Source organism: Botryllus schlosseri, chromosome 16, assembly GCF_051294905.1.
Source record: "Botryllus schlosseri isolate E-star chromosome 16, Bs_hap1, whole genome shotgun sequence".
NCBI classification, from domain to species: domain Eukaryota; kingdom Metazoa; phylum Chordata; class Ascidiacea; order Stolidobranchia; family Styelidae; genus Botryllus; species Botryllus schlosseri.
Window position 1 is genome coordinate 19564374 of NC_137251.1, and position 121799 is coordinate 19686172.

At 40.8% G+C, this 121799-nt stretch overlaps 1 protein-coding gene and 1 non-coding gene across 3 annotated transcripts; both read left to right on the forward strand.

The window, feature by feature from the left end:
• The first annotated feature begins 11291 nt into the window (after positions 1-11291).
• LOC145459153 (uncharacterized) lies at positions 11292-109007 on the forward strand. 2 transcript variants are annotated; one of them, XM_080337780.1, is made up of 61 exons: positions 11292-12212; positions 23810-23901; positions 27186-27295; positions 29607-29777; positions 30696-30971; positions 31828-32726; positions 37520-37682; positions 39053-39106; positions 39163-39216; positions 41374-41430; positions 44443-44496; positions 44700-44744; positions 44951-45004; positions 45317-45361; positions 45967-46020; positions 46104-46202; positions 47745-47789; positions 47906-47959; positions 48046-48090; positions 49598-49651; positions 49710-49763; positions 49831-49884; positions 50597-50650; positions 51164-51217; positions 51270-51314; positions 51379-51432; positions 51496-51540; positions 53403-53456; positions 59556-59609; positions 59681-59734; positions 59890-59943; positions 61721-61774; positions 63105-63194; positions 64156-64209; positions 65093-65146; positions 65210-65263; positions 66117-66278; positions 66337-66444; positions 68554-68661; positions 68719-68772; positions 73915-73968; positions 74025-74078; positions 82311-82364; positions 85780-85833; positions 85959-86012; positions 96132-96185; positions 98164-98217; positions 98276-98329; positions 99009-99116; positions 100466-100573; positions 100641-100694; positions 100763-100825; positions 101643-101714; positions 101827-101862; positions 103806-103841; positions 103907-104086; positions 104673-104835; positions 104903-105025; positions 105703-105899; positions 106599-106742; positions 107602-109007. In XM_080337780.1, exons 1-61 carry the CDS (start codon positions 12073-12075, stop codon positions 107743-107745), a joined length of 5739 nt encoding a protein of 1912 aa, XP_080193906.1. In that variant the 5' UTR covers positions 11292-12072; the 3' UTR covers positions 107746-109007. The 2 variants fall into 2 exon arrangements, with proteins under 2 accessions (XP_080193906.1, XP_080193907.1); XM_080337781.1 differs by lacking the exon at positions 11292-12212 and adding an exon at positions 12252-18192.
• Positions 54465-54579, forward strand: LOC145459525 (U5 spliceosomal RNA). Its single transcript, XR_013921445.1, has one exon. It is a non-coding gene; the product is annotated as a U5 spliceosomal RNA (small nuclear RNA).
• Positions 109008-121799: the final 12792 nt, after the last annotated feature.

Here is a 121799-nt window from a genome sequence, read left to right on the forward strand (position 1 = left end):
TAGATATCTAAGCAGGTAGGTATGGCAACCGCCATTGGCATTATGTTGCCCCTTTGATGTATAGTTGGTTACATCCCGTGTCATCTTGGGTATCTTTATATATGTTATTATCGCCAATTTAATATGGCGAGTATTAACTAGTCGTAGCCTACGCTTCACAGCTGTAACACCAATGGATTCTTCGGCGATTGCACAATGCACATTTCTATTGTTATGGCACAATATCAATTATGCTCAACTTGTTATTGATCTGTTCCAACAATCGAAGGTAAAATCAAACGCTGATTCTTTTTGACTTCGGTAATGAAATGGTCAATATAGCCAAGTTATCAGTAGTAGGCCTATGCTCGAAACCCAGAAATAAGGCCTACTTTGAAGTACATTGAATTCCCCTATTATTGGTGCTGCGGCCCGCGGCGCCATCAAAAAGTAGGAAATTGGCCCGCGAGCACATTTGAGCTTTAGACTTCTGGTTTAGTGCGTTGCCCTATTTCTACTAAACGCACGAAGCGCGAAAAATTTATATAATTCATGTTTGAATCGGTCAATATGATGGGGAATTGCATATATTTTGATATCAATATTTTTTCTCTCTCTGCTCACGTAATCAGATTTACCGGTAGAGCTGAGTGAGGAGTGCTGGAAAAGGTAGGACCCCTAAATAAGATTTAAACATCTTCGGGCGGACCCGTTGGTATATTGACTTCCTTACATTATGCTATTTCGTAACCTCCTATATCTGCTACGTCAAAAGATATGGAAATTGCCAAAAGTAAAAGGCATACACGATTTCGAATTGGTATTGCTTTACTTGCAAATAATTTTTCCCTGCGGGATGGCATTTGTTCTGTGGGGTTATGAACGCCAGGACAGGAACATTCGGCGCCAGCCATTTAGCCGCCTTTTAAACATATATGTATATTGTATATATATCGAAGTTTTCGATCACCACCAGGGCATTCCTTCTCGGCCAAGGTCTTCTAGCTGCTGATCGTTCTGGCATACTTCTCGGAATGGCATGTTACATGACCTATAACTTTATATGCCTTGGTGCGTCGTGGCGCAGTAATGACCGACGCCGAAGTCTCCATTTCTATAAATTCTACGTATTTTTGTGGGGGAAGGGTACCCAATAATCAAGATATTCGGCAATGTTAAATCGCGCCAGCGCAAAATATTTTTGAAAAAGTGGCATAACTTTCCAAACAAATATTCTATAATTTATGTTAATTCACGAAATAATTTTGGGCCCCTTCGAGCTCGCCCCCCCCCCAATTGACGGGTTTGGGTTGCGGCAGTTACGGTCCTGTTCCCCACTACCTAACACTTTTCTCATCACAGAGCAGCTATTTGCTGGTTTGACTACACATGACGCACAACCACACCAGTACGTAAGACAATCGCCTTTAACTGCAACATAAGACGTATTGTGAACCGATACCAGTAACGCTGAAAATTTCACGAAAGCGTTTTTTCACGTCAAACTAGTCGTGCTGGATGCGTTTGTGACGCCATCATTGGCCATCCAGAGTTAAAAATGAGGTTTTGCGAACAATACGAATTATAATTATGGATACGTATATTCCAGAGCAGTTAACTGGTAACGGTAATTACGCATGTGTATCCGTGAATATGTAGACTGTCCTGTATATAATTTTGAAAAAATGCGTCTACTCCCCACCAGAAACCACTGAATTCCCCACCAGTGGGGAATTCCCCACCGTTTGGGAACCACTGGCCTAGATTAATGTACAGTTGTAGACGATACCTAGCGACGACTCGTGCCACATAATGCCACAATGCCGAAGGACATATTGACGTTTTGAACGTCGCCAAATGTATCCACTGGAGCAATCAAATGATATAATAATCCCCTAAAATAACTATCTTCCGTCGCTTTGCCAACAATTTCGACGAGAACTTGCAAAGGAATATAAGTTTACACCTTAACGGTCTAGGCCAGACCGGACAATGTTTTCGGCGTCCAACTATCGCTACCTTGATATTGAGCATAGTATAAAAACCAGTTTCTATACTCGCTACCGATATTATCCCATTTTAACAAGTTATACAGCGGTAGCCAACACCCCAATCGCACGGATTTGGTTTATATGGTACAATAAACATAAACATATTAAATCAAGAATGACCCTGTACGCCTGCTGCATTTTTTACATCAGATCACGATATCAACTTCATTGAGTGGTTGAATAAGCATCATACGCAGACTACCTTAATGTTGTGTGATTGCGGGTCAAGCTCACAGCAGAGAGTCACTAAATATTCGAGCAAACTTTTGTAACAAAGCAAGTCAAATTTTTGAGATTGTCAAGGTGCATGATCGTTTAGTGCTGATTTCTTTGCTGCAAGCGCCAGGCATATGGTGGCCTGCAGTTGAAATACAATAAATTTCAACCAAAGATGTTATGATAAAGTGAAAATTGTAATATATAAAAAAAAGGTTCACAGTGCGGAACCTACCAAGGTTCGTTCGTGAACGTGAACCTCTAAAATTCAGAGGTTCACACACAGAACGGGAACGTGAACCTCACGTTCACACCATCCCTAATGCATACTGGCTTGGGGGCAGGTTGCGCCGTGCCTCCCATGGCAAAATTTACATATAAGCGTATTTTCGGAATTGGATGCCGTTACTAATTGCCGGAGCCATACGACACCATCAAAAGAGCCACATATATGCCATATATACGTGACATCGATTCCCGACCCCTGCTCTAGAACTATACGCTGCGATATCCATGGAATATGAATATGAGAATGAACATTGGCAATGGACATGGACGATATAAGTAGTACATGCCTCATTTATACATCCTGTTCGATTACCTTTTCCGCTACTTTGTGTGCGATTAATTGAAGCATCTCCTGCGGATGCTCTGCCAAATTCGATGTAGTTGTACTTGGCGTACTGCACAGATGCTGTGTGTATTACGACAAAACATAAATAGGCTATACCAGCGCTTTTCAGCCTGTGGGGTGTTACGCAACTACGCACTTGTCCGGATAAAAGGAATTCCAGTACGCGTGACAAGCATGCGGTGCGAATGAGTGTGGATAACAATCGTAAACATTGCTTTTTTTCTTCTGGATAACACCGTCGGGGACGATTGGGACGCTTTAGTATAGAGGTGTGCAACGGACAGGTGCGGGTGCGGGTCTAGATGCAGTGGCATTTCGAGTCCAACCCCTTCCGCGTCGGGACACATAAAGATATGAAGTTTTGGCCGACATGCGGTTGAGCAAAGTGTGGTCCCAAAACATCGGCGGCCATTAAACCGTGGCCAAAATTGACAGTCGCTGGTTGGCGAAAACCTCCGAGATGGATGTGTCTGGCTGAGAGCATGGTCGGCAGCAAATAGTCCGGTCTTGGCAATGTAAACAGACAGTGGTATAAATGCGACCACAGAGGATAATGATGAACCCCAATTTGAAATCGCATGCGTCAGACGTTTCATGGAGTTTCGTTGCGTGCAACTGTTGCCCGCGTTCTCTATGTCATGCATGCCCGTAATAACGTAGAATACTATATAATATTACAAATGCAATTATTTTTGGCGTGTGAGGCTTTGGTCACGAGGGGCCATTAAAACCAAAATTTGGGTCGCGTTCTAAAATGTTTAAGAACCACTGCTTTAAGGTTATGGAACGTCTATGAACTTTCAAATTACCAATTGGTTGGTTTGTGCGGATGAACTTTGTTTTGCGCAAGAAGAGCGGGTGGTGCTCAAAAAAGTTTAAAGCACTGGGCTATATGAATATAGCATCTTATAAGGCGGTCGCAAAATTTCATTGATCACAAAAATACCAAGTACAGTCGACTCCGCTTAATTCGGACACTTTGGTCAGGGTTGTAATAACTCGAGTCATGCTGAATTCGACTCCAGTCGCAATTTTTCATCGACTCAACTGGATACGAGTCATTTTTTAAATATGGAAATTACTCGACTCTACTTGCGACAATTTGTACATGACACGACCCAGTAATAGATAGACATTCCATAGGATTTAATTCAAGTCTAATCCATTACTATCGATACTTGAACAATATTCCTGGAAACTGTCTTTTATCTGTTTGAATAAGCCTGATCAGATTAAAACAATGATTATGTCGTTTTTCAACAAAGTAAGTTGAACCTAACTTAAACGCGACAACGAACAGTGAATACAAAGACTTGGATTCTGGCTCGAGTCTCGACACTATATGACTCGGAGTCGACCATTTGCTTCCTGAATTCTACTTGGTCTTGACTAGTTGGAGAATAGAAAATGACTCGACTTGACTCGCGTCAAACCTAAAAAGGTAAGATTGACTTGTAACTTGGAACCTTGTGCTTGGTTACAACCCTGACTTTGGTCCTCTCACTTCGACCAAATTCAAATAAATTGTTCGTTTCGTGGGCATGCTCAAAAGCAGGAAACGCATCAAATAGTTGACGAACGCAAAAGAAGGCGTCTACAAGATGGACGCAATTGTATCTAAGTAAAAGCGACTTCATAAACAGATGTGGTAATGTTATAGCTTTCCACCCGCCTTGGTCTGGTGCAGTGGTTTTATAACTTTTTCGACACGCCCCCCTTGATGATAGCGTCGTATCAAAAATTATTGAAAAGTGCAATCAGAATTTTTGCAATCCCACCGCATTGTGGCATGGAAGGTGTTATGGCTGTTGAGATACTTCTAAAGTATTGAATTCGGAATATGCATAGAGCATATAATTACGAACTGAAGGCAAATCGCGCAGAGCACGAAAAAAAATCCAGTTGTATATTTTGGTAAATATCACCATGTGCAATGGTAGCACGTAATACATTGATAATTTAGCGATTTTAATGCCTAATCCCTTCTATTACCCCTCTTGAGCTTAGCTCAAACGTATACCTGACCATAAGGTATATCAAAACCCATTGGCACAGCTACACGCCTTCACCAGTTACACTTCATTTAGGGGCATCTTCGGTTCGGTATCGCTGAAAATCTACCATCAATGTATGGATGGTACGACGCAATTATCACATTTAATATCGAAATGTAATTATGATCATTGCTATTGTTAAAACTTGGATGTTTCAGCACACATTAAGATCGTTCGCCCCCAGTTTGGAAACCACTGGCATAGTTTGTTTTGTTTTATTCATACACACAGAGTCTCGCTTATCGTCTATACCAGCGGCGGGCAACATACGGCCCGCGAAGGGATTTTGTCCGGCCCGCAGACTGTTTGCCGTCTTACATGATAATGTGGCCCGCGGCCCCATAGTCTGCCGAGATTTCCCACTACTTGCTTATACTATGTTCAATTTTGGTGACTGTATGTTATTATATACGTGTATGCGCATTGCGCAGCGTGCGAGAGTGGAGCTTATACGCGTAAGTTCGTCGAAGCGAGAATATACATTTATCGGCATTTACGATGTACTCAACCCTAATGTCGTTTGTGGTAATCATGGTGTTTGTCGACTACAATGGTCATTTACACCAGGCTGATATTTCTTATTTTTGATTCCGTAACTGCCGACATGTAGCACGGCACACTTCTCGGCTTTTGTGAGACACCGCTTATGCCAGTGGTAGCCAACTCTAAACGGGTCGCTGGCCACTATCCAAATTTCGTAGGGGACGCGGGCCGCTTGAATTCAATATCGAGATTAATTAGGCCACACAGTTGAACAACGACGCTATCTCGTCACCTACTCAACCCTAATGAATTGATATCTTTGTAAATTTGGGGTACTGGACTTATCGAACGCCTTGAAATCTTAATTAAGGATTGCACCGTGTGTTGATTGATCAGAGAGAACCAGACATGGTGGCGCCTGCATGACAACACTATTCTCAAATCCACATTGTCTTCGTCATTATCGGCGTGAAATGGCTGTAAAGTGACATTGCTGTCGTTAAAATTTATTCATTAAATACGATTTATTCCTTGTGTATGAGGATAAATGGGCGAATAATGTATCGATTCAGCAATCCGGCCCGCCAAGTACTTCATTTTCCCATATCCGGCCCGCCGACTGGAGAAGTTGCCCGCCCCTGGCCTATACGGTCATTTGCGCCACGACATTAATTTCAGTAATTTCAGTTCATCAGCCCTTTGTAATGTTTCGAACGAGTTCCATGCTCGCTCTCTTTCATCATCTGTTACTCTCGTCATTCCTGCGACCATAAATTGCACTTTATACTGCCGACTTTTGGCCCGGCTCACCTTCACTCTGGGCGTTGGAAGCACTGCTATGGCAGTGAGGTCAGCGATGAGGCGCCCAGCTAAACTTCCGACACATACAAACTTGATAGAGCTGAGACTCGAACCAACAACCATTGGTGTCGTGACGATGTCGCTTATCACACTGCGCCATTCGCTTCCCCAACTGGTATAGTATTTTCAGTTCGGGTACCCGATTCACAGCAACCAGCCCTCATTGGATTTGTCCTAGTAATTAGGTCTCTTCGATACCGTAAGTTGCTGTACGTTTTGGAATAGTAAATTTTCCTCTGATAAGATTTTAACTTCTACCATATCATTATTTCCACATTATCAATCTAAGTTATAAGCTGTAGAATGTTACATAGAAATTAAAATTATTAAAGCAACTATTCACATGCGTTATACTTTACAGTTTTATTCAGCGCTATGTAATACCATTCTTTGAAATGCTGAAGCCACATAAAGTTGATCCGGTGCTGGAGTGTCGCAAACTATTTTTGCCTTTGATAGGTTGCCGCAAGGCCAGAAAGGTTGAGAACCACTGCTACGACTTTAGTCGCTTGAAGAAATCAATGCGGTAATGTACTATTACAAATTATTTTGCTTTATGATATGTCATACAAAATTGATACGAATGTCTTATTTGATATAAATTGCTCGCCTAATATATTTTCAATAAATACTTCCATATAAATTACAATATTTTAAGAACACATACGCCTAATCCATAATGCAGATAAATAGAGCTGTGGAAAATCGTGTACTCGGGTGATTCGATCCGATTCTAGTATTGAGCTTCGAGTCTAGCTTTCGATTGTCACCTCTTATGACGTCACTACAGTAACTTTTATCGAGAAAGACATCTATGCGTCATTACCAAGTCTAATGTATAACACACTAATCAGTAACGGCTCATCCTTTTCCATTTTGAGGGAGACAAGAGTTTTAAACTATAAATGAGTACGTTGAAATTTGACACAATATTAGAAAACCACCTTCCCGATTTCTACGGAGTCCGGGGTATTTTTGAGTCAGAAGTTATACAACAGTTCGACCACATGTATTTGCATTATATTATTTGTGTTGCTATTATAATGTCTAAGTTACCATACGCCCTTTAGGAGGATTTGTCCTCCTTTGTCAGGTTTTTGAAAATGTCCTCCGAGGACGCCTAAATGCCCTCCTTTTTGGCAATTCGTCCTCCTTTACAGCTTGTAAAGATTCGAGTCTGGCCATAAATGACGCTTAATAGGAAATTCGTGGTTCGGTTGAAAGAGACAACCTTTTTTTTAGTCAACCCACCAAATATTACACCAAAAATGACTAAATCGGCTGTTTTCAGTCTTGATCAACTAACTTTTCTGATTTGGCAAAAGCGTCCTCCTTTCCCGATTCCAAAATATGGTAAACCTTGTATATAACTATATCTTTTGGTCCCCGCGCTTTCCTGGAAACCCTGAACAGAATGTGCGCTTTCTTGCCTTCTCGGAATTTGGTGTCGCTGTCACCGACTTATTACTACCTATGACTATAGTTGAAACGCAGTATTGCCCGCGAATGGTAATAAGGTGGTATTTTAATATGTTGGACATCTGGTATGTCACGGGTTTATCGTGAAATTATTATTATCAAAAAGGTTCAACTTTTGTTAGAAATATGCTGGGAATGATATGCATTCTTTTATTTACTCATAATTGTATTATGGACGGTTCAAATCGCCTGCCTGGCTGCCTGGTCGGATGCGGCCCGCGGGCCATACACTCTCACCGAATAGAGTGTGCGCCCAAATGGCCGACACGGGTATGGTACACCAAAAAGGGACCTTATACTCAGAATTATATAGCGGTCATAAGACCTATATGCTTACGTGCATACCTTTCTACGTTCCTGCATGCATGCACAATTTGGATTAAAATGTTGTACTCGAATTATACCGCGATGTAAGTCTGAGGTAGGTTCTATGGTTTCGCGTGCCATGGGTGTATATTATTCACACGCGTATATCAGGGGTGGTGCACGGGGGTGGAAATGCACCGTCCTTTCACATATAGTGTATGTTTGACACCCCTGCTTCATTCCATCGTTGTGTGAGAAGTAGGGATAGTGTGAACGTGAGGTTCACGTTCGCGTTCTGTATGTGAACCTCAGAAATTTAGAAGTTCACGTTCACAAACTAAACTTGTTAGGTTCTGCACTCTGAACCTTTTTCATATAATAAAATTTTTCACGTCATTATAACATCTTTGAAATTTCAACTTCGGGCCACTCTATGCATGGTGCTCACAGCATAAAAAATAGACACAAAACGAGCATGCACCTTGCTGAACTCAAATATTTTACTTGCCTTGTTACAACGGTTTGTTTCCGTTATGGTGAATATTTAGCAGAGGTGGTCAAAGTAGTCAAGAAAGCTACTCAAGTAGAAGTAGAAGTAGCGATGACAAAATCTACTCAAGTACGAGTATAAGTACTTTTTCCATAAGCAACCTAAAACTACTTGAAGTAGAAGTAGAATTGACTGACTTTAAATCTACTCAAGTAAGTAAGTAAGTAAGTAGTTGTGAAAACGATCGTAATTCGTTCGCAGGTATTGTCAAAAGGTGCAAATGGAGCTATACGAAAGGTGCAGAGCTTGATTCATATTGATGCATGCCAGGAGGTATCCAATTTTCGACAGCATAAGCATTCGTCTGCATCATGAGATGAAAATGATAGTATTGATATGGAAATGCGATACTAATCCTCTGTTTAATCGAACAGCACGTTTAGAAAATATCATGGTATGGCGCCCCCCCCCCCCCCGCATAATATGAGGCCCATAGTTTAGTCGAAGAGCAATACGGAGAAGTTGTATAGAATACGGTGTAAAAACTTTGCGCGATTAGTAAACGTGAATAAAAGATTTGGTGGATCGTAAATATGCCATATTTTGTAGCTTTATATCCGGAAATCAAAGGCATTACTACACTTGCTTTTATACTTCAACATGTATGTTATCCAGACAAAAGAACTAATATTATTTAGAACTCAAAGTATATGATATTGGGAATTGAAAGTGAAACATATATACTACTTCTTAAAGCGAAAATGTATTTCATGTCTTTAGTCCAGAAAGTTTCAAATGGGGTATGCTAAAACAGCTCTTAAATTAAAAAAAAAGTCAGAATCCACTTTTCCATATTAGTACACGCCATGGACTGCTAGATTACGATATGATAAGTAAACGCTAGATTGCGAAAAATCAGTTTCAAACGTTATGATGAGCCATATAAAATGTGATGAAATATTTCATATGGGCCAAGGGCGACAATGCGGTGTGAACAGAACCACGCCAACCCGCTACCTAAATTATATTTACCGATACTTTCGTGGAATCACTATCCACTGAGCGCGACGAAAATTCCGGGCTTTACTCAACTTTTATGAAAATTAAATGTTGAGACTCCTCGAAAACAGACCCGAGAGTCTGATTGGAGGATTAAACTACTTTTACTTGACAAACTGAAAATAGCGAAAAGTAAGTAAGTAGTTCACAAAATATTACAAAGTATAAGTAGAAGTAACGAAAATAAGATCTACTTGAGTAAGTACCAGAAGTAGTGGAAAACTACTTGATATTTAGCGACCATCTGCTCTGAGCTTGACCCACAATCACACAACATCTAGAACCAAATACGCTACATCATTGAAGTCAGTGAATCATGCTTATTCAACCAAATAAAAATATTGATATAGAGAATGCATAGTTGTCTAATGTAAAAATCTATCAGGCGTACGGGATCAATTTTTATTTGGAGTGTTTATTGTATCATAAAAACCAAATCCGTGGAATTGGGGTGTTGACTTTACTGTATAACATGTTTATGGGGTGATATCGATAGCATGTATAGAAAGCTGTTTTACACTCTGCTCAATATCATTGTAGCAATAGTCAGACGCCGAATACAATGTCGATCTGCTCTAGACCGTTAGGCGTAAGTTTATATTCCCTTGCAAGTCCTCGTCGAAATTGTTGGTAAAGCGACGGAAGGTATTGATTTTATGCGGTTATGGTAGCATTTCTTCTAGTTGACACATTTGGTGATGTTTAAAAAGTCAGCATGTCCTTTAGCATTGTGGCATAATATTAATATTGTCTTTGTCGTCGCTAGGTATCGTGTACATGAATATATCACTTGACTCAAATGAAGGGTTGTAATTAGTAATATGACGTGACGTCATAGGCTCACGTTCGCACTCACACAGAACTTTTCAAAGAGGTTCGCGTTCATACTGACCCGAACCTTGCAGGGTTCGCGCCATCCCTAGTGTGAACGTACTCCGTGCGTAGTAGAGAAGAAGCGTAATGCTGCTAGAAATATGCTAAAAGCTCACATTGTTTTCATATCCTCCCGCGAAAGGTCGCTTCCTAAGCTAATACTTTAGGACATGCAATGTAAATATCACTAGTGTGATGTCACACCGGCCTGTAACGAAAGGGCGTGTGAGAGAGTCCATAAACTCATTATAGACGCACCATTACCGTACAATTTAGCATGTAATGCCTTATATTAATTTTGAAACTCCTAAAACAGTAAAGCTTGTCGCCGATTTATTATCGCCGTGATAACCTTATTCGCACTCGTCCCATTAAGACAAATAGCCAGCTGGGGTTAGTCGAGCTTTATTCTGAATAGACAAAAATACGCTTTACGGCCAGGTAATAAACGTACACAGATATAAATCTTCATTTCCGCGATGCCAGGCACGGGCTATTGTCGTAAACGATTCCCGATGAGAAAGTGCAGCCTAGAACGAAGATCCCACGTTTATGAGTAATTCCATGGTTCACATCGCAATCTAGTGGACTGAAACCGTCGCCGGCTCGAAGCATTTGACGTTGCGAGAATACTGCAACGCCGGTATATTTTCGTCGAGATTTGGAAAGGGAAGTGTTGCTTTACGTTCATAACCCGCAAGCGTCTGCGGCACCGGTCTGATGAAACCGCAAAACGCCGAGAGAGGCGAGCAGGATAATTGCACGCCGTACGCCTTTCAACGTCTGCCGGTACTGATGCGAGATTATATCATAGCTGTGCTTCAAGTTTATTGTACAGTTCCGAAGGTTTTCAATGGTTACCGTTTGCATTGCGTGTATTTATCGATGATAGGTCGCCGCTTAAGTGTAAATGGGGTCGTGGCGCCCTCCATTTCCTCGAAAAGACAGCGTCAAACCGCCGCAAGAAACTTTGACTTGGCAGATTATTAATTGGGTTGATTCCGAGCGGCCTTTTTCCAAATACTCTCGAGCAAATATGCCTGTCACTAGCTATACATTCAGTCAGACACGATGGTTCTATCTGTTATTCGTGAAGTTTGAGTGGCTATCAGTAGCGGTATCAAATGTGATGAATGGGAATAGTGGGAGGTCGATCAAGTTCTTCGTGAGACACACACCGGATGAGGTTATGGTTACAGAGTAATGTAATCTGAGATTTTGTGAACTTCATTGGATCTTAGAAGCAGATTTCAGCTTTATCTTGAATGATATGTGTATTTCTTGATTTGTTTTGAAGGTTACATGGAATTAGTAGTTGTCGAATCGGGATGATGTGACTCCAATAAATGTCTTGGTAGACGTTGAGGGAATCAAAACAGCGGTGTGACCACACGCTCTCTTTGGCGCGCGGGAATGAACTACGGCGAGACAAGTTACACTTTTTGTCGGCGGAGCAGTCTGTTATTGCTCGTAGTAGTGCGAAGCGGTGATTGCCTTTTTACGAGTTCGGAAACGGATTACTCTGATCGATTCCGGATTAATATATGCAATTAAGAAGCAAACCAAAGACGATACTTCTCTCTACCAATGCTCTGTCGCGAATTAGCTCACTTTGTTCAAAATAGTATCTCAGGAACGCGTTCATCTGCCGATTCGGATCAATTATCGCCACATTTGCACAGCAGGATATCCGACAAAGTTTTCTCGAGACATCGTGGTCAGTTCCGGTAAGTGAGCAAATTAATTTACTCATAAGGAGCCAGCCGTTGAATGTATTCCCAATCAAACGAATCGTGTTTTTATATTTACTCTGTGAGATTAGTATTAGATATTTCGCTCGCTAAAATCACACAGAGCTATCGCGAATATCATCTTCGAAATCAATCGAGGGCGATGGTAGTCGTCGGAAATCACCAGTGACTAAACTGCCCCTGGCCATGTCGGCGAAATTCATTGTTGTCTGGTAACATGACGAATCCTTATACAAATATGATGTCACGGCGTGTAGGTACAACAACCAGGCTTTGCTTGGATATGCCACGATTACCGTGCGGAAGAAGTTCACCGTGTGGATACAGGGGAGTGCGAGAGAGTTTATTTCACTGTATAAATGACGCTGTTGCTCTGTGGTCTGAAATTGTTTGACCCTGCTTTTTCATGTTTCAGCGAAATTTCACGCGCTGATATAATCTTACGCAGCCGTTAATAAATCGCCGTTGTAAACTTGGAAACTATTTTTTTTGCTTTTTAATTTGTTGCTATTTTCCTAGCTCGCGAAATTCTACCGGAGCAACGTCGTTTTATTTTGTAAATTTACATTTTCCATTACCGGTCTTCTCGAGAGTTCAAGTTCGGCAGATTACAAACCACTCGAAGCATTTCAATGCGCGTCTGTGCTTTCATCTGCGCCAAGCGCGCTATTACGTCTAAAAGCACTAAAGAGTTAATTGTGCGGTCATTTTCAAATGGGTGTTAAAATCGTTATGCTGCGGATGCCGACGCGAGGGCGGTCGGTCGCAATTATAAGGCCGGAAAGTATATTTCTACAAAAATTGTGTTTCTCTGAGATATGATTACTTAAGAAAATGTTTCCCACGCGAGGATGCAACGTTGGCAATTGTTGTGCGTCACTAAAAGAAATGATTTACTTTTAAATTGGCTTTCAGATTCTAATTTTGAAATTTGATTGAGAAGATAAATATTGACTTCGCAATCGTTTTTTGATCACTTGATCATCTTATCGACCCTGGCCCCTTTCCTAGTTCCAGGCAGTCGTCCAATCTACGCTTAATTTGTTTTCAAATCCATTCAATTTGTTTAGATAGGCCCAATGCACTTTTAGATATTTGTCTCATGCGATTCCGATGAACTCGGGAAATGGCGTGTTTTTCATACTTGGAATTCGGTCATGGACACTGGACAGTGTATCGTTCTTCCGGATTACTATGACCTAATTTTGGTTGACTGCAATTTGATGTGAGAATGGTAACTTGCCGAACGCTTCTAGCTGGCTCGGGATTCTGGCAATTTACCAGTTTACCGTTCTGAGTCTCTTAAAAGCCATACAAGACTGGCAAGATAGGAAATGGCTAGGTTTGCAATTCTAATCGGCCATTGCTCACTTAACAATACTAATTAGTTGTGTGTCCTCATATGGATATGAGAACGTTTTCATTGACAGTTATGAGAGGCATTCATGATATATATCGGTATATAAATTACAAGGAACATAGTGAAATAGCGCGAATACTTTATTGAAAGACGAGGATCGTGTCACCACGAACGTATAATTAGCAACTACGGATTCCCTGTCGGGATCAGTATGCGCAGTTGCGCAGTTGCGTATGCACACTTGCACTGTGCACATCCGATGGTATATTTCCTGATAGATCATCGTATACGTGTAATTGTATCTTAACATTTTGGAAGAGTGAGCTTTTGTTGCGTCAATACCGTCTGTTCCATGCAGACAGCGGGAGATCTCTTTGATCCACGGGATCAATCTGGTAGAGTTAACAGTATTTCGGTATTTATTCGCAAGTAGCCGGAGCATAACCCGTTTTAAATGACTCGGTGGTAAAACGTTGTCGGCGGGGTTTCAAGCAACCAACTTACCGTGCATGCATCCAACCGAAATAATCTCCCTTGTTAAAAGACCGGCTTGAACGACCATCTAAAATCTATTGCAAGCGGCGCGATAATTCGAAAATAACCGGCGTACAAATAATTCGGTTGGTATGGGGAAAAGTAGGGATAATAAGAACTAAACTATTGAGCTCATATCGTCTGGGAGACATAAAGTACAGATCAGCGACCTATGGGTATTATGATCCATAAAAAATTTCAAGTCTCCCATCAGCATAGGCTGCTCAGTGCTCAATGTATGCAAGAAATCACTGTCAATTAAATACCACTGTCGGCATTATTGTGAGCTGGTATATAGTATATATAAGACTGTATGTTGATGGCAACAAATTCATCTACGCGATGTTTTCATGTCCAGTATATGATGTTTGAGTTTTGGTCGTTTTACATGTGTGATGTCAACTTGTGTAATGTTGGTGTCGGGAGTGTTGTTTCGTACTAGCGTTGAGATTATCTTGATACAATAAGTTGCATAAGTACTAATTACGGACAGAAATATAATCATTTGACAGAATAGTAGTCTGCGGTGGTCGCCCATATCGCGAAGACAGCCTTTACAGATTGCTGCTTTTTCAATGTTTAGATATCACTCACTTTAAATCCAATCTATGCGCATGCGCATATAGATTGCTCAAGCCTTTGCAGCTTGCGAACCTGTAAAATTTCAAAACAAATTTTGTGGACCGGCGAGCTTTCAAAAATCAAAATCAACCCATAATGTAATTGGGATGCGACAAATGTATTCAACTCAAAACAAAGAATGTAATGAATGAAAATTTGATGAAACGTTAATTCAAAAAATGAGTAATTCGCCGCTGTCCTGTTGATAGTACGCCGGTTATGCATGATCCTATTCTATTCGTCGATCTCGCTTTGACCACCTGTTGGTCTTTTGCACCACAGTCAATAATGGCGTAAGAAATGAAAACCAGTCAATAATAGAAGACATAATATTGGAAGAAAAGTGATTTCGCTATTTGCTGGATTGCCATATTGTCAAATATACCCGAATTGTACTAACCGGACAATACGACATCAATACACTGCAATGAAACGACATATCTGCATTTAATTATTTTGCAAATTCGACAACCCGATACAATATTCACAAAAGAGAGTTGATGCTGATCCCAGTTTGTAGAGTAATCTAAATCGCCCAGTATTATCCTATTTATGCCTGGAATGGTATACAAATCTATTATCTCGCAGCATGCACATTTCACATTCTGAGTACCAATCTTTGTTGGAGCACGCCAGCAAATTGGGCACCCACAGATCATTGATGACTAAGGACGGTGTCAACTTCTGAAAGGTTCAGGTTCGTGTAAACGCGAACCTTATTAAAAGGTTCTGTGTGAACGCGAACGTGAACCTTATGACGTCACGTGACGTCATATTGCTAACTCCAACCCTACATTTCAGTGAAGTGATAGCCTATATTAATGTACACGATTCCTAGCGACGACGCGGGCCACGTAATGCCACTATGCTGAAGTGCATATTGACGTTTTAAACGTCGCCAACTTTATCATCGGGGACAATCAAATGATGTAATAATCCCATACAATCAATATCTTCCGACAATGTATTCGGCGTCTGAGTATTTAGCAGAATGTAAAACGGGTTTCGATACTTGCTACCGCGATAATACCCCATTGACAAGTTATATAGAAGTAGCCAACACCTCAATCGCACGGATTTAGTTGTTCTGATACAATAAACATATGAAATGAAGATTGACCCCGTACACCTGCTAGATTTTTTAAATCAGACAACGATATCAATTTGATTGGTTGATTGAATAGACATCATTCGCTGACTTCATGTAGTGTATTTCGCTCTTGATGTTGAGGATTGCGGGTCCATCTCACAGCAGAGAGTCAGTAAATATTCACAAACGGAAAGCCGGATATTTCGAGAAAACTTTTGTAACAAAGCAAGTAAAAGTATTTTAGATTGTCAAGGTGCATACCCGTTTGGTGTTGATTTTTTTATGCTGTCAGCGCCATGCATAGAGTGGCCCGAAGTTGAAATGCAATTAATTTCTTACAAAGATTTGATAATGAAGTGAAAATTGTAATATATGAAAAAGATTCACAGTGCCGAACCTACCAAGGTTCGTTTGTGAACGTGAACCTCTAAAAACTTCGGAGGTTCACACGCAGAACGCGAACGTGAAGCTCACGTTCACACCATCCCTACTAATTACGGAAGAGACCGCTCTAATCACGATAGATTTTATTCTGATGTAATGATAGTTTCGGTATTGTAGGGCAGCCGCATCCGGCCTGCCATACTATTTCATCCGGTAGGTCGGTGACATTGACACCCAATCTCGAGAAGGCAAAAAATGCACACTGAGTTCAGATTTGCATGGAAAAGTGACGAAAATATTGGCTACCGACTACGGTACACAAAATATAATTCAAATATCTGTGGTTGCATTGCTTTGTGACTTCCGACTCGAAAGGTCCTAGGACTCCTGAAAAACTCGAACTAATAATAAACCGGATCCCAATGTCCGCAGTTACAGTTAAATCCCTTGTATTTGTAACAAAGCATACGCAGGGCTAACGCTAGATTACGGCTAAAAAATAAGAAGCATAGAAATATGCCAATTTATATGGTGGTTAGCACCACTGTTTAGAGATTCATAACTTTATTCAACGGGTAAATAATCGTATTTTGCAATTCCATTGTTCGCGAATCAAAGTGTTGCTAGTTGTCAGAATAAAAAGCTTATATGTTCCGTCAAACAATATAATACTTTTATGATAATTATTATTATATGCTTGATAATCAAGTATTCAAGTGAAAAGCAACGGCATGAAATATCATTATGGAATCATTGAGCGATTTGAAGGTTTGAATCCGTCCGGCGACGCAATTTGATTTTGACACCCCTGTTGCAGGGCGTCTATCTCGGCTTCACTGCATTATTGCGTTATTGTCTTGTATCAGCAACAACAGACATCTACGAACTGTCATTTATGACTACCTTACGGGCTTACTAGCCCATCACCAAAAATTGATCTGAAAAATTTACTATTATTAATTGAAGTATAATGTAAATTATGATCCAGAACTCCAGATTTACCTCTACATTCAAGTTAAGATAGGATCCCATATTTGTCGAGACTCCTATAAAGAATTAAGTGTTACTGATAGCCGGCTAAGCATCGGAAATGATATACTTCCTCGTGCTTATCTCGATTTGGAAGATGCGTTTCAAGTGCTTGTACAGATAAGCAATTATTGTTCACGGTATCAGATGTACTTTTCCTGTGGTTGTTAGAAGCACTTCAACGGTTTCCTCAATGGGAGTTAAATAAGAAAAATTACGTCATTTGTAGTAACGGTAGGCCTACCTACAGTCCCGCAGTCAAACCTACTGAAATTGCAAAGCAGAAGGTCGCCACCGGATTATCACGAAAGGCGCGTGCTTTGTGTGCGGGCAACAACGTGAAATAATCTATTTCCTTAATCATGTCGTGCGGCCGGCCTTTCAAGTGTAGCGGTTACGCTCGATATTGTTACGACTCTTTTGTATACAGCATGGCCGTCGGTTTTGAAAGGCCACGACTGCATGGGCCGTCGATTTGAAACCGTAGCTGCATTCATAGTCGCGACAAGCATGACTCCTGAAAGCTCCTGTTTTATTGAAGATTTCTCTATCTGTAGTATTGATCACTATTCCACATCTACGTGAATAAAGTATGCTTCTTTGTCGAAGTCAAGTGCTGAAGAGATCACATTTCGCACCAGGGTAGCTCATCTCTGGTCAAGAGGATATGGTGACCGCATCTAATCATTTTCGAACCGCCAATGCAATTGATTTTGTATCTCGTCTTCTGCATGTTTGGCGACTGAATATTTCTAGCGTACTCGGAAAGAGGACTTTCCGTGTTGATTTTAGCAACGTCACATGTACAAATCAACGGTCTTGGGTATTATACTATTTAGATTGTTAGTTAAGACGTTTTACGACTTCAATCAGCGTCAAGTTGGGTAGTTAAAAGCTTGGAATGTACTGCTGTCGTCTGGACTACTTTAGATGATTCGGTAGGTTGATACTTTTGCGCGCAACAAAAGTTGTAATTCAACTGGTGGATTTACTTGTGATTTTTGCATTTTTCGGAGTGTTAATAGATATTTGCTGTGTATCTTCGCTTTTTCCGAAACGTTTGTAATCTGTGTTGCGTTGTATGTAATTTAGAGCATTAGCTGGAAGCTTTGCACACATTACTGGTATCAAAACCTGATAGAAAACGTGTTCCCTAAGACGTAGTATTTTCGCAGCGTCTTGGGCGGTCGCGAACAGGCTTGATGTACAATTGTTATGCGGCGTTAGTTTATGACATCACACCCGTACCTAGTCAAGCGTGAATTTCTTTTAAGTCATTAGTCTTTGCAAATATTAGTGAACACTAGAGAGTGAATTTACCATGAAATTGGTCTCAGTACAACAGATTCATTTGTCGAATTTTAGTCCTATATCTCAGATGATAAATCGTTTTCAATGAGTTGTAAAATGCTTGCATTCGGAATGAGCCACAATAAATCAGTACCGTAATCAATGGATTCCCAACTCTTACAACTTCGCTAAACGTTATCTTGTCTTTGAAGTATTTTAAGTATAAATCAAATAGAATTCTGTATATTGATATCCCTCTGTGTGTTTACATTTCGATTCAGTCCGTATCAGTAAACACGATTTCGACTCTCCAAAGGTGTTCGACCATCTATGTTTGTTTTGTTAATACGCAGATAGCCTAAGGGATATATTTCGATAATGCTTTGACCGCTTACGCAGTTGACTGACCGAAAAAATATCCGTTTGCTGCTGTCAGCTGGACTGATTTATTTCAGCTGTTCTGTTCTAGAATGTAGCAAATCTTCATGTTTCGGAAGCTCATCTGATCTTAGTCGTAATTCCGAACATGGCAGTGACTTACTACTATTTGCTTGTGCTATGTTGACCGATTGATCGTAAAATTCAATTAGGCCTACATTTTGATCCAATACGACGGCTGCAGTGTGCCGAATACTCACTTGGGGTACCGAATTGAAGCTGTATTCATAAACGTTCTAGCAGTATAGCACTTCGTTGCTATTCTTTGAATCATAGCCCAATCTAATACCGGTACCACGACATCAGAACTAATCGATCAACTCTGAAATATGGTGTGGAATAGATAAGGAAGGCTGGTAGCATTGTGATAGTTTCGTTCGACATGATTAGGCTTACACTTCAATTGTTGAAGTAGTTAAATAGTTGAGCTTTGCGGGATATTGTGATTGTTTGCATGGCAAAACTGGATTAGAACACATCGAGACCTATGTCCGCACTGTTTGATTGGTCCGTAATACAGAGTACTCTCGCAATGGGTGCCTTTATTTTGTGCTAGGAAACTTATGACACTTATGGAAGCTTATGAAACTTATGAAACTTATGGAAATTTATGAAACTCATGAAACTTATGGAAACTTATGAAATTTATGGAAACTTATGGCATGCTATTGAATATATCAAAGGCGGCCAAACCTCAGAGTAATATAATTGATACTGCTCATGTAGACGTTAAATAATTTAGTGATTTGAGAAGTACCCGAGTAGCTTTGAGTCACGAATCTTCAATTGTGACGTCATGGTGGATTGGCATAAACAATATAGTGTAAATATGTCTCCTTCGACGAAAAGGGCTTCTGACCACTGTCATAAATAGATCAAAAATATCTTTAACCAGGACTACATCGTTATGCAGCATTTTTACGGTAGGCGGTCAACGGTCATCATCATCAGAACCCGCATTCCGTAGCAATGATCGATTTCTACTTGCTATAACTGTTGAACCGACGACGATTTCAAGGTTTCCAGCCACTCCCATCGTATATACTTCCAATATATCGGGTGCAATTCATCCGTAGGCTAATACTGCATGTTTTGTCGAAAGTAGGCCTATTTACACAACTGTGGGATAAATATACAACGTTGAAGAAAAAACACAATTTTTTAAGACGTTTGTTTAGAACACTGTTTAAAACATGTTTTACACAAACTGCTTTAAAACACGTTTTTTTAATTATATGCAACCCTCAGTAGTTCCGAGAATACGTCTCAATATCGTTCAGAACTGATGCATATGCTATGCTGTGCCATGCTATTGATACAAGCTATTTTATCCAACCGTGGCGTTCCTAGAGGCCCAGAACGTTTAACTTCTTCGAGTAAATTCAGAAGTAACGTGATTTACGATACGGCTATTTATTAACTGGAGGATGAAGAACGACCAGTTCGAAAATACAAAATTCCTATAGTTGATATCTCAGTTCATCGCGAATTAATCGACTATACGCCACGACATCGGCAGATGATTAGCAAACTATGACGGTTATCTTATCCTCAAGTATCCTGTTGGCGTTTAGTTTACGTTATCGTAAATTTTGCATATTACCAGTCTGGTTGCGAATTAGCGAATTGTCTTCTGGATTAATGTAGGAGAAGGGCAGAAGACACACTGTCAGTTTGCTTATTCACGAAATCTCAGAAAGGAGATGATGTCACGTCACGAAAAAAACTAAACTAAAACCATCATTCTGTAAAATTGAGATGTACATCAATTGAAACACGGTCTGGTTTCATGTTGTCTCCCCCTTCACGCATACCTTGATGCTGCGAGATATTGTATGAGACTGACTAAATATGTATTTAAATATGTATTCGCTCTCACGTGTATGATTATGACCCCATACTGATGTTGTCGAATACCCTACGTAGGTACCTCTCCAAATGATTTAATATGCATCGGGCATGACGGAGCAACTTCCAGAATGCCTACACCTGAATTCTCGTACATACAAAACTGACACGAGACATCATTTCGGATTGGCAGAAATGCCTTTCCATGCCACGTGCATAACTGCAGATTGCTGACGTAGGTTGTCATGCAGCATGTCAAAAAGTTCTGTCAAAGTCACATGGTCACAATGTAAACGATGCATCTCGCGATGACTCTTAAAGCGCTGGTTCTTAACCGTCGGTCTGCTGACAAGTGCCGGCCCCTGTCAACGTTCCCGCCGGTCCGCCATATATATTACAGTACGCTCAATTGCAAAATGCTAGGAGTTGGACGCTTGTCAGTAATTATGGATATGTAACAATTTTAAATTGATTTAGAAATTTAGAACGCAGTTTTCAGGATCATTTCGTAATTCATGGTATAGCTTGGACTAAGCGTACGTCAGAGTCCTACACCACACTGGTTGAAATTAAACGGCGACTCGTGTAAGACCAGTCATTTGTGAAAACTTCGTTGAATTTCGACAGTTTAATTTAACGACATTTGTCAGCATAATAGATGCTAGCAAACAGCAGAGTTTCAGCTCGTTTAGAAGAAAACGAACAGTCACATTCCAGTTGGTCGTTTTCAACAGTATCGATAGAAACTTCATTAGAATCACGTATAACACGTGCAATCTAAAAAAGGCAGCAGCTAAATTCTAATTAGGTTGAAAGTTTCAATATTTCCATTTGAGTTGTGTACATCTGTCGCAATTGTATTTTGGGTATATTTTGATTTTTCGAGGATCACCGGACCACAAAATCTGCTGTGAAATTTTATCGGTCCCCAACTTTCAACGGTTGGAATCACTGTCAGGGCCCGGAAGAAAATAGACGTTACAAAATGTCTTGGCCAGAAATCGTTTCTGTACTTTGGGTATGGCACGGACGTTACGGAATGCCGAACTGATAGTGTGCATGGGGTTCGTGTCCAGAATTTGCCCCAATTGCTTTAACAGTTCCTCGTATACCGAAGTGACTCAAGAAATCATTAGAAGCTGATCCCATATTGTTTCGTTCGATTGGTGTTTCCATGTATACTTGGACAACTAGAGATTTCTAGCGGTCTAACTAGACAAATTTTAGCGAAAGGTCGGTTGATAATCTAATATGTGAAATATTTCTAGGTTTCTACGCTCTAATTTTAATTCTAATCTAATGTAGAAAGGCTGAAAATCTTCTACTATCCATATCTGTAACAATGTACATAATTGTCATGTACCTCACCTATACCAACGCACAAAAAAGATTTTCCTAGTCTCAATGAGGGTACCTTGTCGGATGCGTCCGTAGACGCGTTCAACAATGAGCTATGTCAATTATTTTCGGCTAAATACGCTACAACTGTACGATATCTGGTCCGTTGACAGCATCCAATACGCTCATGTGGCCTTAGGTAACTATGGTTTGGACCTAGGGACTCGTATGGTTTATTACACGACGAATCTTCCCTGAACCGACTAATTGCCGAGATCCGAGAAGAACGTTGTTAAGATTTTGCCAACAAACGGTTCAATTTGAAACGATTTTCCCACGATGGTCATGATACAGTGAACGATATACCTCATCTTGTTAAATGTGGTCATTAGGCTAACAGAACATGTGCTAATGTTTTCATGAAGATCTGGTAGTATTTCTGTTCGAAAAGATTCGAAATATTGAAATATTTTGTATTGTGGCTCAAATCCATTCTTACAATTAGTAGGGTAAATGCGTTGAAGCGATAAGCTATGTTATCACTAGGGCAAGTTTTTGCAATTTTTGAAACTTCTTTTTACAGCTTCCGGCAGCTTCCTAAATACTCAGAAGCTACGTAGTATCGTGGTTTGGCTGTTTGGAGGATTCTTATATATCAACTTTTTTGCAACTTTTATCCATTTTTTATGCAACTTTTAGTAACTTTTTCGATTTTTTGTGAAACTTTACGCAACTTTTTTCGATTTTTCATGCTACTATCTCTTTACTGGACATATTTGGCACTATATGTAAATAGATCGCTTGATTATTTCAATGTCGTTTAAATTTGAGGTACTTTCTGAATAGACGCACATTCAGGCTAGACCGCCGAAAATCATATTTTCACTGGGTCAATTTTTTCAGGCTATTGATTTTGTTAAGTCGCCAACACTCAGTTTTACTACAGGGCCTTAGATGTGGACCTATTCTCCAGTATCTCATACCCTAATAATTGTAAGGATCTTGTCCATAAATGCAACATTTCCGTGCAACTTTTGTGAAAAATTAACGCAACTTTTTCCAGCAACTTTTGTGAAAAATTACCGCAACTTTTTCCAGCAACTTTTGTGAAAAATAAATGCAGCTTTCCACGGATTTGCGTGCAACAAAACTTGCCCTAGTTATCACAAAACCAGTGTTACACCAGCAGAGCGATGCAATGCTTGTCAACATCTAATGTGCTAATGCACGGTGGTATTTCGGATTTGGTACTCTCTTTCGCGAACGATACTATAGCATCGGATCTGTTCCGTAACGACCTTTCTCGCCTTTGAAATATGCTTCGTAATTATTGCAGCATTGTTATAGCAACGTTATGTATAGTTGTGCTTGATTGTCTGATGCGCATTGTGGCGGAGAACTTCTATAAACCCCTTCAGCGAAACATTGCATCACTTTTATGTAGCAGATTGTGCGCAATGCCAATTTTGTTTGATCTAAGTGGGTAATCCAATTACTTTTGCCCGTCACCGCACGGAAATGTAACGAATGCGAAATTGTCGAATTGGTTTGTTTAGAAACGGATGGATTCGTAGTAGATAGAGTCTCGCAGAACCCCTATGATTATTTTTTCTGATTTATTTCTTATTTCAATTTTTTCAGCTTTGCATTGTGGAATCTCTTCAGCGTTGCAATATTTTTGATGACCCTTATTTCTGCTGAAGGAAACAACTCAAGTGAAAGGTCTCGTGGAGGTTAGATTTCATTGCATAAGGAAGCCATATATAATGTCATCATTTTTATAGCATCAGTGATGTGTTTTACAAATTCCTCAACTCGGGAGAACGGTTACCCTGTTACGATGGGTCATACAGGCATGTTTATCTGGCATTTGGGGACCCGGACGACAAAAATAAGGCTTTTTGAACACATAGATTATTATGGCTTTGATAAAAATGACAACAAAAATTGAAGGCATTTGTATGACGCGATAAAACAAGTGTGGCACGCAAAATTCTCTTTGGGTGGCCGCGGACTATGTTCCAAGAGGACCATGAAAAATGAATGGAAATCATAGGGTCCAGACCAAAAAGTCGAGTAATAAACTCTGTTTTACGGCGAATCTGTGGATTGATCAACCCGACGATTAGATAATGGAAGACATCCATAGCGTATAGGAAGTTGATGATTATAGCCCGTAACAGCAGGGTTTTCGTTAGTCATCACCTTATTTTGGAATCTGTGACTGACGTTAATTCTGTATTTAGCTCAATTACTAGGCATTCTTCCTGTTTTACCACTCCTGCATTTTGCTACATCATGTAACCACCACGCGCGATTTATGCTGCGTTTGGCTCAGTGTGTATATATAATTCACTTTTAACTTGCTATTGAAAAATGTCTGCATGACTCAATAACTGATGGATAGACTGTGTCATGTTGAACAAAGGAGGCGTGGTTTCATCAATGAACATACGCAGTGCAAAAAATCCCAGTCGCCAGGAAGGAACACCCATCAATGCGTAGTTGCGTGCCATACATACATATATTCAGTCCTTTTCTCGATGTCCGGGGATTTATTTATGTTAATTGAATATTAAAGCCACTCATGATTTCTAACCATTGGTTAGGTAGTGAAGGCTGTGTTACGAACATGTCAGCAACCATTATGAATTGTTATCATAAATGATATTTTGATATTTTTAAAGGCATGTAATTTTGCGCATATATACTATAGAAGCAGTCGATTTCGTATTGGGTGAATTCACTCTCCAAAACCGTTGTCAATTCGATTTTTGTTCTCGTTGTTTGATGGCACAGAGAGGATACCGCACACTTTGTGACTTTCGTTTGATATGGAAGGCCAAACTAAAGCGTTTAGCAAGGTTAATTCTAGTATACAAATTATAAGGATTCATGGCGATACCAAAACTGCCAACATTAAAATCTGAAACATGTTAAATGTACGGTATTTTTGAAATTTTAGGCATATTTTAATTATAATCATGCATGCCGGCATACCTTCATCTAGCTACTTGGTTGACAAATTTGGCGCAGGAATGAGCATATAGCTTGGCTGTGAACTTTCTACTGCTGGCGCATGAGATATATGAGTGGTATATGAGATCGGATAAGTATAATATGGCGTTGGCGCATTTATGATGCCTTCTGATTCAATTCGACTGATCGCACGCTGCCATGTACCACTTCATCAATTTTTGTCGATATGCGATACCGGATACCCCCCCCCCAGTCGAAATCCAAAATTCTGAGTCTATACCTGGTAATAAATAGTTATTGCATTCTCACTTGTGTGTTAAAAAGGTTGCGCTGTCTGTTATTTTTCTAGAGTGAACATCACGATGAATTTGAACGAAAGCTGATAGGCTATTACTTGAAATGTTTGGCCGTCGTAGTTCGAGTCATACCGGGGAAGCGCTATGCAGTTGTGTGCATTTCTGTATTTCTACATTTCTATAACTGACTGTGTACCGTGTGTAGTGTAGTGCAGAACTGTGCATCACTGTTCTTCATGCTACGCAGCGTTAGTGATTGCTTTGACCACCTTAAATTGTTTGATAATAATCATCTGACAGGCCAAGTGTCAAAAATCAGATGAGAGGATGTACCTAACCTCTTGCGAATTGGTGCTCTATCGAGTCAGTCGAAGTTTCTGTCAACATGGTGAGGTGAAGGGGCGTTTTGAGCATAAACAACACCCATTCGAAACAATTAACGCGTAAACTACGGATCGCGCAGAGATATTTCAATCTCTTCTTCTATTGCTAGCACCCGAAAAGGCTTCGTATTAAATCAAAAATCGTATCACATGGTAGTACTGGTAGATCGACTGTCCTGACTGAACAGTAGAAGCCGACGAATAATCCGAATTGTAAATAAGTCAAGCGACGAAACTTGAAACAGCCTTCACACTGGCGCACCTCACACCGTCGTGATGATTGAACCCCTTTATATCTTGACTCTAAAAACCACCGTGTGATAACAGCAAGCAAGCTGCCATCGGCTACCGATAAACATGAAAATAACGACCGAGGACCGATGCTTTATTTAGGTATGTGAGTGCTGTCAAGTTTGGACCGAGCACAACTATTTTGTTACTCGTGCATCCATTTTTCTTAACAACCCTAATGTACAGTGTGTATAAAACAGACCTTTTCCGTATTTCAGTACTTTCAAAACAGAGATATGATAACACATCGGCCGTCGAAAACCACATTGCGTCTGACACCCAGACATAGTGCAACGTAACTAAAAAATCTTGGCAGCATTCCACAACTGACTTGACATCCACCCATAGATTAATCGTATTTCTCACATGATCTCTCCTTTATCAGGTGCTAAAGCAAGAGCATGTAAATCTGTTAGATCCCACAATATAAGGCTTCGCAAACAGATTTTGATCGGTCGCATGTCACATTGCGAACGAATCGTTCGTCTGGATTAAGGGTTAGTAAGTAGAATGATGAAGCCCCGTTATTCGCCTGCAATTTCACTTTATCTGACATGCCACGGTAACTTTTAATCTGCTGAATACGTGCGGGCGGTGGTTAGAGGAGCTTTGATCATGTCGAGGATGTTTTCGGTATTCTTTTGGAAATTTGTAGGTGTTCAAGTGTTTAAGTTCAAAATTAGATTTTGGCATAAGACATTGTCGTTCCTTGGAGTGGTTGCGAATCAACCGTTAACGTGCGTCGTGAGGGTAGTTTTACACAAGCACACACGGAATTTTTTCGATTGTCAAATCAAGTCTGAATGGACGCTTAGAATATGTCTGTTCGTAATAAAGTTTCATTTTGTCTATGTCTATAGTCTATGAGGTAGCCTTTACTCAAAAAAGGACTGTCTTGACGAAGTAGACAGAAACACGATCGAATGCCTGAAAAAGTTCTTCTTCCCTTGGGCAGTTACGTTTCAGGACACTATGGCTGGGAATTTATTGACGCTTTGATTTACAGTTAATGGTTCCTCATATTTCAGTAACATTGTTTCTATGTTGGGTGATTTCAATATTTTTCAGAGCTTGACTTATTAACTGGGCTGCTCCCTCGCTCGTACGTCCGATTGTTATCACACGACCAAAAGAAAGACTTGAGCATCGTTATCGACGAGCATTCACATTACTGCAAAGTAAGTATCGATGCATTCACACTATAGGCCAGTGGTTCGCAACCTTTCCAATATAATATATCGATAGTGCTGTGATGTTTTGTCGACTAAAATGGTCATTTACACCGGGCCGATATTCCTTAGTTTTGATTCCGTAACTGCGTAGTGCACACTTATAGCACGGCCCTCTTCTAGGCTTTTGTAAGACACCGCATACGCGGATGAGATGGCGAGGAGGATCCTAGATAAACCTCTAACACTTGTGTAGGAATTCTGGAGTCGACCTCGGTCGGACTCGAACCCACAATTGATGTTGTAGCTGTGGATTATACCACTACGCTATCTCACTAATATAGTATATGAAGAGCTTCTTGGAGGTACAGAACTTCAATATACAATTAAATAGTATATTCATATTGAAATGAACCCGAATATTTTCGGCTGACACTCGTCAGGGGTAATCGTCAGCAACTAGTAGAGAATTGGAAAGAACATTGATACGATTGTTGATATACAATGTTCTTTCCAATTCTCTACTAGTTGCTGACGATTACCCCTGACGAGTGTCAGCCGAAAATATTCGGGTTCATTTCAATATGAATATACTATTGAATAATATAGTATAATTCAATATAAGAATGTAATATATATAGTGACAAACCCCTCGCTGAGAAGTTTCAAGCTCACGGCCCCTGAAATTGCAAAATTGACACTGGCCAGTCATTTTGCTAAATTGCGCAAAGAACCCCACAGTTCACCCAATGACCAGCGAATTAGTGAACGTTATGTGGAGTTGGTTTAATCTGACCAGGTATGATGCCGACTTTCTCTTGTCTGACCTGATTGAACATTGTTATATACCTCTTGTAATAATAATAATATTAATCAACTCATGGGCCCTTTTTGGGAACCACTGCATCCACCACACAGGGCGGTCGAAAAATCACACCCAATAGTTCATTACAGTTAACGGTTGATATCCCAATTCATGAAAGACGTATTTAGTCATAACTAGAGCAAGTTTTAGTTGCAGTCAAATCCGTGGAAAGTTGCACTTATTTTTCACAAAAGTTGCATTTATTTTCCACAACGGAGTCAACGTAATTTATCTTTGTTTATACTTACTCCGGTGAGCGACCCACACCAGTATATTGGATCATGATGCGTGCGAGAAATCCCAGACGGCAACTGTGAGATAAATCCGAAGTCTTACTGGCTCACACTGGTATCGATGTCGAATTCTGGCTCGCTTAAAAAGTATTATGCTATCGAATAACTCTCGAGCGCAACCACAAATTCGCGTTCTATTACAAGCTCCCAGCAGTCGTGATCGGGTGCTTTGCATGATGCGGTATACTTTTGCGACAGTCGGTGAGTAACTGCTAACACAACATTGTCTGCGTCGGTTATGATAGCTTTATTTGTTCTGTCAAATGCATATGGGGGAAAACCGATGTTTTGATATTTGCGATGACCCGCCGTGTGTCTTGTAAGAATAAAGTCGTATGCTGGGGGATGTTGCGACAATTGCCTTGGTAATGCACTGACTCGCGAGATTGTGACCCTGTTTGACATGATATATGTAACCCGATACAGGCGTGTGTGTATCAAGTTATGTCGATACGATGTATTAGATGTGTATACCGTACACAATCCCCATCACCCCGTCATTTCGACACATAATTTTTGTTCTTGAATTTTGCAATTTGATTTGTGAATAGTAAGTTTTTTTGTCATTAATGGCATATGATATAAACCACCGAGTAACGAAAGCTGTTCTCGTGAACACCAATTTCCAATATTTTCACATTGTGGTGCCACTGATTTCATGTCGCTATGTATAAAGAATCATAGCGATATTTGATTGGATAGGATACTGTTAGACGTATACAACTTCGGTATTTCGTGATAAGATTGTTGATGTGCAATGTTCTATTTAATTCTCTATCATTTTCTGACGATTATCCCTGACGATTGTCAGCCGAATATATTCGGGTTTATTTCAAAATCAATATATTATTCGAAGGTTAGGATAGTGTGAGGCATATTTCTTTAGATTTTGACTGCTACACGCATAATTCCTCAAATAAAGTATACCCACGGCTTCGGTGATACACGATACTGCAAAGAAACATAGCTGTGCTAATGCTCTCGTTGTCACTTAACCGACGCCGCACATCGTTATATTAGCGTTTCTATGATGGATGGATGGATGGATCTTTAAAACAAAATTCGGCGAAAGTATTATGTACTGTAAACAGCAGAAGTGGCCGACAGACCAGCACGCATGTTCAAGGTTATCCACTGTCAACTAATTATTGATTTGTTTTAGACCTTTCGCAAATTACGTCTATGGCAATTGCAACCGTCACGGAAGGCTGAAGAAGGGGTGTCAAATCGCACTATTTCACTGGTCGTTTCTCTGCGTGCAACAAAGTTTATAGAACCTTTTTATTTATTTTCTATCTATGAGAGAAAGACGAACATGTATATGGCTGTAAAGGTATATGGATTATACGTTTTTGACTTAAACATACAATAACTAATGAGCTTGTTCAAACTACGAGTGTGTTACCGGAATAAAAAAAAATATAAATGCCAATATTGTCAGAGTAGTGTCGGCTACAGCAGAAACAACGTGACTTCCTGTAAAGTACTACGCATCGGAAGTAACCTTTAACACGAGCTCCAATCCATATAATCCACGTTGCTGATCTATACCACAGAGTACAGCTGTCTGATATGTGACACAACGCCGAGACCCTATCATTACTGGGTTACAGTCATTCACAATTTCATGGCCGATTCAAATTGCATTGCATTTCCGTATGGAATATATACTTCTTGTATTCCCCAAATCATTATTTTCACTTTTGCACTTTCACAATCAATGTAGTAGCATACTGTTAAAAGGTTGTGTCTGATGTATCTTTATGTACGTATAGGATATAGGGTTGTTCAGAATTGACCGACTATCAAGAAGTCGTGTTTTTCGGTCCGTTTCTCGTGCCTTGTACCTTAAAAATCTATTCTAGCTACTTTTTCTGTAACTTATCCCTTGCATCCGTCGACATGTTGAGCGTAGCACTATATTGATGATTTATAGCACAGTATACATTACCAGATGCATGAAACCTGGGTTTTATTACATTTACCGGCGAAGTAAAATCGCGACAATCAAATGATAGGGTACTCTCACCATTTCAGCCGATTTTTTACGGCTAAAATGCAGACAGGTGCAAGGGATGAGCTGCAGAATAAGTAGATAAAACTATAATACGTTTTTAAGGTATGAGGTAAGTGGAAAATAATTGAAAACCACGAGTTTTTGAAAGTGTTGCAATTCATTATTTCAATTTATTCATAGCATCCATTTTTTACAACGGTATTTAAAGTGCATTTGTAAATTCTCAATTTTCAGCTAAATTTCGATTTCATCAGCGTATACCACGGCGGGTCGTGGAAGACGGTGTCTATTGACCTAAACTTTCGTAAATTGAGAAATACATCAGACACATCAACTTCGTTCGCGTTGCTGCTGGGAAACAACGCGATTCGACTATTTGACAAATGCCAAGGAGACGGCGCCGAGCTGCGGCTACCTGGATTCCGCGTGGATAGTTTTATCGGGCGGGCAAATATAGCAAAGCGGAAATTCTATTTGGCGAAGCGACAGAGTCATCAATCATTGTTCAATGTAAGATCAAAAGCCTTGTCAATTGAATTATCGCCTCACGTCGATATGTATCCTAAACATTGTCTTGCGTCGATGGACTTTTTTCGCCGAAAATCGGCAGCGAGGGTGTTGCGACGCTTATATATGATATATCAACTTCAGATAACCGCTTAGATAATCACACCATCGGTTTCACCGAGTGTATTCGCTATTAATCGACATATAAGTCCTTGTGATATTTGCGTATAGGGACATTTGCTAAGTGTGGCCGTAACTATATTGCAAGATAGGATCCATTCTTGCCCTTTGTCGGATATCATATGCGCAATCGCATTTAGCGGTCAAAAATCTTTCGTAATTAACAACAATGGAGTTTAGGAGTATAAGAACGGCATGTTATGATACAATTATGCGCATTTTCATGTCGATATTCCGATGGATCGGGTAAAAACATTAAATCAAAAACCCGTATTTCCGTTGCGTGATTGCTAGCGAATCAAAACGCTTGTTTCGTACTATAGGAAGTAGTTTTTAATTTTTGATAGCGACTCATTTCCATTCATCATAAATTGTATTGAGATGACTATGACTATGCACCATAATCACTTGCAACTTGCAAGTTCAGTTAACTCTCCGGCCCCGACATCCCTCCAAGACTGACACTGACAGTGAACATAGGATGAATTGCTCCTCCAGTGGTATTGACTGGTTTGGTTTGATCTAGGGCATGCAGCTCTTATCCACTAAAATCGTAGCAATAGTGTACGAGGTTATATCAATCTGGCACCGATGTCTCATATACAACAATTAATTGTAATGGACGATGATCTTGTTCAACGATATTTCGATTTTATGTTTACACAACTTATATTTTCAGGGCGCAATATGTCAGCTCACATTGCACAGAGGCGGAAACGCGGCAAGCAATTTCTGCCCATATTTAAAACGAAATTGCGAGGGACAACTCCACGAAATCGCGGTACTTTCCGCAAGTGAAAATTCCAAGCGGTACCGTATCCGCCACACTGTCTCGACTGAACAATATCCAGCGGGCACACAGAAGCGTTTATCACCGAAACGCGCCCGTAAACAAAGACACCATAATGTGAAACACAGAAACCCTGCAAAAAGCCATTTGTTACTGTTTCACACAGGTCGCAATACCAATTATTTATCCGCCAAACGTACGTTTCGTAGGTCAATTATACGTTCTAAGACAAAGCGACGAAGGCGCGCAGATTATTTTTCAGACATACCCGAGCAAAAGAAACACAACGGTACGCACACGCACCAAATGGTAGCCACATCGTTCACCAACGATACCCTAGCCATTTCAATCAACCCGCCATTACCCACGCTACCGGTTCTTAATCCAGTTAGTATAAAAATCCTCCCGGACAATGAAACTGTCAGAAATCTGTCCTCAGATGAATTGGCATCAACCGTCACATCGCTTTCCTTTGTAACTGAGACGACGGCTTTAAATCATCCACTGTCTGCACGTTTTTATGCAACGACAAACACGCCATTCGCGTTGCAAACACCTGTAACTTCCCCGCAAGCAACCACCGCAAAAGACGACTACGAAGCTTCCGGCGACATTATAATCTCTTCGACATCAAGTGACTCTAACCGCAACCAGACCACATTATTTACGACGCCTTCCACCGCAAGACATGCTTCGTTTGTGGAAGAAATTGAGCCGATTTCAATTCACCCGACTGCGGTACGGTACGACGAAGAGTTTGGAACGATAGCGCTGTACGTGAATCCCAGGTATGTGACGTAACAATATCGCACTTCGCTTGTCGTATGCAGTTGTTCCTTCAAAGCTGTATTAAAACTGATAGTGTAAAAAAGGATGTATGTATAATTTCAGGCTCATGAAAATCGTCTCCCACCATTGGACTCGAATAATTACAATTAAATTACACGATTCAGATTCGACTACCTGAAAAGTTCCTTTACTGATTATTTTATAATGGCTGGATCGACCGTGATTAAACTGCAGAGTGCAGGCATTGTCCAAAATCAACGTATTATACAAAATTCCGATGAGCATTTTCGCTAATCGAAAAACCGCTTCAAATCGCCCCATTATTCTCCATTCACTGGTGCAAACGCCTCGTGTATAGTGTAACGCAAAAGCCGCTAGTATCACCAGCTTATATCACTACAAAATGTGTTACTCTTACTTCCATATTAGATACAGACGCGAGCAAAGCATTGGCTGTGTGTTTAGTCTTCATAACCTTGGGATCATATAACCAATGGTCGGATTCAATTTTATGTCAGCTGAATCCATCACAAATGTTATATTTTTCACCCGGCTCGGTTACGCAAAAGTAAGTCGTTGATAGTAAACATAATCAATCAGTAATGCCAATGCTTGCTAATCTCATAAAATTTCGTGAGATGGGTCCCGTTGCGAACCCGCTGAATCAGAACGATGCATACAAGGATGTTTTTTTGTTTGATATTCATGGTGTTTCGATTACATTGGTCATTTTACACCAGGCTGATATTCTTTATTTTGATTCCGTGTTTACCGACTTGTAGCACGGCCCACTTGCACCCTTTTTATAAGACACCGCTTACGCGGATAACGTGGCGAAGAAGAGCCTAGATAAACCTCCAACACGTAGGTAGAAATTCTGGAGTCGACCTCGATCGGACTCGAACCCGTAACCCATTGGTGTTGCAGCAGTGGATTATACCACTACGCTATCTCGGCACAGCATAGAAACTTCTGTACTTCCTTGCTTGCGAGATCTGGGTAAGACTCTTTGATCCGACAATAGAAGAAGCTAAGGTGGTTGTTTAACCTTCGGATCAGCAATCCAGCGAAAACGGCGCATTGGGAATGTCTTACAAACTTCCGTTTATTATGGCGTACGAGCTCAAACACGTTGGCGCTCACGGCCCTGGGGATTATATGTATTGGAGCTAGTAATACGATCATGTCAACTACGAAGGGTAGCGTATCATTTAGTTAGATCCTTCACGCCCCACGATCAAGGGCAAATAATCCGTCCATTGCAACGTTATGAGATCCTAAAATTAACTGCTAAACTATCGTAATTGTTCGTCAAACGGGATTATTTCGATTTCCTTGCTCGCATGATTTGAGTTTACCTCCACGCTCAGTGTCTGGATTTTGTTGCCGTTGTCTTTGTTTGTTTTGCGGTCGGTGCTTGCTACGTGACTATCTGGGAGCCACCCGTAATTGGTACATATCTCGTTTACGAGAATTGGAATATGGCGAATACAGTGGCGCGTTATCGATTTATTCTCATAGACTTGTCATAATATTCTTGAGCCTAACATCGAAACTGTATCGGACGATACAAATATTCTGTATTCCGTAACACAGTTCTTCTGGAAAGGCTTGTGAACAATATCTCACTACATACCGTTGGGTATGAATATTCGCAACTGGCGAAACTGATGTTACTTGCTATTGGGTTTCCGAAATAATATCTATCGTTTACCACGAAAGTGTCGTAATCCATTACAATAACTACGTAATCGTCCCAACACGGTTACAGTATCTCTAGACTACCGGATCGCGCCTTCAGTGGTTCACACCTTGAACCTTCACAGGCGGGAAATATGAAAGCTTGAAAGGGTTCGTAAGTTTAGGTTCGTACTTCGAAACTGCAAAGAAATATAGCCAGATACTCGTCGCATGTGTACGACGAAATGTTTACGCCTGGGGCACGTTGCAACCGCCTTGCATTTCTAGACCAGACGCAGTTCGTAACTGCGCTTGTTGGATTGAAATGCAACTGATATGCTCCATCACCTTGTGATACCGATGGAACAAAACATTTTACCTAGTCTTACTTTTCGATTAATTTAAACGACAAACTGATTTCAAGGTCACTAGTATATTACGGAGCACCGCTCCACATCAAACCCCGGACTGCAGTTTTTGTATAATTCGTCTTTAACTTTATGTAAGCGACTGTCGCTGAAAATGTAGAAAGCACTTTTCGCGTATAATGCCTTCGTTGAAACCACGCGTGTTTCGTGTGACCTTATTTAATAGTGACTTTTGTGTTGTGTTCGAAATCAGCGATGATGAATTTGAAAATCAGAAGAGCTTCTTGGAGGTACAGAACCTCAATATACAACTGAAGGGTATATTCATGTTGAAATGAAACGGAATGTTTTCGGCTGACACTCGTCAGGGGCAATCGTTGATTGTTGACATACAATCAATGTTCTTTCCAAATCTGTACTAGTTACTGACGATTACCCCTGACCATTGTCAGCCGAAAATATTCGAACTCATTTCAATATGAACACTTTTAAAATATTAAAATGTGTAACATACGCCTAATGCTAGACAGCTAATATTTTGAATGCCATATGCAAATATTCCTATAGCATACGCCCGATTAGTAGGAGACGTATACATGGGTTTGGTATGATCGATAGATATATTCAGAAAGACGACAATTGAAGAGCTTCTTGGAGGTACAGAACTTCAATATACAATTAAATAGTATATTCATATCAATATGAATATACTATTTAAAGACGACAATATAGAATCACATTTCACGTTTCAATGAACGGCTGCTTTGTTCACAGTGCCAGCGGGATAACCCACTGTTTGGCAGTCTCGATTGCAGCATGCTGAGTAAACCACAATTGAAAGACGACGCTCTTGCGACCTCGGTGGTATCAGATACGCGAATTGTCGACGCTCATCATATAGGGGCGGTGTCTTCTTAGTCACCTTGCTGTTATATGCTGAAGGCGTTAACCGAGGATTTGCGTCGCCACCGTTTAATGTCATGTCGGTCAGTGTAATTTGCGCGCTATGTTTTGTATTCCACCGTTCCGTGAGAATAGCACAATTCACTGTTGTATCCCTCTTTCCTGATAGTAGCGCTCGGTTTTGTATTCCACCGTTCCGTGAGAATAGCACAATTGCCTGTTGTATCCCTCTTACCTGATAGTATATGGCGGTATCATAGAAGCAGGTGCATGGCACCTGTTTGACATGCACTTTTGTGAGGTGTTTTTACTCGGAAGGCTCCATGGGATTTGTGGAAACTGTCATTGTTGTGACAATTCATGAGCCTGGGAAGATTACGCTGACCGTTTAGAAATATTGTCGTATATACACAATTACACATATATTATATACGCTACATCGTATATGAATGCTATGGATTCAATATCTGATATAGGTAAAAAGTTTAAATGAGTAGAAAGTGAAATATATTTTTGAGTTGTGTTCACGATTTTATGAATTATCGAAACGTGCTTTCACTGTCCATCTTCGGTTGTTCCAAATATAGAATGAGTGAAACGTCGCCACACTACATCTATTGAAAATTGAATAAAAAAAGGTAGACTAACCAATTTTGACAGTACTGCGATCTGAGGTGGTTTGCAAAACCGAACGTATCATTTTTACCCAACAGTATATGCTTTTAGACTGCTCCCACTTCTACTTCTCGGCTTTTGCAGCGAAACTACTTATCTTTTGTTAAGTATAAAGTAGTTTTTGGATAGGTCTGAATCACTGTTAAACACGTCGTGACAACCGAACGAAATATGAACACTGTATTATCTTTACCCAATATTTTTCGTAAAGTAAACCCAGCATTTGCATTGTCAATATTTATTTTGTGTTTGCCGCGACTATGCGTCTTTGAATTGCAAAACACCTCCGATTAACTACTATGTTTATGCAACGCCTTATTCAAATGTAACTATTGAAATTACGTACTCGAGTAATACTGGGACCTCTCAACTTTTAGTTTTACGTTAAGAAGTTTATCATATCTTGAAAATCGCTATTTGTACTTGTAATTGAGAAGGATTTGGCCATAGTATTTGACCATATCATATATCATTATTAGTATCCAACACTCCGTTGTGACCATGCGAATGCCTGTGTGGATTGTGACTTGCACGCTTATCGCTAGTCGCGATTCTTCGGTAGTAGAACAAACGCGCTGCAGAAAATTATACAAAAATACAATAGCTAAATTCGCAAAACTAGAAACTAGGTCAACGTTATTTAGAACAGGGACGGACAACTTCTTCGGCTGCCGAGCGGCGCATGTTTCAACTGTAAATGGACATCGCGATTATATTGTCACGTAAACGACACACATGATGTTGCGATGTACGAGTCGGTCGTAAGATGACTATGCGGCCACACGCAGTTGCATCATACCGTATTTTATTCGTCCCTGGTAAAAAAGAAAGATACTGATCGGGCCTATATCATTGATTGTCGCAGGCCCCGTATAGCCATTATAATTATTATTTGAGTGCTATCGCATATCACCGCCGCGCGAAATGTTACTTGATATGCACCAGCGAATATATTCAGGTACATTCATCAACTAAACCTATGAAAAAATGTCACTCTATTATGTCGTATACAGCATTTGTAATTGTTTAAGGGACTATTGATATGTCTATCACATTTATGATATTGTAGGGTCTTTCCAAGCAATTATTCAATGCGTGCCATATCCTGTATCGTCGTAATCAACCAATACGTCCACCTCTTTCTACTACCTTATTTTCTTATCCAGGCCGCGTGATGAAAGGTCCTCGCTATCGTTGTCTGTGATGATCGGAGAATACGAGTACTTCATACCAGCCTGGTCTCAAAGTTACTTTGTATGCGGCAACCAATCTGATCCACAGCTCCACTTGTGCGCTATAAAAGGCCCGAAAGGGGATCAAGGACACGCGGTAGGTTTTATACGAAGAAAAGAACTTGTTTTCGCCGCGGCTTTACGAGACTGCTATCTAACGTGTTGAGTGAAGCACTCAATATTATAAGTAACATACCAAATACCCGAGCTCCTTTCGATGTTGTACAATCATATGGTTCAAACACACCCCCTACAGACAATCTGGCCGGCCTGTATGATTTTTTTTTCGTAATCCCACAAACCTGGGCGACGGTACCGTTCGTTTTACATCTCTCAGCACTGTCTGTCCGCGTACCAGGAGGTGGGCAATCAAAAAGCTATGGTGTTTCCCATTCAGAAGTATCATGATCACCGTAATATTCTACTCGAATACAATTACTGCTTCGTTTACAAGTCAGTAGTTCGATAAGTACGCCATCACCCGTTCGAAGTAATTTGAGACGATGAAGCCCAAACCACTTTTTTCGTAATGCGTACCTATGGTAATCTATGAAGACTACTACTCCGTACCTAACACGGAATGGGTAATAGCTCCAAAAATATTTATAATTTTATGTGGTTGATGCTATCTGTGTAACGATGTACATCCTGTCATTAGTATATACTGTCTTATTGAAAAAATTCCGAAGAACTAGACTGTTGTTGTAGAAGTTTCGAATGTAGTCTCATTTAATAAATAACCTTAGTTGGCGATGTAAAGAAAGGTGTATAAAATCAAACCGATTCTCAGGCGAAGTTTGGTAGCGGACCAAAATGACTTAGTAATAGTGCCGTTCATATTTACATCGAATATCATATCATTAATGCAAGGGTACAAACATCAGTCCTTCATTCTACATCATTAGTTTCTAAACTTTCTCGATTCATCGCCCACTTATCAAGCTCGACATATATTTATCGTCCCCCATATTTTCGGATCAAAGAAGGGCATATAAACGGAGAATTTGTATAGCTAACTCCGATCGCTGGTAAATTGACTGAAAAAAGAGGATAGTTTGTGGCGAGTCGACCTTATTTCAGTCAACGGCAATGCCGTAATAACCCGTTTCAGGTGTATCTGTGCCGGTATACGGATGCCGGGTGATTGAATATATCTGACAGAACTTTCCAACATTTTCGCCCCTTTGTTCTTTTCACCCCTCTGTTTCTCAAAATCGTCCACGTTGGGAACCACTGTTTTAAATACCCTCATAAGCTGGAGAAGCATTTATCCAAATTGACGTACATGGTCATTGGTCACGCCGATTATATCGATTCCTCCCATCTGTTGCACTGCACCTACCCAACACAGTACACACTATCGACTTGCTAGTGAAACAGCGACTCCTATGATATATATTAGGTAACATACATCATAATGAAATAACCGAGACTATCTTTCAAATGTGATATTACGCCTATTTTCAGGGACAACCCGGCTATATTGGAAAGCCAGGTATCCCAGGACTAAATGGCTTTACGGTAAGAAAACCTCAACTTTATTACTTTGAACACGTGAAGATCATTCTATGTCTTAGGGAATCTATGGACCGTATGGCATGCCGGGCATACCTGGTTCAAGAGGACCGAAGGTAAAGTATCACAGGGTCATACTTCATAGATTTGTAATGCTATCGCAGTGTGGGGGTGGCGAGATAGCGCAGTGGTATAATCCACAGCTGCAACACCAATGGGTGTGGCTGTGGGTTCGAGTCCGACAGAGGTCGACTCCAGAATTCATACCTAAGTGTTGGAGTTTTATCTAGGCTCCTTCTCGCCAAGTGATCCGCGTAGGCGGTGTCTTATAAAAAGCCTAGAAGTGGGCCAAGCTACAAGTCGGTAAATACGGAATCTAAATAAAGAATATCGGCGTGATGTAAAATGACCAATGTAGTCGAAACACCTTGAACATCAAACAAACAAACTATCGCAGTGTCTCTAGTAAGTCATGAAAACGATAATCCTACACTGCATGCAACAATGTTAATCTGCCATCGAAATTTAGCAACTTTTTAAGTAATCACTTTCAAGGCGATACCTTTCATTCAATCAAAACGCCAACAGTATTTTCGTATTATTTGCGAGGGTCGCGTAAATCCATCATAATTCATTGTAACCGATACGTTGAAAGTCCAGTTCAAATCCGACTTGTTCGGCCCCATTCCGAACGTAGGATGTCGTGTGGTTAGAATATGCCCCATGCGTTACTCAAAACAACTGATTGACCCTGTACGACTTTAACAATTGAATCTATCCCTAATATTTTTATATATCGTAATTAGGCGTAATACCGTCCTACGCGATTAATTCGCGCATTTATGTTTCCGACAGTTTGTATGCTATATATTCGACGAACAATGATCCTTGATAGCGAGGCAATGACAGGAATATTTTTTCAAGGTGATCTCGTAGACGGCCGATTGCTGGCTTGCCAGATTGTTTGACACTTACGCATCCATTTCTTAGTTAATCGTGAACCTTAGAGTAAAGTATAATTAGGCCTGTAGAACGCATCAAACAGTGCACAGTGTTCACCGCACACTGTGTATTTACAACAAGTCCGAAATTCAAAGAATAAACACGAACTGTAAATCGACGCGTCGTGAATCAGGCGAAACGTAGTGCGGCCAGACGTTTGACCTTTAGTTCACCCATGTCACGGATATCATCATCGCTCACTCCAGACTAACTACAATGCCCGATAGCAAATTGATTGGATGGCGTAATTATTAATCAATTGGATGTATTACATCGCAATACAGCAATTTACACTAGGAAGGCTCAAATTACATAAAGCGCGTGGTTACTTCCGTGGCAAGGGCTGATAAAGTTTGTTAAATAACAGCAGCGATTGCTGACGATTATTCCTGACGAGTGTCAGCCCAATATATTATAGTTTACTTCAATATGAATATACTATACAATTGTATATTGAAGTTCTGTATCTCCAATAAGCTCTTCAATTGAAATTATCTAAACTTTGAACTAAAAAACGTTTTTACAGTTATGATAAGTTATTTAAAGTCAATATCACTATAAACGTGGATTGGCATCAATTAATTTTGTTATGCGAGGTCAAGTGGGCGTTAGGGTTACCAAGGAGGATACTTTTTAACAAATCATCGAAAGTTACATTACCGTACTACAAAACTTTAGCTGGAAATCATCTTGTGTCAACTAAAAAGAGTTAATTTTTCTGGTGCTACTCCCGGCAGACCTTGTCGAACATCCACATTACAGATTTCGAGTCATTTATGGCGTTTTTAGCTGTACCTGTACAATGGCATGGCTATCAAAGTTATAAAGCTGGACGAATTCCCCAAAAGGAGGACATTTTCGATTTCCTAAAAAGGAGGATGTATCGTAACCCTAGTGTAACTGGGCCTCGCGGACCGCCACTAAGAATAAGCAGCATAAACAATTTATAGTTATTGACTTGGTGTCCAGTGTTCTTTTGCAAACCGACTACATCTCTCACGAGTCATCGTTTGGTTATTGTTATTGTCAAGTCCCTCTTAATCCAATTACTTTTTTCGTTTCATTCGGCTTGTCTAAGTCTATATTGCGGTCTGATAGTTATCAATTCAGTTTACTCATGATTTCGTGATTTTCGTTGCTTCAAAACATCACGAAATTGGCATGAAATCAAGCGATAGTTAGAAGTCGAAACGATTTGTTGTAATCTTTCAATCCCACTTGGTCTAGCTTAGGCTGATTAAAGGAATCACAATATTTAACATTCTTTTCAGGGCCCTCCAGGGAATAGTGGACTTCAATTTGGATTCCCCGGCCTCAAAGGGATTAAGGTATGAATGCAAATCACATTTCCGCGCTGTATGAATCCAATGTACAAAGCCGATGATCAGAATGCTTCTTTTTTGTTTATGTTAGGAGAGATCACTCGTCTCTGTCAATTTCTACTAGCAAGAGGGTCACTTGCGATCAAACCGTTTTTACGCATTTACGGGACACATCCTCTTGGAGATCGCTTAGTCATTCGCGCTCGATGCTGTAATGTAGATTCTAATAACTGGAGCTGGGCAAAATCAACTACTGGATTGATTCAATCACGAATCGACTAATCGGCTTCTCTTCGATTTGAGTAGTCCATAAGAGCATGGGCAATTTGCAAAGTTCAAATATTGCACCATTTATGGACCACAGCGAAAATATGCGTCAGTTCTACACCACATAATAGATGACTTGGTATTTTTCGATCAAACCAATGTTACTGCTCTTTGTGGCAATGTTGCGGGTTGATCATGTCCTCACAAAAAAGTCATTACAACGAACAAGGAACGTTCGTAGCTGCATACTCACATGCTCTGAATGCTGTGATACGACCAATCGAGGTTACACTTACAACTTACAAGGCTTCCAGGATGAGAGTTGCATCGAAACTATAATTATCGGTAATATTACAACTTCAAGGGCGGAGATAATAAAGTTGGATTAGCAATGAAGTCGATTATCGCGCTCGTCAGGATTTATCAACTCAAGATTAAAGAAACCGATTGATCACGGCGCATAAAGTTAGTGGTAATCTGACACAAACTATAACTAGTTATCTATAAAAACTGCGTACACTGTGCATCATTCCTATACGTGCAAATATTTCCGAAAATGGCCGTGCCGATTGTCTGTCTCCTAGGTAATGGCTGCACGAAACAGTCAACGAATTATGCACCTCCATTGCAGAGCGATATCAATATTCTATAATCCGTTTCTTAGCTGTACCGTACGAATAAGACACGATTTTAATTTCGCGAAGATGATAATTCTGGCTCAGGGGTTATCAAAGGGTGGGTCATGGCCCACTGGTGGGCCACAAGAGCATTTGAGGTGGGCCCAGAGCTATTTGGAAAATTTTAGAAATAATGTAAGTTTAGTAATATTTGTTTTGTTAATCGCTAAAAATAAATTCATATTAGTTGATTATACGTAGGCTACATAAAGCTTTTCATCCGACTCTGATGAGATGTAGTGGTACGTATCGAGTCAGCATTTCAAGTCGAAAATGGGAGGCAGAAACGGCGGCTTCTCCGCTGGCTATGGCAACCTACGGCTAACAGCAACTAATTTTGCGTATATAATACCCAGATGGTAATACTCAAATAACCAAGTATTCCGGCTGGGTCATAATGTCGTATGCCGTTGAATGGGATGTGCGATAAACTCGGAATGAAGTGTAATTGATGTAAAGATGTCGTATTATAGTAAGTTAAAAATGGCCATAATTGCAAATTGCAACTTCTGGTGAAGGTATACTGCACCGCCGCAACGAATAGTAATGGATTTAGGATTAAGCGGAGCGCATTAATATTTGGAGTCTGTTCAAAATGTCATGCCTGCAAATCAATGTACATAATGTAAGAGTCACATGAATTGATAGTATCACTGGATTGAATATTCTGACATCGCAACTTCAGTTGGTTCAGTACGTGACATACAATGTAAAGCATGCATAATAAGAAAATCTTTCTCCACTCCCTTTTAGTACCCCATTCACCAATGAATTGTTTGAAGCTGGACCAGAATAATTATAACATTCCTCTCAATAGTGGAACTAAAATCCTAATCACACAGTGTATGCGGGAATTCGATCATTGTGTTTTGCAAAGCGAAGGGGGCAGCGGACGATCATAAAATACTCAGAAGTTTTAGCATATGATCTACCAGAGCCGTAACTGCTGCACCCAAACCCCCAATCGGGGGAGCTAGAAGGGGCCCAAGATTATTTCGTTGGTCGTTTGTTGGAAGCTATGCATTCAACATGAAAATTTTCGTCGCGCTTCGCGCGATTTCATGCCCTGACATATTTATATTTTAATTTCATCAGTAAATAAAGAGAAAAATGCGCATATTTTAGAGAAACAGTAATATCGGCGGCATCGATTACCACGAATTGAACAGGGTTATGACTTGAAGATTAGAGGTGGGCCACAGCACATTTTCAAACCGGAAAATGGGCCACCGCCATGAAAGGGCTGAGAACCCCTGTTCTAGCTATTCCAGTGGCAGTATCGTTATCAGCAGGCTGCTGTTTCCTTCAATAAATTGACAACTAGCAGCCTCTAGCGCGTTTTCGCATTATGATGCAACAGATAACGCCACTTGATTGAAAACTCGGGACACCTCGACTATAACCATCGCACGTAACATTTTGCAGCTTTACGAGTCGCGATTAGCAGTATTTAATCACACGATTAGCATTCTTCTGGATCAGCTAACTTTATTATTTCCGCCTAAAATGCGTCCCGATTAGCAGTTTTTAATCACATGATTGGCATTCTCCCGGATCAGCTAACTTTATTATCGTCGTATAATGTCAGTACTCGAAAACATCGTCTCTGACCACTCCACTCGAATCATCGTGTCCGGCCGCAATAAAATCAAGCAACGGGCGGTCATTTTAGCGGAATAACCTCTTTTTTTATCCTACATTCCCGCTTGCAGCCAGGGTGCCTCAAAAATATTGCAGGTATATGGTCGACCGCAAAATATCCCTATCAAATATGAACCCCCTACGAGTTGAATGTAATCAAGCGAAGTGGTAGTAGAAGTGTTAACCAAATCTTGCTTGCGCAGCCAGAGTGCTTTAAAATCTGCGAAAAATGTTGCAGGTGTAACCCACCGCAAAATTAGGCCTATCAACTATCAACCGGGGCGGGTTAAAATATAATCAAGCGTTAGTGATACCGGAGGTGTTGAACCACACACTATAAGCAAGGTATTGGCATTGACCAAAGTAACCGGCGGCTTTGCTAATACAGCATTGTATTCCCTGAAAGTTACCCATCAAATATAACTCATTTCAGGGTCATAAAGGTATGCCCGGGATCAGCGGAGAGACCGGAATTCCTGGAATGTCGGTAAGATGTAGCGTATGCATACTGATCAGTGGGATTAAAATTTCCTCGTTAGCGTGCAATGCAGCGTTTTGGCGATCATCAACACCCGTCATGCTATACATAACAGAACGCATGTGGCCCAATCCGAACTGACAGGTGTATTGTAACAATTTTATGCCCGATCACAGTAACTTAAAATGATTTGATTTCAATCCTATTCCAAGGGAGAAGATGGCTATGTTGGTCCGCCCGGATTACCCGGCTTTAAAGTGAGTATACTGCTTATTCTCCGTCGGATTTACTAGTGGCACGGGCTCGTGGTCGATTGAAAAGTTGCCAGAGCTAATTTTCAAACCTACCATGGCTCGTGAAGTCTCAAAACTCTATTTTTCTGAATTTACTTAGTGCTTGGAAATCGCCTATTTTACTTGAACGCCTCTCACGGATTTTTATCTATCAATGGGCCTTTTTGCAGGGCATTGCAGGTCAAGCGGGCAAGGAAGGACCAATTGGATATCCTGGAAGGCAGGTGCAGTATATGATATTTTATGTGAGGATTGACGGTCCGTGATAAAAAAAGTTAATTCCGAGTGCAGCGGGTATGAAAGTCGATTTTTCATAACGAATTTGACATGTTTTGAAACAGCGCGTAACGATGTCTTCTTGACACTGGTACACTGCGGATGAAGTTTTAAGGTCATGCCAAACTCATATTTTTTAAAGGCATTTAAACACTGAAATTGCCCGAATAAATTTCGGTACTTTCGACATTCAATTTAATGTTGGTGCGAATTAGACCGGTGAACCTATGTGACTGAATTTGAGGATATTGCAATCTCAGGGACCCCCAGGACCACGTGGAATAGCTGGACCTCCCGGACAAAAGGCAAGTTTGTTTGTATTCATCTGATATCTTGTTGTAAAATGTAGCTATGGGGATCGTTAACACCAATTCTAAACCCAAAACCCACGTACGATTGCGTCTCCATCACAGCAGCAGGGACAATTTTGCTTTCCCTGCGTACTCATAAAATGTTCTCAAGGTAGTCGGCGTTGGTATTCAAGTAGAGGCAGATGTAACGCCGTGAATGTATACTTAAATGTAGTAGAAGTAGCGATTTCTAAGACATGGCAAAACTATTTCAAGTGGATTTATAAAATGAAGGTCTGATTCGTACTCGAGTTCGTAGTTTCAGACAGTAGATAACTTTTAGCAGAACATGGAAGGAGGCTACTTACGAAATTTCAGGGTTCATATTCTGTTACCGTGAATCAGAGGCGGTTTAACGCTGTGCGGTTTTCGCAATTCCACTTGTGAAGGTGATACATCCCAAAATACCTTTTACTTCACAAAATCCAAAGTGTAAAAGTAAGTAGTTTTGCTACTAAACTGGGCGGAGAGTAGTCTGAAAACGTAACCACTTCGATTAGAAGTGCTAGTGATACTTCCAATGTGAACCTCTGGTTGTCATATTCATTCTCTTTCGCCAGGGGTTTCGAGGCTTGAACGGTTTGCAGGGACCACCTGGATTTCCAGGACAACGGGTTAGTTTTCCAGTTTTCAAACAGCGCAATGTACTATACTGTATAGCACACAAATTAAAACTACTCTTGTCGTTTCCTTTCAGGGCGGAAACGGACTGCGTGGCGCGCGCGGGTTAAAGGGTAGAGCTGGTTCTCCCGGCGACGTCGGCGGCTACGGGCTGCCAGGGTCTGATGGTACTCCGGTGAGATTCCCCGTCGACGCGCTGTGATTCAGCACACGACATCAATCGTTTTACCGTCGCATTACTGGACGATGTTAGGATTGATCTGCTCACTGTCTATGTCGTCAGTAATGAACGGCAGTCGTGACCTTAGCGGGAGTGTACTCACAGAGACATTATCCCAGCATTCACAAGGGAAAGGGAAATATTTTTGTTTTAGTAATAAAGCAAACGACTTTACGTAACATATTGATACTGGGATATGAGCAAAACCTTAAGAGCGGCTATAGAACTCAATCATCTAGATCAGCGGTTACCAACCTTATTGTCTTCCTTCCCCACTTCAGATTTATTCCGAGTCCTCATTGCCGACAACCTAAAATCCCGCTGCCAAGCCCTTAAAAATGCTCCCTCCAATAAAATTGGATTTTGTTTAGTATGAACTTTTTAATGATGCAAGTTATGACGCCCCGGGATTGATAGTGACAGTGCTCATGTTTCTGAACAAACGTGTTTCTGAGGTCGAGTTAACTATGGTCATATTGTCATTCAACATTAGGCATTACGTTTTATCAAATTTCAAGTTCACTAGAGTGATATGCCAGATGTCACGGACAATCTATTTGCTTATTTGAGTACTCCCAATATTCCCGGGACGTCTTGCAGTAGACATAAACAATCGCCATTTTCTGCACCATAAAACTGTTTTTGTACCGATAACCCGGGAAATTCTACGAAAGCTTTATTGCACGTCATGCTTCATGTGCTAAACGTGTCTGTGACCACAATATTGCCACAATTCGAAATGAGTTTTTGCGAACAACACGCCATAAAATTATTGACGCATACAGACCAGGGCCTTGAACTACTGGTAGCCATAATTCTGGTGTTATGACTCCGTACACGCGTAAATTTTGTATACTTATCTATTTATTTTGCGTTTGTTCCCCACCAGAAACCCTAGCATTCCCCACAAGTGGGAAAACGACAGTTGGGCATGCGACAATGTACCATGTAACCCATGAGAAACTCGCAATTGAGCATGTTACTTTATAGCCTTCAAATTAACCATTAAAGCTAAATTATCCACTACCGCAACCCTAAACCCAATCGTGACCCTAAATATGACCATAACCCTAATGTGAACCCACATGCTGACGTGTCACATGCCCATATGCGTGGCATGCCCATATGTTCACCGACCTTCATGATGCTTCCACGGCGGGAAGAACGCATCAGAACTAAAATCATTTTTGATAATAATTTAAGTCTTACTGCCAAGGGTCGTATTATTTCAGTATAGGAAAACAGTCTCTTACTATTCGTACTCGAATCACTGTAACTAGCCCTATAGTATTCAAACGTATTGTATTCGACATCACTCCTAGACGATCCTTGAACTCATGAGTAACTATGTCTTGATTAGTAACTATAACTTCACCTAACTCGGAAACGAGTTAAGGACACAGGGTTTGTATTCGTTTAGCATTTACATGCCATGATTTTGTTGGTGATACGAAGGGCATTTAGTCTCATATTTCGAAGTATGATGCATTTTCGCAGGGGCCACCCGGCAGTCCTGGTAGAGATGGCATCATCGGATCTCAGGTATGTTGATCAAGTTAGGCAATTATGCGGTGTTAACCCGATCAATTTCGACCTGCTGTGATGTTTCGAATTGCTTAATATATTAGACTATTCCAATTTCGAATGTCTTTTACAAGGGACAAAGGGGAATACCCGGTGCTCTAGGACGAGTCGGTGCCCGCGGTTATAAGGTGATTGTTCTGGTTATTGTTCTGGTTATGCAGTTGCACTCTTAGAAATCCGTGTTGCATGTGACAAAACCTTATACCGTTTACAGGGATATGTCGGCATGAAGGGATATTCTGGAATTACTGGCGATAAGGTGAGTATTTTTTTTAAAGATTCTCTATGTTACTCTGCGAAGGAACTATCTTTGAAAATGATTCCTTCTCACGAATAATGGAAATCAATTCTTTGACTACTTTAAACTGAGAATTGACAAATTGTAAAAGGGTTAGTACTTCGCTACTGGCCATCTTTACTCGAATCCTGTTCATTGTCCTATACTTGCTCATTGTCCATGTCCAGATGTAGAATATGAACTCAAGTCTATTTTCTGTCAAAATGCAAATCAATGGTCGCTTCGTTGCGTCAGTTTTCTGAACATCCTTGGTACACACCACGTAGAAGGAACACTGTCAAGTTCTACTCAATTGCAATTAGAATTAGCGATTAATAAGACACATCATCAAAACTACTTCAAGTTGAAGTGTAAGTAAAGCTCTGGAAAGTACTCGTGCAATAAGTAGTTTCAAAAAGTCGCATAATATTGACTGTGGAAATTAGGAGGTTGGAACTGTCGAATTTGCATGGTGCATCGTATCAACTCTCGCATATGGACTATTGACTATAAAATAGGTGTAAGTTTGGAAAATATATTGAGTTACCTATATTCAACCATGAAAGTGACTAAAACAAAACACGCAGATTCTAATTTGAACGTATCAAAATCTGAAGCTTGGAAAGGACTAGTTTTGGATGAAAACAGTAAAATAGAAGTGGAACTAGTATAAAACAGTGGTTATCAACCATTTTGAGCTCGCGGACCGGTAAAACCTCGAAACAAACGTTGCGGACCAGTGAACCTTCAGAGATTGACATTAACCAACTAGTCAAATAACCAAATTGGGACACTTCATTTGTATTAGATATTTATAGGCTTTGTGGTTCAATTGACGTTTCTGCAAGTGGAAGTCCCGTTATATTTACCCTAACTATATTTTGATTATTCAGTTTCTTTTGAAAGTAACGAGACTTTGCTTTTGGCTGTTACGCTTATACTACCTACTACCGCTAGAGTGTGCTGTCGAAATTTGACTATTTTCGACACGTTTCGTACAGTACCTGCAGCATCGCGACGGTTATCAAGTCCAAAGTTGACCATGAATTCTATTTAACGACACGATGCAGAAAAATACCTTCCGAATTTCTAAATCAATATGAAATTTATTTTCCATTTCTCTGATTAATGTAAAAGTGCGCAACTTCTCGCATTTCTAAAACTGAGGTATGAAATTCTAAATTTGGCGAGCCGACAGCAAACTTACCACGTACCTGCGGCTGAGAACCACTGATCTAAAACAGCCAGTCGAGTAATTGGTACAAGTAGCAAAAACATACATGAGTACTCATGGAAATTACAAATACTTTGATACTGGCCAGTTCTGATTTCCCCATGCTCCGGTCTACATAGCAAAGATTACCTGAAAATGAGTTTTACGGCAGCATGGAATAGCCTATACCTGTTAACATCAATGACGCGTTTTTCGATGCCGCTACTCCCTAGCATGAAATACGAATCAATTGTCAACCTTTTTGTTGATGATCAGGGCGACTACGGAATACGAGGAATCAAGGGGTTACCAGGAGAAAAGGGAATCCGAGTATGTATACGTGTTTGTAGATTTATATTCACGATGCATTGATATATCTTTGTAACAGGGGAGTATTGGTAGACGAGGTGCTGCTGGCAGGCCGGGCAGGCGAGGACTGAACGTTAGTTGTGTATTCTACGATTGTAGGAATTTCATGCTGTTGATATTGAATATTACGTTTTCGGCAGGGCACTGTTGGTGATCCCGGACTTCGTGGGCCGAGCGGAATGCCTGGTATTAAAGTAAGCTATTATTTTGTAGGGGGTTTCGCTGGCTCTCGTCCAGTGATTTCCAATCGGTACTCCCCGGACAACTGCCATTGGAAAGTCCCAGGATTTTAGTAACAATATTAAACTCATTTTAGTAGATGCAACTCGAAATCGTGTAGGCTTAGCACGATATGCTTCCAGTGTATCCGGAGGCGATATACGAAAACCGAATAAAAGCACGCAACTGTCCAGTGTCCATATGTGACTCGGGGCTGTTCTCAGTTACAACCATGGCATTGGGCCTACAGTATGAACAAAGCTAACAAATATACAGTCTTACTTTAGTGTAGAGAACTGTTTCTTGAACTTATTAGCGTCCGCACCCCTTGAGATTTCGTTAAAATTGTTCGTAACCCTGTCTATTGGCAGGCCCCCACTAAACTCTGGTTTTGTGCCTCCGTATAGGAGTTTCAACACAACTTGTGATACGGGTCATATCATCACTGCCATCTAAGCGCACCAGTCACTCACAACACACTCTTTCCGTATCCCATAACGCCCGGGATTACCCAATACACGGGTGCAAGACTAATACATCTTGTACCTCCTGCTTCGGGGATTTGTAACTCCAAGTGGTTCACGAACCATTGTTAAAACACATGGCTGTGGAGATGTCATGGTCAGACAGGCTACTGTGATTTATGCGATTCCTACTCCCAATAATAATTGAGTCTTTTCCCCTTAGGGCTCCAACGGACACGAAGGTCTTCCAGGCAAACAAGGTCCTGCGGGTATCTCGGTGAGTCAAATCTGTTTACGCTTCATCTTAGTACGCAACTGGATATACCATGGCCAGGTTTGACGGGCAGTTTGAGCTCGATGTCGATAGTCAAGTCCCGTAAGAATTCTGTGTGCAGCGCACAAAGTTATAATTTATCATATTATCTATCAATATCGTGAATATATCATCCAAAATAATATTTCAAGTCGCGTAAATGTCCAGCATGGCGGAATTCTCTGACCCATACATGAGTCGCCGATTCATACCGAAGATGGACAATGGACGTCACAAAGTCTGCGAAATATCGCTTGTAGGCTGTCGGGTGTTTGTGTAGCGTAGTTCCATAATACGCCTGCGATACAAGATCATTTACATCTAGGAGTATATGTCATACAAAGAGGTGGTCAGTAACGAAGCTTGGAAAATGCCACTAATAATTTAGTATAAATATAGGTTTTACTTCTACTTCTACATGAGTAGCACCTCTGCCTACTTTGACCAGCTCTGGTTATATAATCATTTTACCTCTAGGGACTCCCGGGTGAGTTGGGAGATGCAGGATATCCCGGTACCAAAGGTGAAAGGGTAAATGGTCCAATAACCCGAATGTCCGTGATTCTTACAAGTCTAATTTCAGGGCGACGGAGGTGATCCCGGACTGCCCGGATTCCAAGGCCCACGAGTAAGTCCAGGCGCTCGTGCAGTCAGTGCTATGTCAGTGGTTTAAAACATTTTATTACTTGAAGGGCAAAAAAGGAAAGCAAGGGGAAGCGGGCCTTGTTGGTGAAGCCGGTGACCGGGTAGGTTGGAGTGAAAACTTTTCGTCGCTGTTTGAGCGGTGACAGCATATTGTGTCTTGACAGGGCCAGGAAGGTGATAGAGGATTGCCCGGGAAATCTGGAAGAAGGGTATGTGTATTCTATTGGTAATTTACAGTCTTCTACGAGTACAGTATCCGAAATTTAAACTGAGACTTATAACAGATATTCCTGTAGCGTCAGTTGTCTGAGCGAACACCCATCTATCATGGGAATTATTATATTCCTATTCCTATATTATTATTCAGATATGGTATAAGTGGTCAGCAGTGGTCACTCAAGTAGATGTAGAAGTAACGCCTTAAATTTATGCACAATTACAAGTAGAAGTAGCTATTTTCGAAACTTTTCCAAAACTGGTTCATCTGGAAGTGGAGAAGTGGAAGGATAGGTTGAAAACTGCAGTTTCAAAAGGAAGATATGGTCGAGGAGTCACACATATATATATAACATAGCTTCTTGGAGGTACCGAACTTCACTATAAACTTTAATAGTATATTCATATGAATCGAAATATATTCGACTGACACTCGTCATGACTCATGAGTAATACAATGTTCTTTCCAATATTCTCTACTATATGCTGACGAGTATATCAGCCGGAAATATCCGGGTTCACTTCAATATGAATATACCATTCAATCATATATATAGCAGTTAATCGAAGATGGCTTCATTCGAAATTATGATCTCTACTACTAGTCGGGCGTATGCTATGAGAATATTTGCATATGACATTAAAAATATTAGCTGTCTAGCATTAGCTGTCTTGGCATTGGATGTATGTTACATATTTTCATATTTTAAAAGTATTCATATTGAAATGAACCCGAATATTTTCGGCTGGCAGTCGTCAGGGGATCGTCAGCAACTAGAAGAGAATTGGAAAGAACATTGATTGTCTATCAGCAATCCTGCAATCGTGTCACGTTGCACCACCCAGCAATTCTCTACTAGTTGCTGACGATTACTCCTGACGAGTGACAGCCGAAAATATCCGGGCTCATTTCAATATTAATATCCTATTCAATCAGATGTATAGCAGTTGATCGAAGGTGGCTTCATTCGAAATTGTAATCTCTATCGTCGCGACCAACGCCACTATAATTGGGTACGATCCTCGAAAATATGCTCAGACACAGTGATACGGTGGCTATTTTACTGGATTCTCGTGACAATTCCTCCCATGAAGTGATGCAAACTTACCCAAAACTACTGTCTACTTTCCAAAATCTAAATTCTACCAAGTTATCCATCAAAACTGTAAGATAGAAGTGGTGGTATTCTAAATTATAAACACTGATGTAAGTTCTACAAGTAGGCAAACCTATACTTCATAATGAAAGAGTGATGACCCTAAATGTCAATGTGAACAGTTTCTTGGAGGTACCGAACTTCAATATACAATTGCATAGTATATTCATATTGAAATGAACCCGAATATTTTCGGCTGACACTTGTCAGGGGTAATCGTCAGCAAAAATAGTACATTGAACGCTCTCGTATTCGACATTTCGTGCTGGTGACGTCATATTTTGTGTTACGATTGTTGATATACGATGTTCTATTGAATTCTCTACTAGTTGCTGACGATTACCCCTGACGAGTGTCAGCCGAATATATTCGGGTTCATTTCAATATGAATATACTATTCAAATGTCAATTTGATTCAATTATGGAAGGAGTCGTAACGAATCAGAGAGTTTACTCGAGTAAAGTTAGTAATAAACTCATAAAAGCTGAGGGGTTCTACTACATGTACATTGATGGGATGGATTTCATAATTCAGATGTATGTGGATCGTGCGCTTGTGCAAAAAAAACAACCTTTGCAATGGATTCAATTCAACTAAAAGCCGTTCATTGATGGAACATGCAAAATTTAAAATCGCGTGATCAATGGAACTTACAGGGCATCTTAGATAAAACTGAAGAGTATTTTTGACTTTTTAGGGAGAAGTCGGTTTGAAGGGGATGCCGGGTGTCAGCGGACCGGACGGGCAAAAGGTATGTTGAACAATGAACATATATGTTTTGTCGTATACTACTGGACTGCTGGCATCGTGGCACAATTAGGGGAACTCATGAACTCGACTCGAAAACAAATTCGCACACATTGCATAAAAATCGATTGTCTATTAGAATTTAACAAGTTGTTATAACACAAGACAAGTCTTATCGTCACGAGTTACATCCTTCGCATGAAACTAAGCGTACTGGAAACACTGCACTAGTACAATTTATACAGACCAACCGCAGTCAGGTAGACGTATGGCGATTTGTCTAATTTATCATCGTGGCGTCGTATGATCGTGCTCACAGCTAATTGCTTATAAAAGTACATGTCCACACGAACCAGAACGTTCATGGGGTTTTCACCATCGTTATTCCCTAGTAACTAGTGAACTTGGCATCTACAGATGGCTTAAATCTTTTGAATTTTTCATCACTTAGGTCACAACGACACATTCGCCCTAAATAATGCCAATGCGTTATGAAGAATGCAGACGGACAGCTAAGTAGGATTGTTAGATTCTCCACGAATCAGCAGTACCTGCACACGCGACGAATGTGTCAATTAGAATCCCTCATAAATCCACGTTTTGACGTAAAATGCGCGTACAGGAAGGAATTATCAAAGACAACCATCATTAATCATCATCATAATCGACGGTTCTATTATTTTCATCGACTCAAACACACAATGTACAATGTTCTAATACCTAATGGGGTAGTACGGTCTAAATATGATGTGGTCTCAAATGTTGAAAGTGTGAAAAACAATAACGGCAGCCATTTTCCTCACAACGACACCCTATTTGAGCTCAGAAGATTTCAGCAATCGTGAGTTTATTCACATTACTGCCATGAAGACTGCGTCTGAAGTCACAGCTCATTTCGAGCCACGCTACGAATCAATACGGCAACGGCTCATACAAATCTCTCTCCTCTCACAGTCACCGTAAATCTTGGTAATTTCGCCCAGACCACTTCTCTCCATTTTTAATATATCGTTAACTCTGGCTTCTCTTCATCATTCGAACAAAACTTTCGCCTTTTACTAAAGTTTTCCGTGGAGAGGAGCGCTCAATGAGTCTTTAAAATTTTTCTCGCCCAGGCGTGCCTGGGCTCATAAAGTACATGTGCAAAATTGTATATAATCGGAAACGCTTCGTTCTGCCCTTCCAAGGAGTTCTTGGTATCAATGCATATAATATATATATTTATGAGACATTCTTGGAGGTACAGAACTTCAATATATAATTTAGCAGTGTATTCAATGTGTTTAGGAATCAACATCGCGATTTGCTCTCATCGTGTCGTAGATTTGTTATACGACGACATTGTATCATATCTCTAAACGAATTACGCGTTGAAGCTTCCATGCTTACTTCCAGTCCTGTTGCTTTACGCTCGGTACACATATGATAATACTATTATATATATTTAAAGCTACATGGCAAGATAAATATCGGACTCACTGAAACCTTTAGAATCGCTGTAGGACAGACTCGGGGATTTTAAGGCCAACTATGGCGGTGTGCCCGACTCTGATCGGCCCGCGAAAACGTACTTGGAATTTAGTGAATAAAACCTACTTTTGAATCCCAATGCGTGGACGTAACCATGGCAAGAGCCGTATAATGGAAATGTGTTTACTTTGAAGCCATGTTCAGTTCAGTTCGGTGCTAGTAACATGTTCGTATCTTCTAAGCACCACAACATTGTGATAAAATGAACGGATGGGTACAAGTCGAAACGACTTGGAGTACTCTTTTGATCAAATACCCACCTCGGCTTGGGACGTGTCGATAAGTGGCATGCACACTGACTAAAAAGTACGAGAAGACAACATGAAATGCAAACGATGAAAATGAAGTGTCGGTTGGCGATATCGATATGTCTGGTAATCTCGAATGCAGACCAGTATTTATTGAGTAGAATTTGCTTATATTTTGACTTGAATATTGACAGCATATGCTCGACAACAATGTTCCCTCTAAGCTGCGCACGTGCGCAAATGCGCAGTGCTGAAACGGTCTCTGCGCACAGAAAATCTAGGCTGCGCACAAAAAATCCGAAGTGATGACTTTTTTTTAATCGTGCGCACTCTTGTCCAAGGCATCGCGCAGGCGCTCTGACTCGAGAAAAATGAGAGGGAACATTGTCAGGGGTAAATAGTGCTGTCGCTGAAGTCTGAAACCGAGGTAGGCCTAACAAGTGCGGCCCGAAAAGGCAAATATTGCTCTCCGCGAAACAATGAGAATTTGCAATCGTGTGCGACTCACGAAAGAGATTTTTCTTTTACTATGGTATCGTACGCGTGAGCGATACTGATATCATATCAATAGCGCAATCCTTTGTGGGAATGCCGAAATAACATGGTTTAACAAAATTATAAATAACAATGGGCTAGCTCGAAGTTAACTGTGAGAAACTAACGAATAGTCTTCTCCGCGTGTAATGAATATTGTGTAAGATTTACTGTACAATTACATGCCGCGATTTGCCCGCGAATTTTCGAAGTCATCACTTCCATCAGGCGAATCTGATCACGTATGGTGATATAGGATAATATGCAGAATATGCAAGTTGCAAGTACAAGCACCAATATTGTTGAAAAAATCCATCCCTTTGCAAACGTTGATCGGGAAATGCAGCAACTATATGCACTGTAGGGCGTTGCATTAGATCAGCTTCTCAGCAGCACAAATTTGTGATTTTGTTCGATTCGTTTGAACGCGTATCTTCTGTCGATAAGGTCATACGCTGATCTTGTTCTTGCTTCAATCAGACTTGAATATTCGTATCATTATATCTGACTGTATGTCTTGATAGTAATGAGCAGACATGGGGTGATTACTTCATGAATGTAATCGATTGCGATTACGATTTCTTCTGAATCACGCGATTACGATTACGATTACAGCAAAATTGGGAAGTAGTCGATTACGATTACGATTACATTGGAAAAGTAATCACGATTACTCACGATTACATTTATTTTGCATCGTAGTAGTTATATTGGAAGACGATACATGGAGTGCGCTGGAAAGGCCCAATGATATAATTACTGTATTTAAAAAAGATGGGACATTTCTTTGATACGTCATAATGTGCCCATTGCCCATTTTATAGAGGACGGTTTATCGCACCCAATGCATGCATCTCCTCCTCAAGTAATAATATATAATTCATAGTAATAGGCATTTAGGTGCCAGTCATGCAGTACGGCTCCTCGACACATCAAAAGACATATGCAGTTTCGGCCAACATGAGACTCCACGAAGTGTGCTATTAAAGAAAGACATTTTCCAAAACTTAGGATATGTGCCCATTGTTAATAGCCGCGCTGGGTGGACGTGACTAACAGTCCATTCCTTTCAATCTGAGCCCGACCGACAAGATAGCGTAATGGTGAAGCGTCCGGCTTCTTGATCGGTAAGTCGTGGGTTCGATCCCCGGCTGGGTCAAACCAAAGACCTGATTAGTAACACTGGTATCCATGACTTCCCTGCTTAACGCTCATGCATTACTGGGATAGCAAGGAGGGGTGGTGCATGACCTAGAAAGCCGTAAAGGCTATATCTGCACTTCCTTGTCCCGCGGCATATGCACATCAAGCACTCATGGTATGCATATGCACAAATCGTGTGTATGTGTTTCATGAGTCGGTGTATATGCCGCAAAAAACATCAAGGACAAAAATAAACTACGTCCTTTCCTTTCCGCGATGCAAATGCCACCCGGGCACCCACAGAGCATTAGACATGACAATTTGTGTATGCGTCTCAAGCAAGTTTTTCTTTTAGTCTCCTGTTTGGGCCACTACAATCAATATCTTTTGGCTATATAACAGACCGGAGGTCACGAATTTACAACATACAATAAAGTAATTATTGCAAGATACCAGATGTTATAATTATGAATTACGCCCCCCCCCGCTCTTCAGGTAAATCTGACCATCGGGCGATGAGATAGGATTAAAAATGCAATATAATGCAATTACCAATATTATTGACGAAATTAAATCTTCAACTTCCGAATTGACTACCCTATGGGGGCCCAAGACCAAAGTTTGGTCGGGGGACGCTTTTGCTGTTTTGATCCTAATTCTAGCTACAACCCGCGCTAATGGCTATTGCGGCAAGTCCAAATGTTCAGTAAAGAATTGTGAAATAGCGATTGGCGCCCATTTTGAGTAGAATAATATGAGAATAGAAAGTGAACATAAAATTTTGCCTTCAACTTAATGCAGATAATGTAATGCAAGCTGCCATTACGAGAAACGGCAAAACAACGGCTCAGTTATGATATATATCAGGAGCTGTTGATTTTAATGCTTTGTTGTGGAAACCGTAATGTTTTATATGATGAGTACAAAATTTAAACCTTTGTTTGCTGTACGTTCGTACCATATAGGCCTACTGCTCGCCATGCAGCAACGGTGAAACTGCATTTAACTCTAGAATTAGAATTACATTAGATTCTATAGCTTAACTAAGCATAACTAAACATCAATATAAAAGTTGCTATTTAAACTTCGGCAGAGAGGTGAATATGAATAATTATCCTGATGCGAGGTAGTGGCGTCTGAAATGTATTGATAAACCGATATACAGCACGGTGGGTTTTCTTACAATCACACTAAGGTACATCGAATATCTATTTACTATGTGTGGACACTTCCTACGGAAAGACGAGCAAAGCTAATAGGCTATCTCTGACATAATAATGAGCAGTGGCATTTGAAAATCAGACGTTTGTGCTCTCGATAACTGGTATAATATCTTGTCCTTGTTCACGAGTGTTCAGTTTATGTCACAGTCCTTGTACAAATAAAAAGTAATCGTTCTTTCACAAAGAAATCGATTAAATATGGGTAGTAGTCGATTTCGATTACGATTACTTCGGGATTTTTTCGAATGTAATCGATTGCGATTACGATTACTTGAAAATGCTGTAATCGTCGTAATCGATTACGATTACTAATCGCGATTACCCCATGTCTGGTAATGAGTGCATTGCCGGTATTAAGACGTCACATCAGTGTTTTAACGCGATAGGCCTACATCGATCGCATGTATTGATTTCAAGTGCGTTCTCGTGCGTGTATGTCTGTCTTCTAGTAATCCATAGTATGTCACCATATCGTCGCAGTTGAATCAAAGTGACTTATGTCCAGATTTCAATATCTTTTGGCATAGCAGATAGGAGGTCACGAAATAGCATGATGTAAGGAAGTCATTATACCAACGGGTACGCCCGAAGATGTGTAATTATATTTAGGGGTCCTACCTTTTCCAACACATCTCACTCGATCAGCTTTACTTGTAAATGTGATTACGTGAGCAGAGACAGGATTAAAATTGATAGCAATATATGCAATTCCCGATGATATTGACCGATTTGATCATGAATTATAGAAAAATCTCGCGCTTCGCGCGTTTAGGCGAAACGCCCACTAAACTAAGACCAGATATAGCTGATTAGTAGCGGTGAAAAGCGTGTAGCCTGAGGGAGGTCAGGGGGGCTTCGCCCCCCTGAAGTTCGGTTTATCACCCTATGGGGGTCCTGGTTGCGCACTGTTGTACAAGGGCCTGCGCAGTGAGTTGGCGTATTTGCGCAGACTCATGAAGAATTAGAGGGAACATTGCTCGACAACTGTCAGATTTCGGGCGCTGTATTCTCTTATGACAACACGTAATACTACTTCTGTTTGGCTCCTCAATTCACACCATCAGTCGCCAAATCATGTCTAGAGCGCAATGCCCCTATAATGATTCGGTGGCTCAAAAAGATTTGAGTTTAGTACAAAATATAGGATACTTTGTTCGTCTAATAGTCTGCTTGCAACTGCAATGACTGTATTGATTTTCCCCCATATATACCAAGATACGACGTGTTATGCTAGTATTCATCTATCATCTTCAAACCTGATGGGAATCTGATATCTTGAGTTCAAAGGTTTCGTTGTCAGTACTGCTAACGCTAATGACTTGCCATGTGTAAATACAAACCGTGAAATCGCGGATCATAGAGTTCGGATCATAGAGCTATAGTGTAGAAGAGTATGACGTATATTTCTGATCTTCCAAATGTTAGGGGGATCGCGGAGAGACAGGGAACATGGGATCACCAGGCGAACGTGGTTTGAAGGTACGTATGTGAATAACTATGTAAAAAATCCCAAGGTAGTTTGTACAGTACAAATTTATTCTCTGTTTTAGGGTCATCCGGGATTGCCTGGAGGTTATGGGCCAATTGGACCCCCTGGGCTACATGTAAGTAGCCTATAATTTTGATATGCGTACCATGAAAGGGTAAATTTGTTAACGGTTTAATCATGTGTGGCTCTGGTTATGTTTTCACTGTGGTCTTTAACCTACCACTTCGGATTGGTTACAAGACTTCACACGGAAATAACATTCGTTTTCAGGGACCTATCGGACGCCCGGGACCCCGGGGATCGCCTGGAGAGAACGGAATAGTGGTATGCTTACATATTTATAAACGTTTAAAATTTGTTGCTCGAACGTAACACTGGTCCCTACCCGGTGGGTCCAAAGACAATCGACCATGGGACCTATGAGACATACGCTCAAAAACTCTAATTTGTCAACTTGTTTTGTTGTGTACTATAAAATTAATGCCACACAAATATTACCCGCAAATCGACATTAAAATGCCTCGTAATAGCGATAAAATACCACAGGTAACTATGATTTACAGCCTCTATCTACGTACCCATGTTTCTGTTGTTAAGTGATTAGTTGTTCCATCTATTTTTCTTGATTTGGCTATGGTAACATAGGTCCCCCACCCTATAAATATTGTAATTGAATTGAAAATAGTCCACTCGATGATGGTATTGATTCCGAAAATATGTGCTATTATATACCCTGATACAAGTCCTATACTTCACAGTCGGGAAGGTGATATAGAAAAATGTGTACGTTGATCCAAATTTACTTTACACCCCTTAAAACGTAAATCATTTGTCACAACCCCATAACGCACACAGGTCGAAGTTTTTTGCATGTGAGGAAATATTCTGCCAGCATGCCATTGTAGACAAATTCGCGTACTGTAATCATGGGATTATCACTGTATCATCAAGTATTTTCGGTCCCAGTGTCTCATCGGTACCACATCTCCCCTACTTAAATGTCTACTTTTGAATGGGTAACTACAGCGCTCAAAGAATAAATATACATCACTTATAAAAGACAAATAGTCATTTCAGCGCCGGCCATTACCTCTCCACGATACAACAAGACTTCTGAAGTTTCGGCCTAAATGTGACTTCGCGAAATGTGTTGCCAAATAAAACCTTGGCCGAAAATTACATCCGCATGTTGGCTGAAACGAGCAATATATATCGTTTATTGCCTTTTGTCCAGTGTCCAAAGGCGTGGAATAGTCATGCGCCTGCTATCAGAAGTCACCAACTCCCTCAGCTCTACCAGTAAATCTGATCACATATAGATTGGGAGTCGATGAAAAATGGTTAGCAATATATGCAATTAGCGATATTACAGATACAATCCAATCCTGCGTATGAAATTTTTTCGCGCATCGCGCTACTACGAACACACGTAGACATATTTCCGAAAACACTAAAACTTTCTTTTTTGTTACTGGTAAAAAGGCCCGTCGTGAAGTGGGGTCTGGGTGGCGAAGCCCCCTAGAAGTTCGGTTTATGATCATATGGGGCCACAGACCAACGTTTGGGGGGAGGAGGTCTGACAAAGTACTGTTTCGGACCAAGATCCACCCTCCCATTAACAATGGGTTAACGGTGATTGCTAGTCTTATCAATATAGCTCTATGTCGAACTACCCGTAATCCAGGTGAATAGCTGAAAGAGTGCTGGATGAATTTTGACACAAATAGACATGGGCAAAGTCAGCATATGCACAGTTCGTTGATTTTAGTATTTTCGACATTCTCCCAGCTCATTTGATATCAGCCCAAACGCTAAACTAGAAAACTATTTGGCAGACCCCGCCCCATAAAAAATTGGCGGTCCACAACATATAATGCTGATGGTTTTACGTGGCGCTCCTCTGGTCTAGACAAATACACCATTCATGCTCCATACTCATTCGTCATTTACTCTCGATAAAGCATATTCATCTTCCGTAGCCTAAGTCCTGTGTGTAGTACCTGCTTTCATAACAATGTACCTTCTCCTTGATCTCGAAGTGTAATGTTCTAATCCTTTATGCTAGGACGAACTGACGATTAGTTATTGTTGTTGATTTCAGGGTTCCTACGGACGACCGGGCCGACGCGGAAGTGAAGGTGAAAAGGGTAAAAAGGTGGGTTTGCTGCGAAAAATCATTTAACAATTTGCTCCGAAATCTTCCAAGTCGCAACTACAAAATATCTACTACGTTCTCAATTTGCCTTACTGTTGTAAATGAGTATTCAAACCTAGGTTAAATGGTGATGTTAATGGCGGATCTCATAATTACAAATCCTAATTCTGTTTCCGATTACAGTTACTGCAGTCCAAATCCAAATCCAGAAATCATTTCGAGTCATGTCCGAAACGGCAATGGCTCGAATTCATAGAAAAGTTGCCAGAAGATTATTGGAAATATTATATGTACAACTCAGATAAGGCCACAATATCCAAAGCCGTTTTTTCAAAATTCAATGCTTGCTCACTCTGACGTATACGTAAATTTGTACATGATAATGCCACCAGCTTTCATCGATATCGACTGTTTCTTTTAAATGAAAAACAACACTTGACTTGTCGTACTGTGACGTTGTTTCAATTCACGGTGTTTCGACGCAGCACTCTAGTTCCAATGAGTACCGAATTAGCAGGCGTCGGATCCTGTCTGCTGCACTAAATCTGCTCCCGGTAACTCGGCAAACGTTGCGTATCGGTCTTCTATATTCAATTCAATATAATCAATCGATCCAAATTGAAACAATGCGGATTTTCCTGGTTAAAAGAAGACGCTCGAAGCGAGATTCGCAATAGTGGTTGCTCGTCCGATAGTTGAAGAGAGGGTAAGAAAACAGCAACGAAGAAAATATATGTAGACCACAGATGGCGCAACAATCAAATTAACCAATCAATCAAAGCAATTACGAGTTATCGATGAGAAAACCGAAATACATATTCAGGACAGTTGAATTAAACTGATTCACTAAAAACATGACTCGTCAAAACACGCGGCGCTCAGCAAGGTCAAATATATTGGAATCGGAATAACAACTGTTCATCACTTGCAACGAAGCTGGCATCATAATTCCCATTCTTGAGTAACGTTGGTCAACTACGTGACACTTTGCGCCGAAATAATAGACAATCTATACATTTGATGATTGTGCGAACAATAAAGTCAGACTATGCTTGAATACGGAACTATCAATAGAAGTGCATCACCACAACATATCCGTAAATTGCCGTATGATATTATTGAAAAGCGTTGTTTGATTACTTCATATAGAGAAACTTGTACTTGATGCTCGTGTGATCAGAATGGTTGGTATCCAAGGTTACAACGATCATTCCTATCCGATACCGAATACTATGCATGCGTATTATTTCTGAACGAACATTGTTGCTGTCTGCTTGTTCTGTATTTCTGTTGGATGAAAATGAAAACACTCTCTCTCTCTCATTTGCAGGGAAAAGTTGGACTACCGGGCAAAGTCGGATCTGTCGGCGACCAAGGTCAGCGGGGACCGATCGGTTTGCCAGGTCCTGCTGGAATTATGGTATGACATGTGAATAATTTGCTGGAGCATCGACCATGACTAGATACTTTACATTCAGAGGGATTAGTTCATGTAGACGTTTTTCCGCCATAGCGTATGATTTAACTTAGGCCATCGGGACTTTTTGGATAATAAATTATGCTTTCGCTCCTATTACGATGGTTAAAAACTGCCCAAATACTCTAATCCTCGTAGAGATACATATCAGGGGTGTATACTGGATTCTGTGTACCTCATTATTCCGCATTATGGGGGCAGGCACACAAAACCTTGACCCACTCAACCCATGGGATATATATCCATGGGAATTTTCGTATTCGCTTCGTTTTGACTAGTTGGCATGAGTGTGAGAGCAAAATCTCTCTCTAGAAAGTGCCTTTTACCTCAATTGCACTCTATCCATTAAGTTAGAAATCGACGATATACACTATTTTCACTGTCCGTGTATGTCCAGTCCGTTTGCTTAGATGGCGTGATAGCGCAGTGATATATGATTCACAGCTGCAACGCCAATGGTTTGCGAGTTCGAGTCCGACTTCTGAGTCCAAGAGCATGTTATAGGTTTATCTAGCTTCCTCCTCGCCATCTGATCCACAGTGTCTTAAAAAGCCTATAAGTGGGCTGTGCTAGTCGGCAGATACGGAATCAAAATGGAGAAAATCGGCCTAGTGTAATTGGCCATTGTAGTCGACAATCACCATGATGGATACCACAAACAACAACAGCCGGCCCGTTTCCACTTCCGATAGCAATTCATGTGTTTGGATCTGATCGCATGTAATTCACCTCACGCTCCTGAATTTTTACTCCTAAACCCTGAGTCTGAGTAACACCCGATTACTTTGAACGCAAAATAGAACCGATGGTGTCATAATATGATGCATTTACAAATGTCAAAATGGTAGTTCATCGTACGATGTGTTGTTTTGTGTATTCGTTTCCTGATTCGAAAATTTTGCAGGGACTTCCTGGTGACGAAGGACCTGAGGGGCTACGGGGTGCCGTTGGATATCCGGTAAAAACCAGTATAGCCGTTAAGAGTACAATGTCACATTCGCGAGCACAAATACAAATTAAATACAGAATCAGTAATTAGTTTTGTTGGTGCTTAAAAGTGTCTTCGAGATCGCCAAGAATGAAACACTTCCTTGGAAAGAACTTTGAATGTGCTTGCGTCCGCATAAATCTCGCTGAAAAGTAATGATGTGGTGGTTGTAGATAGGTCTGAGTGCTTTGAATCGGAATCAAATGTTCGGCTTCGATTCGATTCGAATATTTGAATATCACTGGTTATGAGGTCATGAGTGTATGGAAGACATGTGAAGTTGGAATATGTACTTTTTGTGCGACCACATACAATGTAATTCCGGCTCTACATCACATTAATGGTTATTTGGTATTCTTTTGACCACGCGTATTTCATTGCATCTTGTGACAACGCTGTGGATCGATCACGTCTTCACAGATATTTCATTTTCATTAACATGCGTATAGCTTTGTATTACATCTTTGCATGCAGCGACACGATACGATCAATCGAGGTTTCAAGGGTCACACTATAATTTTCGTTTTATCGAATCATTATACCAAGCTTCAGTTGTAAATATTCTTGGCACAAGCTTCAGCGGAAGGCGTATAAATGTGCTGGCGATGCGATTGGACGGAACAATCATGCGGACATTTTAGAGTTATGCTGTGAAATCCCGCGTTGGTGCGAGAAATAACACATTGGCCAATAAATTGCTCTGTGAATATGCGATGTCAATCATATCTGTGTTGTACGAATATATTATATTATAAAATATATTGAAAAGTACCTTTGGTATGTTTCTTCAACTTGATATATATATGTATAATGGCGTATACGCCTATGTTGCATAATGCTCTATTTGTTGAAGGGATTAGTCGGTGTTCCAGGAGTGCAAGGGGACCAGGGCGTTTCTGGAAAACAAGTAATTATTTTTATCCGATTACCACGTTGATAATCCTGCCACAGCTTTGATCATTTTTACAAGGGTCTCGATGGATTGAAAGGCACCCAAGGACCGGCGGGTAACAAAGGGCCGAAGGTAGGTACAGGTAGGCTTAAGGATTGCAGACGTAAAAATACACTCAAACCAAGATCAACACTTGAGCGTCAACTCATCCAAGTTCAAATTCCTAATTGATTTTCTATCATGCCCGAATACTAGTGCCTCTGACAGTGATTCAAATTCATCCGTAAATCCCATGAGAAATTCGAAATTATTATAACCCACATCCGAATCATCATTTTCCATTGCTCATTCCCGATAAAATTTACACTGGAACCCCACATAAATCGGCGATGTTACGGATATGGATTTGGAGAAATCGAACAGGGACTAGATTTGGACTACAACTCAACGTATGCATATGAAACAATTTTGACTTTCGATGGGCTCTCGAAGGAATGTAGATTCGAGTCGGATTCGGTCACCATTTAAAGTGAATGTGGATTTGCAGTGATTTGAGACGCAACACCAATAAATACCAAGTGACCGTTCATACCGCCTTCTACAAGTAGGGAGTCGACCTTCAAGTGATTTTCTATTAAAATTTTGATTACCGATATGCCACTACAGGGATAGAACCTAAATGAGAAGGCACGACCCTGCAGCTTTAAACCAGAACCTTGCCCAATCTCGAAGATGATATTGAAGCTCGACTTCGGCCCGATTCTATCCAGAAAAATAATATCCAATGCGAGGGATACGTCAGTGTCATGAACTTGCACCATTCGAGAGAACCGCATTATAATTTCAGTCCAAATGTGCCTCATATGTTTAAACTTCAAACAAATGAACAAGGAAATAAATTATCAGCCTTGACGATTACTCAAACTGTCTATGAATACTACGAATTAGTTCAATCGCTCTACCTTGCAATTAATGGTCGATTCAGGGTGACCGAGGTTCCTTAGGACAAGACGGTGTACTTGGAAGGATCGGTCCGCAAGGAACCAAAGGAGATATGGGTGATTCCGGCGGTATCGGCGAAATTGGAGTTAAGGGCAGCCCTGGAGATAAAGGCCTGTCTGGAACTCCGGGGGACGTTGGTCCAGTGGTATGTTCAAGGCATGTAGTCTCGTAAATTCGGCCAGTATCAGTACTTCTGTTACCAGGGTGCGCCAGGTCCTGTTGGAGAACGCGGGAAACTAGGGATTCGAGGCTTACCTGGAAAGCAAGGAAATTTTGGTGCAGAGGGAATTCAAGGGTTAAAAGGAACTAAGGTTTGACTCCACATCTAATGTTTGCGTTTGAGTGTCCGCAGTAATAAGAAAGCTGTGGTGCCGACGCTGATGCAGCCACATAGACACTCGTCGACTACGACAGCAGTGCTTCTTTTAACAACATAGCTTCTAATCCAGTGGTTCTCAAACTATTTCAGACACGCCCCGTCGATGATAGTAAAAAAATTCGCGCCCCCTTATCGTCATATCAAAAATATTAAAAAGAGCCACCAGAAAGTTTGCAATCCCAACGCATAGTTTGAGGGCACGGATGGTTATGACTGTTGAAGGAACTCTGTACTGGGAAATTAGGACTATACACAGAGCAACTAAGTTACTAAGAGCATGAGGTGAATCCTCGGAGATATTCGGCAAGATAATATTTCAATTGATTACTTTTAGGCTGTCATAAAATGTTTTTCTTAAGAGTGGCATTACATAACATGTGTGCTAGTTTAGTATGCACTCAGAGTGGCTATATATAATTCGACGTTTTAAGCCAGGTCCAGTATCAGTCACAATCTAGCATCGGTGATTGGATGGCACGATGCAACTATATGTATTGAAAGTCGTAATATTATGTGGATTTTAGCCGTTGCTGAAACTTGGATCAAACTCATTCCTAGTTCAAGAAATTTAATATTCCTCTGGTGTCTTCGCGACCCCCAGTTTGCGGCCCACTGTTCTGATCGGAGTACTTTAAACAGAGTAATTTTACTTTTTTCGGATTACTCAAGAAGGGCTCTTCAACTTGCTCTGCTTACTCATGTGGTGACTTCCAGTTCTACTACATTTTTTGGCAAAAAGACTTGCTTTTTACAGTATGATTCTTTTATGCAGAAAGCAGTTTTAGGATATCGCTATATTACTTAACCCGCTGTTTTGTATTTTCAAAAATCGTACTTATTGGTAGTGACTTTAACATGCTGAGGATGCATATTTCTATTTAAACAGTAGCCAGCACTGTCAAAATTATACGAGCCCTCGTCTACGATTTTGATTACTGCCGCTTGTATAGTGGTTTTGAGATACCTCGAGATCGCTTCTTAAACTTGTAATTCGGTAGAAATTTATGGCGTTGACTCTACTTCTAGTTGAGTGGCAATGCTGACTACATTTTCCACCTCTGCTGGCTAAGAATCACCGAACGATTTTACTGTATAACTATGTTCACTTGTCGCTGTTCTCTTGACCAGGATGAAACTTTGGGATGAAAAATATTTTGATAGAAAGAACGGATGTGACGCCATAGTTTCCAAATATCCTTTGTTGGGGGGCTGCCAGTAAAACTGCACTCAGGCCACTGCAAAAACTACAGCATAAAGTACTCCGAATCATAGCTGGGTCCCCAAAGGGGCCTGGTTGCCCATCCAACAAATCGCTGCTGAAGAGATTCGGCGTCCTAAACATGAAAGATATGCGGAAACTAGAAATCGCCAAGTTTATGTATCAGTTCCACTGCGGTCGTTGCCCCGAATATTTCAATGACTTCTTTACCTCGTAATCAAAAGCGCACAAGTACAACACACGCGCGTCCACGTCGTCCAAATATCATATGATCGACCGAAAAGCTCATCGCTGTATAAAATATGCCGGACCTGATGTGTGGAACAGTATCCCGCCGGCCATCCGGCAGTCGACGAGCATGTCCACATTCAAGTCGAAATACAAGCAATTACTATTAAATAAATACAGTCCATCCTCAAGATTACCGGACAACGACTGACCTATCGATCTCGCTTCCCATGACATGCCGCCCTATTCCTGTCGCTTTCTTTTTCTATACTGTCTTCTTTACTTTTATTCAGTGTGCATGCCTCCTCTTTACATCGCCTAGGCCAAGGTGGGTGTCTGATTCCATAGACAAATCCAAGTCGCTTCGACATCTTCCTGTCTATTCATTGTATCGCATTTTTGTGGTGTATTGAACTGATAAAATTGCTAATAAACCAATCATGATGAATATAACATTCAAGGGGAATAATCCCTGTGTCACTCATCTGGTTACCCCACTTGTCTCTTTGAATGAATCCTGGATCAACTCCTCGATAGACACTTGCTGGCAGTCAGCGACATCCCAGCAAACGACAGTTGCATTTTCTACGTCAGGGAGAACAAGGAAAGATTGGCCCGGTCGGAGAGTCAGGTGAACCTGGTAAAATGGGAGCTCGAGGTCAAGTAGGGGTAAAAGGAATCCGAGGGTCTACCGGTCGTCCCGTGAGTAAGAGAACCATTTAGAATAAATGGTATATTCACCGGCTTATTTATTCGCAGGGTGAAATGGGAGAATACGGAAGAGTGGGCGACGTTGGAAGGGACGGTTTCATGGTAAGTCTTCCGTATTTATGCCCATTGTTCTGTTTTATTTGGCGCAATCTTGACATATATAATAGTAGCAGCCTAAATCTTAAACATAGGCTCTAATGCGGGATTGCGGGGTACATCGCAAGCTAATTGACGTAGTCAGATTTTGACAATAAACACCACTGTTTTTCGTCCATAGCGCTCACAGTATTGAGCCACTACTTTCCGTATCGTATTCATAAAACTGTCATTAATAGGTCGTTAGTTATGAAGTACTTATGCTTTCTCAGAGTACTCAAATCATCGCAGCATAGTAGTAAGGATTGTTAGTTGGAGGGTTGGGTCGCTCCGCAAAACTGATCGCAAACATGAAAGGATTTGACGAATTCTGAAAATACTTGATTCATACGCGGGACTGAATCATTGAAGATGTTGTCAACCTTTTGGTCAATATCATGCAACAATAGTATAGGTCCGAAAATTACGCGACGGTATCCTAGCAACTTTTCAATTGGCTCACGTCCCTTAAAAATTCAACACACACAAGCAAACAAAAAACACGAACGTTATGTCGCGGACCCGAGTTTGAGAACCACTGAGCTATACCAACGGTTCCAACAACGGGTAACATCATACGCCACACTGCACCTCAGTCTACATTGCTATGTAATCGTTGAATTTCTGAACTTGGTCTCTATAGATGACCACCATTCCTCTTCGTCATTCGGTTTCTCCAGCATTTCCACAGCGTGTCTGTGCTCCGCATTATCGTTCGGCTGCAATGTTACACGAGAGTTAAGCTTCCAGTCTAGTATTAGGACGTTATAACAGTAATATTGATTAGATAGCTGAAATGCGTATCCGTTTACGGCTACAAATAAAATAACGCCAGGTCGCTATAGTGGCATGTCAATAAAATTAATTTTGGTAGTTCTTAAGCGTCATGACTGTTTCATAGCGCGTTATGATAATGCTGCGAGTCGATTACTACTTCACAGAAATGTCATTTCGAAACTAAAATTACTCTTAGCGTGAAGGGCGTATAAGTTAATTGCGCCAAAAATATCTCCTCTTAATTCTTCTCATTACAGTTGATATTTGTATCGGATTCGAGCACTGGAATCGTTCTGTTCAATCCTAGCATTTCCCGGGCTTGAATCTTGGAAGCGACAATGGAATTATAGGAACTAGGTTTTAGGTCAGTGGTCGCCAACTCAATACGGGTCGCGGGCCACTTCTCAAATTCCGTAGAGGCCACGGGCTGCAAGAATGCAATATTGAGACAAAAATATCCACGGTTTAGCAACCACGCTTTTAAAACTGTACGCTGGCACAACTCTGTGCACCCTAACGTTGGCGACTGTCATAGTTACCACAAAAGAAGCAATACTTTATAAATATAGTACAAATACAGCAAGAAACATGACAATCAATTTCATTTAATTTGGAAATGAGCTTCGCAACAACGCTTTTCATCGACTAACCACCAAGGAATCAATAGTGGGTCTGGCTAGACACGTAACCAGTGGCGGCTCGTGACAATATCGGGCGGTGGGGCAAGGGCTGCGAGCGACTTTTATCAACATGACGTCACAATGGCGTTTTCCAACGTTAAAAAGTAACTTTAATATGATGGTCACATGAATTTCCCGACAACAGTGATTTTAACGTAGGTGCCGCGAGAGGTTTGCCGGTGAGCCGTGACTTGAAGTGTGGTAACAAATGTTTTATTCATTTTTTTTTAATCAAAGGATTATTTTACATAATGTACGTGAACTAAGAATCGTCCCTATGCCACGAATCAATTATCAGGTCATCCTTAGTAGCATGCGTTATGATTTCATGGTAGAGTTAGAGATTACGCAAATCGATAGGCCGTCCGAAAGTGTTTCGTACAAGATCCTGGTGTGTTACGACCACTGAGCTGGTGGTTACGAGTTACGAACAGGTGATAGGCAACCAAAGCGGAGGTACCCGGCGTACGATTGGATCAATGGACTGGACAATTTCTAGACCTTTAATTTTCGCTCTAAAGGCAACTGCGTAAACTAGCCTACGTACGGAGCAAAGATTCAATACGATTCATGTTCGCACTTGACTTGACCAGACTAATTCCAATGACTAGAACTCGAGAGATTGCGTAAGCCTAACTGCAAAGGTCAACGACTTCGGACACATACGCAATTGTTATCTCATAGATTGGGCCTGTCATATTGAATCCAGAACATCAATTTGAATGGTCTTTGAAGAACTAAGGACAGCAGCCTCGGAACTTCGGTCTCGGAACAACATAGTACATTTTGGCCTTGAAACTGGAGATTGTGACGCAACACATACGGCTTACTGTCTATAAGTCTGCTGCGAAATAGCCGTTGGAAAATATACTAATCAATAAATACATTAATGAAAGCCGTAAACTTAGCATACTGTTACATGAAATCATCGAGAAGTAGCATTCGCAATCTCATAACCCATTCCGGCATGGTACACTGTCAAAATCAATACAAACAGACGAACACCGAACTTTGAGTAAAATAGATCGAGGAATAGGCTGATCGAATGATCAGCTGTTAGCCGACATCGAAAATGAAATAGCTATCGCATTTGACAGGGGATTGTAAGCAAATGGTTTGAAGGCCACAATTTCACAGTGAAATGCACATTGGCGAACATAAAATTATGTGAATATTTGAATGCAAACCGAGAAACTTAGTTAGCTGTTTCATGCGATCATCGAGATATAGCCTACCATTGGAAATATCATCACCGATCTCGTTATGGAACGCAGACTAGATTAGCACAGACAGACACCGGCTTTTGCGTGAGATCCGCAATGATGTGGGTAGGCTAAGTATCAGATCAGCGCGCATCTCTACCATACTCGACCTCGAAAACGAAATAACTGCCTCAATCATTGAGCGTCAACTTTAAGACTTGGCACCGCGTTCGATACTAAAATCAAGACATACCGTGCAAAAGCTCATGACAGATCTAGGTATGGAACATCGTTAAAATCAATAGAGACCAATAACGGCTTTTGCGTAAATCTGTTAGCGATAAATGAAGAGTCAGCTCTCACTCGACTTTGGAAACGAAATTACCACCCACATAGTTCAGTGACAAACTTAAAACTTGTTACAGCGGTCGATACTAACATTAAGACTTACTGTGCCAAATGTCATGACCGATCTCGGTATGGAACGTCAAAATCAATGGAGACCAATGCCGGCTTTTGAGTAAAATCTGTTTGCTGTACAATGTACATGATAGATCAGCACACACTGAACTTCGGAAACGAAATTACTACCCTTATCTTTAAGTAGCAAGCCTGAAACTTGGAGCAGTGCTAAATACTACCTTCACGACATATCATACCAAGTTTCAAGAATTATCATGGTGCGAAACACCGTCAAAATCGACATATACCAGCAAAGGTCGACTCAACGCATATCATGGTAACCGAGTTCAGATATAGATACGATTGTTACATCACACCTTAAGGGCGACCAGGCTATGTTGCCCCACCTGCTCGGCCATTTTACGAATAGGAGAGAGTAAATCACTGTTTCTTTATTGTGCGCGGCTTTGAGAGAATAGATAGTGAAAGCTTGTTATGAGCGCTACCGGGGCAAGCCCCGGCTAGGCATTCACAAAGCGAAAACACAGAAGAGAATTCGATTTTCGCAGAGACTTCGCTATGTATGGGCATTTGTTAGCGAAAGCACAAGAATAATGCGGGTTTCGTTGTGATTTCGGTATATACTGATTGCTGTGCGTCTATAAATGGTTAAATTGTTATTGAACAGAATTTTAGGTGGGGCAATGCCCCAGTTGCCCTATAGGACGAGCCGCCACTGCACGTAACTATAGCTGAAAGACTGTCTCCTTCCAAAGCTCGATCTTGTGGGAAAGCCCTAAGCCGTTTTCTAAGAGTCTTGGTCTTGGCAGTGTCTGTGTCATTGAACGTCAAGGCAATATGCCCATTCTTATCGGCTGATTCTCCCTCGAGGGCATGCTGTCGACAGCGGTGAAGCCGTTTCAGCTAGTGAGTTGTGGTGATGTTGGGCACAGGCGAATAACGTATTTTGAAACAACAGCAACACTTTGAAACTGAATTAAATTTCAGCATTTCCAAATGCTTTACTTATCGTTCTTCCGCAATCTTAAATCAGAGCGTGGGCCGCAAAATATGACTTGACGAACCGCGTGTTGGTGAGACCAACACCAACCCCTGTTTTAGGGTGGCTGTTAAACCTATGCCTACAGACGGCCAGACTGGTGATCTAACCACTATGCTGCGGCTGCAATGTCAACCAAACCACCATTAAGAAACATAAATCGCGTGCATCACTTGAGTTGCTAATGCTAACTTACCACAATGGTTGCCTCATTTCAAGCAGTATCATTTTTAGAAGTTGAAAATATACTAATATGTACGTTGATTACTCTGTATTGTTACATTAAACAATTAAACAGGTGCGAGTAAGCAAGAAAAGTGTTCCATTTGGTGTCTATTGACGATTAGAATCAATCGAGTATATATTGCCGGCGACAGAAATGAAATCCCATGTTGGCGTATTTCCCGAGACCAGATTCGGTGTAGTTTTGTGTCATATCATATCATATTCTCCTTATCTCGATTTATGATTTTAGAAGCGTCAAGAGGCAAAAGCAAAACCGTTATATCTCGTAAAATCTTATCTCATTTATTCTTTTTTCCTCGGACAATGATGTCGGTAACAATGCCAATGACAATGTGAGAATTGTCCGATTCTTATCGTAAAGTAGCAATCTACTTGTCACTACAGGATCCACAACCTTGGAATAAATAGTCACGTAACTAAAGAATGAGTTTCATCAACTGTGATGATCGTAACTAGGAATGGGCAGCACAGATCATTGATTTGAGATTGATCCTAAATCGCTGTTGGGTGAACATGATCTGAGATTCAATGAAGCCTTACAGTATGTCTACATATACAGACCAACCACATATACTAGAAGGCAATTGGCTATAAATCTTGTTATACATTTATTTAAGGCATTCGTAGTATCAATCGGGCTTATATAAGGCATTCGTAGTATCAATCGGGCAAGAACTACAATCAATCGCGACCAACCGTACTGATGTAACGGTGGTAAATCAATGACAGACTGTTCTTACAGGGAGCGGTCGGTCCGATCGGCTCGCCCGGCTATAAAGGTGTAACCGGATTGCATGTGAGTCTTGGAATCCAACCAATGTTCCATATCGTTTCATCACGTATTCTGTTCAGGGAGAGATGGGCGAAAAAGGCGCTAAAGGCAGGAAAGGACCTAAAGGCCTGCAGGTACTCGTACGGATTTCGATAGTGCATCCATTTTCCTCTGATCATTTCCCAATGGCCCAGATTGTAGGCAGTTACTCCTGCAACCACCGTTTTAATATAACCAAGCATCTCGATGCCTGCAGCTAGATATACGGCTGTTTTCTACAAAATCCGCTGGCATGAGATATCAATCGTAGAAACCGTACAGGAATAGAACATTATATATTTTTTCCTTGATGTTTTTGAGGCATATACACCGACTCATTATATTTCAATCAAGAAGTCGGACGCTCCACCATTACGCTATCTTGTTGGCAAATACATGAATTATACCGAGCTGAAGAAGTTTCCGTTCTTTGATGCTGTATCACAAAGTCGAGTCCTATGTGACCTCATTTAGTTGGAATTGGTCATTTAGTTATATCTGTTCATGCGTATGTAGATGATAATTGTCAATTGGTCTGCGATCAGCTGAGCCTAGCTTTTCATATGACATTTACCAACAGAATAAAACATAGCAATAGTACTGCGTCGTCTCCAATAACTCATCATGCAATTAATATTGTCAGAATGCGTTTAAGGCCTTGATAATTTTAATATTCACATTCACGCTATACCTTGAGGTTGTTTACAGAGATGGTCATTAACGCAGTACTTTTACTTTCTCGAAGTAATCAAGTAGGTTTTGCTTAAGAAGTTGTGTTTCTAGACTACTTTTGCTCCTTCTTGAACCGTTTTGTACACAAAACTATACTAACATCGACAAGGTTGTGTACTTGTGAAGCGTCCGGCATGTTGATTAGTAGGTCGTAGGTTCAATTTCCAGGATAGCATGGAGGCGTGGTGCCATACTTAGAAAGCGTTACTAGGATATATCTGTACCTTCCTTGTCCAGCGGCATAAGCACATCCCGGACTCATGGTATGCATATACACAGATCGTATGTATGTAGATCATGATTCGGTGCCGCAAAACATGAAGGACAAAAATATACTACGTCATATACTTTTTATAATATGCTTGGATTACCTTTATAAGCGTGAATGTCATACTTTGCGAAATAGCATCTGTATCATGCTTAACCGATTATATTTTCGAAGATACTACCTGTTTGCAGTGCCATCAGTCAGTTCACATTTGTCGCAAATGTAGGCTACATCTTTCGATTTCAAAAGTAGCCACTTATATACGATTAACCGCCAAAAGTATACAATCCCTCGGGATCGACTCCAGAATTCCTACACCTAAGTGTTGGAGATTTATCTATAGCAGAGGTCTCAAACTCAAATGTGCTCGTGGGCCAGTTTTCCAGTTTTGACGACGCCGCGGGCCGCAGCATTTATAGGGGTATTCTATGTCTTTCCAAGTAGACCTTATTTAGCGGGAATGAATTGTCCTATTGAGGGTGAGCCGATCCAGCAGACTGACGGTAAACACACATCGTCAAAATGTGATTTACTCTTGTATAAATTTAGGCCTGGCACGAAAGAATCATCACATTTATAACTATTTGGATAGAATCGTTGTGGTACTTGATATATAATAATTATAAGATATAGACACCATATGGGCGGACTAATGTATGATGCCATCATAAAAGCTCTCGGGTTATAATTTTGCAGCTATTGCTATGAATATTTTGAATTTACAGATTGCTAATAGAGACTGATCCGATATCAAAACATTTTCAAGTTGAGCCTTGTAATTCCAATCCAGAATTCGGGTATACTTCTGATAAGTAGGCTATTAATCTAATGGCCAAATATCTTCAAATATAGGAGCAGAAAAAAAGATAAATATAATAAATATATTAATGAATGTGTCCTAGTGATTGAAATATCGGAACGCCGAACGGCCCATTGTTGTTACATCGTTGGAGCGTACCACTACGGTACTCGGTACCTTTAAGTGGCCTTAATAACATGGTTTAGCGACCAAAGATGTAACTAACAGATTGCCAATGGTTGCCATAACTATACTTGCTTAGTTAGCGAAATACCAAGCTGCGACCTTATGATCTATTACTATATTCCCCTGATACGCGATTAGTTTATTGCGTCCATGGTTCTAACAAATTCACGGCATTCCGAGTCACTCCGAGTCCACTCTAGTCATTTTCATTTTGTCATTGAGTTAGCCCGAGTTTGAGTAATTCTAACCAAGGTCGCGTCCAAGTCCAACTCACAAATTTCAGTCACGAATCGTCTATGGGTCAGGTTTTGTCATCATGAATTGGAAATGTGGCGAAATATTGAATTTTCCACTGCATGGTAGCGTTTGCAATTGGTGTGATAGTGAAGTTTGATGAATAGTTTCGGGCATTCGGAGCAATTTAAGAGGGAATTTTGACTTTATTAGCTGAAAAGATATGTGAAACTTATATATTGTCAAATTATTAAAAATCTAAAATGTCGTCGCGGGCCGCATGCGGCCCGCGGGCCGCGTGTTTGAGACCTCTGATCTATAGGCTACCCCTCGCAATCTCATCGGTGTAAGCAGTGTCTTATAAAAATCCTAGAAGTGGGCCGTGCTACAAATCGGCAGCTACGGAATTAAAATGAAAAAGATGGCCTGGTGTAAATGACCATAGTAGTCGACACACACCATAAATACCACCACAAACGTACCTTGGTATATATAAGTCTGAGGCAGGTTCTGATCTCGTGTGCCACCGGGTATATATTCGCATCCGTATATTACGGGTGGTACAATGATGTGGTGTGAATAAACACTTTTTTCGCTCAGAGTGAAGCTCTAATTTTGTTTGAGTAGCAACGCCGACTGCTACCTCCGGTTGTTTGCTGCCATGTTGAATACACGCAATATTGAAAATATTCCTGTTTTCATCAAAACTGTGGAGTTCACACGAACTAAAATCTTTCATGGATTATGATGTTTGTTATGATATTAACTATGCATTATATTATATAATAAATATCGTAATCGCTATGAACAGGCTATACTTATCAATCCATTTCGATCACATTGCGCAATGTTACACTAGGGTTGTTCAGAAATATATCTTTTTTTCAATTTTGCGGCTATTAGCTAAAGTTATTAGATTGGGCAAAAAAAACGTTGCACGCCAAATTTGGCTCAATTCCAACGAGTAGGAGTGAAGCTATTACAGTTTGAAAATTTTGAATTTATTATTTATTTCACACATTGTACTGGCTCACCCATGAAATAGTTATGTTATCTAATAAAACGACACATAGCAAATTTGGCTCACTTCCAGTTCCAACTGGTAGAAGCGAAGTGTACACTTATGCATTCACGTAACAACGTTTCATCTGTGGCACAGCACATAGACACTATCAGATACGCTGACCGTTCATTACGTGGGCGCTCTTTCAGAACTCATCTCGCTTATCATAACAAACATTCAACGATTATCTGTCCGCGCCCGTTACGGGCACTGTTGCGGCTGTGAAACAGACAGCTTTCGTACAATTACGGTTTGCGCGGAGCTCACTCGTATGATTTTAATTCACGCCGCCAAACCCTTGCCCCGATATATTAATTCTCGTTCCGCAACGAGGCTATTTCACCGGAACTGTGTCTTTGAAACGTTCGCACCCGCTGCTATCTAATTGAAGAAAATTCGTACGCAATGTATTATTTCTAGATCGCTGGTGCCGATATCGTATCAAAGTGCATGTGACACTCGAAATGTGCTGATTTTATCGCTCTACTTCTCGAAGTCTAGAGAGACCTATTTCTGTCCATTCCTAGAGTTCTCCGTGATGAAATTCGTCGAGCTCATTTAATTCTTCCTGTTGTATAATTGTGATTTCATAAAATAAAGTTACAACCAGAGCCGAACCATTATTATGCGTTTGCCGGTAATATCGAATCGATATCACACTTGGACAGAAATATCGGTATCGGCCATTAGACGTAAAAAAAAATATCGGCAATTTTCATAACGGTACATCATGCTAATACTTGATCAGATAACTATATAATCTGCGACCGCTAGACTGAGTACTTGGCAGGGTTTTGTAACCAAGTCACAAGGTCCCGAGTCATAAGTCAATTCTATTTCTGAATAGTATATTCATATTGAAATGAACCCGAATATATTCGGCAGACACTCGTTAGGGGTAATCGTCAGCAAGTAGTAGAGAATCGGAAAGAACATTGTATATCAACAATCATATCACAAAATATGACGTCATCGGCATGAAATTTCGAATGGGAGAGTGTTCAATGTACTATTTTTAGGTGGTACACGAACTGCTTTCGCTGACAGAGTTTTGGTTGGTGTATTTTTCAATTGTATATTGAAGTTCTGTACCTCCAAGAAGTTCTTCAATTCTACTTCTATAGTTTTGACCCGAGTCAATTCGAGTCATTTTCACTTTAGCACCGAGTCAAGTCCGCGTCCGAGTCAGTGTTCAAAGGTTCGAGTCCGAGTCGCAGTCAGTGCGTTCACTGTTCATTTTCGAGTTCAATCCTGTCAAAGTAACTTTTTTACAGCTGCTGTTTGGGTGATTCTGAATGGCTCACATTCATAGTATATAGTAATCTTCCTAACTTAAAACAGTTTCGGTCCCTATTTTACAAACACCTATCCTGATAGACGAAATACCAATAATGTGACAGCTCACTATAATCGAAGTTACAGCGAAATGACTGCCTTGGCGTTTCGAGTCTCGATTCACATGACTTGGTCGTGGTCGAGACATGCGCAATAACAATTCGAGTCAATACACAAATTGCCTCAAGTCAAGTCGAGTTATGAAAAATGCTAGTAGTGGTTAAATTGATATTTTTCTTACATCCTACATCTACATGTGTCCAGATGCAGTTTTATGCATCGATGTCATATTTTGAATATCGGCTGAATATATCGTTGTGATCTGCAAACGTGCTAGTTATCGGTTAATTGCAGTTATTTACGTCCGCTGCTCAATGGAGTCATTCGAAAACTTATAGTAGAATAAATTTGGCAATATGAACAATAGACGTTTATTCTTTGTTACGATATTGGAGGTTTGTACCTTCAAAAGCCTTTATAATTAAGATAAAACTCCCGCTTACTTTGCTTTATATGTCGTTAGTTGTGACTTATACATCTGCATGGTGAGAGGGGGGCGGATAATCCACTCATTTAAACAACAATCGACTCAGTCTGTTTCTATCGCACTAACTAGTCGTGTAGATAGCTGACCAAGCGATGCAATACGGATATAAACGAAACCGATTTCATTTTCCTGCCTGTTACAGTCTTTGATATTAATCAGACTATATGAAGTCCCGAACGTCGTTCAGATCCTGTCATACCGGATCTTACACGAGCTATGTAGATGGTCGTGGAGATTGAATTCACCGCTTAGCAGCCTGTTAGTTTTCCTTCAAGAGCTGTAACTGTGTTTGTTTTTAACCGCGACTCTGCGAGTGATGAATTTAAGAACACCGGGCACTCAAAATACGTTCAGAGATACGGCACACTAAATTCATGCGCATTCACTCGCGCCACGATGAGGCGTGAAACCTGTAAGTGTTTCGGAATTGCACTTTACGACAGGGTAACTGTTTGATAGTTTGTTTATTGCGGTAACCGCGAGCCACTTGACCTCTGAGCTGTGGCGCCATCAATTACTGCGGGGAGCCTAACTTAAGGAGTATAACACTACTGATTTTTATGAACTAAAATAGGCGTATCAGTTCAAAGTAATAGTATGGTCTCGATATAGTTTAGACTAGGCCAACTGATATCGGATTTTGGGTCTATACCGAAAAAACGATTACTAGCACCCTCATCGATAACCCCGCTATTCAAAAGATATGGTGTCTCGCTTAGTGTGCATTTCCAAAACTTCATAGCATTTATTAGAACAGCTTACAGCAGTGATTCCCAAACTGTTGGCCCCTACAAATTCTCGGGTGTGCCACGAATAATCTTGGATTTTTGGAACAGCACATTATCAAAAAGGCCCGGAAACTAGCAATTACGTAATAAATAAAACAAACTTTCAGCAGAAGAACAGTAATTAATTTACGAAAATTCCATTTTTTCAAAGACTGTTTCTACACACGAAATTGTATGAGTTTTTGCTGTCTATTTCCATATCCTATTCCATGGTCGTTTGAAAAACAATCAAAATTGTGTTAACATTTGCATCCTTATGGCTATGTGAACATGTACAGTACAATGAACATGACTTTTCTTTTTTGACTGAAATTGAAAGCTGTAAACGAGCGACACTGCTTGGAATAAATGACAAAATGTTGGGTGTCAATAGTGATACAACCATATTGCTGCTTAGAGATGTTTTGTTGGGGTTTGCGGAAATGAAAAAAAAGTTGGGGTAGTAAGGTCAAGCGGGGATGGATTTTCGGCACTCGTTCAAATCGAAGGCGCGGATTTTCAAGATGCGATCACGTATTTCAAGCTATGCAGCTAGAATTTGCTTTGAAATACTTTCTACATAAATAGTATGTTATTTTCAAGAAAATACACTTTCTTGCTGTTGATAACTAGCCTACAGTCATTTTATTTGTACCAGACGGATCACGGTTTTACGATAATTGAGCCAAATTTGAACAAAATATTTGGGGGTCCGTGACTGTCCTAAAGAGGTCCGCGAAGACAAAAAAGTGGAGAACCACTGATCTATTCGCTTCGAAATACCACGAATTGTCGAATTCACTCCAAGACTATTGTGAAGCAGTAAAGGGGTAATTTTAGCCATCTGTCTTCATAATTTTGAAACGCCTTGAACAATTTGACGGAAATAATAAGCATGCAATTAAGTCGTCGGTATCACCAACTGTGTAGAGCAGCCTATAATATATGATGAAAGAATCGTTGCCGTTCAGTCCGATACGGGTGACCAGTAGGTCGAAGCAAAAACCAGTGCCTGATTGATTCAATTGCGGGTATTGGAGTCAAGTCAAGTATTCGAGTATCACTTATTGGAGACAGTCATAAAAGCATAGTTGATGTGGAAAGTTCATATACGTACCTTTTATGCGACCACAGAGAGCATAATTCCTGTTCTACGCCATATGAAAGAATATTTGGTATATTTCGATTGCATTCTGTGATGTGTGTGGGTTGAGCTCTACTTCTCAGTAATGTGAATTCGAATAACATCCGTATATTTGTACTACGTGTTTTGGAGATTGTGATGTGACCAATCATGGGTTTCAGTTAAACTCTTTGGCGATGAGAATACGTATCGATACTATAATTTTCTCTGGAAATGGGCGTATAATTCCAGACTCGAGAAAGTTATCTCTCGTCTGGCTAGTCCAGTCATTACTATAAGGTGCATTTCGTAGTTGGAATCCTCGAATCATTGCTCCCAACCCTAGTCGCTAGCGTGAATTGCATTCAACATCAGCCCGGCCCACATCCCATAATACAAATTTTATTGGAACTTGAAGCGGTCACATCGAAGAATACCTTACATCAGGCGTGCTCAAACTGAGGTACGCGAGATCAATTTCGGTCGTACGCCAGTAACTTCACTGTTCTGGCACTGTGACTATTTTTCCAGCAACAGTAGTTTTAACATTTGAGAAAAAAGCTTAAGCTCACTAAATGCAGCGTTTAATGCTTAAACGAACATGTTTCACTTTGCTTCCCTTACAGTTGAGAGCAATGTATATTTCAAGCGTGAGCAATTGCTCAATGCTCATGAAGAGCAAATTTAGTGGCAGGCAATCGACTGAACATAATTTACACGTGTGCCTTTCCGAGCACTTCCAAGAATAGATTTGCTCTTTGAGAAGCGTCAAGCCCACCCATCGCATGAAATTATGTTTGAAAGTTTAAATAGTTCGAGAAGCCCTCTTACATGTTTCCCAGTGCGACTGAGAATAATTACTGAGATCCCTAAAAAACGTCAGCAGCCAATATGTTTACATAGCCCGTATGCTTGTAAACGATACGCTCCCGTTTTGTACGTATAAAATCACACCGTGAAAATATAAGTTTAGGCTTGATTTATATCAGTACTATTTCTTACGTCGTTGGGGTGTAGCTGAATTTAATTTCGAAGCAAATCCTTTATTTGACTTGCGCCTATACACGTCTCTCGATTCACCGGCCCGTTTCTGATCGAAGATATCCGAAGCGGTTTAAGCCTTTGTGTGGAATAAGCTGCTAACATCACGGTGCCTCGCGAAATCGTAACGAAAATTATTTATTGTGTACTTTGCGCTAATATTCCCGTTGTAATTGTTTATTTTTCAACAATTGAGCTAGCGTCTCCGAAAAGCAATGTTATTTCATCACAGGGCTTGCGAGGAGATCCGGGTGATAAAGGTGAAGTCGGTCTCAAAGGGAGCCAGGTATGGTCTTTGAAAGCATTGGAGTGAATTTATGAGCTATATAACCACGTACGGGATAGCTGCTTTCGACTGTAAAACGTCTTTTGTAGGAAAGCGCGCCTGCTGTAATCCCATTCATGTGCGCTATAGGCGGTCGAGCGTAAAATAACACGTACTTACAAGTTCATGGCAATTTCGTTGTCGGCATAGAAGTTACTAGAAGAAATAAACTACACACGATACAATGTATAAACTGAAATCGTGGGTTTCGCCAATTTTCGCCATAGCTTATGGTGCAAATAACTTAAACGGGGCTTTTTGGTACAAAATTTTCCATTCATACCTTTTGCAATGCGTGTTATACACAAACACACCAATTCGCACGCAAAATTATAATGTCTTCGTGTACCACCCTATGAAGGCCAAAAAGATGATACTTGTAAACGGAACCCAATGTACTTACGGGATATATCTTCAAAAGGATTGGTGTTAATGACTCGTCTCAGCCTGTTGGGATTGTTGTGGAATTGATATATGTTACCAGAACTGTGGATTTGCGCCCTACGCTATAGTGGAAATCTGATACATTTCCCTGTTTTCCGCCTACTATACTAGAGCGTAGTTGTAGTTATATATCCGCGATATGGCTTCGCGCAACTACTACATTCATCCTACAATGTGTGTACGGTGTATTCTCTTTATCGGATATGCATATCTGAGCTGTAGAATATATCATAGCAGGCTATGGGCGCTGCATGCGAGCATCCTCAACCTGGGAATGTCTATGCATTCAATTTTAATCACATTCGCCATTCCTTTAATCTAACTTGAACAATGCGGATTCGTTTACCCACAGTGTTTACGGTATTTCGTATTGTTCTGATAACTGGTATAGTGTCTGTATAGTAATGGTACGAACCAACGAAAAGGCTCTGGTTCGTATGAAAACGAGCCTTTATGTAAGGTTCGTTGTGAACGCAATGATAATAATTAATACACGAATCATTTTTCCCTTCCTGTATGCGCCTCTGTCTGTATGAAAAAGTAGTCCGTAAATAATAATCAGAGTATGCTGGTTTCATTCGAAAGATATCACTCATTTAGATGGGACTGGAGCAAAATATGCTCTAGTGATCTTATTAGAACTTGTGGATAAAATTACAGTAGATCAGATGTTAGTATTCGGCCCACAAACACCGCTTTGAGCCCAGGAACAATGTGGAACCGCAGGAAGCAAGTATCATTTGCATCTTCATCAGGAATATGTAACCTGCCATGACTACGCGGAATAAAATATCACGGTCTCATTCTAGCCAGTTTTCGGACCAAGTACTTAGCGATTAAGGATGCGATTCATAATATTATTTACAGTCGCAATGGTGTGATTTTGCGTGCCAAATACTCGAACATCAGGAACATTTATACTATGCTCAGTTTATCGTAGTTTTGTGTTGATGTTACATTTTTCTGTCACCGTGAGGCAGAGAGTGAAATTGCAATTCGAAGAATTTTGATCGAAGATGTGATGATTACCAAAAAAATTCTGCTATTTCACGGACATTTTCACATGTAAAACCGTCCAAGTTCAGTTTTCAACAGGAAACTCTTAAATATCATATCTTTCGCACCGACCCTGGTAATTTGTTAATAAATAATGCTCAGCATTGTTCACGCGCGAGTATAAATTGATATACACAGATTACCGGCACAATCATAAGGTGACCAACGTAGTTTTGTAGCTGTCTTGTGTCACGAAGTAAGCCACCGGCGATTCCCATCGCGAAACCGCAATTCGCACGTAATGGCCGGTACCTCACTTAACTCTCGGTTTGGAAATATGATCAAAGGCCTCAGCCGCATTTGATAATTTGTAACTGGCCTGAAGTAAGAGATGTGCCACGCGTTCACAAAGCTGACTTGGACATCTAGAAAACTTCCAGCGTTTCTGAATTAGATTAAAATTGGCATAATAACTGGGCAGTTTTTTAGTCTAGATTAGACTGGAACTAGAATTATAATACACATACAGTGTTTTCAAATCCGACCAGAATTAGAATTACTGAATTTGCGAAAACTTGGTCATTGAATGTCGTTCAGCTCATCAAATAAGAGATCAGTCCAATAGGCACGAGAATAGCAAATGTCTGTACAGCATGCTTGGTGCGTTGCGTACTATACAGTTCTCCTGTACCATTTTCAGGAAAAGAAGAAATTAAATTAGAATTAAAATTAGAAGCATACAAACATTTCACAAATTAAATTAGAATTAGAATTAGAGCAAAGAAATATTTCACAAATTAGATTAGTTCTAGATTACATGCGTTTCGCTCGAATTAATATAATTAGACATCTACAATTATCTAGTTGTCCAAGTCCGCCACAAAGTCTAATGCTATATTCAAATATCCGTTCAAGTGGTCTTCGGAATAGAATTGATCGCCGTTTTCAGATGTTTCGTCCGAGCTGGGAATGGCGTTACCAGTGCGTTTGCTTTGTTAGATCGATATTTTAAAACCGATAATTATTATCGACGACATGCGACGGTGTTTATATTAAGCGCTCGAAAAGAAATCGCCGTTGAGTAAATTCACAAAAAGAGATTGAGCTGTACGTAGAAGGAAAGTCGATGGTGAATGCTCAATTCTAACGAACACGACACGACCCACTCGAAGCCCATGTTGAACTTTGGCACGGCACCTCAGTTAGGGGATCAAATGGTATGTTATATAGCAGCGTTATACATATCGGCTGAAATGTGAGTCTGTGTTGCACACTTGAGAATATTCTTTGTTAATCTCCATGCAAACTAAATGTGCAACATCCTCGTTTGCCCCTATCATAAATTACTACACGGATGACTGTTATATGTCGCACACACTGAATATTGGGACGGGGAGACCGATACAAATTAACGTGGTGAAATGAACCTGGTGTCTGATTGACGAATTATCGGTACAAATCATATTCAACAGACTTATACTCGAAGCGATGGGCTATAATGTCCAACCCCTATTTCAATTCGTTATTTTGCGCTTAGTCGCTTACGTTGTTGTTCAAGTTTCACGATAATTTCGTCACGCGATAATCAAGTGCTATGTACCACTTTATCATTACCCGTCGACGTATGATTGATTGCTAATCACGAAAACGGTGGAAATAATTTGATTTCGGCGAAGGGACGATACCAATCTTTCAACGACAATATAAAAATATTCGTTCGTATTGATGCTTTAACAGCGACAAGCTCCATAACACAAAGGCGTTAAAAGGATACCGCGGAAAATTTGAGAAATCCGCTTTTTTTGGTGAATGACACGAGAGAAATTCAGTGTTTTTCCTCTCTCATACTCTGATATATAAATATATCATACGTAGATTCGTTTAGTATGACGTATTCGCAATGTCGTGATACGAGCATCGATTGTTACGTTGACAGGGATCGATAGGAAGCCCCGGGGACCGCGGTAACGTCGGCGCAATTGGAGAAAATGTGAGTTATCTTTTATATTTTGTCTTTCACATACCATGTGTGTAACCTTGCCCATTTCCTAATATAACTTTGAGTGATCACATAGATTAGTCCGGTGTCTCGTTGACAATACCCGATTGTTTCAGGGTCACATTGGAATAAAGGGCGGAAGAGGAAGTCCGGGCGAACAAGGACCTCGTGTGAGTAGTAATTACATTTTTGATATCGACCGTATTTGTGGTGATAGATTTGGGATCATTGCATTTTCTGCGACGCCACAATTTCGCGCGACATTATATTTTGCATGATGCGACTAAGGTTAATTTAAATGAGTTGGTTAAAGATTCAGTGGAATAATCATGCATAAGTATTATTAACGTCTTTGGATAGTATATTGATATTGAAATAAACCCAAATATTTTCGGCTGACATTCGTCAACTAGCACAGAAAGTCACTACCAGTTGCTGAGGATTATTCCTGACGATTATCAGCCGAACATATTCGGGTTTATGTCAATACCAACATACTCTTAAATCGTGTATTGAAGTTATGTTCTTCCAAGAGTATTTTAATTAAAATCTTTGGATGCTTCGCTCACAATTTCTCGGAAATTACGATCAACCACAGCGAATCGCAAACGCTTTACGATGCGCGGAATCGCAGAGACCGCACATTTCAACACAGCGGTCATACTGGCTTTGAACCGCTATTGCTGCATCATTACGTATGACCGCTGTAAACCGTGAGAGTCTTTACAACGCGGGAAGGTCTTTTACGACGGTTGCCACTTTGCAGTCATTGGACTAAAATTAGAATGTCGCTGAATGTCATATATCGATGAATATTAGTGCAATGTGTGTGTGAAGATTGCCAGAACCGAGCAAATCGTAGAGCCACAAATGGCACTCTTCCGGCGGCTTTCTTTGTGAATCTGCCATGCGGCGCCGTGAGACGATATTAGCTCGCCGAAAACTGCCACGCGATACAGAATTTCTCTATCCCATGCTCACGCAGCGTGAAGACTCCTGTCTTTTCATTGTGAAATAACGCCGCCTCTATCCGGCCTCGCCGCGAATTATTTCGTAGCATCGCCCGTCCGTTATCAATAAATCACAATTCGCGAACGCATTTGCGTAAGATGATACGAGCAATTTTGCTAATGCCTGAGGGGCGCGATAGTGTCAAAGCGCGTGTCTCTGACTCCAAACGGTATCCCTCGCGAGGCGTTGCGATTTGAAATTGACACTGGCTGAAATGGAGGCCTTGCCATGTCTTGAAACGTGGAACATGATCTAGCTTCAAACCTACACCGTAGATAACTGGTTCGATGCATCGTTTAATGTGCCTTATATCGGGATGGCTTCGAGAGGTATTATATTTAACGATTGCGAATGCAGTGGCGTATCCTAATTTTAGAGAATTCGCACCCCGGTAAACTGTGGTTGAAATGACGGGCCGAATTAGCTAGTAGGACTACCTTATCACATTGAGAGCTGTGAATTGACTTTGTGTTAGTAACAATGACGGTTGTGTTTGCATATGTAATTCAGATTTGATGTGTTTTGCGGACAATGCCCCAACACCAACAGTCGACACGGACGACTCTAAACTTACACAACCGTATGATCTAAAGCAGTGGTTCTCAACCTTTTTCACCTCGCGGACCGGCAAAAATTTAAAAGATATGTGGCGGACCGGCTGACCTTAAAAATTGAGATCAACCCCAAATGTAAGGTGTGCAGCCGTTAACGCATCGAAGGGACTATATAGTAATCATTTTGTGAATAATTACTGAGATAGGATATGTTCGCGGAGAGCGCGAAAATTTTGTCGGATTCACGAGCGAAATTCATCATTAATCTTCGTGATTTCACATATCACTATCAAATATTTATTTTCTCAGCCAATGTGATCAGATTCATCGGTAGACTTGATGTAGGGAGTGTTTTCGAAATTTTAGGGAAAGTTATGAATTATGATGCATCGTCGGGTGGGCAAATTGTTATTGTAGTCAATTTGTTGAGTGTTGTTATTTCTTGACCTCCATTCATGATTGTCCGTATAGTTTAAAGATATTGGAATCCCCAAACGTGCCAGGAACAAATGTCTTTCGTGAGGAGCGTACGATTCCAAGTTGGTATTTCTATATGGGGTGCATCATTTTCCTCGGCTGTTCGCATCTGTACTGTGAGACTCTGATTGCAAAGGGCGCTACGACGACATTAAAATCGAAAAATGAAGTCAGATTGAATCTTGCACAGCGCGAAAGAAATTTAATTAAAATATCTCCAAAATTGGGGATTAAATTCGTATATTCTATTTTCATGTCGACGGAAGCCAACACATACTAATTGAATTACGTATCCACAGCCGCACAAATTTCCTTTTACGGCCACAGGTTGGTCACCCCTGTACCAGAGAGTGCCAATTTGAGAGTTTTGTTCTTAATTAAATATGTTTATGATGGCATTCACGTGATTTTACGCTACTGTCTGCTGAGTGCTGAGTCGAAGTAAAATTGACTTGCCCAGATAAACATAGGCTAATTTCGTGCCGATGGCCGTGGATTAGCCGACCGCGCCAACTCGAATAATATTGTTCTCTTATATAGTATTCAGTGATGGAGTGTTTTGAAGTAAGACCAAGGACCTTGTCGAGCTATCTTGACCATTTCCCAATAATACAAGACGTAGCCTACTACGAGTACAATTCGGCGCACGATACCACCTGACAACAGCTATACCTGGCCATTCTCAAAATCAATGAATCGAAAACGTATGATCGTACGAATTGCGCGGTTTAGCGAGTCGCTCGCATGTCACCGGAGACAGCTTGAACTTCAAGTCAAACCGAACATGTTTGCGGGCCTGATCTTACCTCGCGAAGTTGTGCATCAGTTTCTAATTTGATGTTTTATTTATTCTACTAATGTACTAGCCTTCAACATCTTGCATCTTGAAAATAAGGGATAAAATCTTAATATAACTCGCGGACCGGCAGAAAAGACGTCGCGGACCGGCACCGGTCCGCGGACCGGCGGTTGAGAACCACTGATCTAAAGAACAATAAATCCCCACAGCCATTTCCTATACGCCATGCTTAACCGCAGCGTGATGTGATGTAGGCTACGTTACAAATTCGTGATTTTACGTAGATAGGGAATTGATACGTATTGAGTTCCTCGAATTGTACGCTGAAAAGACCCTACTGTTAACCTGCTATCTCGCGTGTCAGAGTTATGTTGTTGCTTGAAATAGAAAAATGTGTAATCCATGAGACAAACCAAAAATTGACGCGCAATGAGCCCACACCGGACGCCAGACTTGGACAACTAGAAAATTTTCAGCTTTTCCAAATTAGATTAGAATTAGAATTAGAGCTGAACATTTTTTTCAAATTAGATTAGAATTAGAATTAGAGCTACACAGCTTTTTCCAAATTAGATTAGAATTAGAATTAGAGTTACTCGGTTCTTTTCCAAATTAGATTAGAATTAGAATTACTGAATTTGCAAAAACTTTGACAATGAATGAAATTTAGAATGAGAAAAATAATTACAGTCAAAATCAAGTTCAGTTCATATCGAATCACGGTCCATTCCCATGAGCATGAGAATGGTTAACGTCTTTACACCAAGCTTGGCTCCTTTTGCACTATATAAGAAGTCACCAACACGCGGGCCACATGCGGCCGGTGATATGATTTGTGATTTTGGAAGAACGCGAGTAAAGCATTTCAAATGCTGAAATTGTTTTGAAAGCGTGGTCACTGGTCAGGCATCGTACGCAGCTCATAGCTCAAAATATAATGAAGTCTATGATCTTGATATTTCTTGTTGTATTTGTACTACTCAATAAAATATTACTTCTTTTGTGGTAACCATCACCATCGCCTATGTAAGTGAGCATGGCGTTGTACTAACGTAAAGTTTTAAAAACGTACTTTCCCAAATGTGTGGCCTATTTTGTCTCGGTATTGCATTCTTGCGACCACGACCTTTAGAAAGTTTTAAAAAGTGACCCGCAATTTGTTTTGAGTTGGCGACCTCTGCACTAAAGAGTTTCCTTCATGGCTGAAAACTATTTCCGGTGGAGCTGATGTTCCAGTCCTGTCTCGAGCAGCAGCCTTGAGATGAGGAAAACGATTTTCTCTTTTCCAGTAACTCAAATAATCACAGCCCATGCTCTTACTCTCTGCTTCGAAATATTTTTCCACTTCCACTTGTGATCGAAACTAGAATGTTGTTCGCATCGCAGACTACAAGCTACTATGCCAACATTACTATTTTTCGTCACAATTACTACCATGCCGGTACATTGTAAGTAATGCGATGGCGGTTTGACACTGTATTTTCTTGCGCGAAGAAGGATATTCTTGGTAATTCGCTGCAAAATTCCTCGGACAAAGAGGCATTTTCAGGAAAACAATAAATTAGATTATAATTAAAATTAGAGCATAGGATTAAGTTACATATTAGATTAGAATTAGAACTAGAGCATAAGAGGATTTCACAAATTAGATTAGAATTAGAATTAGAACATAAAAGCATTTCATAAATTAGATTAGAATTAGGTTACTGGCATTTCGCTCTAATTTAGTGAAATTAGACAACTAGAATTATCTAGTTGTCCAAGTCTGCCAGACGCATCGTTTCCAAGTGTGGGTTGCTAGGCAACGGATAGCGTCACAGATATTGCATTGTTTTACGCTGTGAAACCTATTGTCAATCGACGTCGATGCAATTACTATCGTATTCAAAGTGCCGGCGATTTGCGATCGCGTGGCTGACATTTCGGCATTTTCAATTCAACTGTGTTGTAAATGTTGACACTTCAGTTCCGATCAGTTTATTCATGTCATCTGTTTGAGTAGTCATTCAATTGATCGCATACGTTGGCCTAGAACTTGTAAATAGGCGTGTGATGTACAGTTATACGCTGAATGAAACATACAAAGGACGCGAGTTGCAAATTAATTGGCATGTGTCGGTAGGTGGGGATTTATGCAAGCGATGTAGAGATTGAATAATATATTTGTATTGGAATAAACACGAATATTCTCGGCTGACACTCGTCAGGGATAACTGTTGGACGAAAATATTCGGGCGTATATCAATCAGACATGGGGTAATCGTGATTAGTAATCGTAATCGATTACGACGATTACAGCATTTTCAAGTAATCGTAATCGCAATCGATTACATTCGAAAAAATTCCGAAGTAATCGTAATCGACTACTTCTCAAATCTAATCGATTTCTCTGTGAAAGAACGATTACTTTTTATTTGTACAAGGACTATGACATAAACTGAACAGTGTGAACATTCGTGAACAAAGAAAAGATGTTATACCAGGTTGGTGACAGCACAAACGTCTGATTTCCAAACGCCACTGCTCATTATTACGTCAGAAGCGCGTCATTATGTAAGAAGTGTCCACATTCGGTGTGAGGGCCAAATTTCGAATTTCAGAGCACGCTCGGGGCCGCACGAATACTATGGCTATGAAACGGACCCACACAGTCATCATGGCTATTTCGGTGTGGTGTTATTGCCCTGGCGAGATTTCAAAACTGTACACTGTTTACCGGTACTTATATGCTGCATTGCTTGGGTGTCCGTTGAGTGAATCAACTTTACACGTCTATACGCGCGAAGCGCGAGAAATTTCTTTACTTTCATGACTGAATCGGTCAATATGATCGGGAATGTCTCAATTGCATGTATTGCTATCAATTTTCCTCTTGTCTCTGATCACGTAATCTGATTTACCGGTAGAGCTGAGTGAGGTGTGTTTGAAAAGGTGTAGGCCCCCTCAATAGTAATTAAACATATCCGGGGGTATACCCGTTGGCAGGAACGTAACGGCACTTCGTCAGGACCCCGGGTTCCCACAGGGTGATACACTGACCCCACATGACGTTGTTCGCTTTTTGCCACGAAATTAAAGTTGTACTGTTTATTGAGACAGCGCGACGCGCGAATATTTCGATAATTCATGATAAAATCGGGAATTGCATGGTTGTTTCTTTGCCCACGTAATGTGATTTACCGGTAGAGCTGAGTGAGAGGTGTCTTTGAAACTCCAGACCCAATAAAATTAAACATCTTCGGGCGGGCAGACCCATAGATATGACTTCTCCACATTATGTTATTTCGTGACATCCTGCGTGCTATATCAAAAAATGTAGAATAGCCCAATCCTACGAAACTGGAAGATACCACGATTTCAGATTGGTATTTCTTCAATGGCATATAATTTTATTTCCTGCGGAATGGTATTTGTCTTGTGATGTTCAGATTGCCAAGACGAGAACATTCGGCGCCAGTCATTTCGGCGCCTACATGGACAAATAAACCTATATGTATTTTTAAATATAACGAGGCTTTTGGTATTTCGAAGTTTCTGGTCAGCATAAAAGCAGCCCTTTTCGGCCGAGGCTTTCTCGCCACCGATCGTTCTGACACACGTCTTGGAGTCACATGTTACATGGCCTAAAACTTTATATGTCTTGGTGCGTTGTGGTGCGGTCATGTCCAACGCTGATATGCCCATTTCTATAAATCTTGCGTATTTCGTCTTGGGGAAGAGCACCCAATAATCAAGATATGCGGCGAATTGAAATCGCGCATAGCGCGCAATATTTTTGAAGAAGTTGCATAAATTTTCAAAAAATACTCTATGATTTATGCTAATTAACGAAATAATTTTGGGCCCCCTTCGAGCTCGGCCCCCCTCAATTGGGGATTAGGGGTGCGGCAGTTACGGCCCTGAATATAGCACTACCAATTATGCTGCTTTTAGCCGACTAAGCAGTATGCATTTAGGCGTATTCAACCGTGAGTCACGTGTTGCACATATAGTTATCATCGGGCCAAGCCAAGCAAGAGTATTTTATAAATATAATTTTTTTTTTCATAAATCGATTTCTGAATATATTTTGGGGGCCGCAAGAAGGCTCTCTGGGGGCCGCACTTGGGAATCACTGGTCCACAGTAAATAGATATTCGATGTACCTACGTCGTTCATTAGTCTGATTGTAAGAACACCCGCCGTGCTGTATATCAGGTTATAAACGCGTTCCACACGCCACTACCTCTCAGCAGTATAATTTATCTCCGCTCTACCTATAGTTTAAAATAGTAACTTATGCGTTAATGTTTGGTTATGCTTATGTTTATTTAAACGCAGTTAGACCGTTGCTGCTTGGCGAGCAGTAGGCCTATCCAGTACGTAAGCTACGTACACCGGACAAAGATTTGAAATTTTGTACTCGTCAAATAAAACATTGCGGTTTTCATAACGAAGCAGTAAAAATCAACAGCTGGTTGGTTGGTTGATTATACCACTGCGCTATCTCGCCACACAATTAGTCTACCTAGCTGTAGAGCTGGGGCAACGTAATTCATAATTATGACCTCTGGTTTCTTGTTATAATTACTTTAGTGTATGTTCTTAATTCGTGACCTCCGGTTTGTTATATAATCAAAAGATATAGTAGTGGCTCAAACGTAGCAGACTGAACGAGAAAGTTTCGTGAGACGCATAAACAAATTGTCACGTCTTTATATCTGACTGCTTGTCTAGCAACTCAAGTTGTAAATTACTATAGGCCTTATAGGGTCAGTGGCTACAATATGATTTGAAAACATTTCATCATGGTTAAAAAGCATTCATTCAATGCGGCCGTTGAACTTAACAATCAGTCAAATTATCCATTGGTTTGCTGGTCAGATAGCGTTGTAAAACGTGTTGTAATATCACCTGCACTTATAATTAAGTCTGGTGATGAGTAGACTTAAATTTGAGTGCCGATCCAGACGCATTTGACTGCGAGCATACTTTTTGACGTGAGTTGAGTAACGAAATCGTTGCTGAGTAGAGAATCGCTACTCGACAACTAAGGAATTGGTCTTCACCCTAAATTATAAACTCCAGATTCCAAGCAAAATTTTCGAATAGCAATTTTTTTTGGTTATAGATTCATTTTTTATTATTTTTCTCGGATTTTCCAACGTCAAGGGGAGTCGCAAGTTGGCTAGCTGAGAGCCGCATGCAGCTCTCGGACCCGCGGTTGGCAATCATTGATCTAGAGAGGATTTTCAAGTTAATTAGATCTCTCGAAAATACTCTATAACTTATGTTGGTTTACGAAATACTTTTTGAGTCTCCTTCGAGCTCGTTCTCCACCCTATTGGAAAATTTGGGGTGCGGCAGTTATGGCCCTGGCAAGAATGCAAATCGTTGGGCGCGATAAATTGACCTCTATGAAAATGGGCAATGGATACATTATGGCGTAACAAACAAATGACGCATATTTTTAAAGGGAGTTTGTTATCTCATTAGGCCTTTTCAGCGCAATCCATATATTGTCTTTCAACATAGCTTCTAAGATGCAAAATAAATGTAATCGTGAGTAATCGTGATTACTTTTCAAATGTAATCGTAATCGTAATCGACTACTTCCTGATTTTGCTGTAAGCGTAATCGTAATCGTAATCGCGTCATTCGGAAGTAATCGTAATCGCAATCGATTACATTCATGAAGTAATCACCCCATGTCTGATATCAATATGAATATACTATTCAACGGTATTTTGAAATTCTGTACTTCCAAGTTCCAAGAGTCTCTTTTAGTACATATTGACAAGGTTGCTATTATACAATTCCGATTCAGCATCGCTATACCTCATTTATGACACGGCCCATGCTAAATACCTGTAATACACTGGTCGAAGATGTATTCATTGTAAAGCATGCGTTGCTGTATTTCGGGTCCGCGATCCGTGTAAAATTGAAGAAAATGTCGTCGCCTTGTTCGAGTTTATGATCCGACACACATCCTTTCCATGGTTGACTTCTTCACAAAATTAGGATTGCCTTTACGTCAGCGACTCACATTTCATCTATTGACGTATGAAGACTGTGTGGTGTGGAGTGTGCCTCCCATAGAATTTAAACGGGTCTTTTATTGCTCTCAGCAAAATTTACTTGACACGGTTTCTGCGCGGGCAGCTACGTGCTCCGAAGACTTATTAACGGCGCGGGGTGAATTATGGATTCCGCGCGTGACCTCATACGCTTCAAAGCTGGTCCTCACCATTTAGCAAACAGCACTTTTAACATTTCACGTTATGAAAACTACGATATGTTATACACGCGGCATGTCCGCATTATCAAAACTCATAAGCTATATCGTCGATTTCAGAGTTTGTATTGTGTGTTGCATGACCTGGTGGTATATTTGCTTTCGATGAGGTTTTGTGGTGTGATGGCCATAGCTTCATCGGCATTGAAGCTTATTTTGCGTATCATGTTACTTATTCTCGAGCGGTTTGTACATTAGCCACTACATAAACATAACTGTTTATTATGGTAATGTCAAGGTGCCAGCGAAATACGACGCTATTGATGAGGAATGAGCAATCACCTGGCTTGGCTCCACGCGAAAATACTGCCAAATATATAATGCCTAGAGCTCAATACCATTCTGGTAACCAATGCGCGTCACACACCAGGTAACTGATCGCACATAATTAGGTACGCGCCTTTGAAGTTGTGTCTCATTTCGTGATAAAATCGCATCGACGAGAAATTTTGAAATGATTTCCCTGCGTAACCGCGCGGCCTATTGGAAAAGGAAAATAAATAATCTTGACACCGGGGCGTTGTCTGGTTATCGGTCGTGCATTTTCGCAAACGCGAAACGAATGTCCTTCAATTGACGTATCACGGCTCCTGTGCCTTGAATACTCGCAGCACATTGATTGCGAGTACATTCCCTCGCGTTGCGGTAAACTATTTATCGTAGCTTCTCTTATTCGGTTCAATATAGACGCTCTGTCTGTTTTACAAGGGATTTATTAATTATCCCCGACCTCGCGGTTACACGCAGATTGATGCCCACCATAGAAAACCCCGGCAACATAATGAGATTATTGATAAGTGATGGTTGATTACCGCCAGTAACGTTGTGCAAGGCATTGATTCAGGATATCCATTATCCATGCTGTGCTGGCAGTACAAGAAATATTTTACCGACTTTGAAGTATATGCAACCAATAGTCACGCTGGCCATAAGGGTCAGCGCAACTCTTTGCTGTGGCACCCACAGTGACCAACTGACCATGCACTGCGAGGATGAGGATGTTATGAATGTTAGCAAGATTTCATCAACGATGCTAGGCTCTTTCCACACATTCCGTTAATACCCTTTGTATCGCAAACAAGGCATAATCACGATTTTGCATAAACTCTGATACGGTTTGAAGATTTCAGGTAATAGCTAAAAAGTAGTACATGTTTGGTGTGTTTTTCAGGGAAATCCTGGCAAGAACGGTGGATATGGGGACCCCGGAATACCTGGCATACTGGTAAGACCTTTGTGCGAATTTTATATGTCGTACATCGACCTGGAAGTTACCGTTGGTGCGGTGTGAACCTATTTTCATAATTGCTGATGCGGTGCTCTCGTAGCCTAGGGCAACGTGAGTTAGGGTTTCTATAAATATTCGTCGTTAAAATATGATTGTGCAATGTCGAAGTCTAAGAATATCTTATGCTCACTTATGCTAAATTCGTTGAAGCAGGTCATTTGTCACACCGGAGGTAGCAATTATTGCTGCACTGTCCCCCACCCACCCTCATAACTCCTTGGACGATATATAATTTGTAGATAATAGAACGTATGCTGTCACAAGAGTCATACATTTTACCTTTTTTTTCAAAAATCATTGAAAGTCACAAGTAGCGCTAACCCGGTACGCTGATCTCATACATTTTCGTGAGGAGATGGTTCTTTGGAACCGATCCTAAACGGCTAAATCCCGTTACTATGGTGATAACAAACTTATAAAAATGTGGGATTTCCTTAGGTAATAAAGCGACTCCTGTAGCCCCGTACCGCCGAAGTACGTTAGCTAAAACGCCACCAAAGGTATATCATGTTGACAAATCGCGTACTAGCTCGTGCAAGAGGTGTACATATAATGGTCGATCAAACAACACCCTAGTTCAGTACTATAAAAATATAGAGTGAACTCCTACGCTAACATACTGCCTTACACCGAAAATCAAAATAGTTCAGAGTGGACTGTCGCACCTAATGGCTCCGACGAAACTGTTTGATAACCACCGCATAATTATTCGCTAACGGCGATCAAGTATCGATAAAATGCTTAAGCAAACCCATGAAACTGTGCACATTTTACTGAGTTGTGTATAGAGAGCATAGTGCTGAAAATATCAAGTATTTCGTAGTACCATTTGTAGATAATTCATGATAGTACCATTTGTTATCATAGACTACCACTCAAATGTTCGGGTTATTCACATCAGGCAGATCGTCGAACAACTTTCTCGGGATGGCAAAATGTATTAGTGAACCCAACGCATTTAAAAATATGGCACGTTTCTCATTGCCGCTATATTAACAATATGAATAAGACTTACGCAACTTCAGAAAATCCAGTGAGGATCCATGCTCCCCCCTCTCAGATTTTGATCAATTAACGAATTAGTGACGAGATTTCATAGTGGTGGAGCGCCCGGCTCCTTGATCGGTAGGTCATCGTTTCGGTCCCCGGCCAGGTCAGACCAAAGACCTGTTTCGTGAAATTGGTATCCATGACTTCCCCGCTTGGCACTCAGCATTACCGTGATAGCATTGCGGCTATTTCTGCACCTCCCTTGTTCAGAGGCATATGCATATCATGCACTCATGGTGTGCATATGCACAGATCGTGTGTAGGTATATCATGAGTCGGCGCATATACCGCAAAAACATCAAGGACAAGAATATGTAACTTCCTATTCCTATTATTTCACCATAAGTAAACTTGCATCGTAGAATAGCCTGTGTCAATTATCGTTAATATGACGGCAATATAATGAAGGAACGTCACAAATAAAGAACACCCCCGGTCCAGCAGCAATAACTATAATTATAATCGGTTGAGCCCACTCAGTGCGTCAGAATGTAACCAAATCAATATCGAACCCTATTGCATCGGACATTAGGCCGAGGTGGATTTTTAACTGAGAGACCGTACTTGGCCGTTTCGGCATCCTCGTATCTGTTTATTACACTGCATTGTGTCCTGTGCATCGCATTCTTTTGTATTGAGCGGGTAAAATCATTAGTAGCCACTAATTATGAATTTATATTACCAATGTTATTGCTTCCTCCGAGTCTGCCAAATATTGTTGGGGACGTTGATAATATATTTATTCTCATAATTTAATGTCAGCTAACGCAATCACCAGTAAATTTGCGGGATTATTTATGTGCTATGTCGATGAAATTTTTATCAAAGCTGGGGTTTTATCGCGTTGTTTTATCGCGCTTTACAGGGAGTACGCGGTGGACCGGGATCGATCGGATCTCGGGGACCAAAGGGCCGAAAGGTTCGTAAGCACCATTGGCGCTAGTTTATTTTAGATTTTTTTCAAATATCAATTTCAGGGCGTAAAAGGAGCTGCCGGTCAAGAAGGTAGACCCGGATCTCGGGGACCGCAGGTCTGTTTTCGACTTTCGTGTTTTCCTGCCTGTTACTTGGACAACTAATTAATTCTGTTTGTCTAATTGGACTATTTAGTGCGAAATGCCGGTATCCAAATTGCAATCTGATTTGTGAAATATTTCTATGCTATAATTTTAATTGTAATCTAATTTCTGGTTATCCTGAAAATGCTACATAATAACAGTAGGCCTATAGTGCGAAACGAGCCGAGCTTGGTGTACAGAAATTTCCCGTTCTTATGCCTAGGAGAATAGACTGTTATTTGATCTGAGCTGAACCTAATTTTTGTTGTATATCTTTGTGATTCGGAATTTAATTGAATTTCCAAGTTTTTCGGAAATCAGTAATATTGTTTCTATGATGTTAATTCTAATCTAATATGAGAAATTGAATAGTATATTCATATTGAAATGAGCACGAATATTTTCGGCTGACATTTGTCAGGGGCAATCGTCAGCAACTATTAGAGAATTGGAAAGAACATTGCATATCAACATACCTAATGACGATTACCCCTGAAGAGTGTCAGCCGAAAATATTCGCGTTCATTTCAATATGTGTATGCCATTCAACTGTATATTGAAGCTCTGTACCTCCAAGAAGCTCTTCTAATATAGAAAATCTGACAGTTTTCTAATCGTTCAACTCTTATATCGAGTTCAATGTTCATAACAGGGAGAACGTGGAGATTTCGGTATCCCTGGTCCCCCAGGAAAACCTGGCAGCGTAGGGCCGATTGGGTACCCTGGCGTACGGGGAGAGAAAGGACTGCCGGGAAAGCAGGTGGGGGAATAATCGCGTTTCGTTTCCTAAAGTCTTCAGACCGGGTCAAAGTAACCATTGATGCTAGTCGAAGTGAATTACAGATAATGCTTTGTACTTCAGTAGTAGTTGAACTGGCGATTTCAGAGTCGTGCAAAACGACTTCAATTAGAAAATGGAAGCTTTGTGGGCATCATCTAGTCCAGTGGTTCCAAACCTTTATCGACTCATCGCCCCCTTATCAAGCTCGACACTAATTTTCGACACTCATATTTACGGATCCGAAAAAGGGGACGTATTTGTTCCCCTTACTCTGATCGCTGGGGAATTGACTAAAACAAAAAAATCATTTATATGAGTAGGTTCCGGGAAAACCGGTTTCCTAGTCCGCTAACGGTTGAGTTGACCTTTCTTTTAGTCAACTTTCGCGTCATATTGAGAATAAGCCGTCTTTACTTGCATTTTTTGGCCGTGGTAATTGAATATATCTCACTGGATGTTCTAACATTTTCGCCCACTAATCGCCCCTTTTCATTTTCGCCCCCTTGCTTACCAATGGGGGACGATGTCGCCCAAGCTGAGCACCACCGAATTACAGAGTGGAGGCTTTGGAAAGTATCCAGTGTGAGTGGGTACGAAGGAACGTTGAACAGGGCGTCACATACATTTGTATAGGACATTTGTTGAAACGCAGGATGACCATTGACATCACTTATTGCGATTTCGAAGATTGGTCCTGTGAGCGAATAAATATAGATGGCACTGACCAGAGTTCGTCAGTAGTGAAGTACGTCCACGGTTGTAGTGACTCGAGTCAATTTGTGCATTGACTCGACTTGTACTCGAGTCATTACGCATGACTCGAACAAGTCATTTGACTCGACATTCTGACCGCCAAGACAGGCATTTCGTTAGTGGCGAGGTATAGCCAAGTGCTATAATCCCCAGCTGCAACACTAATGGGTTGCGGGTTGGAGTCCGACCGAGGTCGACTCCAGAATTCCTACCTAAGTGTCGGAGGTTTATCTAGGCTCCTCCTCGCCATCTCATCATCTGAGCGGTTACTTATAAAAAGCCTAGAAGTGGGTCGCGATACAAGTTGACAGCTACGGAATAAAATGTAGAAAATGGGCCTGGTATAAACTCCCCTTCTGCTAGAGTAGAAGCCCTGACTACGTCTACCACCACTGGAATTGACACGTGTGTACTGTGTAGCCCAGGACGGAGGTCGGAGGCAAAAACTCCTCAGCCATCTCCTGAATCTTGCTTCTGTCGTCATGACATTATATGTATTCAGCACCAAGTTTTCATCATGGCTACCCTACTGGATATTCAGATTCAGCCTGTTTAAACGTACGATTTGTCAACAGGGTGAGCGTGGCAGTACTGGCGCGGCTGGCTTTGTAGGATCAGAGGGCCTTCCGGGCGTCAGGGGCAACAGAGGTTTACCTGGAATTACCGGACTCCCAGGAATCAGAGTAAGAGCATTCGCGATTAAGTTTACCAATCGGCTGCGTACGTTATATAGATATTGTATGGTTACAGGGTCCTGCGGGTGACCGTGGTTTTCGTGGTGTTACGGGCGAACAAGGTCAACAGGTATGAATAAAAGTAATTATTGTTGGCGTTGATGATGAATTTAAAATTTTTTTTCCTATCGTCAAAAGGGCTGGCCTGGCGATGTTGGGTATCCCGGCAGACCAGGACCAATCGGACCTCGCGGATCTGACGTGAGTTCATTTAAGCACTGTACATTTCGAACGCTAATATGCACCGCTGGAGACGAAAACCACATGGTTTATGCGCCATTTGCTCTTACTGTGACATCCCTTCAAAAGTTGTTACAGGGTGTCCCATGAGGGCATCGGGTGCATATACTACTGACCACCAAGTATATTAGATAAATCGTCGATTCATCACATACATGCTTTAGATCAGTGATTCTCAACCGGTTGTCCGCATCAGGTTTTCGACCGGTCTACCGAATATATTTTATTCATTCTCATTTTCAAAATATATAAGAGTTTTTCCATTGAATAAAATAATGAAGGACCAAATTTTAAATTGATTTCGTAATTGAGAACGTAATACAGAACGTGTTCCAAGTTCATAGAGTTGACGGTCTGCTTTCTACTTGTTCTACGTCACAGCGCTGTACGAAACTATTCAAAATTAGTCGACTGCTTGTTTAAGACTAGTAATATACGATAGATGAGAAGAGTTTTAAAACATAATTCGACGAATTTCGACAGTATAATGTAGCGACATTTGGCTGTGTAATACAATCTAACGCGACTTCTGGACTTCACCTCGTAGAAACGTTAAACATGAAAAGTCTAACATCAAATATATTGCAGCTAATTTGCCATTCGATTAAAGTTCCAATATTTTGTTTTGAATTGCACAGAGCATGCGTTCCTCTTAATTTCATTTTGCGCTCTGATTTTTGAATGTTCACTTGTCCCCAATCTGAAGAAGGTTGAGAAAACCACTGCTTTGGATAGTGATGGACAATGGTCACGTATTACGCCACTCTTCAACTCACAGGGCAGCTCAGGCAAAGAAGGATACCCCGGCGAACCTGGAATCAAGGGTGTGGCTGGAAGGACCGGGGCAACGGTGAGTCGCCACTAATGGTACAGCTTACGTTGATAACGGCGCAATGTTACCAATATCTTAACTTGTTTGCTAACACACTCACGAGTCTTCAAAGCCGTTCTTATCTTTGCAGGGGCACGCCGGGGATGTTGGAATTCGAGGATACAAGGTATGTGGTTTGTCAAAGCAATATGTACGGCTATAGGTCCTGAGCGGCAGATATAACTAAATGATTATCTCGCAAAATCAACCGTTGACTAAAGCTGTGCAATTGGTGTTATTCATGCATACAAATCGTCTGATGTTATACTCGACACCTGCAATCCGTTCAGCGATAACAATGACTTATGTATAACATGATGCGGTCAACATAGTCAGCGTTGCTAACTCAAATAGTGACGCCGTAAATTTCCACTCAGAAACAAGTACAAGTAGCAATTTCCAAGACATCAAAACCATTTCAAGTGTAAGTAAAAAATGAAAGGTATGAAAACTACTGAAATAGATAGTTTCAAAAAGTGAATTTCATTTATGGGTCTCATTCCTTTAGCACTTAATCGGAGGTGGCTGCTTTTGCAATTGCGAGATGTATGCATCCTGTAATGCCAGATGACGAATGACAATAGGTGTGGTTCTCAAACTTTTTTAGACACGCACCCTTTTATGATAGTGAAAAAAATCGCGCCCCCTTATCTTCATATCACAAAATGGAAGCGGAATGCTAGCAATCCCAACGGATAGATTGATGCTGGCATGGAAGGTTATGACTGTAGACGAGGGAATTCTCAAATATGAAATTCGGACAGAGCAAGAACCATAAATTGAAGGTTCTTCGCGTGGGACGGGAAACACATTCGGTTGACTGCAGCTTTGCGCCCTTCTTCAAATGCTTTCACGTGCCCCCCTCCCCACTTTGAGAACCACTGCCCTAGATTGATTACATATAGGCACGGTATTCTAAAATCTATTGAGATCCCGCAATGCAGGGAATATTTCACCTGCTTCTTATGATATTTTCACTCGTAAAAGTATCACTTACAGTCCATAATCTCACTCCCGTACAATCAAAGCTCCAATGAATTATCGTGGAATATGCCGTCCACGGAAATATATCGAGCGTGACCAAACGAAGTGACCGAAAAAACATGTGCGCGACCAGCTTTGTCTTTATTGGATCTCAAAATTTACTAACATGGAAAACCTTACACTCATCTGCAAGCCTTTAACTAACCCCGAATATTAGCTAATCACAAAAACAAAAATCGACCACATTACACGCCTAATACATTGCTATAGAACAGTGGTTCCCAACCGGTGTGGAATTCCTCACTGGTGGAGAAGTCAATGGTTTCTGGTGGAGAATAGACGCATTTGTTGAGCATTATATACAGGATAGTCTACATATTTACGGATACACATGCGCGAATACCGTTACCATTACTGCTCTGAAATGTATGTATCGAAAATTATAAATTGATATTTTCCTCGGAGGACGCCTGAATGTCCTCTTTTCGGGAATTTGTCCCCTTTTTCTATGAAAAAGATTTAAATACCACGATATATGCGAGCCCGATGCGACGAACGTCAGGGTTGCGTAAAAAAATCGAAATCAGAGTCAAAGTGATGACCTATTTTTTAGTCAACACAATACTATCGGTCGAGAAATTTCCAACATCACCAGTTTTCTTGGAGCTTGCAGAAGTTATAAAAAATGTCTTTTTAGGATCCCAAAATAGGGTAACCCTATTTTAAAGGGTATTATAGGAGTTTTGGGTAGTGGGCTATGAAGATTCCGAATATATCTGAAGTGGGAAATGAAGGCAAAAAGGTTGGGAGTCACTGCTATAGGATATCGGTGCACAAAATAAACTGTACACCAACAAGAATATTACAGTGAATATGTACTGCAAATCCGTGAGACCTTAGCATAGCGGTATGAGTCGGATGTGTGTCTTGACCTTAAGTGAACGCTGTTGGCATGCGTCTCAAGGCACCCCGGTTAAGAACCACTGATCCTGATATCTTAGTAGTGCATGGGAATCACGACTGGTACCCAACGCTCTAATCCCCTTCTAAACATTGTTTCTCTTACCATTATTCAAATTTTCTCAGGGCGAAAAAGGACGAACTGGTCGCCCGGGTCCTCCTGTGAGTGGATGTCACCATTTAGCAATTATCAATTCCATAACAAATATATTGGTGCATTTTGCCAGGGTGATGATATCTATGTGCCTGCGACTTCGTCAAGACCTCGTAACAATGTCAAAGCTTTAAACGACGGTTTTCTTGTCTTTGGGCCGCCCGACTTGAATTCGGATGTGAACTACGTGTACGGCGATGTCGACTCCCCTGTCTCTCCGCTGTACGACTACGGGCATATAACGGATGAATTCGTACGTTCGATTTATTTTTGTTGCAAAGTAAAGACGCTTCCATGACAGTTTGGTAGTTAGATGCGTTGTTGGGAACTTCGAAAAGTACTCTTAGAACGTTATATATATGCGCGTGTTGCACAGGATCATACAGAATGCAGTATTTGTTGTATGGTTTGGTATCGAAAATACCGTACAACACAACGAACCTGTTTTATGCGATGCGCGCCGATTACTGCAGTACGCAACTACAATTTATTTTCCGCTTAATTCGGACAAAGCCAATTCGTCCAAAATTGAGCGGAAGCAAACTATCCGAATTGAGCGGAGTCGACTGTAATTGTGAAGTCGTGATCAACCCACATCATTGTCACTAAGTACAATGAAATAGGAATAGTCGAGTGCCAAATTATATGTATCATGCAGAACTGATGTTATATTCTTCGTTGCTAAAAAGGTATACATCTGAACTTTTCCCTTCATTCATATCGTAATTGCTGTGGCGTGATAATGACCGTCTCTGTCATGTACTGTACACTTTCGCCTGCAAAGGATAGCTACCTCCTTCAAATCATCAGAAACGCTTAAATCCAATGTCCATTTACAGTCGATGGAACTACAAACTACTATGATGCAAATCCACGATGCTCTCCCGACACGAGTGGCCAAGGGCACTCGCAAGACCACACCGGCGGTTTCCTGTCAGCAAATTTACCACGAAGCGGTCTTGAAAATCACGCCTAGTCAGTCGGAAGACGATTTACGAAATGGTATACAATACAGGGCCGTTGATGTTCCATTGGCGCGAAACAAACCATTCATTTATTTCGACTGCAGGCTTCTATTGGATCGATCCTAACGAAGGAAGCTATCACGATGCGTTCGAAGCGCGGTGTTTATTTGTGCGAGTCGCCAAAACATGCTTGCCCGCCAATGCTTTTGTCGGAGAAACAAGAAAAGGTGAGGCAGAAATTGTCTTATCCGATTTCAGCGAACAACTCTGAACCATCTTTGCAAATTAATCTGCTTGCATAGGTGGTTACTGTTCACTGTGTTCAGTTGCGAAATGTTGCTGCCCTTTCACAGTACTCACGTAGGCTTGCTCTCGCAGTTACACTAACACAGTAGTTTCACATCTACGTCAAATGTTCTGACGCAAAACTACTTACATACATTGGCTTTTGTCAAGGATGAAATAGTGTTCTGATTGGTTTGCGCACTCTTAGCAATGGCGAGAGAGCGTACAGTGGTATAATCTACAGCTGCAACACCAATGGGTTGCGGGTTCGAGTCCGACCGAGGCCTACTCCGGAATTCCTACCTAATTGTTGGAGGTTTATGTAGGCTCCTCCTCGCCCTCTCATCCGTGTAAGCGGCGTTTTATAATAGCCTAGAAGTTGGTCGTGATGCATGTCGGAAGCTGCGGAATAAAAATGAAGAAAATTGGCCTGGTGTAAATGACCATAGTAGTTGACAAACAATCTGAATAACACAAACAACAACAGGGAGTAAAGAGGCAAAACCTCCCCGAGAAGAAGTAATTCGTTAGTGACCCTCCCTGCTAATGAATACTTTACCAAACCAATACGTTCGAACACGAACAAACATGCCTACATCACTCTCATTACTATTTCCAGATTCAAGCCCCGACATGCTCGGGTATTTTCGCACAATGCTACGGAGCAAGCACGTCATCCCGCCCGGGAGCTTCGAGGAATATTCCGACTCTACCTTGGCGATGTCGCAAGTCAGATTCCTGCATCTGATGGCTGCTCACGCGGAGCAGACAATATTGATAAAATGCCGCGATGTGGCTCTGCGGTCTGATAATACGGTAATAGTGTTGTTTATAGATAACTAACCTACGAATAGATGCAAAACACGTGACTGCATGCTTGAGCAACAAGATATCCCTCATAATTTCTCGTCGCAGCGGAAACAGCTATGGTGATGTTAATAGCTGGCGACACGGGTGACATATTTATTAAAATTGGTCGTAAACGGAAGCTACTGTCGCGCTGATTCCGAAAATATAAATTATAATCCAGTCAAGGCGCTGAAACCAACCTGAAATCGTCATCAAAGTCGGAAATCGGTATTGTTCCTTACGGGATCACAGTAGCAGGTCATAGTCCTGTGGTGCTGCGATTGTTTGGAAACTTCCGATTTAAGACTTCAGAGGAAGTTCAGTGTCAATTTTAGTATTGATTCCATCATTTCCAAACACCACAAGACTGCGATACAATGAAAAGATAGGAAGGTGTCGAAACGACTTGGATTAGTCTTTGAAATCAGGCACCCAGCTGGGCCTAAGCGATGTAAAGAGGAGGCATGTACACTGAAAGAAAAATATAAAAAAGATAATACCAAAAGTCAGGCGACAAAACAAGGTGGTTTGTGACGGACCTAATACACTGATACTGATATTGCCCAACAACGTAGTTTCGCATTTATCCGTGTTCTGTAGCTTGGCTATCTATAGTTGATAATTCCAGACGTGGAATTTCAACGCTTGCTGTCTGTCTGACTTCAGAATTCTTCGATCCGAAGTTACATATTCGAGTACGCAACGCTGCGATCGTGGAAAGGCGATCTTCTGACAGTGCAGACGTCGAATCAGACTGTTGGAAGACAAGATATCTCCGTGAAGTTCAATGTGATGGCTGACAATTGCGGGGTTGGTGACATATGTAATGATTTTGATATGGCTGAAAGCTGTATCAGTACAACATCGAGCCGGTGGTCGTAAGACTTTGCACCGTGTCTGGTCGAGTCACATCTCCACTAATCACTTAGCAAAATAGGTGTAGGCCTACACCTGTTTCAACTTAGCGCTAACCATCATAAGGCAATGTGTTCATCGCCGCATGCTAAATGAAAATAATATTGCATTGCTCAAGATGAGAAAAACGCACCTCAGAAACTCATTGACCAATACAATGATCAAGATAGGACTGAAATAATTTCATCAAACATCTTGATCAGTAACTGGTTGATATTCAGCCTTACCGGAATTGCAAATTGACCGATTAGTTATTTTCCAACTTGTCAGCACTAGGAGATGGACGCAATAGTGACTGGGCTTGTGAATTGGACGGTATAGTTATTATTGTAAGCTCTATCGTTGCATACAACATAACACACATGATACAATTGAATTCTATAATCATATTGAAATGAACCCGTATATTTTTGGCTGACACTCCTCAGGGGTAATCGTCAGCAACTAGTAGAGAGTGGAAAAGAACATTGTATGTATAGCCTATTGGTATATATATTTGGTGATATATAATATATATACAATATATATATTATATTCTGATATAATATATATGATATATAATATTCTGATATACAATAGTCTTGTAACTGTTGTCAATTTTCTGCCAGTTACTGACAATTACCCCTGACGAGAGTCAGTCGATAATATTCAAGTTTATTTCAATATGAACATAGTATTTAATTGTGTATTGAAGTTTTGTACCTCCAAGAAGCCCCCCAACAGCAATCAGTTTTAAGTGAATCATTACTCCCAGGGCGCCGATGGTACGTGGAAGGGAGCTGCTATAAGGATATCCACCGATTACCCCGAAAGATTCCCGATCGTCGGGGTGAACTGGCCGGATGGTCGCTCAACAGATCAGCTCTTTTTCGATTTTGGACAAGTTTGCTACAGATAATTTGGACCAGACTCTCTACCTCTGCTTGTATACTCAGAATTTAGCTGGGCTGCCTGATCGTAACAGTGGGATCGCGTGTATTTTCAAACTATCACATTCGGAGGTAGTATAAATAAAAACAAGGAGCGGCGTAATTATGAAGCATATTCTCGAAGACGATAGTGGGAATACAATGTTACAAATGATCCATAACAACGCGTTTGTAACAGCTGCGAAGCAAGTGTATGGTGCAACGACTCTTGTTGTTATTTTGGCGGCGTATCAGCATCGATGCCGTCATGGATTGCATTGCGGTAAACTTGATGTTAATAATATAGCTGATTAGACCCCAACCGATTTTCGCCGATATCACAATTTGAGCAGAATATCGGTGTTGGCCATTAGAGGTAAACAATATCGCAATCTTTCGTGGCGTCATATTGTAGTGGCAGTAATCAGACTGGGAGCCTGTAGCTTTCTCATAGCTTACAAATGTCCAGATTCATCTTTCCTAGTTTGCTTCGTGTGCAATCATAGCAATGATTGTGCAACTGTCCATATGTAGGCTCTGAAGTTTTGGATGCTATATGCTAGATGCCATATCCTTTGAATATCGGCAGAATATATCGGCGTTATCGATAAAGCTGCTAGTCATCGGTTTTATCGGTATCCGGCTCTATTGCTAGAGGTTTTTGTATGTTAGTGGTACTGCGTAATACCGTGCTCAGTATATGAATCCGTAACTCTAGATCTATACAACGATAATCAGTTTGGACGGTTTTGAAACTTCAATCAATCAATTTATTCTGTTGCTTTGTCGAATCGAGATTGGTGCTCACAGTAATGAATTAATTGCTGCTTTCGTTTCTTTTTACTAGTTTGTTGTTGTTACCACGTAATAATATCATGTAATGTTACACGGCGTTGGTTTGCATTAGTTAGAGTTGATTTTCCATAATATTTATGCAGCGCATACGTGACACATCATGATAACTTTATAAGTACTGGATTCTTTTAACGTGCCCACCGCATCGAGAAGTGCTGCTTGGTATTTGCGTTAAAACCGTGACGGACCCTCTTCATTCACTATCGGCTATCTTAACGCACTTTCATCTAACGTATATTTGTATTTGCCGCATGTGCCATTTGTATCGTGTGACTTTTAGCTTAGCGTCCGTGTTCGGGTTTATGGTAACCCATTTAGCGAATTCTAACAAGCAACACTTCTTCATTTAACCATGCATTGAGCCAGAATACTTTTTAATAAAATATATAACTTACGATTGAGGTGCTTGAAATATAGTTTGTTGAAGTAGAAGAGGACTTCGACACGTCGACTTTCCAAGCTAGTATTCAGCGGTCGCTTGCCATTCGATTCATGTATCATGTATATATCATGTATTACTGGGATTGATTATTCAACTTTTACCATTCACAACGAAGTGAATGTGGCAAGAAAACAAAATAAGGAGGGTCTGATATCGAATGCGACCTTCTCATGTAATAATAACATATATAGGCTACGACCCGCGAAGAAATGTTAGTTACATGAAAAAATGCTTGTATGAGCCAGCGCATTTCTGTCAAAAGTTCAGATCAGAATCCTTCAAGGCAAACCCGCAAGTTGAATATCGGAGTTCACATAATATTTATTGGTAACTGATGATAACTTCCCCTATGCGCGACAAAATCAGGTTATTGAATAAAAGTCGAGAAAAACGTTAACGCCCAAAGTAAGCATATCCACATGTTAATTTTACCCCAATTGGACTTGCCTCAAACGTATCAGATTAGAAGCTTTATTATAAACCAATAATACGGGCCGCAAATCATTCAAAATTGAAATCTCTTCGCAGGTTGCACGCATTTTCTGTAAAATTCATTTAGAAAGTATTCTCATTATGTTTATGAGTAGGATCGCCATGGTCGCTACGACTTAAGACACGCCGAATATAATTTGATTTCACACCCATTCGAATGGGTGCAAACGACTCGAATGCACCAATTTTCATGTAGTCATACCTACGGCGAGGAAGGGGTTCACTCCAAGAAAGCATAAAAATACGGAACACTTGAACAGAACTCGTTTAACCTCTGGAATAGCCAACGAAAACCGGTGTATTTGACTCATGTCCACCCACTGTAAAAGCATGTGAACGCATATTTTGTACTAGAAAGTTCCGAAGGACTGATCACCAGACTACACTATGGTAGATATCTGGTAAATAAACTTTTAAATTTTCCACCAATGTATAGTGAGCAACCCTAGTTTTGATTTCACCGGTATCTAATAATTGCACAGAGTCTACGTGATGTGACTGTACAGAATGTTAGTCAAATAAAGGGAAAATAAAATATAGTAGCAAACATATAAATTGGCAGCAATGTCACGATTATACACCCTTGTCTGCTCGTCACTACATTTCTTCGTAATTACTGAGTGAGTGGTCTGAGCAAGCAACACGCTTTTACAACGCTTTAGCTCAGCATCACCATTGTCCTTCCATGTAAACGTTCGGTAACTTGTATTGGTTTTAAATAAATATGGTGGCAAAATGACTACACGTTTGTTACATAATTCGCGTATTCTATATATCACTGAGGCAGTGTTGGGATCAAGTCACTACCTTCGAGTAACGAGTCATCTCGAGTCATTGCACATTTTGACTCGAGTCAAGTCAAGTCAATCGATTTTCGAAGGTGACTCGAGTCAAGTCAAGTCACTCGTTTTTTGGAGGTGACTCTAGTCAAGTCGAGTCGAGTCAAGTCAAGTCACGAGTCAAGTCACAATTCAAGTCAAATTGAATTTTCGAAGTATGAGTGATAATTCAAAGTCATTACATTTTGCTATATGTGTAAAAGACAGAATGATTGGTCATATATCTTGAATCAAATAACAAGTGTGTAGTTAAATATACATGCAAAAAGGCGCTGTATCGCTCACCCACGCGTAGAGCTGCTAATAAAATACGTGGGCCAAAATAGATGATCGAATACGGAGCGCCGAGAATGAAACACATTGAATTGGTACGATACACTACCCATCTACACATCCGTGAAACTAGAAATCCATAAACTATATTCGTTCGATTCAAATCATACCAGATGGCTGGTTAAGGTGGACAGCGCGATGTAAGCACTGAGCCGTCTCAGAAACAGAGATACGTTGCTATTAGATTATTCTACTGCTAGTACATAAACGTAAGCTTTCATCATTTCGTTTCCGGTCAATTTTTTGTGGCGTAACAATGGAGGATCAGTGAAAGGTACAATCAGTGAATGACTGGTCGCTCTCACAAGCCACACCAGTGTGTCGCGAACAATCCGAACATAAACAAGATACAGAGATTTAATCGACACCGTTTAGTTGATGACTTGAAATTGACTCGTAAATTTTACTCCGAGTCACGAGTCAATCCGCATTTCTGAAGCCCCGAGTCAAGTCAAGTCAAGTCATTTTTGCAAAGTGACTCGAGTCAAGTCAAGTCATACGAAAATGTCGACTCGAGTCAAGTCATGACTCGAGTCATCCCAACACTGCACTGAGGAGCGATCTACGATTTCATCATAGCCAGGCATGTCAGAATCTTGACTGCGGGTCAATATCGGGATGTCATTAAACGTAGATTGATCAATTCCGTATCCCAGAGCCTTCTTCTATCCAGGATGTATGTACAATGTACATTGTACAACGTACATATTGTACATAGCTCATGCGTGAAGTCGACACCATCATTTCGTAATGGCGTTGATTTGGACATAATCTGAATAAATGTTTGATTTGCGACCCAAACTTGAAGATCGATGGACAGTCCCGTCCGAGATCTGTAGCAAGTGGCTGCATTGGTGGTTATTCACTGGGTTGATATTCGTCATTATAATTCCTGCATGAGCTACCTACATGACCTGTGAAAAGTACCACTACACTATCTCAGATTGTGTCGATGTATACAGTTTTATAAATGGCGGGAAGGTTTCAAATACCGGCCTCGATAATCGATCAGGTCGATAACACTGGTCAACGAAATGAAAAAAATATTGGCAGAACATCTGAGAGCCGTTTCTGGGGTTTTCGAGGTTGCTGATTGCGAATATCACATTAGTTTTTCCAGATTGTCTCTTGGTCGGTCAGGAGATATTTACACCCCTAAAAAAGCCCAATAGCCTTGAATATTTCACTTCATAGGAAGAAAATCGTAGTTTATTCTAATTTTATACTGCGCAATACGCATAAATAGATAATTGATTATGAAGAACCCTCATGTCGCTCTCAGTCATTCTATCAATATTAACATGACCTGTTGCGAAATATTTGTTTGTCAAAAACGCAGTTTGTCAAGCCTAAAAATTGTACTTTTGCACAAAGGAAAAACATATATTCTCCTGCATCAATTGGTGATTCTACCAAGATTAAAGAGGAGTATAAAGCTATAACATTAGTCCTTGAAAAGCTTAACTACAATACCCATATGAGTCTCATTTCTTTTGACTTGTAAATGGATAATTTTCCGCTGAATCAAGAAAGTGGGTATGCCCAATATCCATAGTATCCCTATTAAACGAGGCTTAAATCTGGTATATTTGATAGATTTCCGATTTGAATACGGATGAAAGATTCCAATTTCATATAAGGACGGAGTTCGCTGCATGGCATTTATCCTAAGATGGCGTAAATAAAACTTTTTAGAGGATCACTGATCACAAAGCACCTAACTACAAACAGTTGGTCCGAAAATTCGTATCTGCAATCTGCATATGGAAAACTTGGAACGAGCATACAAGTTCACTTCCTGCTCAGTCATCTTCACATATTTCCTGATGATCTTGTTAATTAGCAAGTGGAGTGGGGAGGTTCCACCAAGACATCAAAGCAACAACAGAATATCGGGGCAGTTGAGATGAATATATATATCATGGCAGACCATTGCTGAAACCTTTCGAGAAGCTGCACTAAATTGCTTACAGGCGAAAATCGTACAAAAAACAATTCTGCTTTATAGTAAATGAATAATATTATATTCCAACTGATTATTTCCACTTTACAATAGGTGCGGTTGACGTAAATGTGATTGAATTAATGCCACGTTATTTGAGAATCAATGTAAATACTTATATACATGACTGGAGTATATTTATGTACATGATTTCCGTGAAAGTGTATAACTATGATAAATCTAATACCCCTAAATATAGCGCTGTTGCTGTATTTTGATTTACAAGAGTCTTATGTGTGTAAAAAGAACAAGTAGATTGAATTTCTAAACTTTATAGTGCGACTGAGCCGATTTTCTATCTAGCCATTACAGCGAAAATTGGAGATTTTGGTCCAAATAGCCCTATGGGTTATCTCCAAAACAAGAGCCAATTTGATAAAACAAGGTCATATCCGGAGTCAGTGCTCTTCAGAACCCCCAAAACCACTATTACTTTGTCTGCCTAATAATATGTGTTGACCAGTGTAATCGGTCAACCTCTAGTGAACATACACATTTTAGACCAGGTGGTTCTCGGCCGGTGTTTCTAGGAACCCCAGGGACGCTGAACCAGTCTTAGGTATCCCTGGAGAGAGACACGCCCAACTCATAGATCTGATTTGTGATGACATGCCCGACGTGCCCGTCTTGGCAATCATTTTTCGCAGGCAGCTAGACCGGAATTATGGCCGTTGTGGTGGTACGTCGTGTGCAGTGGCGTGCGCCACATTCTTCCCAAATACCGATTGTATCTCTAATATTTATAAGCTCATTTGCAAGTAAGAAATTAGCATCACGCTGTTGCGTTTACACCGTACAATACCGAGACACTTTCCAACGTGCTGATGTGGAAGACCTCCTAATATAGCCGATGTCAAGAGATACACAATAGTTTTTCGGACAGCTTTTTTTGCGTCCTCACGGCAGCCAGTTCAGACAAGAAGAGAGCATGCATTGTCATGGGTCCACCAAGTGTCCATTTAACGGAGTCGGTGCTAGACACTTAGCGGCCCTGAAAATAACAGTACCATCACAATAGTAGCTAACAATCATCACATACACCCATAATGGGTGGGCTGTCACACTGAAGCCTCGCATTTCTGAACTGGTATTTGAAAGGGAGCAGCAGAAGTCAGTGTTTTCACTAACTATTCATTATAATGCTTGTTTTTTATGATACAGTAAACATATCAAATCCTGATGGATCCCTAAGTCTGCTAGAATTTTTTTGACATTAGGCAACGATATATTCTTAAAATCAATTTCATTGATTGGCTAAATTAGCATTACTACCTACATGTAGTGAATTTCTTTCTTGATGCTGTGTGATTGCGGGTCAAGTTCACAGCAGAGAGTCACAAAATATTCACAAACGGAAAGCTGGATATTTCGAGCATACCTTTGTAAAAAAGCAGATTCAATTTTTGAAATTGTCAAGATGCATGCTCGTTTAGTGGTCGTTTTTGATGCTACCAGCTCCATGCATAGAGTGATCCGAAGTTGAAAGCAAAATAATTTAAACCGAACACGGTATAATGACATGAAAAATTGTAATATATGATAAAGGTTCACAGTGCGGTAGCCTACCTATCAAAGTTCGTTTGTGAACGTGAACCTCTAAATTTCTGAGGCTCACACCACACACGTTCACACCATCCCTACTTATATATTCCACCAGTAAATCACAAACCATTTAGGCGTATGTTTAACGATCAAAACAGGGACAGGCTTGAATTTGAAAATATCAAATCAGTTGGTCTCCTGTATTGAGGTAGTTATTGCCACCTAGCGTCGGATACGAATATCATCTGAAATTTCAAATTGCTGGAGTAGAGAGTAGTGCACGGCCGATGTAGGAACCATGGACCGACGCCGACATAGCAGATTTTTTGCCAATAACTGCGTATCAACTTCATTTATTTAAAATAATACTGCAGTACAGTAAAAAGTAGTAGGCTACTTCCATCCCTAACGATAGTTGAGGGCAATGTTCCCTCTAAGCTGCGCACGTGCGCAAATGCGCAGTGCTGACACGGTATCTGCGCACAGAAAATCTAAGTTACGCACAAAAAATTCGAAATGATGACCTCTTTTTTAGTCGTTGCGCACTGTTGTCCAAGGGTCTGCGCAGTGAGTTGGTGAGTGTGCGCAGACTCGTCAAAAATTAGAGGGAACATTGGTTGAGGGAATGCAACTTTTCCACATTTTCGTCAGATAGTGGACTCCCAAATGGCTGACGCGGAAGAATATTCTGCCTTTCAGCTTATATCTATCGTTGTGGTTATTTGTGAGTCTAACGATCATCACCTTCAGTGGTTTCCAATGAGAGTTTGAACATTATTCACACTTTTATGCATATAAATTACAGATGCATTTTTTTCATATGGTTTGGCCGTGTCGAGATGATTTACTTCCCTACATCCATCGTAAATTTGTCCTCCTAATGAGCTATATCTCTTTCTAGTCATTCTATATGAGTTAAAGGGATTTCCTTGTTTTCGTTACCCAATTTAAACCCTCCTGAATTCCAAACACGGTCAATAAGCACCGTTAACTTTGTACTACGATACACGGTTTCAGATCGGTGAAAAAAATGCTATATCCAAGACAGGAGGCAGTCCATCAGTCGACTTACACATATCATGAACGAACTCTTTTGAGCCTGATGTAAATGAAGACAGCGATCGCGCCCACATAAAATAGTATTACTATATCTTGCGATATCGCACTGTGACTGCCGACGGATTGCCACTCCACCAGAATAGCTACTGATGCTGATCCCCACAGCAATTGCACGAAATTCCGCAATGTCGGCAATGTACGGAAGTCAGCCAATAATAAGCTTCCATGGCAAAATCTCGATAACATGAAGAAGGTCACGATGCCCACAAATGCCAATACTCGCAGAGGCATGTGTGTACGTGAAACCGCTGCATCCCGCAATACGCAAATCTGCTGTGGTATTTTACAAGTAAGCAACTTAACCTATGTGGACGTCTTGGATGTGAAGCCTCAGTAGCACATGACATCGGTATGACTCTTGCTGATAGATATTTCCGAAGTTACCAGGCGCTGCTTTACGACAGTACGCCATAGAAGTATTGCCGATGCGGCAATGGTTAGCATGAAGGTTGAACACGGTTGTCCTGTGGTCTTCCTGGGTCTATACTGCCGAATGCAAACGGACAATAACTCCCTTACCTTGCTTCTTGTCGACATCATCAATCAAAACTACCGACATAGACTTTAAATGTTCAAATAGCATGGAAGCAAAGATGTAAACAATAAAGCAATGTGTGGGCTTAGCGGGAGTTCCGCCTTGCGGTGATGAGCGGACTCTGATATTTTCCGGTCCAAGTCCAGTCCTGAAAATATATTTTCATTCCTAGTCCATCCTGATCAATTTGCTTTTTTAATCTACATACCAAGTCCAGAGGCTAAAAAACACCGATGCCACATGATAGGAGCAAGTTGCTGACATAGACACCCAATTCCGAGATGGCATAAAAAATGCATATTGAGTTCAAAGTTTTATGGAAAAATCGACCAGAAGTGAAAACGCCAATTCGTAACTGTCCTATGCGGGTTACACGGAGACTATTCTAGTTGTACAATGCACATAGATGCAATTCAAATATCTGTGGTCGCAATGCTGCATCACTTCTGACTCAAAATTTCTGCGGCCTCGACAGAAGTTATGAAATAAATATGACAACTTATATCATCGTTAGACCCACTGTATCATTGGTTTATAACTGTATTCTCCAGCACAATCATCGTAATATCGCCATTTCCATTGTTTGCGAATAAAGGTGTAGCTAGAATGAACCCCTATGATCCGTACTATAATGTAATATACAATACTGTACGGGTGTCGAACTCAATTCGGGACGCGGGCTGGATTCAAATCTTTGGATCGCTTACGGGCAGGACTATAGTCAAATGATGTCAAAATGTTACCTTCAAATCAATACCATACTTTATCACTGGAATGCTTCATTATCAGGGTACATATTATTCCGGTCCATCCTAGCAACACCTTTTATTCGCAAACGATGGAATCGGCAAATTTCAATCATTGACCGATTGAATACAGTCATAAACCGATAACACAATTACTCTAGTATGCCGGTTGCGGCGATATAAACATATTTTATGATCTTTTGTTTTTAGTCGTAATGCGCCGTCGACTCTGCGCATACGCATTTGCATATAACGGTTTCGCACTGACATTTTTGCCTGTGCGCACAACTACATTTGGTCCATTTAGCCAGAAAACGAGTGTGCACTTTTTGCGTTATCAGAATTCGGTGGCGATGTAACTGACTTTTCACTAACGATGACTAGAGTTATGACGAACGATTATAATTCGGTATTTCAGCTTGTTAGACATTTGTTATCTTGCAGGGTCTATCGTGAAAGTATTTCTTAAGAAACAATCTCAACTTTTTATATATCTTGAATAATACAGGCATTTATTGCATTTACTTAGAATTTCTTCGCCGGCCGGATCTGGCATGCGGATTCAGCTCGCGGGCAACATGTTTGACACCTATGTACTATTGTGTGTAGAGGCGTGATAGTAAAGTATTCAAACGCAAAAAAGGGCGTGGATTTTGAGCTAATATTTTTGGAATCATTTGACTGGCACGGCCGCAAGCGATCTCAAATTTTAAATTCGGCCCGCGACGTTAGTTGAGTTTGACACCCCTGGTGTAATAGAATCCGGGTCTAAAATATGCGATACTTATAGTTATTTAATATGCCGAGACCAGTGTTAGGATGGCTCGAGTCATGACGACCATACTTTATTAAGCACCCCTGTCCTATTCCATGATAAGTAGCCTATGATTAGGATTTTATTTTTGTTTGCTCCCTAATGGGTATACAACCAAGTTCTTTGTTTCGTTTTGGGTGAAATAAAAACCATAACCGAGAGACATCGCTCGGAAAAAGACGAAATGCGGGTATGTTTGTCAAAAATTAAATATCGCTTCAGTCAAATATATGTTTGTATAAACACTACAAACAGGCATAGCAATCGCATTAAAACGTGACTAGATTTCTATGCAACTCTGTTGTAAGTGTGCCGTGAACCTTATATAATTTTCCTAGTGTGCCACAAGTCGAAAAAGTTTGGGAACCACTGGTCCATACTGTAAGCTACTTCAGTGCAATCAGAGCAACAAGACAGCATGGATGAAAAAAACAGGTTTAGCAATATGCAGATCTACACAACACACCTGCCATAACAGTTTACTCAATGAACATACAAAAATAGCATAGGCGAGAGAGCCAAGCAGACATCCGAACTCAAGATGTACTCAAGCTATACTATATATACCCCTGGTCTCCTGCACGGACTTCGATGGATTATGATGAATTTCACACAATCTGTAGGCTACTGAGGCCATCAGACGTAGATGGCAGCACCTCATCAAACAGCATGTTTTCATCAAGTTACCCAACTCAATGACAGAATTTTGGGCCATGCCATGGAAGAAAGTTGGGTTCTATTTCTCGTCACATTTCCTAGTCCGGAACTTGGCATGCATAAAGGACGAGTCCAGCAGGATTCAACGTTTTAAAAACATATTCGCAATTCAGTCTGAATCAGATCCGAGGAAAAACCTCATAGTCCGAATCAAATCCGATTCAAGTCCCGGCCAATGCTCATGTCTGCCCCCTTGGAAGTAGCCTCAACTCAGCCGCCATAACTACTCGGGCGTCTAGCCGTGTACTGGCCTGAGAGTATAGCCTATCTTCGCATAATCGTTCGGAGCATTGGAGCGTTTGACTCCGCATTATATAGTAGTAACAATTGCGATGCTTGGAGCAATGATGATAAGACTACCGCTTTTGATTGCCCGACATCGCAGGCTGACAGCGACGCATACACAAATACTGAGGTTTTGTCTATGAGGTCACCAAACCCGACTTAAATGTGGGATGTCGGCTCTAGTATTGAGTGAAATTATTAGAATAGAACATACCGAGATATATACGCTTCTTTCGCCAACATCGCCCCGCGTCCTCGCCGTCCACATACCATATGATCAGCACGAATGAAATGAAAACACATCGCTCTATCTATATCCGGCAGGGTTGTAATGACTCGAGTCATGACTCGACTCGAGTCAGACTCGAGTCACGATTTTCTGATGACTCAACTTGACTCGAGTCATTTTCTCAAAATATGGAATTGACTCGACTCGACTCGAGTCAATTTGTGTATTGACTCGACTTGGACTCGAGTCATTGCGCATGACTCGAGCCAAGTCATATGACTCGAGACTCAGACGGCTAAAACCGACATTTCATTGTAATTTCAAAGAATAGCAAAGTAACCGCCCTATTAGGGCTTTGTCTATTGGTACTGCTCCTTGAAAATGCAACCAAAACTATTAAAAATGAGGAAAGTTAGTATATTATAAATGCGAACCATTCGATATCACCGAATATGGTTATAACAGTGGGTTTAACAAGACGTTAATTGGAAACTGAGCAGTCAACACAATGACTTAGACTCGGACTCGAGTCATTATCCCATGACTCGGACTCGAACCTCTGCTCGATGACTTGGACTCGGACTTGACTCGGGGGCGAATTGAAAATGACTCGACTTGACTCGAGTCAAAACTATAAAAGTGAGATTGACTTGTGACTCGGAGCTTTGCGACTTGGTTACAACCCTGATATCAGGTATATGCCGGACTGCAACTGTGCAACAGTATTTTGACGGCAATCCGACAGTCGACATCCAAGTCGCTGTAGTCTCTAGTTAGCCATCGATACTACCGGCTCAGGATTTTTCATATCGATTTCGTCTACCGGCACATGCCACATTCAGCCTCATCACTTGTCCTTTTATGCTATAATGCTGACTTGACTCGGGTATGGATTGAAAATGACTCGACTTGACTCGAGTCAAAACTATTAAACTGAGATTGACTTGTGACTTGGAAGCTTGTGACATGATTATAACCCTGTCGGTCCGCGAGGTCAAAAAGGTTTAGAGCCGCTGCTGCAGACTTTAAATTCAGTTCTACTTGAACAGTGTTAGCAAGAAACGTTTTGCAACTTGGACTTTGTGAATTAGGACGGAGTTTTGGGATAGAATTGTATCGTTCTTATGAATGAAATTGCAATGGAAATCGGGCTCCGGTATCAAGATAGCACACACATAATTTCAGAAACAGCACTTTTATTGTAGTACAATCCTTCATTCAAAGCTATCCTAAGGATATATCACACCATGCAATTTTGGAAGCTATCGCCGGTAATTGACACTCACGAGTCTGCAACGTCAAGCATCAATCTATTTCTTCCCACAACTTGGGCTTACTCGAGTAATTTTCCGATATTTTATATTCTTTTTCTCCACGTAGTAGTTTAGCACGTGTTAGAATCGCTACTTACTTGCACCCGACTATCAGCAACGGCTATGAGAAGACCGACAAGATAGCGTGATGGTGAAGCGTCCGGCTTCTTGATCGGTAGGTCGTGGGTTCGATCCCCGGCCGGGTCAGACCAAAGACCTGATTAGTAACACTGGTATCCATGACTTCCCCGCTTGGCGCTGATGCATTACTGGGATAGCATGGAGGGGTGGTGCAAGATTTAGAAAGTTAGCAAGGCTATATCTGCACCTTCCTTGTCCAGCGGCATATGCACACCATGCACATGGTATGCATATGCACAGATCGTGTGTATGTATATTATGAATCGGTGTATATGCCGCAAATACATCAAGGACAAAAATAAACTACGCCCTTTCCTTGAACATGGTGGTGGTGCAAGATTTAGAAAGCTAGCAAGGCTATATCTGCACCTTCCTTGTCCAGCGGCATATGCACACCATGCACATATGGTATGCATATGCACAGATCGTGTGTATGTATATCATGAAACGGTGTATATGCCGCAAATACATCAAGGACAAAAATAAACTACGTCCTTTCCTTGAACATCTTCGTGCTCATGACAGAGCACGTACGCATTGGCTTTCTGTACCGGTACAGACTGAAATTAAATAACAAACGAGATGTTTTTACATCAGATTCGATGGAGTTGATAACTATTATTCCTTTGCCAGCTGTAGATAAAGCGTAAGAATCGTCGTGTCGTATCCTCCGACTGCCCCCTTGTTAAGGGTAGTTGGACCATGAAAAAACGGAAGTCTTGTGTGAATCTTTGACATGGCCAATATACAGGATGTATATATAATTGTATCTCGTGTGTTATAGTTAGGGAAGCCACACCTTCTGCACCCATGATTATGATCTGCAGAACATTTGGATGAGGTGAAAAGTTTACAAATTAACCTTTGACGTAACTAATCTGACCAAAAATAACCGGCTGTAAAATGCAGATCGTCCGCCATTAACGGTAATAATTACAATGCTATAGTAACAATGGATGGGAGTGGTACTGCGACCATACCTTGCAATACTAAACAACTTCCAGCCGTCTTTTGAAATTATTTTTGTAGCAGAACGAATTTAGTTAGAAAATTATGATACGAAGTCAGTCCCTGCAATGCACCGCATATCCGTATCGGAATATATTTTCTGGTATTACATAGTTCAATCCACAATTCATGGGATTATGAGATGATGAATCGGGATCGTTTAGTCATCAAGTATCCCACAAACCATCTGACAAACAGCCTCCGGTTTGCTGGCATTTCGATTCTAAAGGCAACGTAATTTCACTTTACAGCACAACAGACCTGATGATTAAGCGTCACGCGTAATTGTTCGCGAAATGTTCGCCGGCGTTTTCGCTGTGCGCTGCTTGATCAGTCGCGTCTACAACTGTAACAGAAATATCCAAAGACAGGTCACCTACTACAAACTGAGTTGACACATGCGGAATCTCATCACATATCGACAAACAGTCTCAAGCATTCGGCCGCAACGCAAACGCTCTCACTCGTCATAGTTGATCTCTTGTAGTCAGATCGGCGCCATCGAGTCGAGCATATACCAGGTCGCAAGCTGTTTGCGTCTGGCGTGTTAGTAAATATGTCAACCACAAAAGAGTGTTATTTGATTTGTTATGCGTTCCGCAAGTCTCTCGTATTTTCGAGCCTACTAAATC

Coding starts and splice junctions, on each gene's coding strand:
- LOC145459153 (XM_080337780.1), top strand. CDS start 12,073: ATGCTCTGTCGCGAATTAGCTCACTTTGTTCAAAATAGTATCTCAGGA. Junction 59,610..59,680: donor CAGGCGAACGTGGTTTGAAG/GTACGTATGTGA, acceptor TCTCTGTTTTAG/GGTCATCCGGGATTGCCTGG. Junction 59,735..59,889: donor TTGGACCCCCTGGGCTACAT/GTAAGTAGCCTA, acceptor ATTCGTTTTCAG/GGACCTATCGGACGCCCGGG.